The following is a 103,198-nucleotide window of genomic DNA, read 5'->3' as shown; positions in this document are numbered from 1 at the left end:
TTGAGCGTTGTCAAAGGGATGTTTGTTAAGCAAACAAATGCTGTGGAGGTGGTGCTAACGAGAATATGTTGGTTCGGGAATTTAGCTAGTTAGCTAGCCACCTAAATAGCTAACTAATGTTAGCTAGATTCTAAGGATTGGACCCTTTTTTTCAATTTTCGCCTAAAATGACATACCCAAATCTAACTACCTGTAGATCTGGACCTGAAGCAAGGATATGCATATTCTTGATACCATTTGAAAGGAAACACTTGGATGTTTGTGGAAATGTAAAATTAATGTAGGAGAATATAACACATTAGATCTGGTAAAAGATAATACAAACTAAAAAAGAACATGCGTTTTCTATAAAAAATGTTGTTCCATCTTTGAAATGCAAGAGAAAGGCCATACTTTAAGATATGAGTCTACATCTAAATAAAAAGAGTCCAGCACACCCTTCCTTTGTACATGTTTTCTGTGTGTTTTAATTTCAGGTTCCTTTGTTAAATGATGTTCCCCTACACTACTTGAAGCACCACAGCCTTGTGAAATTCCGTTGTTTGGTCCAAGACATTTTTGATCCAGAGTTCTACATGGGAGTGTATGAGACTGTTGACCCCTCACCCAAGGCCAATGTAAGACCTCTCACTCTTCCATTCCAATGGTACAGTAGCTGCGGAATGCACTATATTACACTGAAGCCTGCCATCTGTGTTATCTGTGTAGACATTTGCCTGCGTGGGCATCTGAGGAAACAGAAATTACATTTAAAATAAATCTATTTCACCTAGACCTGTGTAAATAATCAGTTTTAGTTCTTGTTTTGTAGATGGTACATAGTCAATGTACTTGTTGAAAGTGCATAGTCAATTTACTGTAATTGTTGAAAGTAAACTCGGCAAAAAAAGAAACGTCCTCACTGTCAACTGCGTTTATTTTCAGCAAACTTATGTGTAAATATTTGTATGAACATAATATTCAACAACCGAGACATAAACTGAACAAGTTCCACAGACGTGTGACTAACAGAAATGGAATAATGTGTCCCTGAACAAAGGGGGAGTCAAAATCAAAAGTAACAGTCAGTATCTGGTGTGGCCACCAGCTGCATTAAGTACTGCAGCGCATCCCCTCCTCATGGACTGCACCAGATTTGCCCGTTCTTGCTGTGAGTTCCCGGACATTTCTGGGGGGAATGGCTCTAGCCCTCACCCTCTGATTCAACAGGTCCCAGACGTGCTCAATGGGATTGAGATCCGGGCTCTTCGCTGGCCATTGTAGAACACTGACATTCCTGTCTTGCAGGAAATCACGCACAGAACGAGCAGTATGGCTGGTGGCATTGTCATGCTGGGGGGTCATGTCAGGATGAGCCTGCAGGAAGGGTACCACATGAGGGAGGAGAATGTCTTCCCTGTAACGCACAGCGTTGAGATTGCCTGCAATGACAACAAGCTCAGTCCGATGATGCTGTGACACACCGCCCCAGACCATGACGGACCCTTCACCTCCAAATCGATCCCGCTCCAGAGTACAGGCCTCGGTGTAACGGTCATTCCTTCGACGATAAACTCGAATCCGACCATCACCCCTGGTGAGACAAAACCGCGACTCGTCAGTGAAGAGCACTTTTTGCCAGTCCTGTCTTGTCCAGCGACAGTGGGTTAGTGCCCATAGGTGACGTTGTTGCCGTGATGTCTGGTGAGGACCTGCCTTACAACAGGCCTACAAGCCCTCAGTCCAGCCTCTCTCAGCCTATTGCGGACAGTCTGAGCACTCATCAGTGATTGTGCGTTCCTGGTGTAACTCGGGCAGTTGTTGTTGCCATCCTGTACCTGTCCCGCAGGTGTGATGTTCGGATGTACCGATCTTGTGCTAGTGTTGTTACACGTGGTCTGCCACTGCAAGGACGATCAGCTGTCCGTCCTGTCTCCCTGTAAAGCTGTCTTACAGGCTGACTACACCGCTCGCGTGCGCGAGCGTTGCAAAATACATTTTCAAATCTATGTTCAATTATTGCACCCACACGGCAACACAGATGCTCGCGAGCAAAGGGCTAAAATTGAAATCAGTTCTTTTTCTGACGCAGACCGCGCTGCAAATCCTGCCTCTCCCACCTTCTCATTGGTTTATAGGAGCAGGTACCCACGCGCCATCTCCTCATTGGTTATACCCACGTGGGTGACTGAAAGACGAACGAGGTCAGTGTCGGTAATGCACCTAATTTATAAAAGTTGGCAATCGCAATATAAAGTCGAGAAGAAAAAGCCTGAAAGGAAGAGAGATGACTAGAAATGATTCGGTTGGCCGTATTTATGTGTGGATTAATTGGCGGAGTAGAGGACCTTGTGCATTTCAGGTAAAATAACAACTCAATGTTTATATCCCAGGACTGAGGTAACTGGACGATGCTGTGCCACTGTCCCCTATACTGGTGCTGCTGGCAACAAGGGTGACACCTGGTCCTGCCGTGGCTGTGACACTGTTGAAGTCTCTCTCCTTGGCTCTTTCCCTTTCACCACCCTCACTGACTCAGTCTGTCTCCTAGAAAAGAAATAAGGTGTTTGCTGTACTCCTAACTACCGGTACCCAAAACTACACAATTAATCACAACAGCAATACCATTGCCCTTAAACAAATCTTGGTTCAGTCACCAGTTTAAATTGAGAGTGGGGGTATTCATGGCATTTTCCAATTATGTCCCTATTTTACAAATCAAAAAAATGGAGAACCTTTCATAATGTTGCCAAACAAAGACTCAACAAACTTACCTGAGACTCCCTGTCTCTGCCAGTCTGTCCCTGCATATCTGTCCCCAGCTCTGCTGTCTGTGTGCCATCTGTTGCCTGCTCTGCCTAATGACATCATTGTGAAATATTTCCATTAGCATTTCACTTCTTTCTTATGAACATTTTATCAACTGGTCTTTGAGATATTTGGCTACTAGAGTTCTTACTTTGCGTTTTGGTGTACTGAAAAATACTCTGATGTCCGTCTTTTTACTTTTTTCTGACATTTTTCTACCTGGCTGGCTGGCTGACCGGTCTAGCTGCACACACACATTTACACAACACATGCTGCAACGTTTTGAAATTTTAACATGGTTTGTTTCATATTGGCAGGCTTCCAACAATAGCTGAATTTGCAAAGCTAGCGAGCACCAATTCCYTTTCTGTGGTGTTTGCTATAATCTTTGCTACCTGGTTAAATAAAGGTGGGAAGAAAAAAAAAATTCACTAGCGACAATTTAGCTTTTGCAACGAGACCATTAAATATATTTAAGACAATGGTATAAGAGAGTGTAGTTCTGTTCAGTTTGGACTTCAGTTTATCGCTAACCTTATCACAGGGACTTTGAAGCACTACAGCTGCATGCTAATCTTGGAATAAACTGACGATAGCAAATATTCCATCTTTGACGACGCCACATAAATGGAATAGGTACTAGCTATCTTGATAGTTAATGTTTGCTTTAGTTTGCGCGCTAGCTCTGCAAATTCAGCTAGTGTGTGAACCCTGCAACATTAAAAAAATATATACATTGCTAAGGCGCGATTGACTGGATTAACCTCACGTCAGTTACGTACATTGAGTGCCTTTCGGACAGTAGATACGAGCCCTCTATTACCTTGCCAGCTAAAGAACTGGCAGTGGATCAAACCATTGTGAGGCAAASGGCGGGGGGGTCGCAATCTTGTGAAATTTAAAAATGCGCTATTAAGTGTCTATAATCAGCACAAGTGCTTTCATTGCGTATTATTAATATTATTGAAATTACATAGGTATGTTTACAGTGATATATTGGGGGGGACAAATCATATTTTCCCCAGGATGGGGGGGTCGTGTCCCCCCCGTCCCCCCTGGGATTTCCGCCTATGGGCCCAGGGACGAGGCCCTGCCCAGAAACAACCTCTAGCCTAAGACACTTGTGTAGATCACACATTGGGGTAATTGCTGGGGTAATTGCACCACCTTGCTCTCTGATAGGCTGGGTAGAATTCTAGACATTGCTTATACCTGTCTTATTCGCTCATATCTCCAAGTGGGGGGTAGGGAGAAGGGTTGTTTCTGGGCATGCTGAAAGATGTACTGTACTGCATGTACTGGGAACTAGTTTAAGATACCCACAGAAGTGTCTCTAGCTTTTTGTGCAACAGCCATGGTATATTCATTAATTTAGTATACCAATTGCAGTAGTGCAATGTCATTTAATCCATTGAATAGCCTTGGGTTGTCGTAATATGTTCATAGAAATGTGTCCTGTTGTAGGTGTGCGGAACATCACGGCTCTGGGGAACCTGATCTCCTGGCAGAAGGTTGATTATGACTTCAACAAGATGAAATTCCCCTGCAATATTAACGTGCTCATCACGTCAGAGGGCAGATCCCTGCTGCCGGTGAGGACAGAAGGCGTCAAATCAAATTTTATTGGCCACATCCGCAATACCATCTGATAAGTATGTGTGTGTAGTGAAATGCTTGTGTTCCTAGCTCCAACAGTGCAGTAGTATCTAACAATTCCCAATACACACAAATCTAAAAGTAAAAGAATGGAATTAAGAAATATATAAATATTAGATTGAGCAATGTCGGAGTGGCATTGACTAAAATGTAGTGTATACTTATGAGATGACTAAAGCAGTATTTAAACATTATTAAAGTAACTAGTGTTCCATTAAAGTGGCCAGTGATTCCAGGTCTATGTATATAGGGTAGCAGCCTCTAAGGTGCAGGGTTGAGTAACCGGGTGGAAGATGGCTAGTGATGTCTATTTAAGTCTGATGGCCATGAGATAGAAGCTGTTTTTTCAGTCTCAGCTTTGATGCACCTGTACTGACCTCGCCTTCTGGATGATAGCGGGGTGAACAGGCTGTGGAGAGGGTTGTTGTCCTTGATCTTTTTGGCCTTCCTGTGATATCGGGTGCTGTAGGTGTCCTGGAGGGCAGGTAGTTTGCCCCCAGTGATGCGTTGGGCAGACCGCACCACCCTCTGGAGAGCCCTGCGGGCGGTGCTGTTGCCGTACCAGGCGATGATACAGCCCGACAGGATGCTCTCAATTGAGCATCTAACAGTTTTAGGGGCCAAGCCAAATTTCTTCAGCCTCCTGACCTCTTCACCACACTGTCTGTGTAGACCATTTCAGATCGTCAGTGATGTGTATGCAGAGGAACTTGAAGCTTTCTGCATTCCCGTCGATGTGGATAGGGGCGTGCTCCCTCTGCTGTTTCCTGAAGTCCATGATAAGCTCCTTTTGTTTTGTTGACGTTGAGTGAGAGGTTATTTACCTGGCACCACTCTCCCAGGGCCCTCACCTCCTCCCTGTAGACTGTCTCGTCATTGATGGTAATCAGGCCTACTACTGTTGTCGTCTGCAAACTTGATTTGTGAGCTGGAGGCATGGGTGAACAGGAAGGGGCTGAGCATGCACGTTTGTGGGGCCCCTGTGTTGAGGATCAGTGAAGTGGAGGTGTTGTTTCCTACCTTCACTACCTGGGGACGGCCCGTCAGGAAGTCCAGGACCCAGTTGCACAGGAAGGGGTTCAGACCAAGGGCTCCGAGCTTAATGATGAGCTTGGAGGGTACTACGGTGTTGAATGCTGAGCTATAGTCAATGAACAGCATTCTTACATAGATATGCCTCTTGTCCAGATGGGGTAGGACAGTGATGGCAATTGCATCGTCTGTGGTTCTATTAGGGGGGGTAAGCAAATTGAAGTGGGTCTAGGGTGTCGGGTAAGCTAGAGGTGATATGATCCTTAACTTGCCTCTCAAAGCATTCATGATGACACAAGTGAGTGCTACGGGGCGATAGCAAAGGTAACTGGACTAAATTACTTAATTTATTACATCCAGCGTTTATATTTTTGTTCAGGGTATATTTCCAAAGAAGAGAGGCATGCATGAGAATGACTAGAGGCGGGGTGAGATAAGGGCCACTATGGATTTGGTCCCAAATATATAACCAATATAATTTAAAAGAGCTGGGTGAAAATGTTCATGCTTCAACTCATTGAACAGTTGGACATGTAAAATAATTGTCATCTTTAATTTACTGAAATTCTTTGTGTGTAGATAGTATTTTTCATAGACCCAGGAAAAATAATTTATAAGGTAGAAATAAGAAATATATTTTAATATTCAATCAAATTTGAGTACAACATAAAAAAAATACAAGTCAGTTGTTTAAGAGAGGTGAAGTACAACCACAGACATTCAGACATGGGATTATCGCTGGAAAATGTGTTTAAATGCAGTGCAATCGTGTTTAGTCTAGTCACTCACAATGACGTAAATGTAACTTCGTAATCCCGGTTCTATGATAATGAGTGAGATGTCTCACAATTGGTATTCGCACAGGCAGATTCTCTAATGCAGCGTTTCCCCAAGCTTGTTCCTGGGGCCCCACCTGGGTGCACGTTTTGGTTTTTGCCTTAGCACTACACAGCTGATTCAAATGACCAACCCATCATCAAGCTTTGACTATTTGAATCAGTTGTGTAGTGCTAGGACAAAACCAAAACGTGCACCCTGAGAAGGCCCCAGGATCAAGTTTGTAAAATCCTGCTCTAACGGAAGAACCAATCACAGCCTCTGCTGGAGACAGACGGGTCGAGTGGCGAATGAGGAGAGCCTCTCTCTTCATAAGATGCCACTCGCTCCGCCTCTGGTCATTCTCACGCATGCCGCTCTTCCTTGTGAGCAGGGAAATGCAGTGAGATATCTCACTCATTATCATAGAACCCGGGTTATGCAAGTAACCCCAAGTTCTATTTCAAATATATCACTTCACTTTCTCACAATGGGGATATAGAATACCCTCATAGCGCCCATTTGCTCTCCGAAGCCAGACTAGTCCCAACAATATCACCACTGAGGCACCAACACGGAGGACAGTATGCACCAACGAAGGAGCAGAAACATCCAGCTATTAAAACCTCAAATGTATGAGGGGTGGCCCAACGTGCAGTATTGCAAATCTCTTGCAAATAAATGCCCTTAAACAGTGCCCAAGAGCTAGTGGAATGAACCTTCAAGCCCTCATGGGGCTGCAAACCATTACTACTATAATAGCCTCCACTATCCAATGGGATAGCCGTTGACAAGAGCGGGGCCCTCTTGCAGGGGGGGCACCTAGGAGATGGAGAGTTGGTCACTCTTACCATGCTCTCGTTCTGAACAAAAATATACAACATATAACATATAAAGTGTTGGTTTCATGAGCTGAAATAAAAGATCCCAGAAATATTCAATACGCACTAACAGCTTATTCATTTAAAGTTGTACACACATTTGTTTACATCCCGGTTAGTGAGCATTTCTCCTTAGCCAAGATAATCCATCCACCTGACAGGTGTGGCATATCAAGAAGCTGATTAAACAGCATGAGGTCTATGCCCTCCCAGGCCCACCAATGGCTGCGCCCCTGCCCGTCATGTAAAATCCATAGATTAGGGCCTAGTTAATTTATTTAAATTGACTGATTTCCTTATGAACTTTAACTCAAAAATGTTTGCATGTTGCGTTTTTATATTTTTGTTCAGAATAGATGTGCAAAGCTCGTACAGGACACAAACGGTGGAGACGCTCTTCTTCCATAGAAGTGAAGGGCGGCGGGTGGAAAACCATAAACTCCAAGACTAGACAATTGTAATTGCCGCTGACCTTAGGCATGAAAGCAGGGTTGGGTTACAGTGTTTACCTTGGATAACACCGGGGCAAACTGTAGGCATGAATGTTGAACTGACAGTGCATGCAGCTCACTCACTCGTTTTGCCCTATGCTAGGGCAGAGATATTTCATCTGCACACTTTCCAGCAGCTGCTGGGAAATTGCCTCAAGCACAATAGAAAAGTACCAAGACTGAGTTAAAGGCTTGGAGAAGGCGTAAACGACGCACTCTCTTCATGAAACATAAGAGGGCGTTTCCCTACTGTGTGACTGTCGAAGCCTATATGACAGGCAGAGATAACGGCTAAATAAACCTCAACAGTGGAGAATGCCTTCCCTCTGTCTAAAATCCTGCTAGAAGCATAAAACCTTGGATACAGAGCATTGGTAAGGAATTCTGTTTCTGTCTGGTCACACCACTTCTCAAATACGCACCACTTGTTCCCATACAGTGAGGGTCATGGTTTCCAGGTAAGGGTGGAAAATCTCACTGTTCGCTTGGGTCAGTAGATCCCTTGCGTAATGGTAGCTGCCAGGGCTCGTCGTAAAGCGAGCTCTGCTACCCAGAGCTTTCATGGCCGTCGAGGGGCTATCATGATGAGGGATAAGCGTTGTTCCCTCACTCTGTTCAAAGAGGGGAGGATCAAGCATAGAGCAACACTCTTGGCCAAGGGACAACGGAGGGTGTGTGTCTTTCTGCGAAGCGATCTACGGTAAATCTCCCAGATCTGGGATTCCCCCTGGACAACAAGTCCGCTCCCACATTCAGTACATCAGTCACGCGTAATGAGAGATGTGCACTGCTCCACAGAATTCTCTTGGCAGTCTGTGTAAGCGCAGAGAGCAAGTGCCATCCTGGTGGATGATGTATGCCACCAGTAATATTGTCTGTTCTGACCAGGATGTGACCATTTCAAATGAAACACTCAGTTTCAGGTAATTTATACGAGCTTGGCGGAGCTGTGGATACCGCAGTCTGTTTATTGCTCTTCCCTCGAACTGCGCCCCATCCTTTGACTGATGCATCTGTCGTCACCTCCTTCCTCGTTGACACTACCCCTAAACGGAGTGCCTGAAACGAAGATCGAGGGGATCTTTCAGTGACTGAGAGCTGAGAGTCCGTGGAAACCTTCATCTTTCGATTGAGATGTCGACGTGGACAGTTTTTACCCAACGCTGGAAGTGTCATTCTCAGTAGTCCTAGTGGTACTACTGAGGTGGACGCCATCAACCCAAGCACTCGGAGACATGTTTTGAGCGTGGCCGTCCAATAGTGTAGCCCGATAAGAGGGAATCCAGCTTGACGCCTAGGTATTCTATTCTCTGAGCGGGCACCAAACAGCTCTTTTTCTGGTTGATCTTGAACCCTAGCTCGGTGAAGTGGTATACAAGAGAAGCCGTGTCTAGTACCGCTTGCTTCTGTGTAGGGGAGCAAAGCAGGTAATTGTCTATGTAAGAGGATACTTTTAACCCCTCTGGGGGTGCTAGAGCCGCCTCTACACACTTGAACGTTCGGGGAGCCAACGCTAGCCCGAAGAGAACAGCGAGGTATTCAGAAGCTTTGCCTTGAAAGGCGAAACTGAGAAACCTCCTGTGTGTCGGCAGAATACTTATGTGAAAATAAGCATCCTGTGACAGCCTAGCAGTTAGGGCCGCTGCCGTGGGTTTTAATCCGGTACAAACAGCTCTCCAATCTTTGTCTTACGGTCTCTATCCCCAATAAACATATGAAGAAGTGCCCTCCTTAAAAAAAAATCAAAAGTGCCTTGCAGGTTGACTGAAATGAACCCGTCGCCTCAACAGAGCGAGACCGTAAGCATACAGAACATGTACTTTCTGGATCCACGGATCCTCAACAGATTTCTGAGAATGGGGCGGGCATTGACTGCACATGCTCGCCAGTTTCCTGCAGCGAGTTGCTCACAAGTCAGATGACTCTTGCTCAACAGTGGTGGTCCCTGTGAGCAGATGCATAGAAGTGCACCGCTGCACGAGTGGTAGGGTTTTTAGGAGTACAGATGTGCCTCTGCCCCATAGGGATTGGTTGGCTGCCTCCCTCTACCGCCGGGCACGTACCCCTACGTCAGACGCCCCTCCTTCCCTCCAAGTGGGCGGGACCTCGATGCAGTCGCAGCTACGGAGGACCGCTTCCCCCACTGTCGGCCTCTGGGAAAGCCGAAATGTGGGTTCACAGCCTGCTGCGTAGCTGGGTTTTTTTGCGTAGCAGCGGCAGCAGGCTCAATAGCTCTGCTGTGATTGGTTTTTCCATTAGAGAATCTGCCTAAGACAACGCCCATTGTGAGATATCGAAACAGAACTGTACTTCGTCTATGGGCAGGATCCTTACTGGTACATATCTGGCAAGTGACGTCAACCATTGATGACAAATGAAAGGTGGTTTCAAAAGCACTTGGTGTAAAAAATAAATAAATAAAAACTCCCATCTGGCAAATGTAAGGACTATACCCGCTCCTAACATTAAAACTCCATATGGAAGGAGTGTTAACACTAAAAGAATCATGTTTTTACAAATCGGTACCTAATTCAGGTAAGAACGGTTTCTGCTCCGATTTAACTGCTCCAGTGCAGCGCATGCATTCCTAAATACAATATCAAATACAACCCTTAGCCCTGCTTAAAGCCTTATATTCCTATTGCATTACAGCTGTCATATTAAAGCTTTGGCAGTGCCAGACAATATCAGCAGGCTACTAGGAAATCATTCGGCACCCACAATTCCGAGGACAGAGAACAGTTTCTTGGTTTTCTGATCCATATCTGTATTCCCAGTCATGTGAAATCCATAGATTAGGGCCTAATGAATTTATTTCAATTGGACTGATTTCCTTATAACAACTAACTAATTGAAATTATTGCATGTTGCGTTTATACACGACGTGGCCAATGTGGATACCTGCTCATTGAACATCTCATTCCAAAATCTTGGGCATTAATATGGAGTTGCTATAACAGCCTCCACTCTTCTGGGAAGGCTTTCCATTAGATGTTGGAACATTGCTGCGGGGACTTGTTTCCATTCAGCCACAAGAGCATTAGTGAGGTCGGGATTGATGTTGGGCGATTAAGCCTGGCTCACAGTCGGCGTTCCAAATCATCCCAAAGGTGTTTGATGGAGTTGAGGTCAGGGCTCTGCAGGCCAGTCAAGTTCTTCCACACCAATCTCGACAAACCATTTCTGTATGGACCTTCCCCAAACTGTTGCCACAAAGTTGAAAGCACACCAATGGAGCTCATGTCCAGAGCATTGAACATCATTTAAAAACATAGGCCAGAGGATGGAATATCCCAAGATAAAGCTGACATTACCCTGAACATGATCTAATATACAGTACCAAGATCAAACAAATTACTTAACTCTAAAGTTAGATTTGCCATAAATACCTGATACAATCTCCCACTTTCATGTCCTTTTAAGGCTTACACTTTAGATTCAGGAGTGCATAAAGCATTGAAGTGTGTTTTTAATAAGCTATGGACGGACCACATTGCATATATTCTATATGCTACTGTACAGTATTTGTCAAACGTGACGGACTTAGGGCTACATAGACCTAATGCAGACATTAGGTACAACCATTTGTATGAAAATTCAATGAAATCCTATCAATCCACCAATGCTTACGGAATCTCACAAATGATTTTGGTAAGCTGTCAGTTAATAGTGACTATTGGGTATGCTCAAACCCCTTCGGAAATGTTCAGCAGCAGTGCATCTAACTCTAGCATCAACATGATCAAAAGCCAAAGTGTACGGAGATATAGTTATATGTCCATAAATATATGTTGGTCAATGAAATGGTTATAACTTAGGGAACAGATATACACACAGTACAATACTTACATATCAAACAGTATACTCTTACCGGAGTTCTTGTACGTTGGTAAATGTCCTATATTGATGGGGAATAAACTCGACAACAGTAACCAGGTTTCCATCTAACTTTTTTATGCGAGTAAAGTACATGTGGGATAGAAAAATAAAATTATTCACGACAGAATCCGCTAGACAAGGTGGGATCTTTTTGCGTCAGTAAAACTAATTATACGCAAATATTGATAGAATAACCATCATATCGAACTTGGAGTCACACAATGACATGTGTGGTCCACCCACAACGACTCGGAAAAGCATGGAGTGTATTATGCTACAGATGGAATAAGTTATGAGGGTGGAGAAAGTGCACGGTGATGAGTTTGATGCTGTTTTCCAATAAATATCGAGAGTCTTATTCTGGTGACATGATGATCGATGCTTGGCTGCCGTTTGACAAGTAAAAATAATCTTGCTCTTTTGTCCATAATAGGAAATGCATCATGTAGGCAGCCTACCCGCACTCTATCTGCAAGCTTTTGGCTAGAGAGCACGTGCAAAGACCAGTGTGGGCACATAGGTTACAGTGGGGTCCGAAATTGACACCCTTAATAAAGATGAGCAATAATGACTGTATAATTCAAATACTGAGCTATTATTGAAAGCAATTTTTATTTTATATTTTTATGGGGGGGGGAATCATTATTTTATATGAATACAATTTCTCAGAGAACGCGATTTTGTTTAACAAGTCATTAAAAGAAAAGCTCAAAATTAGGGGTCAAAATTGTCATCTGTAAAGATAGAGTAGTCAAAAGTGTTGTATTTGGTCCCATATTCCTAGCACGCAATGACAACATCAAGCTTGTGACTAAACCTTGTTGGGGGTATGATCTTAGAAGGTCAAACTTTCTCACTCACTCCAGATTCATTTCAGGATTATCTGTAATCATGGTATCAAGAAGTGGTGTTTAGAAACATATTCAGTTCTTAATTACAAAAGTGACTCCAAAATAACACTATACATTATTTACCATTAATAATATGGGAACAAATACTAAACTTGACTACTTTATTTATAAGAATCTTTAGTGAAGCCAATTTTGAAACCCACCTTCTTTAGATTTTTTTATATTACTTGTTAAACAATCTATTTTCTGAGCAATTGTATTAATATAATTTCCCAAAAGAATTTGAGCATACAGTATAGCTCAGTATTTGAATTATTTCATACAGTAATTGCTCATCTTCATTAAAGTTGTCAATCATTTCTGACCCCACTGTATAACAATTTGTTTTGTGACAAAACAGAGTTTAATGCGATGGAAACCTATTTACTTGTATTTTTTTTTCTTCCGGAACATAGGAATTTAACCGCAAAAGTAATTATTATGTGCACTACGTTATCATGCACAGCTTTTTATCCACAACAAGTAAATTTGGTGGGAAAATTAGAATATTGTTTTTATGCAGATTTTTGAGTATTCGCATGAAAATCTGTCACCAATTGGATGGAAACCGAGCTACTGATCCCCATTTATCTAGGAGTTGTATGTTTGTTTTCTTACTAGCCTAGGGTAGGTCTAATATCTAACATTGAGCTGCCCTTTGAAAATCAATAGGGACATTTGGTCGGACACTTCTACCAATGTTTTTGAAACAGAGCTATGAACTAGGCCTATATCACAAATGCCAATAGGTGCACTGCACCTATGGAATTACAAAAGTAATCAATTCAGAGCTCATCTCTCAACATGCACTGGATATTGCCTACCTTATCTAATTAAGTTATTAACAATAGCCTGACATGCAAATGTAGCTGGAAAATCAATTGAAAGGAATGCTTCCGTCTTTGTCGAGCAAAACACGTCAACGAAGGTACTACGCTGCGTACAGAGCACAGACCCACTTGCGCACTCAACACATTGAAATATGTAGAGTTTCCCTGTATTTGGGTGGGAAACTGAAGCGAGGTGTAGCTATTGCCTTTTTCTGTTTGAGTCTTATTAAAGAATGTGAAACAATGTCTGTTTGCTGCTTTTCATTAAATCATTTTCTTTAGGCTATGGACCAAAATAAATTAGTTCATATGGGCAGAATATAATGCTTTGCGGTCGTGCTTCGGAAAGGAATTGCATTAGGATTAAGTACGCCGTGTATTGAGCTGGGGTATTATATACTACACAACACTGGCTGTAAACATGGTCAGGTCAACTACAAGGGGAATTGAAGAGCAGGGTTCTTAGTCAAGTCAGTGTGGGTCCCTTCTTGTGCAAGCTTATGCTACTGCTAGCTACTGTACTGGAAGTCACATACTATACTACTAACTGTACAAAAACCTGCTTAGAGGCTACAACTTTAGAAGTGCTAGATCTGTATGATCCTCGTCTGGCACTGTGTAAACATTGCCTTCAGCTCGTTCTCTTGTGTCTCATTGAGACCGGCCATTTCTGGCTCTGGGCTTTTCTGCACCTTTGCCACGGCAAAGTTGATGCCTTGGGTAAGTCCGGCCTGGGTCAGGCTGGCCACCTGCACCATGGAGCTCTTGATCTTGGCAAAGGGGGAGACTACTCGACTGCCGTTACCGTCGGCGGGCAAGGGGCCCAGGCTGCCATCCATGTGAGAGCCCAGGCTCCTCTGGGAGCTGCCAGAAGCTGCCGAGCTGAGCTTCTGGGCAGTCAGGAGATTGGGTCTGGAGGTAACATCTAGCTGGGATGGCCTGGGAGGGAGCTGGAGCTCCTTCGCCTGCACCTTCTGATCTGAACCTGGCTGCTCGTCTGGGGCCAGGGGACCTTTAGCATGTGAAGGGACATGTGGGTTCTGTGTGGGGATGCCACCAGTCATCTGCTCCCCGAATACCTCCACAGGTTTGGTCTGCGCATCTTGGATGAATTGGTGGCAATAGGCATCAATAGGCGTTCCAAAGTCTATCAGGATGGCCTCCTCACCCTCTGAGGTAGCATCGGGAGACTGGTCTTCAGGACCGGCTAGAGCCGGAGCCCCCTGCTTACTGTCACAGCCAGTGACTCTGATGTTAAGCTCCACGCTGCCTAGCCGCGGAGCTGATGCCACGATGCCGCAGCTGGGCAGCACGTAGTCCACATTCTCCAAGGAGCCGGAGCGCAGGTGTTCATCCGAGTTGTACGAATCTGAGTCGGATGACATCTCCGAGTGGTTGTCACAGAGGTCCTTCAGAGCCGGGCCGGTGTTTGCCCCCTCGGAGGTCTCCAAGCTGCTGTCAGACTTCCAGAGGGTGATCCCAATGGTGGGCTTCAGGAAGTTCACGTCGGGCTTAGTGGAGAAGGTGTTGCCCAGCCTCCCCTTGAAGGAGCCCATGTTGACATTGGACTTTTTCACCCTCTGGTTGAGAGAGGAGAACTTGTTGAGGAGGAAGCTCTTTCCCTGAGCCAGACCAGAGCTGCCAAGGACCTGGTCAGGGTGTCTGCCCGTGATGTCCTCGTGAGGTTTACTGTGCCTTCTGAAACAAATGGATTGACAATATACAGTCTAGTATTTTATCCAGGGCTTCTATTCATAGTACATATCCATGTCAATGAGATTTTGTTCTAGAACTGTAAAAGGGCTAGTATAGGCTAGTATAAGTGTAAAATACAGTAACTATGAGAAAAGAATATAGAAAGAGTGATAATGAATTCCAACTCACCTCTCCAGTTTCTTTTCAATCACCTGCATGTCAAGTCCCATGGATTGCTTTGTTATGCAAAGCATCTCAGCTATGCACTGTAACGTGTCTGAAATATAATTAATCATTCCCACAATGGGAGGTCAGGACAAGGAATTCAAGTAATTTTGTGGCTATACGGGCAGTGTGCTTCCAGTCTACCAGATTTGATGAAATAAATAATCTTCCCATACCTTTACCGTCATCCTCAGGATTCCTTGTGACAGCCCTCAGTGTGTGAAAATACCCACTTGTCTCCTCATTCTTGTAGTGTAGACGCATACAGCAGAATTTGGGCTTCCCGAACAGAGTAGGTTCTGGGCCTAAAAAAGAACACACAGGACATGTGAGCTTTATTGATGCATTACTTAAATGTTTGTGGTAAATCAAAGGCATTATTTGCATCATTCAGAATTTGTGTACAATGAATGAAAACCGTGGCCAAAGTGTGTGCTTAGTAGCTTTACAGTGTAAAATACATCTTGAAGCTGTGAAGGACTGATTTAGACCCTGTCTACACTTTGTGGAGCTATATTTCTCTTAAGGGGAAACACTTACCTATTTCAATCTTTTCCAAACCCTCCAAGTTGAGGCGCTGGTACTGATTGACTTTGTCAGCTTCCTCATCATAGCTGCAAAAACAAAAGCAAAAAAACGATGATATAATGAACAGCTAAAACATGTAATTGACTCTTCTGTAATAAATGTAGGCACTTACTATGCAATGTAATATGCACTGTTGGATAACAGCAGGAGAACATCCACGTCTTTGCTGGTTGCATCAATAAGGCTGATGAGTAGAAAAATACGTGACAATGAGCTTTCTACATGAACAATTTGTTGAGGAACAAACACTTTCAAGGTGTTGATTTTGAAGTGCGTCTTAATTTCCCCTGAGGAAATAAATAAAGCTGCATTTAATTGATGCACGCTAACAGTGTTGGGAGAACAAACACTATGAGAGCCAACTCATGAAAGGATTCAGTCAATGAAACAAAAATAGCAAAATGCAATTTGTCAAGCAAGAATTTTGCTAGGACTGGAGTGGGAGCTAATTGGAGGTATGTGTAACCTGAACATGAGCTGTTATTGACAGAGAGGAGTGCAAACTCTCTTTGTTATATGTCTATTAACTTAAAAACCCCACCCAACCAAACAAACTGAAATTACAGGCGGTCTTTTCAAATAGCTCTTACATTATAAGTGCATTATCATTGTGTGGAAATATATACCAAACACAGCAAAATCATGTTTTTGACTGCACTACCCCTTTAAGTTTAGAGTTGTGATTTGTGAATGGTTCCAGCACCAACCTCATGTCACAGTCGATGAGGGCCCAGCCACCATGGAACTTCTCGTCGTCGGGCAGCAGTAGCTGCATGTAAGTCTGTAGCAGGAGGCTGACCTGCTCCTGGGTTACTCTCTGGCTCTCCTGCTCTTTCTCCTCATGCTCCTTCTCCTTACTGAAAATGGAGTACAGGTCCTCTGTCACAGGATGGCCCATCATCAGGTCTAGAGAGAGGTGGGAGGGAAGAACGATTGAGTCACGGTTTTAAGACTAAACAAATGAGGGTGGAATTCATTTTTATAACACTTTACTTAAAGCCTGCAGGTGTAATGCTATTTAACTTGTTATAAGCATAAACACACACACTACCATTCAAAAGTTTGGGGTCACTTAGACATTTTTTGTTCATTAAAATAACATCAAATTGATCAGAAATACAGTGTAGACATTGTTAATGTTGTAAATGACTATTCTAGATGGAAACGGCTGATTTTTTTTTTTTTACGGAAATCTACAGAGGCCCATTATCAGCAACCATCACTCCTGTGTTCCAATGGCACATTGTGTTAGCTAATCCAAGTTGGTCATTAGAAAACCCTTTTGCAATTATGTTAGCACAGCTGAAAACTGTTGTCCTGATTAAAGAAGCAATAAAACTGGCGTAGAAAACTTGAAAATAAAAGGAGAGCCGCACACTCAAGGAGCTCAGATGCAAAAATGTAATTACCAACGTTTCGACAGCCAAGCTGTCTTCATCAGGGTATAATCACAAACACTGCGGGATGACTCGTTTATATAGTGTCAAAAGACGCACAGGTGTCTGTAATCATGGCCAAGAGTGGCCTAATATCATTGGTTAATTCTCAAATATTAAAATGACATACAAAGAACAGCATACAAAAAACAAATGGATAGCAGACGATCATAGATTCATTTTAGACTACACAAGCTTACAAACAATTACAATTGCAAAGTCACAATCACAAGAATGGCTTCAGATCAAAGTCTACGTTGAGACCGAAGGGAGCAAGGGTCTTTAAGTTAAAGATCCAGGCAGCCTCTCGTTTTAACAATAAATGATCAAGGGAGGATGACATGTTCGATGCCAATATAACGAAGAGACGAAATCGAGTGGCCTGCCTCCAAAAAGTGGGCCGCAACTGGGTAATTCAAGTTTTTGCACGTAATGGTGCTACGATGCTCTGAGATAAGTACTTTTAATTCGCGCTTTGTTTTACCCACATAATTTTTACCACAAGGACAAGTTATAAGATAAATAACTGCCTTAGTGGAGCGCGTGATAACATCTTTGATTGGGATCGATTTCCCTGTTTGTGGGTGTTTGAAGGATCTGCATTTATAAGTGCCATTGCATTGAGCACAGCCATTACACTTGTCATTTCCATCTAGTAGGGGCGCAAATAGACGTTGTTCAGGAATATCTTGGGGTGGTAAATCAGAGTGTACCAATTGGTCTCTGAGATTTCTGCCCCGCGAGAATACGACCAAGGGAAGGTCCGAAAACACATTACCGAGACTATCATCGGATTTTAGAATGTGCCAATGTTTGTGAACGATTCCCTTAATTTGTTCAGAGCGCTTTGAATAGCGGGTAGTTAGAATGCGTCTTTTTGCGAGACTGCCCTTGAAAAAGGTCATGTCTCATTTTATTTTGAATTTTCTCAATGGCAATATTAATCTGATAATTTTTGTACCCCCTCTTAGCTAACACAACGTGCCATTGGAACACAGGAGCAATGGTTGCTGGTAATGGGCCTCTGTATGCCTATGTAGATATTCCATTTAAAAAATCACCTGTTTCCAGCTACAATAGTCATTTACAACATGAACAATGTCTACACTGTATTTCTGATCAATTTGACATTATTTTAATGAACAAAAAATGTCTAAGTGACCCCAAACTTTTGAACGATAGTGTATATATATTTTTTTCCTGACTCACAATGGCTATTGATATTTAGTCAGGATCATTATGATATGATTAATAACACATAAGGGGATCATGCATGCTCATTACACATCTTAGAATTAATTATAACTGCATCATACCTGCAGGCTTTAAGTAAAGTATTACAGGTCACTTCTTACCAATGACTGCTTGTCTGTATGCGTCCCTGAAGCGGTTCAGATAGTAGCGGTTGGCTGAGTTCACGCCATCTTTCATCACCCCGGCCAGTTTTCTCTCCCCCGTTCTGGTGAAGTCTCCCTGTATATAGGATTACAGACAGAGGATGTCAAAAACAAGCAAGATATTGCACAGTCAATGTCTGATCCGTTCCACAAAAGTAGTAGGCAGGAAAAGGGTTTTATACTCTTCTTGGCTTAGGGCTCTGTAGTGTAAACACTTTGCTGTTATTGGCTTTATTGAGGAAAAGTTTTATTTACTCTAACCAGGTTTCCATCCAACATTTTGATGTAAATAAAGTACATGCCGAATAAAATGTAACATCAGGCCTGATGGAAACAGCTAATTTGATTGGTAAACTTTCCAAAAACTTTCCACTCTTATGCGTGGGAATAATTGGGACAGATTTCCTAAATTACAATCACTTGGAGCTGATTTCCTGGTATTTTTTGTCATATGTACAACACTAATTCCAGATACAATTAATATATAACAAAATTATAACCAATTGACTGTGATATGACTGTGATATGTGGTTGTCTTACCTAGCTCCTAGATGACTGCACTAATTAAGTCGCTCAGGATAAGAGTCTGCTAGATTACAAAAAATGTCAAATGTAATGCCATGGTTGAGGCTTTTTCAAATTTTGATCTAACCTTTATTTAACTAGGCAAGTCAGTTAAGAACAAATTCTTATTTACAATAACGGCCTACACCAGCCAAACATGGACCAATTGTGCGTCGCCCTATGGGACTTTCAATCACGGCAGGTTGTGATACAGCCTGCACTAATCTAAAAGAAAGTGGGGGGAAAAGTTGTAGAACTCTTCTTTATTTTCTCCATCCTCCTGGTGTACTTTTCTTCCTGGATATTTCCAAGTTGACATACACCGAGTGTACAAAACATTAGGAACAACTTCCTAATATATACACTACCGTTCAAAACTTTGGGGTCACTTAGAAATGTCCTTGTTTTTGAAAGAAAAGCAAATTTTTTGTCCATTAAAATAACATCAAATTGATCCGAAACACAGTGTAGACATTGTTAATGTTGTAAATGACTATTATAGCTGGAAACGGCTGATTTTTTATGGACTATCTACCTAGGCGTACAGAGGCCCATTATCAGCAACCATCACTCCTGTGTTCCAATGGCACATTGTGTTAGCTAATCCAAGTGTATCATTTTAAAAGGCTAATTGATCATTAGAAACCCCTTTTGCAATTATGTTAGCACAGCTGAAAACTGTTGACCTGATTAGAGAAGCAATAAAACTGGCCTTCTTTAGAATAGTTGAGTATCTGGAGCATCAGTATTTATGGGTTCGATTACAGGCTCAAAATGGCCAGAAACAAAGAACTTTCTTCTGAAACTTGTCAGTCTATTCTTGTTCTGAGAAATAGATGGCATCACGAGGCAGGAAAATTATGTGGATATATTGAAGCAAAGTCTCAAGACATCCGTCAGGAAGTTAAAGCTTGGTCGCAAATGGGTCTTCCAAATGGACAATGACCCCAAGCATACTTCCAAAGTTGTGACAAAATGGCTTGAGGGCAACAATGTCAAGATATTGGAGTGGCCATCACTAAGCCCTGACCTCAAGCCTATAGAACATTTGTGGGCAGAACTGAAAAAGCGTGTGCGAGCAAGGAGGCCTTACAAACCTGACTCAGTTACTCCAGCTCTGTCAGGAGGAATGGGCCAAAATTCACCCAACTTATTGTGGGAAGCTTGTGGAAGGCTACCCAAAATGTTTGACCCAAGTTTAACAATTTAAAGCCAATGCTACCAAATACTAATTGAGTGTATGTAAACTTCTGACCCACTGGGAATATGATGAAAGAAATAAAAGCTGAAATAAATCATTCTACTATTATTCTTACATTTCACATTCTTAAAATAAAGTTGTGATCCTAACTGACCTAAGACAGGGAATTTTTACTGGGATTAGATGCCAGGAATTGTGAAAAATTGAGTTTAAATGTATTTGGCTAAGGTATATGTAAACTTCTGACTTCAACTGTTGGCTACTGGCCCAATGCTCTTAACCACTAGGCTACCTGCCTCCCTAATTTCTAGTTTCATTACTTGATCAATTTGCAGTGGAGGCCTACTAACTGTGGGGTAACAGGACAGTATACTGTTGGCAGATGCAAATCAAATATAGCAAACCTAATATTAGCTTAAAACTTTACACATGCTAATGATTTTACCTTGAGGGCGGCTGTGCCGGCGTACTGTCTGCTGATGGTGTCGCCGTTGTTGGCCCACATGACCTGGTAGATCCTGTAGCACTTGAGCGGCAGAGGCTGCTCAGGGGGCATCACACCCAGTTTCTTCAGCTGAGGGAGGCAGAGACAAAGTTAGGCATCAGTCACCATCGAACGTTTGCCAGAAAACTACAATTACAGTGGAATTCCACTGAAAAAGTTTAAATTTGATGTTTTGTTCTTTACCTTTTCATATGTAATATGCCAACCATTACCACATTACTATGTCTACCATTACATCATCAGACATGTTCGAAGTGGGGGAATCTCACCTGTGCCTCCATTACTGCACGAGCTATGGCAGCCTGGACTACATTGGTCCTGTCCAGACAGTCCATGCAGTTGACCCGGAAAATGCCCTCCTGATGGCAGATGACTCCTGCCTGGTCCACCCTGACAGAGGAACATTCACTATGTGATGCATTGCATGTAGATATGGAGCTTCTGATCAACATGTGCGATCAATTACTGATTCATTCAAGATTTTTACTGGCTCTAAAAAAAAGTCTGTTGAGGTTGGCGATGACACACTCCCACACGCACCACACACACACTTACCAGCCCCATCTCATGTCTGCGATAATATCAGAGATGGCATCTGTCAGCGTTTGCACATTCTCAAACTTCATACCTCGACTGAGAAGACAAAAGACCAATTAAAATACAGGGGAAGTTCATACTAGAATAAATAAATACAATAATTGTACTTTAGGTTATTCTTTTCTTATTAGAGTTACTTATTATACTGAACAAAAACATAAAATGCAACAATTTCAAAGATTTTTGTGAGTTACAGTTCAAACAAGGAAATCAGACAATTGAAATAAATTAATAAGGCCCTATGAATTTTACATGAATGGACAGGGGCACAGCAATGGGTGGACCTGGGAGGACACAGGCCCACCCATTGGGGGCCAGGCCCAGCCAGCCAGAATGAGTTTTTCCCCATAAAAGGTCTTTATTACAGACAGAAATACTCCTCAGTTTCATCAGCTGTCCGGGTGGCTGGTCTCAGATGATCCCGCGGGTGAAGAAGCCAGAAGTGGAGGTCCTGGGCTGGCGAGGTTACACGTGGTTGTGAGACTGGTTGGACGTACTGCCAAATCCTCTAAAATGGCATTGGAGGTGGCTTATCGTAGAGAAATGAACATTCCATTCTGGCAAGAGCTCTGGTGGACATGCCTGCCGTCCGCATGCATATTGCACGCTCCCTCAAAACTTGAGACATCTGTGCCATTGTGTTGTGTGACAAAACTGCACATTTTAGTGTGGCCTTTTATTGTCCCCAGCACCTGTGGTGCACCTGTGTAATGATCAGGCTGTTTAATCATCTTCTTGATATGCCACACCTGTCAGGTGGATGGATTATCTTGGCAAAGAAGAAAAGCTCACTAACACGGATGTAAACAAATTCGTGCACAAAATTTGAGAGAAATAAGCTTTTTGTGCATATGGGAAAATGTCTGGGATCTTTTATTTCAGCTCATGAAACATGGGATCAACACTTTACATGTTGTGTTTATATTTTTGTTCAGTATTAAATGATCTGTGCAGTCAAGAGCTGACTGTTTCTGTGTATCAATTTTCTTACCAGTGCTCATGGAAGTCAAAAGAGACATATGTAAGGTTTGGATTGTTGTACAGAAGGACTTGTTTGAGATATGCGTCGCCAATAATCTTCTCACGCCCACTTTGGTCCACTAAGTTTATGATGACCTGTCAAAACATAGTTGCAAATTGCATCAACTTAACTATAATGATAAGTCTTTACTTAGATAAGTCTAAGTTAAACGAAAACTCAATCTTTGGTAGTGATATCAAAGTAATGCCAATGCTGTCTGGCATACGATTCTCACCTGCTTCTTGTAAAGGTTGAGCTGTTCGTCAAAGTGAGCAGCAAAGTAAGGAATGGTCTCCTTTTCTCCTGAAAAGATCAAATCAAATCAAATTGTATTTGTCACATACACATGGTTAGCAGATGTTAATGCGAGTGTAGCGAAATGCTTGTGCTTCTAGTTCCGACAATCGACCAGTACACATCCAACCACCAAGCACACACACCCGCTACACCTATATCCTCCACCCCACCACAATTCCACCCCACTACTACCCGTCTTACTCCACCACACAAACGCCACATCCACAGGGACACACACACACACAATATGTACACATTCTAACTACACACACACTTAATCAGTGATTGGTCACACCGAACCGGGACACCACCACTTACAGGACCCAGATTCACGTAGACTAGTACTCCCCCCATCGCCGAGTACACGTACCTACCCCTACCCCATATGAGATGCACCCCTACGTAACCCACGACGCCTTCACACATCACAAACCGCAAGCGGGCCGGTCGAGACCACTGAGTTTCCAAGTAGGCACAGCCCTTGATCCACACATGTACTACCTAACCATAAGAACCTCGCAACGACCTGGACCCGTGTGAAATAATTTACCCAACCCACTAAACGAGTACCGTACCACACTCACACATCCCACATAACCCACTCATAGCACTCGAGTCGACAATACGTAGCGTACCTCCGCTATCCACCATACCATATACACACTATCCCCTTCCATCCACACATACAGCACTTAGTCCATCAACTGTCAGCATAGTGGTCACCCATTTTTTCACCCTCACATCCCCTTTCCCCCATACGACCTTCCCATTATGTACGTGGCTCGAGTTGAGTCAGTATGTTGGCCAGCTCCCCCACCCCCCTCCGGCCACCTAACCATTGGTCCTAGTCCGGTGGCTGTTTAACCTAGCGTCGATCGGCCCATGAGATTAGACCAGCTGTTCTTCTCAGTCTCCCTCGCCTCCCTCGGCCTCCTCTTTCGATCGCAACCACTGTACTCGACTCTTCGCCTCTGGACTCGATAGCGGCCGTGAACACGCCAGGTGCGCCTCGCGCGTCGCTTGTTGCCTCCCTTGATCCCCGCCCTTATAAGGCCCCCTTTCTCCCCCCGTGCCAACTGGCCCGTCGGTCTCGATACGCGTCGTCCTGGCAGGCACGTTATGCTTTCCCGGGTGATTGCGTTGTGCAGCACTACCGTCACCTACCTCCCCGTGCCGACGAGCTACCCCGGTTGTGGCGCGGAGGCAGTTTGCGTACGAGGCCGGTGATACAGTCACGCACAGGATGCGCTTCCTCCCTCCCCCTCCTCCCGCTCTCGTGTCACATCCTGCTAGAAGGTTTGGGGCGTGCTCTCTGGCCTGCCCACAACAGCCCCATATTTCTCATGCGCCAAGCCTCCACCTCGCCAGGTCTGTCAAGAGGCGCGCCTCACGCGCTCTTCTACTCACAAGCTGTCCTGTGGTGGTGGATCAACTCCATTTGTCCCCGTTCGATGTCGTAACCCCCCGCCCGGCGTCACTTAAAACTCTACCCTTCTCCCACACCTCCCTCCTACTCGTCCTCGACCTCCCGTGGATTGAGGGCGGTGTCCCCCCTTCGCGCTCTGTTTTCCTCGAAGTCCTACAATCATCCCCTCTTCCTGTTTGGTTGAACTCCCCCTACCGTTCGGAGTTGTGGAGGTTATTTTCCCTCGACACCCCCCTCTCACACCCCGAACCTGGCGCTCACTCCTCCTTGGTCACAGCCCGCCTGCTCTCCGCTCGTTTGTCTCCCGGTGAATTCCAAGCCTCCACCCCCACCTCCGGTTCGTCGTCCTCGAACTTGCATGATTTGAGTTTGGAGTGCCGTGCTCCGCGTGCCAACCCCTCCACGGCTCGTGGTGAACCGCGATCTCCCACGCGAAGAGGCGCCTCAGAACGCACTCTTGGGTGGGCCCAGTGTTTGAGATCAAGCGCGGAGTGGAGTTATGTTGTTATCCTGGTACCTCGCTCACTAGCCTGGGGCTGGCCCTCAGGGAGTCCAGGACTGCGTTGCATACAGGTGCGGGGTCTGATGATACCCGGCCGGTTCCTCGAGGCTGTGATTGACGAGGTTTGGAGGGTACTGATGGTTGGTGAAATGCGGAGGCTGTATGTTCGGATTGAGCTGACATTTGGGTCACTAAGGTATTCTCTTTGTCCGGAGTGGGTTAGGGCAGTGTGCAGTGTGGTTGCGTCTATCTGTGGACCTATTGGGTCGGTAATCTAAATTGGAGTGGGTCTAGGGTGTCAGGTAGGTGTGGAGGTGATATGGTCCTTGACAGTCTCTCAAAGCACTTCATGATGAACGGAAGTGAGTGCTACGGGCCGTAGTCGTTAGCTCTAGTTACCTTAGCTTTCTGGAACAGGAACAATGGGGCCCTCTTGAAGCATGTGGGAACAGCAGACTGGGATAAGGATTTGATTGAATATGTCCTTAACACACCAGCCAGCTGGTCTGCGCAATGCTCTGAGACGCGGCTGGGAATGCGTCTGGGCCTGCAGCCTGGCGAGGTTAACACGTTTAAATGTTTTACTCACCCGCGCGTGAAGGAGAAGCCCGAGGTTTTGGTACAGGCCGTGTCAGTGGCACTGTATTGTCCTCAAAGCGAACAAAAAAGTTATTTAGTCTGTCTGGGAGCAAGATTCCTGTCCGCGACGGGCTGGTTTCTTTTGTAATCCGTGATTGACTGTAGACCCTCCATACCTCTTTGTCTGAGCTGTTGAATTGCGACTCCCTTTGTCTCTTATACTGGGACTTAGCTGTTGATTGCCTTGCGGAGAGAATAGCTACACTGTTTGTATTCGGTCATGTTTCCGGTCACTTGCCTGGTTAAAAGCAGTGGTTCGCTTTCAGTTTCACGCGAATGCTGCCATCAATCCACGGTTTCTGGTTTGGGAATGTTTTAATCGTTGCTGTGGGTACGACATCGTCAATGCACTTTCTAATGAATCGCTCACCGAATCAGCTTATTCGTCAATGTGTTGTTGGACGCATGCGGAACATATCCCAATCCGTGATCGAAGCAGTCTTGAAGCGTGGAATCAGATTGGTCGGACCAGCGTTGAACAGACCTGAGCGAGGGAGCTTGCTGTTTAGTTCTGTTTGTAGGCTGGAAGCAACAAAATGGAGTCGTGTCGCTTTTCCGAAAGGAGGGCGGGGGAGGCCTTATATGCGTCGCGGAAGTTAGTATAACAATGATCCAGGTTTACCAGCCCTGGTAGCACAATCAATATGCTGATAGAATTTAGGGAGTTTTGTTTTCAGATTAGCCTGTTAAAATCCCCAGCTACGATGAATGCAGCCTCAGGGTGTGTGGTTTCCAGTTTACAAAGTCAGATAAGTTCGTTCAGGGCATCGATGTGTCTGCTTGGGGGGAATATATACGGCTGTGATTATATCGAAGAGAATTCCTTGGTAGATAATGCGGGACATTTGATTGTAGAGTGAATTCTAGATCAGGTGAACAGAATGACTTGAGTTCCTGAATGTTGTTATGATCACACCACATCTCGTTAATCATAAGGCATACACCCCCGCCCCTCTTCTTACCAGAAAGATGTTTGTTTCTGTCAGCGCAATGCGTGAAGAAACCAGCTGGCTGCACCGACTCCGTTAGCGTCTCTCGAGTGAGCAATGTTTCCGTGAAGCAAAGAACGTTACAATCTCTGATGTCTCTCTGGAATGTTACCCTTGCTCGGATTTCATCAACCTTATTGTTAAGAGACTGAACATTGGCGAGTAGTATGCTAGGGAGTGGAGCGCGATGTGCCCGTTATGATTATAACATAACGGGAAAAAGTATATGATGAGGTCATATTCATTTTAGCTTGCCCAGTGCCCTGGGTGGGTAGTGTATGCATATTTAAGCCCATTGCATTAGTCATAAAAATACATTCGGCCCACTGGACATGCTTAAACGAATGCACACATTATTCACAAGGCAGTATTTTGGATTGTAAATATCCCACTGACCTTTCTCCAGTCGAGGCCTGGGGTTGTAGCGGTAGCCTGCTTGGCTCCAGAAGACAGGCACCGAACCGCGGCTCTGCACAAAAGACAGTGAGTGGTTGTGCACGTGTATCAGCTGCTCTGTCTCCACAAAGTTAGCCACGTGTCCATCTGTGTCTACCCCTCTGCGTTTGTACCGCATCCCTTTGGGGAGAAGAAAACTATGATAATTAAATTCACCCTCCAATAATCATCAGAATTTAACTATGACTTAATCAAAGTGTTGCAAATAGACCCTAGCAATTTGGCCTGGGTGTCCATGACCTTTGACCTCTGCACTGTACCTGCACGGTGGCGACTGCGGCGGGAGATGAGGGCCACGGTGAAGCGCGGGTGGATGTCGTCCACGCAGGTGAGCTCCTGGAGCGGCGTATCGGGGCTGCTCTTCTCCTCCTCTGGGCTCTCGTTGTAATTCACTACCAGCTCCTGCACCTGCACAAAGCCCTGAATGATGGGTGTCACCCAGAAGTCCACCTCTGGAACCTGCAACACAACAAGAAAAGTTACAACTCTATACAGTGATGCTAACTTGAGATATATAAAGATGTAATGCAGTAGTTCAGTATACAGTACCAGTCAAAAGTTGACACACCTACTCATTCAAGGGTTTTTCTTTATTTTTACTATTTTCTACATTGTAGAATAATAGTGAAGATATCAAAACTATGAAATAACACATATGGAATCATGTAGTAGCCAAAAAAAAAAGTGATATACAAATCTAAATATATTTTATATTTGAGAATCTTCAATGTAGCCACCCTTTGCCTTGATGACAGCTTTTAACACTCTTGGCATTATCTCAACCAGCTTCATGAGGTATGGAATGCATTTCAATGAACAGGTGTGCCTTGTTAAAAGTTAATTTGTGGAATTTCTTTCCTTAATGTGTTTGAGCCAATCAGTTGTGTTGTGACATGGTAGGGGTGGTTTACAGAAGATAGCCCTATTTGGTAAAAGACGAAGTCCATATAATGGCAAGATCAGCTCCAATAAGCAAAGAGAAACTTGCTTGGGCCAATAATTCTGTCCTTTGGTCTGATGATTCCAAATTTGAGACTTTTAGTTTTAACCATTGTGTCTTTGTGAGATGCAGAGTAGGTGAACAGAGGATCTCCGCATGTGTGGTTCACACCGTGACGCATGAGTGATGGTGTGGGCGTGCTTTGCTGGTAACACGGTCTGGGATTTCTTTTTAATTCAAGGCACACTTAACCAGCACGGATACCACAGCATTCTGCAGCTATACACCATCCCATCTCGTTTGCGCTTAGTGGGACTAAACTATCATTTGTTTTTCAACAGGACAATGACCCAAAACACACCTCCAGGCTGTGTAAGTGCTATTTGACCAAGGATAGTGATGAGTGCTGCATCAGATGACCTGGCCTCCACAATCACCCGACGTCAACCCAACTGATGGTTTGGGTTGAGTTGGACCGCAGAGTGAAGGAAAAGCAGCCAAATGCTCAGCATATGTGGAAACTCATTCAAGACTGTTGGAAAATCATTCCTCATGAAGCTGGTTGAGAGAATGCCAAGAGTGCAAAGCTGTAATCAAGGCAAAGGGTGGCTACTTTGAAGAATCTAAAATATATTTTGATTTGTTTAACACTTTTTGGGTTACTACATGATTCCATGTGTTATTTCATAGTTTTGATGTCTTCATTATTATTCTACAATGTAGAAAATAGTAAAAATAAAGAAAAACCTTAAGTAGGTGCTTTGGCTGGTACTGTATATTTAACATAGATTAAAAGGAGTATGATTGCTATCCGTTCAAATCACTCCAATAATACCTGCCACTAAGTGTTTCCTTGCTAGAACATTTCCCTATTGTTCAGATAGGGTTCTGCAGAAGCGTTCAGTTTCACACCAGTGCACCATGACCGTCTGTACTCTTATACAGTGCATTCGGAAAATATTTATTATATATATATATATATATATATATATATATATATATAAATATATATAAATATATATATATATTTTGTTACGTTACAGCCTTACTCTAAAAATGTTTTATTTATTTTTATTCCCCTCATCAATCTACACACAATAACTCATAAACAACAAAGCAAAAAAATTGGTTTAAAATGTTTTGGTGATTTATAAAAAATAAAAAATAAACGGAAATATTACATTTACATAAGTATTCAGACCGTTTACTCAGTACTTTGTTAAAGCACCTTGAGCAGCGATTACAGACTCAAGTCTTCTTGGGTATGACGCTACAAGCTTGGCACACCTGTATTTCGGGAGTTTCTCCCATTCTTCTCTGCAGATCCTCTCAAGCTCTGTCAGATTGGATGGGGAGCGTCGCTGCATAGCTATTTTCAGGTCTCGCTAGAGATGTTCGATCGGGTTCAAGTCCAGGCTCTGGCCGGGCCAGTCAAGGACATTCAGAGACTTGTCCCGAAGCCACTCCTGCATTGCCTTGGCTGTGTGCTTAGGGTCGTTGTCCTGTTGGAAGGTGAACCTTCGTCTGAGGTCCTGAGCACTCTGGAACAGTTTTTCATCAAGGATCTCTCTGTACTTTGCTCCGTTCATCTTTCCCTTGATCCTGACTAGTATCAAAGTCCCTGCCGCTGAAAAACATGCCCACAGCATGATGCTGCCACCACACCATGGTATTGGCCAGGTAATGAGCGGTGCCTAGTTTCCTCCAGACGTGCCTCTTGGCATTCAGGCCAAAGAGTTCAATCTTGGTTTCATCAGACCAGAACATCTTGTTTCTTATGGTCTGAGTGTCCTTAAGTTGCCTTTTGGCAAACTCCAATCGGGTTGTCATGTGCCTTTTACTGAGGAGTTGTTTCCGTTGGGCCACTCTACAATAAAGGCCTGATTTGTGGAGTGCTGCAGAGATGGTTGTCCTTCTAGAAGGGTATCCCATCTCCACAGGGTATCTCTGGAGCTCTGTCACGGTGACCATCGGGTTCTTGGTCATCTCCCTTACCAAGGCCCTTCTCCCCCGATTGCGGTTTGGCCGGGCTGACAGCTCTAAGAAGAGTCAAACTTCTTCCATTTAGGAATGGTGGAGGCCACTGTGTTCTTGGGGGCCTTCAATGCTGCAGACATTTTTTGGTACGCTTACCCAGATCTGTGCCTCGAAACTATCCTGTCTCGGAGCTCTATGGACAATTCCTTCGACCTCATGGTTTGGTTTTTGCTCTGACATGCACTGTCAACTGTGGGACCTTATGTGGACAGGTGTGTGCCATTCCAAATCATGTCCAATCAATGAAATGTACCACAGGTGGACTCCAATCAAGTTGTAGAAACATCTCAAGGATGATTAATGGGAACAGGATGCACCTAAGCTCAATTTCAAGTCTCATAGCAAAGGGTCTGAATACTTATGTAAATAAGGTATTTCTGTTTAAAAAATATATCAATTTGCCAACATTTCTAAAAACCTGTTTTTGCCTTGTTATTATGGGTTATTATCCCGAAGCTAGTCCTGCGTTGAGGATTTTTTTTAAATATATATATATTTTTTTAAATAAGGCTGTAATGTCACAAAATGTGGAAAAAGGGAAGGGGTATGAATACTTTCCGAATGCACTGTATCTGACAATTCACAAATTAATATCTAGTCTATCCATTCCTGTCAAACAAGTCTTGAAATACATCAGTTACCTGCAGATCAATTAGCTCCTGGACCATGTGTTTGTTCCAGAAGAATCTGTCATCCACCTTGAAGAGGAAAATAACTATTATCAGTCAAACACAATTATTTATTTTAATTATTTAAGCTTGGTTAAACTTATCCTAAAAGACAGGAAATGTGTGGTAAAATACTACTGTACTTAAACCAGGCATCTCAAACCGGCAACCCCCAGGCCAAACGTGACCAGTGATCTGATTTAGTAAATGCGACCTTTGTGCTTTGAGTGTAGTAATAACCACTTACCTGTTTCCATTGGGGTAAGTTGGACTTTTCTGTGTCTCCCTGCCGCTGCACAGTGTTGGTGAGGTCATAAGTCATGCTGTAGTAGAAGGAATCGGAGTCCATGAATATCTTGTACAGCTCGTCGAGCAGCCGCCTCTCGAGACGTTCCTTCTCTTTGTTTTCCTTGACCTGAAAGGCAGGGGAATACTAGGTGGTGGACATGGACAGGGATGGTATTAAATTGTCAAAATAATATAGAAAAATAACTAACAAATAAACTCTAAATGAAAAAAAACAATTAATAAAAGCAAATGTACCAATTTAAAAAATGTACAAGAGTCATGTAAGATGATAATACATGGGATATCTGAGCACAGAACTACAAATTCTATAACCTTTTTCTTAGTGGGAGCCCCAACATTGGACTTGATCTGACTCAGAGTTTTCATCAGGTACTTCGACTCATCTGGAGACGGTGCAAGCTTCTCTGGTTTGTCGATCCCAAAGTGATGCTTCTTACAAAGCTAAAAGAAAAAGGACAGACTTTCTATTCCACATTCTATCAAAATTGTACATTGTTAACATACCAGCGTCATCATCCCCTGTAGTGATGTGTAACAGGAATTGAAAAATGAACTCTGAGAAATACACTCACTTTTATAACCCATCTAAAGGCAGAATTTGAATAAAATTGTTCTTAATTAACTGACTTGCCTAGTTAAATAAAGGTTAAATAAAAAAATAAAAAATGACCCTTCATTCAGATCAACTTAGGCTAATTGAGTATACCAAAGCATTCTGAATTGACCCCAACTCTATAAGACTTCCTCCTAATTTAGTTAATGATTAATGTTTTCCAAATATATTTACAGGGAATGATAGACAATTGGGATCATACTGGTGGACATGTCTATGATTGACAGCTAATCACTATGGTGTCTTTGGGTTAATTGGTTCAGTCTCAATGTGATTGCTAGCTAATTACATCAATTCAAAGCTACTCGCTACCAACAGTCAAAAACATCCAAAACAAGTGGTTCAGAAAACTCTAAAACAACTTCACAGGGATACTGAATTCCTAACCTAGACGGGATGGAATAATAATTCTGTGGTATGGAAAGTATGTAGGGCTAGGTTCTAGAAACATACCAGAGACATGATTATCCAACACATCCCGTTTACTGGAAATGTTTCACTTACTTTCTCATGATCAGTATCATCTGTATCATCATCATGGCTCACCTGTAAGACTGGCATCTAAGCAAAATCCCGATTCCTCTGAGATCATTTGGCAAAATCACATTATTTCGGTTTCTAATTAAACAATTCTGATTAACATTGGCAATGCAGAAAAATAACACTAATGTAGTGTACCTTGGATGTTCATCTTACAATGTGATTCATTGGTGGGGACTCATCAAGGTGTCAATCAAAACAGGGCAATTGAGATACTTACTAGAAACATTGAAATGAAATCATAAAATTGAAAAACACTAAGGCTAGCCTAGATGATAGCGGCAAGCTATGGTTTTCATCTCATCATGACTGCATTCTAGATTAAAGAAAGATGCACTATGCAGAAATCTCTACACCATTTCCTGGTTGCTAAAATTTTAATAGTTTGCCTAATTTTAGTTTGTGACAAAACAACCAAGTATAGTGTAGAGAAGCATTGTACCATCTATTGTATATTCAGCTGTTTGAAGCTGGTGTACATAACCAAAGGTAAAAGATGTAAAGACGAAACTTAAGAACAGGAAGCATAGAAATAGTGCACATAGAACATATCTACCGTTTCTTTCAATGAGAATGACAGATCTATAAGACATTTCGATATGAATTTGGTCGGGTCGCCAAAAAAGCTACATATTGCAGCTTTAAAAAAGGAGACAATAGCACATCAGTGGCTACTTTAATGTGATTACAGCTGCATTTTCACACTTAAAGGCCCAGTACTACTTGAGTGCTCAGAGCTCCATTAACCTCAAAGATAAAAAGTGCCTCACAGACAGACAATCTCTCACCTCCAGCTCCAGATCCAGTGGCTCTTCCTCAGATAGAGGAATGACAGCTATCTTGGTGATCTTGTAGACTTTGTGGTCACCTGGCATCTGGCCAACCAGCGCTTTTTGGCGGATCAGTATGAGACCCAGAGGAAGATCTGTCAACAAGAAGGGGTAAGGGGTGCATCATCACAGGCACATAATTCCACACATTCCATAAGGTGCGACTTCTAGGGTTGGGCGGTATCCAGACTTTCATATTGTCATATCATCCTTCTCTCACAGGGATTTACGGTATTACCGGTTTAGTACACAAGGGTGCGCCAAACCCCCCCCCAAAAAGCCCACTGGGTGTTTATTACCAGAATGCTAACAAAATTAGCACAAGTAATCGAATTTCCATGGAGGCTGCTAGCTAAATATGCTAACGAGCGTAAACTAAAATAAACAAATTGCAATGACAGGCAATCCAAATCATAAAGTTATACATATATAGGTAGGAGCTACCTATTGTCAATTTTGGTGAGTTTGGACATTTACAAGCGAATGTGAACGAGAGACATTGTGCAAAAAAATTACGTTTTGAGGCATGCTTATCTGAAGAAAAAACAGTACTGGCTCTGTAGCAGCATATGTACGTACAGGCTGTGTCTGTGTGAAGTCGCTAGGGCAACGGGCCTGCTCAGAGAACATGGGGGAGTAGCAAACAGGCAGAGTATGGAGAGGAGAAAAAAACAAGAAAATGAAGATAGCAGTGGCAACTGTACAGATAACTCATCCAAAGGGCTTTGACTTTTCAAACATGGCAGAAAGCTAACACAATATGATGCCCCGTCATTAACTGAGCCACTTAGTTAACTAGCAAGTTAAACTTAGGGGTCGCATTAACACAGAATTCAGTGTTTTTCAAGCAAAAAAAAGATAAAAACACACAAATATTCTATCAGCAGACAGTGCTCTGACTAATGTGTAGCTACTTTTCTCCTGTGCTTTTCTCAGTGTAGCCAGCCTACTTCTCTCCGGTAAAATGAAAGATTAACCTTAAACAAAATTAGGAAATGGAGCTACATTCTTTCTATGATAAACATTAGAAATATGACGGCCATGCATCGTTTCAACCTGGTCTCAGAGCATTTCATATTATTCTGTATGTAAATCCGAGACACTCGTATGGTTACATAAGACAGATGGTTAGTTAAGGCAAAAACGAAAGTCGGGATGGATAGATGGGCGTGTAACGTGAACGTCTAGCAGCCCAAAGGTTGCGAGTTTGAATCTCATCACGGACAACTTTAGCAACTTTTGAACTACTTACTACTTTTTAGCTACTTTGCAACTACTTAGTGTGTTAGCTAACCATTCCCTTAACATAACTCCTTGCCTAGCTAACATTTAACGAGCTAGCTAAAGTTAGTCACCTAGCTAGAAGTTAACATATTATACGTTTTGCAAATTCGTAACATATTGTATTTTTTGCAAATTCATAACATACAATACGAATTGTAATTCATATCATACGAAATGGGTGATGGCCATCTACAAATAAATACATACAGTTGAAGTCGGAAGTTTACATACACATAGGTTGGGGTCATTAAAGCTAGTTTTTCAACCACTCCACAAATTTCTTATAACATATCATACTGAATGGAGTGTCTCGGATTTACGTACAGAATAATACAAAATGCTCTGAGACCAGGCTGATCTATTTTGCAAAAAAACACACATTTACTTGTGTGGCTGCCAATCAAATAGCTTGCACTTCTGTTGTCATCTAATGCTATTTTCTGCCTAACGTGTTGCACTAAATGTATTTTCTGTGAAGGAAAACTATAGTTGCACGTGCCCGTCCCTGATCACTCTATTGAAGAAAAACACTTGACCTTCAATATAAAACGTGACCCCAGTCAATACACAGCTGAACTCAACCTGCTCTCGCTTTCTCCCATTGTGCGATTTACAAACAAACAAACATGTGACTGGCTCAACTGTTCTGGGGAACTACGGTGAGCTTCACAATGTAAAATAATGGAACAGGTGAAATGAAGAACGCGATCTGCTTCATCTCCTAACATATTGCACAAGTTGACTTAAGGTATTTACTTAATGTAGCTACAAATATTAACATGGTATTGGAAAAACCATCCCATGGCCATTTCCAAACGGCCATATATGGTACATAAACTGCCCAAGCCTAGTGACTTAATCACCTTTTCTCTCTCTCACTGTCTGTCTGTGGTGAAACACAGCATCTGGCTAAGCGAACTGAAATTTCACGCATTCAAATTCTCTTGTAAAACCAATGTATTATTCATTGACTACAGCTCTGCTTTCAACACCATAGTGACCTCAAAGTTCATCACTAAGCTAAGAACCCTGGGACTAAACACCTCCCTCTACAACTGGATCCAGGACTTCCTGACGGGCCGCCCCCAGGTGGTAAGGGTAGCTAACAACACATCCGGCACGCTGATCCTCAACACGGGGGCCCCTCAGAGGTGCGTGCTCAGTCCCATCCTGTACTCCCTGTTCACTCATGACTGCACAGCCAGGCACGACTTCAACACCATCATTAAGTTTGCATACGACAACAGTGGTAGGCCTAATCAGCGACAACGATAAGACAGCCTATAGGGAGGAGGTCAGAGACCTGACCGTGTGGTGCAAGGACAACAACCTCTCCGTCAACATGATCAAGACAAAGGAGATGATTGTGGACTTCAGGAAAAGGAGGACCGCGCACGCCCCCATTCTCATCAACGGGGCTGCAGTGGAGCAGGTTGAGAACTTCAAGTTCCTTGGCATCCACATCACCAACAAACTAACATGGTCCAAGCACACCAAGACAGTCGTGAAGAGGGCACGACAAAACCTATTACCCCTCAGGAGACTGAAAAGATTTGGCATGGGTCCTCAGACCCTCAAAACGTTTTACAGCTGCACCGTCGAGAGCATCCTGACGGGTTGCATCACTGCCTAGTATGGCAACTGCTCAGCCTCCGACCGCAAGGCACTACCAAGGGTAGTGCGTACAGCCCAGTACATCACTGGGGCCAAGCTTCCTGCCATCCAGGACCTCTATACCATGCGGTGTCAGAGGAAGGCCCTAAAAATTGTCAAAGACTCCAGCCACCCTAGTCATAGACTGTTCTCTCTGCTACAAGCTGTACCGGAGCACCAAGTCTAGGTCCAAGAGGCTTCTAAACAGCTTCTACCCCAAGCCATAAGACTCCTGAACATCTAATCAAATGGCTACCCAGACTATGTGCATATAGATGTGTAAAGATAGTTGGACAAGACGTGGTAGGTAACTAGCTTGTTAATTGTTTACAAACAAATTAGTGAACGTGCTAGAAATCTAAATAGCAACCTAGCTAACTAGTTGACTGCTGTAGCTAGCCAAAAAGGACTTGTTTTGAAAGTTGGATCATGTTATCCTTTGAGGGTTTACACTATGATTTTGAACATTCAAAGCAACAGGGAAATTTCCATAGCAGGCATTGTCACCTTAGCTTGCTAAATAACTTTGAGTGATAGGAAGCATGAGCACCACAAATCAGTCTACACCACTGCGCACACACCCACCGTTACTATGACAACTAGCGTAGCCATATCAGCAAATTACTGCTTTCTGAATACACACACACACACACACACACACACACACACAAATCCAATTTGGTCACTTGTAACTTACTGTTTGGACAGTCAGTATTCCAAAACTGATTTGAGTGTTAAGGCCTGCAGTGTGAACATAGCTTTAGAGACCTTCACAAAGGACCCGTTTCAAAACATTTAATCAATTAAGGCATGTTTTCATCAGTTCATATTTTCAGTACTGTCATGGTTTTGACCCAAGAACATAAATAAACCATGCGAATATAAAACATACCAAATAACACAACAGAAACAAAAGGCACAGGTGGTGCAGCCCAACGTATCAGACTCCATTACCCCATGCTCCTGGAAACAACCATACCTCTGGCCACACCTCACAAGTGTGACTAATTGCTCATCACCTCCCCCAATACATTTCATTGGTTAATTGTGTTCACCTGTATTGTATTTATAAAGGATAGGTGGCATAAACTGAACCACATGTAACATATGGAATTGCTTTAGTATACGCATCAAAAGTCCCAATGCAAAGATACACCTCACTTATCTATCTTTTGAGTTATTACATAAAACTGAAGTCAATTGGAAAATGTTTTTCCATGGGGTGATGTAATATGGAGGCCAGCCTATTCCCTATCATGTAAGTTACAACAGAAATAACTTCAAATGTATAACTTCAAATTAAACCAAATGATTTGCACTCATGACTACTGGTCTCAATAGCATTTTCAGCCAACTTACAAGTAAATACTTTATGAATTGATTGTTATAAATCAACTTGCAAGGTTGCTAGCCAACTAGCCTGTTAACGTTACATTAGTGCTACATGAGTTAGCCAGTTGCTATCAACAACTAGCTTACAGCTACATTAAAGTAAACCAAAGTTTTGGAAATACATAACACCATATTTCAAAAGACCTTTAATACTGTTGATCACTCACTGCTAATTCAGAGGCTGTCCTTAAAGGCTGCATGTAACTGGTTTAAACATTACTTGACATAATTCAATGTGTATCTACAGATGGTGTCAAATCAGGTTCTGCAGGGGTCAATTCTAGGTCCTGTACTTTTTACATTAACAATACTGACTGTGAAAAAAAATGTCCTGCACTTGTATGCCGATGATACTGTAGTGTATTCTATTGCACCCACGGTTGACCAGGCTCTATCTTAACTACAATCTGCCTTCATTGTATTACAGAAAAACTTTATTGACCTCAAATTGGTATTGAATGCAGGTAAAACCTTGTATGTTGGTCTCGCATAAACATAACTCTGATGATTTAAACATACGTACTTTGGATGGTGTCAATATTGATAGTGTCCCTGCTTACAAATATCTGGGCATCTTTTAAAAAGCATATTGATGGGTTAGTTAAGAAGCTGAGAATAAAAAAACTGACTTCTTCTATACAAATAGGTCCTGCCTCTCACTATATAGCAGAAAGCAGAGTATTCAGTCGAGGTTCCTATCGGTCCAAGACTATGGCGATATGAATGCAGCTGCCACTTCATTAAAGACGTTCGATGCAGTTTATCATCAATGCACTGTGCTTTATTACGGGCGACAGTTTTTATACTCATCACGGCATTCTTTACCAAAAAGTTGGTTGGCCCTCTGATGTCATGTAGGTCAAATCAAAATGAAATAACATTTTATTGGTCGCATACACATATTTAGCGATGTTGTTGTGGGTGTAGGGAAATGCGCATGTTCCTAGCTCCAACAGTTCAGGAATATCTAACAATAGACACATCTAAAAAGTAAAATAATGGAATTAAGAAATATTAGAAATGTAGGAGTCCAGAGTATAAATATATTTATAAAACTGTGTGGTTCGAGCCCTTAATGCGGATTGGCTGAAAGCCGTGGTATGTCAGACCGTATACCACAGGCATGAATAAACATGTATTTTTACGTTGGTAACCAGTCTATAATAGCAATAAGGCATCTAGGAGGTTTGTGGTATTTGGCCAATATATACTATATATACACACACACACAATGTGGACACCCCTTCAAATTTGTGGATTCGGCTATTTCAGGCACATCCATTGCTGACAGGTGTATAAATCGAGCACACAGCCATGCAATCTCCATAGACAAACATTGGCAGTAGAATGGCCTTACTGAAGAGCTCAGTGACTTTTGACGTGGCACCGTCAAAGGATGCCACCTTTGCAACACGTCACTTCGTAAAATCTCTGCTCTGCTAGAGCTGCAAGTGCTGTTATTGTGAATTATACAACGGCTGGGTCTAATCCTGAATGCTGATTGGTTAAAAGCGCATTCCAGCCGGTGTTAATTCCACAAGTTATCACCGGCTGGAATCTATGACGTTAAAAATGCCTATTTACTCTGTTCCATCTGACTGTGCAATCCACTGTCTCATCAGCCCATCATCAGACTAACATTTAGTTTAACAGTGGAGATTTGTATAAACCTTGCTGTCTGTCTCTAACATTTGCAACATTGTTTCAACATTCAAGTTCGATCTCCAGCTGTCCCATAGTAATGAACATGTCAGGAGTTGGTACGAGACAGACAGGCAGGCGGCAGCTTTTCTCAGCCAGTCCAAATCATGAATCAGCATAGTTTTGTATATATCCATAAAAATTATCAATAGAAAACAGGTCAAATTAAACGAAGTGCAGCTAGTCTACCGTCTTTCCAGCTTCAGCTTGAAGTGATTGTGTTAGTTGTGTTGTTGGCTAGCTGCTCTGAACAACAGTGTCCTGACAAGAGCACATATTCTATACCAGGCGAAATCGTGCATCATTAGCTTATTGTTATGGATGTATCCAAATTAAATGTAACTAGAAAATAGCTTAAACGCAAATGCAGCTTTTTTGCGGTTATTCTGGCTGCACTTTTTGACGTGACTGTAAGCTAGCCGTAGTTGGCTAGCTAGCAAGCAAAGGATAAGAACGTTGCCAGCCAGTATGGCAATGGAACATTTAGAATGAACAACTGGGTCACGTCCATAGATACAGAACAAAAAGACTGAACGACTGGCAACCGAACCGATAGAATGAACGACCAGCCAGCCTGGGTAGCAACCCTAGATTTGTAGGGACTATATATTGTGGAAGGATGTAAATATTGTGGAAAATAGGTAAATCATTATTTGAAAATGTTGGTAGCCCGCTATATAAAAGTGATAATGCCCTTGAAGCCGGTGTTTGGAGGATATATTGGCACGGTTCGTCTCAGGCCTAACACCCGTGCCAATGTATCCTCCAAACACTGGCAACAACAGCTCAGCCGCGAAGTGGTAGACCACACAAGCTCATAGAACAGGAGCGCTGAGTGCTGAAGTGCGTAAAAGTCTTCTGTCGTTGGTTGCAACACTTACTACCAAGTTCAAAACTGCCTCTGGAAGCAACATCAGCACAAAAATTGTTCGTCAGGAGTTTAATGAAATGGGTTTCCATGGCCGAGCAGCTGCACACAAGCCTAAGATAACCATGCACAATGCTAAGCATCGGCTGGAGTGGTTTAAAGCGCACCGACATTGGACTGTGGAGCAGTGGAAACGCTACTGGCCCGAATGCATTGTGCCAACTGTAAAGTTTGGTGGTGGAGGAATAATGGTCTGGAGCGGTTTTTCATAGGTTCGGGCTGGGCCCCTTAGTTTCAGTTGGATTCTAGCTTGAAATATACTTATTCATGTTATCATACTAGAAGTTAGTGATTACTTTACATGTATAAGGAAAGTATGTTGGGGTCAATGAAGGGTGGATAAAGTTACTGAGTGAGACGAGGTGAAGTGCAGAAAGTTCATATTCTGTTCAAACATGTTTTTGTTGAATATCAATGTTCCAAAGGAGGGAGGCAAAGGGCAACAGTCTAGTTTCAGTTCCTGATAAGGCAGGCCAGCTGCGGAACTAGGGAGGGAGGATTTTGGCTCGAAACCTCTGGGAGGTGAGCCAGAGGGACCCACCCCAACGACCCTCCTACTAGTCTTATCTCAAATGCATACACCTCCATGCCTATGAAGGGTCTAGCATCAGGCAGGGCCATGACTACATCAGTGAGAGAAACCAATGAAGTTCCTGCGTAACGACAGATGTATTGGCTGTCTAGAAGTGTACGGAGTTGACCCCGCCTAGCAGGAGGTTATAAATATATATCCTTGTGTAATCATACCTTGTCTTTGCAGCTGTATGACCCATGGGGGGAATAAACCTGGTTTGAGATTTTTCTAGTCATCCATTAGAGTTTTTACTCTGTTTGTTCAGAACCTAACACAGTGAAGGACAATCTTAACACTACAGCATACAATGATGTTCTAGACGATTCTGTGCTTCCAACTTTGTAGCAACAGTTTGGGGAAGGCCGTTTCCTGTTTCAGCATGACAATACCCCCGTGCACAGAACGAGGCCCATACAGAAATGGTTTGTCGAGATCGGTGTGGAAGAACTTGACTGGCCTTCAGAGGCCTGACCTCAACCCCATTGAACACCTTTGGGATGAATTGGAACAATGACTGCGAGCACGTGCCTGACCTCACTAATGCTCTTGTGGCTGAATGGAAGAAAGTTCCCGCAGCAATGTTCCAACATCTAGTGAAAAGCCTTCCCAGAATAGTGGAGGCTGTTATAGCAGCAAAGGTGGGACCAACTCCATATTAATGCCCATGATTTTGTAATGGGATGTTCAACGAGCAGGTGTCCACATACTTTTGACCTTGTAGTGTACATAAGTGCAATACATCCGGCAGAAAATAGTTGAACAGACTTGCAAAGCTATTTGGCTAGCAGCCACACAACTACATTAGCTTACAATGAAAAAGCAAGGTATTTTTTTGCAAAAATTAAGAATTGCCATCATATTGTTTCATACGTAGATCATAGAAAGAATGTAGTTAGCTACATTCCTTAATGTTTTGTTTTAAGTTAATCTTGCCTTTTAACTTGCTACCGGAGGAAAGTACCGGGGGAAAAGTAGCCTACGTATCAGTCAGAGCGCTGTCTGGTGATTCAATGACCTGAGCAAATATATTTCATCTGAGTGGAAAAGTGCAACAAACAAATCTTTTACATTCATGATTTGGAGCAAACACTGACTGAAGCTGAGCAGAATTTACAATAAGAAGCATTTTAGATCTGCGTTCACAAAACGCACCAAGATAGTTATTTTCTTTTCGGTGTGAAAAATGCAGAATCCAGCGTTAACATGACCCGTGGCCTAGGGTAACCAATTCTAAATGGCACTAGCAGTTTGCAAAGTAGCTTAGGCAGAAAATAGATGGGACGCAATTATTCTGAAACTGCAGATCGTTGTTAGAACACTTATTTTCCTACTTCAATCAACCAGTCCATTTTGGATTTGTGATAAACTGTCGTCATTTAGCTTGTGTATCCAATCATTTAGATACCTTTTAATATGACTTTGTTTGCCTTGTGTGCGCACTGCGTGTGTGGAGGGAGCGGTCGCAACGCAACTGAGTGAATGAGACAAGGAGGGGAAAGGGAATTTAGGGAGAAAAACGATGTGATGCTTGGCTTATTTTTTGTGGTGACCCGCAAATTATATGTACAAATGGAATACTAGAGTCAAAGCAAATTAATGTTGTCACAAAGCACATTCCGGCGGATACAGATTTTTATTTTTTTAATCTCTGGTTAAAGATCGAGCTTTGACGTCTGTTTGAGTACTCATTCCCATCCCTATTTGGTGCTGTGCAAAGGCCAGAACCCAGACTGGAAAACATTTTACAACTGATTAGATGATAGATGCGATTGAAGCTGGTTGCAAACACTTTCCCGTTGCAAACACTTTCCCCCGTACTTTTGATAGGAGAGGTTGGAGATGAGTCTGTAGTTGGATAGAATGTCACGGTTGTGTTTCTCAGTAAGGAAGACTGCAGCTGTTTTGAAGATCGATGGTACCTCTCCAGTCAGCCAACAAGTCAGTACTTGTAGCACAAGGCCTACACCATTTCACTTACCTGTATGAAGTTGTATTTTCCCGATGAGACCCTCAACCAGGCCCAAACACACTGGGTTCCAAGCTAACAGAAGGTCTGTTGCTGTAATAAAAAGAGAGAAGAGACAAATCAGAGAAAATAAGACTTGTGGAGTGGACACAAAGTAAAAACATTTAAGAAAATAGAAATTAAGTTATTTCATGATAAACAGCACATGCATATAAGCCTATTTTCCAAACAGAGCACCAAATTGATGGATTGTATGCCATCCCAATAATATTTACATTGTGGACCATTTGCTGCACTTTCCATGCAAGGTTTGGACTGAGGGTTTCTGATTATACTGTTAGGGATCATCATGGAGCATTACATGATGCACTCAGTAGCTAGATACTACTGTCTGCAGCCAAGTTCAGAAGTATTTAATGCATCCAGTGCTTAACGCATCAAGAGATTCTTCTCACAGTTCAAATAGACAAGTGTTATCACTTGGGTAGAATACATGTAGAGCTGAAGTATTCAACTCTTACCCTACGAGGTCCGGAGCCTGCTGGTTCTTTTCTACTTGATAATTAATTGCACCCGCCTGGTGTCCCATGTCTAAATCAGTCCCCGATTAGAGGGGAACAATGAAAAAACACAGTGTAACTGGTTTGAGGTCCAGAGTTGAGTTTGAGGGATGTAAAGAATACATGATGACAATTTCTTTGACTGAAGCAGAGGTACAAAAACCCATGTTTCTGGCAACACTTTTTATGGCAAAACCATCATCGATAGAGTTTAGAATGAGAAAAAAACACATGGAACTTTTTCAGGATGTGACATCATTACACTTTTTTATTCAACAAGTGAATGGAAACCTAGCTAATGTCAGTTTTCATTCTTAAAAAATGGTGTAGTAACATGACTGAGGCATGACTACATCACTGCCAAATTACTACATCACAACTAGCTAACGGATGCTGATAACTAAAACAACTTTTGTATAACAGAAAACTAGACATCAAGGGTATGTCAAGCAGTTGAAGAGTTGAGTCATGAATGAGTGACAAAGAGGGTGGAGATTGGAGTACATCTAGGTAGCTGAGACAATAACCCTTCCTGTTCCACGGAGCCGGAAAACTCTGTTCCACGGAGCCGGAAAACTCTGTACCGACCTCAGCGCTGGAGCCCGGGCAGGGAGGTGGAAAATAGAGGCTGCCTCTATATACACACACATCTCTCTGTTTGTCCATGATACAAACTCAACCATAGATTTCTTCAGAAATGTGAAATAATGTGGAAATTCCTGTCAGTGCTAGTGTCAACAAGCCCAATGAGGAATGGAAACCCTTTTCCAATTAAATAATGGAAGAGCACTGCAACCCAAACCTGTTCAGGCTGGTTGCACACCCATGTGACCTCAGCTAGCCCACAGTGTAGTCATTTACATCCATACAGTGGCTGCTCCCTCTCAACAGCTTTTTGGTTACTACAGAAAGGCAAGGTTCATCGGCTCAGCTGCTGGCTTTGCCGTGAATTGTCCCGGCTTAGCTCGCCACCCTGTCACAGAGAAGGGGGAGGTGTTTTGGCAAGACACTGGGGTGCAGGTCAGACAGGAGCTAACGATCTAGCCTAAGGTAGCTACAGATTGTTACACCAGATAATTTGATTTAACCAAAGATTTTTGGTATCCATTACTGGGACTTACAAGGTGCGGTGCGTTTGAATTTAGAAAATGCTCTGTTATTATAATTATTTGTTCTCCATTAAGTAATCCAACAATGTGTATGCCGCAATCTTGTCTATTTAAAATCTTCTCTCATTCATCGAGACAGGTGTCATTATGACATTTGGTACTTTGGGGTGGACCCATCTGTCTCAATCTGGCCTAAGTATGCTTGTTTCCCAAAAAGCAGAACAAGTCAAGCAAGGTAGTGTGTTGTAGCAGAGAGCCGGTAACTAGTCTGTAAATATGTGGAATTCAGTTTAAGGAAATAAGGAACCACAACAGATGCTTGAGTGGCATTTCAGGAAATGAACAGTTAACCATGTAGCCAAAGGAATCCAATAAAGCAAGCTCATGTAAGAAGAAAAATGGATGGAGGATGCAGGAATTATGAACCCTAATAACTTTTGTTCAATACAAAACAATTTAAAGACAATTAAACATGTAAACATATGGAGCAATGTCATCGTCTGTTTTCTGGCTCATTGCTAGAATGGAACCCTGCTACATAAGTTGTACTGTGCCCCTCGAGCATCGCAGTCTGTTTATTTCAAATATCACTATCAGGTCAACTGGGCAGTGCCACACTGGACATGAAAGTATGGTAATAATACACATTTAATGGCTTGGCAGTTAACATTAGGATGTTTGTTTAGATAGTTAAATAGTTGGGAAGAAATTATATTATTGCAACCAAAAATGGAATGGCACTCGAATTTTAGTACGGTGCGCTGTTGGATCCACAGCGTCCTATATAGTTGTCATTGTCAACGTGTAAAACAATACTTGCTTGGATAATGAACACATAGCTAAGACAAGAGGAAATGCTCATGCCATGTGCTTGACGTCATTGTAGCTAGCCATTTAGTAATGGGTTTGTTGTCCGAGCTTACTGATGTAACGTTAGCTAGCTAATTGATGGCTATGAGAAACTGAATTAAAAAATGACAAATGTATTTCGCATACCAGGTCTGGCGTTCATGGTCCCATCTATTCGGCTACACCAAAGAGCATGATCGCCACTCTGGAGAATATAATGGTCTTTGGCTTGAAACAGCTCCATTTTATCGGTGTACAGTATGTCAAACCATGTAAATATGTCTGTGGTCCAAACCGGTTAGCTAGCTATAGCTAGCACGCCTATCTAAACGTTAACGTTACTGACAGGGCGTTGCCCTGGCAAGTTAGCTAACGTTTGCTTTGCTTATTTTAAATCTTCTTTCTTAGTTCAAAAAATAGACATAATAAGACACCTATTCAATGTGTGAAAATGTAGCTGGTTATTCATTTCCAGTTGAAAGAAAGACCGACTGACTGTCGATTTCCTGCAGAAACAATCACACGTGACTTCTTTGGTGGATGTTTAATCGTGGTTGGCAACCAACTTTAATGTGCATTACCGCCACCAATTGGATTGGAGTGTGGACCAAAGACATGGAGTCCTGGATCAGAGAGATAGTGGGCGATACATTGAATGCTTGAATGAGACTTGAATGACATGGGCAGAGCATATTAACAGAGTAGTTGTCAAAGGAAAGAAAATATTGAATGTGATGCGTCTCCTGTCAGGAATGGAGTGGGGGGGCAGATAGAATGGTGTTAAATGTTAAGGTCATCACTGGATAATGGAAGTGTAGCATATGGATCAGCAGCTCAGACATATTTTAAAAAGCAAGATGTAATCTATGCCCAAGCCCTAAGAATATGTTGTGCAGCACTCAGGAGCTCCCCGGTGGCAGCAATGCAGGTAGAGTTGGGAGAGATGCCGTTAAAATTAAGAAGACAACTGTCATATTCATATGTGTAAACATACTGAATTATAATTGGATGCATTTTACCGCCATATCATACTGTGCTATGATTGGTTAAGACCACCCAAATGGTTAGGTCATGGTCAGTTTGATCCTGGTTGGCGATATGTGAACATGCCAGTTATAGCTAGCTAATAAAGAGCTACGTTAAGAAATATCCTGTAGTACTGCATTTTATTATTTTGTACAAAGTGTGCAAAACAAGACAACAACAGCTAACCATGACATATTGGGTAAATCTAAAGTGTGCTGGAAACACGAACGAAATCTGAATACAAGTTTTGGGTAGATAGGCAATGGCATGGCGAGATAATGGGGTTGTTTGGGAGGGAGTTTAGCCCCTCTGTTGTTCTTCCTGCTATCCCACCTTGGTTTCTCCCTCAGCCAGTGATATATCTAGGGTTGCCTGAGCGGGTAAGAGCTGTTGAGGAAGGAGTAGATTCAGTTGTAAGTGAACATTTAAGGACACAATTCTATGCTGTTTTGAATGTATTCACAAATAGATCAGGGGAGGACAGGTGCAGCTTTTAGTGTTCCTGAGTTTAAGGTGGCTTTGACAAAAAGAGCAACGGATCATTTTATATGTTTACACAATGGAGTTGGTGGCCATACTATTGGCTGCAGAGTGGATGGAGGAGGTGAAACCAGACAGGGTAGTCATCTGCTCTGACTCCTGTGCAGCAGTGATGAGCTTAAATGAATTTGTGTCTCGGAGCAGACAGGATGTATTGTATGAGGTTTTGCAGTGAATGTATATGGTGAGACAGACTGGGGTATTTGTGGGAGTAGAGGGTAATGAGAAGATGGAAGTTCTAGCCAAGCAGGCTCTTAAACATCCTAATGTTGAGATGGTGTTGTCAATCAGTAAAGCAGAAGCCAAGAGGTTGATAAAAAACAGTGGATAAAAACAAATGGGAAGACACCCGTATAAGATTCAGGAAAAGGTGGGGGCTGGGTCATCAGGCCGAGAGAGAAGGGAAGAAAGTGTAATCGCAAGGCTGAGACTGGGATACACAAGACTCAATAGTACATTGAAATTGGTGAGGAAGCATCCGACTGGGAGGTGTGATCATTGTCGGGAGGAGATGGAGACGATGGAACACGTTCTATTTCAATGCCAGAAATATGGGAGTAATTGGGTTGAAGAGACAAGATTAAGTGAACTGCTGCGAAATATTCTGGGGATGTAGTATTTAATTATGTATATCGTTTCCTTAGGGAGACGAGAATATTGCGTAGGATTTATCTGATCCTCTGCCTTCTCCATATCTCTCACTGCAACAATCTCCCCACTTTCCAGCACAGGGAGAACCCAATCTCGTCTGACCCCACTCATCATCTTAATCATCTACGATACCTCTCCCACAGGAGTGGTCCTTTTTATGTTTCCACAGAACCGGCGCCAACACTCCCTCTTAGCTGTCCTAATGATCCTCCTTACTACTGATTGTGCTTGTTTATACTGAATCAGGTGCTGGTAATTATGGGACCTTTTCATCATTCTGAATGCCCTGTTCCTACTCTTCACAGCTTCTCCACACTCAACACTCCACCAGGGGACTGTGTTACTCTTTGTCCCCCCTGTACCCATAGGAATCACCTGCCTTGCTCTTTGTCCCCCCTGTACCCATAGGAATCACCTGCCTTGCTCTTTGTCCCCCCTGTACCCATAGGAATATCCTGCCCTGCTCCTCTTACTTCATCATTGACTGTTTCTATATCTGAATTGAGATCAACCTGAGACAGCTCTTGTTCACTAACTCCTGAAACTGACCCCTCTCTGCTTTCTCAAATATCTCCTCAATCCATTTCCTACTGAATATTCCACCCTCATTCCTACAGTACACATGATAGAATAGTGATTACTAACCACTGTGGATTCCTCCAAATCCTCCCAACTACATCTGCCTGCCATTGAACATGATATCAGAGTAAGATCCAGAGCAGATTCATTTCCAGTTACTGGGTCAATCCTGGTTCCCCGGCTATCATTAAGTCTCACAAGCCTTTTCTCATCAAGTAGTTCCTCCAACACTTGTCCATTTACATCAGTCCGTAACCCTCCACAGAGTGTATTATGAGCATTAAAAACCCCACACCACATTAGCTGTCTCTTATCTTGACCTTCTACATTCCCAAGGGCCATCAACTCTAGTCTCTTACACAGGTTGTAAATGTTCACTATTACCATATTCCCCTTCCCAACCAACAAGTCAGCACCTCAGGAGTAAATGTCAGTTGGCTTTTCATAGCCGATCATTGAGAGTATCTCTACCGCTCCTGCTGTCTCTAGAGAGTTGAAAACAGCAGGTCTGGGACAGGTAGCACGTCCGGCGAACAGGTCAGAGTACCATAGCCACAGGCAGAACAGTTGAAACTGGAGCAGCAGCACGGCCCGGTGGACTGGGGACAGCAAGGAGTCATCATGCCAGGTAGTCCTGAGGCATGGTCCTAGGGCTCAGGTCCTCTGAGAGAAAGAAAGAAAGAAAGAAAGAAAGAAAGAAAGAAAGAAAGAAAGAAAGAAAGAAAGAAAGAAAGAAAGAAAGAAAGAAAGAGAATTAGAGAGAGCATACTTAAATTCACACAGGACACTGGATAAGACAGGAGAAATACTCCAGATATAACAGACTGACCCTAGCCCCCCGACACAAACTACTGCAGGATAAATACTGGAGGCTGAGACATTCCATTGAATGATTAACACCATTATGAAAATTAACCAATACATGATTCCTGGCTGGACTGATTCTCAATCTTATTGAGGTCATTCTGTACATTTTCCCATGTCAGTCCTGTGATCCCAAGACACTTCACTGCCTGATCCACTATGATCTGTATCTTCTTAGTCTTAGATTGTAATTTTTCTGTGCAATTGATTGCTGCGGTCACAAATGTAACAACCTTCCTCATATCTACTACCAGTCTTGTATTCGCCCCCATTCTGCTTCCTACATCACGCCCAACCTGCATCCCGACCTGCCCTGGAATACTTGCTCTACTGGGTGCCCCGTTTGTTTCTGCGTGAACTACCTTCACTGCTTCTGCATACGAGATTTTACGCCCACTCCACACCTGCTGCACTTCCACCTGTCTTTTCATCAATGCACAACCCCCATATGGCACACTATAGGCGCCCCCAGAGTTACAGCACTAACTGGACCCCGTCTCCACATTCCCCATATGCATGTTCTCCCCCACACTTCGCACATCTCCTTTTGCCTTTACGCACCGCCGCCACATGCCTAAACCTTTTACAGTTAGAGCAACGCAATGGTTTTGGAACATAAGCTCACACATAGTAACTCATATACCCAATCCTAACTTTTTCTGTCAGTACCAGATCCTCAAAGTTTAGTAGCACTGACAGGCTATTCATCTTCTTCCCATCTGGAGGCGCTGTGCCTCAATAAGAGAGCCTCCCTTCATGTTGACCTTTATTTCTTTCATGTTAACAATTTCTGGAACCCCTGTAATAACTCCCTTCACCCACTACATCCAGTTTGAGCCAGCATGCTACTAATCAAACCAAATGTATTTATAAAGCCCTTTTTACATCAGTATATGTCACAAAGTGCTTACACAGAAACCCAGCCTAAAACCCCAAACAGCAAGCAATGCAGATGTAGAAGCACGGTGGCTAGGAAAAACTCCCTAGAAAGGCAGAGAAAGAGAGTAACCAGGCTCTGAGGGGTGGCCTGTACTCTTCTGGCTGTCCCAGGTGGAGATTATCAGAGTACATGGCCATTAAGGCCAGAACGTTCTTCAAGACGTTCAAAGTATCAACAGCACTAGAGGGATATCAACAGACCACACTTCCCTGAGACAAGGCTGAGTATAGCCCACGAAGATCTCCTCCACCACCACACGAGCCCAAGGGGGCGCAAAATCGGACAGGAAGATCACGTCAGTGACTCAACTCACTCAAATTGAGAATTGTGAGAAAAAAAACATGGGACGCACCGCTACTAGGGACGACATACTATCAACCACACGTTTACATATCTGCTTGAGTTTGAGCGCATTCTCATACTGTTTAGCATTGATACTTCCATCACAAAGAACTTTAGCAGACACAACCTCTCTTACTTTACTCTCCATATTATGCATACAGTACAACACAGAAAACCGAACCTCCCTCGTCATTACTCCCTTCCCAACAAGACCTGCAAATGTGCCTCAGGCTTCCTCTTTTTCTTAACCTTTAATCTCACTACTCTACCTCCACCTTTTTCCACTCCACCACTACACTCCATCTCGTCCTCCTCAACACCTCACCCCCTGCCTTTCCATCCATCTCTGCCCCAGTCACAGCCCAGTCAGTGTTGCTCAACCACCTCCACATGATTTCACGCTCCAAAACAAAACAATCACACGTGACCTTACTCTTCATTCTATATCGAGCTCCACCAGGTGCACTCGATTTACCTTGCCCAGTGCACCGATTGGTGGACGTCTCTTTTCTGGGACTGTTCAATATGAGCTCCGCCTAGGCTAGAGAAAAATCCAACGTACAGTAAATTGAAGGTATTCAAATGCTCAGCTGTTTGAGCTGATTGAGTCTGAATGTGTGACACATCTCTCATCACAATTCGACATTCAATTCAAATAATGTTTTATTGATATACTGGTATTTGGGTAATTACACATTTAGGCTACCAGTTATTATCAACGTTGATAGGCTCGTTATGAATGTTGAAGGTCGATCATATCAAACTTTTACTTCACCCTTATGTTTGTATGTTGAAATTGTACTAGTTAAGCACTGTTCATTATGATATTTATTTCAGGTGGCACTTACAGCAGAGTTATATGCTCCCTTAGTGAAAAACACAAGTTTGGTGGTGAATGGAATGTATTATTGAATGGAATATATTAAGCCTAAAAATAAACACCCCATGCCAAGTTAATAAGAGAGCTTATTTAAGACTTTGCATTCTCCTAAAATGTGTCATTTTTTCCTGGATCTACCAGGAAAACCATTTGCTTGTCTCAAATAAGACATGATGGAGTCAAGGTGTGAAGTGATGGTGAGGATACAAGGTGAGGTTTAGATTTGTGTAAACCATATAGAACCACTTGATAGCAAGGATGGCAACATATCACAATAATGTAACCTACTGTAAAATCACTCAATTATAGACAACGTCAAAATAAATCATTTTATTTGCAACCATGCCAACGTGACTCCAAGCTGTCAACACTGCAACAACCTGCAATGCACAAGCTGTGATAAACAAAGCCTACTTTTACATTGACCCTTTGAATTGTTATTCTTGATTAGCAGCTGATGCTGATAGTCTCACATCTCATGAGGTTATGCAGCTCACATCCAACATTTCTAAATGCATTCTTAAATTCATCAATAATTCCTTTCCTTAAATAACATTACAAGTGAAATTACAAATGTAAAAATGTTGTAAAACATTCTACCAATTTAAAATCTTACTTGAATCAAAGGTGACTGGATGTAATTGTTGAATGTAACATATCAAGTTCCCTAATAATTCTAAATGAAATATAAACATATTATAATGGTGAAATAAGTGCCAAGACCCCAAAATAGGCAATGCACCTACAGGCTGAAACTAATGAAACCCAAAGTAACTCTATCAACCATATAATTTGTTGGGTGTGTGTTAAATAACTCATATTTTTGGGAAAATAATTGAGAGGAAGAAAAGGAAGATTCTGCCCTCAAGTGGCTCTTTGTCACCTGAGGCCCAAAAATAAATACTTTTCTCTGACTGAGTCATTAACAATCACTAACATTTATCCCATTTCTTCATATGGAATCTGAGGTAAATATTGTTTCTCAAAGTAGTGGATTAGAACTAAGAGGGAAATATTAGACATCTCTAACAATAGCCACTGAAGCCCTTTCTTAGATAGAGAGATGTAGCCTACTCTATACATACCAACCAGTGTTCTCTTATTGAATATGTATTGAACAACTTTACAACAACCACGTCACATGGTCCGAAGGCAACAACATAGATGTAAAAAATATTTTTTAAAGAAGCTATTTTCATAGTATTTTCCAATATAAATGGATAAAGGCCTCTTAGATCATCTCCAGTCTGCATGTGTCTTTAACACACTGAACATGACAATGGTCTTGCAAAAAGACATTGGCACAGCAAAAGGCAACAACAGTGGCTAAACATAATTGAATACATGTTGCACTCAGATACCACCATCACATATGTGGTGAATACCAGACAATACCAACACTGGAAATTAAGCAAACATGCATCTTATAGTTCATATGTGATATCTGCCGTAGAAAGGGGGGTATAGGGAGCATTGGGAGCAGCCTATTTCCACGTCATATTTGATGACGTTTCTCATCTCTTCACTCTAATAAAGCAGTCATTATGAGATCTCCCTGGCCATCTGCACATTCGCTTGGCTGATCGTACCTGGCTGCTCTCCTTTCTGTGGCGGGCTCTCGCCCTCCATCGAGGACTCACTGACTGGCTCCGATGTCCGCTCATCCAGCATCTCCAGTGCATCCAGTATGGTCTGGACCCTCCGGACTCCGTCACGTCGCGCCTGTCGCACATCCACACGCCCCTCTGGGTCCACTGAGTCCAATGCCAAAAGCTCTTTGGTCAACAGCTCCTCCAGCAGCAAGTACCTCTTATCGTTCTTCTTCCCATCAAAGCATTTCACCTCTTGCTCCAGTTTCGCCACTCTCTCCACTATCTTTTGTACTTTAGCCAAGCCTGGGTGACACTGAGCGGTGGACTCGTTTTCTGCTTTTGTGGGCGGGACCTCCTGTGGAGCAGGAGCATCCACTGGCTCCTGGGCTTCTGGTTTCGGGGGCATCTGGACTGTGATGTTTGCTGTCTGTTTCGGCTGCGGTTGTGGCTGTGGTTGTTGTTGTGGTTGTTGTTGGTACTGTTCAGGTTGTTGGTATTTTTCTGGCTTTTGATACTGTTGTGGCTGTTGTGGTTGTTGGTACTGTTCAGATTGTTGGTATTGTTGTGGTTGTTGTGGCTTTTGGTACTGTTGTGGCTGCTGTTGTTGATGTTGTGGTTGTTGGTATTGTTGTGGTTGTTGGTATTGTTGTGGCTGCTGTGGCTGTTGTTGTGGTTGTTGTGACATCTGTGGCTGTTGAAGCTGATGTGTGTCAGCCTCTCTCTGCACTGTTTGGGGATACTGAGAGATCTCCTGCTCCTGCTCCATTCTGTGGGGTGATTCTCTCTGTGGGACATGGTGATGGCGGACCTGGACCTGGGGAAGGAAGAAGGAATTATTTGCATGTTGCCATTTATTGTCATGAATCTTGACCTGGAGGCAGCTCTGCAGAGTGGTCACTAACTAGCACAGCTACAAAGTTATATCAACTGATTTTATACCTAACCTTAACCACACTGCTAACCCTAACCTTAAATGTTTACGACACAGACAATTTTGACGTTGCAGCTGGCCTATCTTGCGGAAATCACTCAGTTCTACCTCTTGGGCAAGATTCATGACAATAAATGTCAACCTGCTAATTATTCATCAGGAATAATGTCAAATTTGCTATTCTGGCATTTATGGCTATATACGTATATTATACTTTTTATATAGAGGAATCCTACTGTTATTGGACTGGCAATAGGTGAAGCGATGATGGAAAAAAGGTACCTGTGGTCTCTCTGTAATGACCTGGGCACTGAGGGGAGACTGGCTCCTCATATGCGGAGGGATATGGATGGCGGCAGTCTCACGGTGCTGGGGAAGCACGCTCGGGGAGGGGGAGGCACGGTCCCGGGAAGAAGGCGTGGGCCCATGATGACCGCTCCAGTCCTCTGGTTGTAGGTGGTGGAAGGAGGGATGGTGCTCTGAGTAAGCCGGAAAGCGCTGGGTGTAGAGAGCGGAGTTGACAGGGGCCTGTTGTGGGTGACCTCCGGCCCTCTCGTGGATCACTGGGATGGGGATGTAACCTGCCTGGAGGCCTGTGCTGCTGGGTCGTGGGGGCTGGTGGAAGGGGTGGCCCTAAGGAATGAAAGTCTAGCATGAATCAGAGGAAGTACAATTGCATATTTAATATTACAAGTAGCTCTAGAAGTAGCTAGAGGTTTAGTTTGATTCCGACATCAAACACCTGCATGTAACTACAACTTTCTCTGAAAATCCTCCAATGACATCAATCTATGATTAAAGCAAATGGTAAGAGTTAATGCGTAGTAATCTCATTGGCTAAATCAATCTCACCTCAGGTTCTTGTGAACTAGGCGAACAGGACATGTAGGGCTCAGGGGTAGTGCTCTCGGAGGGACCCTGCAAAGGAGATCTAGGCCTGCAGTGGAGCGTCGGGGTGGGGGAGGGTGTCCGTCCGTCTGCTCGTACATTTTGCAGAGCAGTCGGCTGGATGTACGGGAAACATTGGTGTTGCTGTTGCTGACGGATGTCTCCGCCTTCATGGCAGACTGGGATTGGGATGTAACCCTGACGGAGGGTGGGGTGCTTCATGTCTCTCACGAAGGCCTTCTGCATCTCCTGAGGACTCGGCTCTGGGGGCACACTGGGGCCATTTTGAGACAGCTGGCTGACCTGAAGAAGAAAAAAAGTCTGAATTAATACACATCTAAGACATGCAAATAAGTATGTGAGTGAAACCCTAGCCCCAGAGGCAAGCAATTACTGCCAATCCATCATAAAATGTGTTTGCTATGAGAGGGAATGATGTCCAACATCCCGGAAAGATTTGCTATTTTTTCCAAACTAAGACCATTAGGCTATTAAGATTAAATTGAGATTGATTGAAAAGAGCCATTTGCTAGAGGCTGAAACAAATATGTCTGCTCTGGAATCTGCTCTGGTATCTATAAGCAAAAAGCATTCGGTACATTGTGAAATATCCCTGGGAGATGTCAAAAGTATCACTTCTCTGACCACTTGGAAGAGGAAACTACACTCTTAGGGGGAAAAAAGGTGCTATTTAGAACCAAAAAGGGTTCTTCGGCTGTGCCCATAGGAAAACCCTTTGAATAACTCTTTTTGGTTCTAGGAAGAACCATTTTGGATTCCATGTAGAACACTTTCCACAGAGGGTTCTCTTCTAAATGAAACCCAAATGGGTTCTACCTGGAACCAAAAAGGGTTATGTTATGGGGACAGCCAAAGAACCCTTTTGGAACCTTTTTTTCTTATAGTGTAGTTCTTATCCAAGTATGTGCCTGTCAGAAGAAGCAAGCCATCACTACATGTGGGTATGTAGGCTCTGCATTGGTTGGTTTGCTAGGCAGTGTTTACTATCATAAAACATAACAAATCATAGTTGTCTCATGTTCTCACATGCATGTTGATAATAATTCACAGTGGAGACAAAAAACTCCATGATGCTGTCTTGGTGATCAGGACAACCAATTAAGCAGTCAACTGTCAGAGTGAGACACCTGACTGTGACAACAGGGAACAGTATCTCTGTGGTATCACTACATTACCAGTTTTGTTTTACCATGCGAATATAATTAACAATACAGTATATTGTGAGTGATTTAAGAATACTCCAATATTTGATTGCCTTCAGGCTATACACGTGTATTGTCACAATGTAACTTAAGTTGCCTTGAGAACTGGAGAGCACAAGAGCACAAGCCAAATACCTCAGGAGAGCATACCACATTCCAACAATACCAGATTCAGTAAGGCCCACAAACAATGCTCATCAATCAAATTTTTGTGAACAGTTGTCAAAATCTAACTGATTAAGCTGAGACAATTACAACCTTAATGCTGTTGTCTTTTATGCTTATGCTGTTATCTTATGCTCGCTTGCATACTTCTACAAGGTGTGGCTCAAACTAAAAACAAACTGTCCAAACTGAAACATGTTCTACAGACAGAGCTGAAACAGTAAACTGTATGTGTGGGGAGTGCATGACAAAGCACCAGAGTCAACTGGTAGATGGGGCCAAATAGCCTAGGCTTAGACAAGTGGGAGCAACACACTGAGCAAAGGTCTATATACTGTACACTGAACACAAATATGAACGCAACATGCAGCAATTTCAAAGAGTTTACAGTTCATATAAGGAAATTAGTCAAATTGAAATAAATTCATTAGGCCCTAATCTATGGATTTGGTCACAGATACCTTTAAAAAAAAGTAGGGGAGTGGATCAGAAAACCAGTTAGTATCTGGTGTGACCATCATTTTCCTCACGCAGCGCGACACATCTCCTTCGCATAGGGTTGATCAGGCTGTTGATTGTGTCCTGTGGAATGTTGTCCCACTCCTCTTCAATGGCTGTGCGAAGTTGCTTGATATTGGCGGGAACTGGAACACACTGACGTACACGTCAATCCAGAGCATCCCAAACATACTCAATGGGTGGTGACATGTCTGGTGAGTATGCAGGCCATGGAAGAACTGGGACATTTTCAATTTCCAGGAATTGTGTACAGATCCTTGCGATATGGGGCCGTGCATTATCATGCTGAAACATAAGGTGATGGCAGCAGATGAATGGCACGACAATGGGCCTCTGGATCTCGTCACGATATCGCTGTGCATTCAAATTGCCATTGATAAAATGCAATTGTGTTCGTTATCCGTAGCTTATGCCTGCCCATACCATAACCCCACTGCCACCATGGGGCGCTCTGTTCACAACGTTGACATCAGCAAACCACTCGGCCACATGACGCCATCCACGCTATCTGCCATCTACCCGGTACAGTTGAAACTGTGATTAATCCTAGAAGAGAACACTTCTCCAGCTTGCCAGTGGTCATCGAAGGTGAGCATTTGCCCGCTGACGTCGGTTACGATGCCGAACTGCAGTCAGGTCAACACCCTGGTGAGTACGACGAGCCCGCAGATGAGCTTCCCTAAGACGGTTTCTGACAGTTTGTTCAGAAATTCTTCAGTTGTGCAAACCCACAGTTTCATCAGCTGTCTGGGTGGCTAGTCTCAGACGATCCCGCAGGTGAAGAAGCCGGAGGTGGAGGTCCTGGGCTGGTTACACGTGGTCTGCGGTTGTGAGGCCGGTTGGACGTACTGCCAATTTCTCAAAAACGACGTTGGAGGTATGCCAATTGCACGCTCAAAACTTGGAGATATCTGTGGCATTATGTTGTGTGACAAAACTGCACATTTTAGAGTGGTCTTTTATTGTCCACAGCACAAGGTGCACCTTTGTAATGATCATGCTGTTTAATTCTCTTCTTGATACGCCACTGCTGTCAGGTGGATGGATTATCTTGGCAAAGGAGAAATGCTCACTAACAGGCATGTAAACAAACTTGTGCACAAAATCTGAGAGAAATAAGATTTTTGTGCGTATGAAACATTTCTGGGATCTTTTATTTCAGCTCATGAAAGATGGGACCAACACTACATCTTGAGTTTATATATTTGTTCAGTATACGTCCACACAGTTTGATACGACAAAGACAAAAGTTTGTCCACAAGACTATGTCAGCCCATTGGACTCACTGTATTGGAACAGTCTCAAGCTGCCATGACTATGTATTAACAAAATTGCTGTAAATTGCATGGTAATATTGAATTACAATTAAATATGACTTAAGAGTACTGTGGGGTATATTCCACCTTTTCTTTACATCATTCCTTTACTTTTTTATACAACAACAGTAGTTATGACACAGCCAATAGCTCTGAATGACCCTTTGCCCTCTGCCATTTTGGCAGGGTCCCTGTACACTGCCAGCATTGCACCAATTTTATCCCCTGACAGCTGTGTCTTTCCAGCAGATTCTAAGTGACACTAACTTCGGACAGCAGAAAGTGTTGATCTTCCTAAGGCAAGACGCCAACTGGCAGCCTAGGGTCTGCTCCTCCAACCCTTCAACATTTAAAGTTGACACATAGTACTTCTGCACAGTTCAATGGTATAAAACCATATCAACAAATTCAGTGATTTGTTAATTTAATGTAGGCTATTGTAGGTTCCTTGGAGCTGTTATATATGGGTGGGTGATGAACATCTTCAAATCCCTTGTAAGGAAAAGTTTTAGTAAAAAAAGGTGCTATCTTAAAACCTAAATGGGTTCTTTGGCTGTCCTGGTAGAAGAACCCTTTGAAGAACCCATTTTGATTCCAGGTAGATCCCATTTGAGTTCAATGTTGAACCCTACACACAACCCTTTTCTACATGGAACCCAAAATAATTCTACCTGGAACCAAAAAGGGTTATCCTCTGTGGGGACAGCCAAATAACACTTTTGGAACTCCTATTTTCTAAGAGTGTAAGAAATATGAACAAATGCAGTCTGGAGTCTGCTTGGCCTAATAGGCTTTAAATAAACATTATGGAAATGGTCAAACACTCAAAGGCATAGCTTTACATATGACTGCAGTGCGTCATCAACAAACCTGCCAGCTTAGATCATAACACAAGATCATAGCCTTTCATAACAGCCGTTGCTCAGCTTAGACCATAACACAAGAACATAGCCGTTTATAACAGCTATTGCTATTGTTAGTTAACCCGTTATAATGCATGTGGGAGAGCGCTGGAGCCTACAATAGACAACATTCCATTGCGTTGGCGTATATTAAGTTTTAGCAGAGGCAATTTGTAGCCCATGTTTTTAAAGTAAATAAAAATATATAGAAGCATAGCCTACTATAAATAGAATATGCCCACTCTATCTCCCCTATAATAGAAGCCAGTGCGTATCAGAAGCGGTGACCATCATTATTAACCACTGAAGTGCTTGATCGAGGACCGTGCCATATATTAGAGAGATTACGTGTTGTGTCTGCCATGCTGTCAAGCAGACATGACATTTCACTCCAACTTTGAATATATATCACACGAGCCCTCCCACGGTACACATCATGTTACTACACATCCATGAGCCTACCTTTTTGAAATCGTGTCTTGGGTCATTCCAGCTTGTTGTGCGATTAATGTGATCCACAAAAAAATGCCATCCTGTCTGTGGGTCAATTTTTATTTCCCATCCTGGCGGTAGAGGATCGTTATTATTGACCATATCTACCATTGGTGACTGTGTGTTCATGCTGCTCAAACTCCTTGATCCTTTATACCTTGCCATTTTATTCAGTCAACGGACCCTTTAAAGATTCCGCACGGTGACGTGTGGGAGATAGGGCTGGAAGTTTCTCGAAATAAATAGCACGGTCAATGTTGCGTAAAAGTTGCCAGTGTGTCTCGAGATTCAAAGGGTTCCAGCCTGACAGTGAGGCGACTGTCATTTCAGTCAGGAACCTCAAAGTTCTGTTTGTATGTATCCTTCACACGTGGTGGCTATAATGTATTCAGCTCAGATGGTGGCTACAGTTACAAATGTATCGTCGGTCAATGTTGATAAAGTAACGTTATAATTGACTATATATACACTACCGGTCAAACGTTTTAGAACACCTACTCATTCAAGGGTTTTTCTTTACTCTTACTATTTTCTACATTGTAGAATAATCGTAAAGACATCAAAACTATGAAATAACACATGGAATCATGTAGTAACCAAAAAAAGTGTTCAACGAAGAGATTCTTCAAAGTAGCCACCCTTTGCCTTGATGACAGCTTTGCACACACTTGGCATTCTCTCAACCAGTTTCCAGAGGTAGTCACCTGGAATATATTTCAATTAACAAGTGTGCCTTGTTAAAAATTAATTTGCGGGCCTCCCGTGTGGCGCAGTGGTCTAAGGCAAAGAAGAAAAAGCCATATCTCAGACTGGCCAATGAAAAGAAAAGATTAAGATGGGCAAAATAACACAGACACTGGACAGAGGAAGATTGGAAAAAGTGTAATTGACAATTAATCTAAGTTTGAGGTGTTCGGATCACAAAGAAGAACATTAGTGAGACCCAGAAAAAATAAAAATATGCTGGAGGAGTGCTTGACGCCATCTGTCAAGCATGGTGGAAGCAATGTGATGGTCTGGGGGTGCTTTGGATGTGGTAAAGTGGGAGATTTGTACAAGGTAAAAGGGATCTTGAAGAAGGAAGTCTATCACTCCATTTTGCAACGCCATGCCATACCCTGTGGACGGCGCTTAATTGGAGCCAATTTGTGGTCACTTACAAATGTCATTTTTTTTAAAAGAAAAGCCCCAAAAATGTGCCCATTAAAATAACATAAAATTGATCAGAGTACAGAGGCCCATTATCAGCAACCATCACTCCTGTGTTCCAATGGGACGTTGTGTTAGCTAATCCAAGTTTATCATTTTAAAAGGCTAATTGATCATTAGAAAACCCTTTTGCAATTATGTTAGCACAGCTGAAAACTGTTGTTCTGATTAGAGAAGCAATTAAACTGGCCTTCTTTAGACTAGTTGAGTATCTGGAGCAACAGCATTTGTGGGTTTGATTACAGGCTCAAAGTGGCCAGAAACAAATAAATTTCTCCTGAAACTCGCCCTGGTGCACAACTGAGCAAGAAGATAAGTACATTAGAGTGTCTAGTTTGAGAAACAGACGCCTCACAAGTCCTCAACTGGCAGCTTCATTAAATAGTACCCGCATAACACCAGTCTCAACGTCAACAACGAAGAGGTGACTCCGGGATGCTGGTCTTCTAGGCAGAGTTGCAAAGAAAAATACATATCTCAGACTGGTCAATAAAAATAAAATATTAATATGGGCAAAAGAACATAGGCACTGGACAGAGGAAGATTGGAAAAAAAGTGTTATGAACAGACAAATATAAGTTTGAGGTGGAAAACAAGGACATTTCTAAGTGACCCCAAACTTTTGACCGGAAGTATATATATATATATATATATATATATATACACACACACACACACTACCGGTCAAAAGTTTTAGAACACCTACTCATTCATTTTAGAACACCTACTCACTCATTGACTATTTTTATAGAATAATAGTGAAGACATCAACACTATGAAATAACACATATGGATCATGTAGTAAGCAAAAAAGTGTTAAACAAATCAAAATATATTTTAGATTCTTCAAAGTAGCCACCCTTTGAATTGATGACAGCTTTGCACACTATTGGCATTGTCTCAACCAGCTTCACCTGGAATGCTTTTCCAACCGTCTTTAAGGGGTTCTCACATATGCTGAGCACTTGTTGGCTGCTTTTCCTCCACTCTGTGGTCCAACTCATTTTACATTTTTTATTTTATTTGACCTTTATTTAACCAGGTAGGCTAGTTGAGAACATGTTCTCATTTACAACTGCGACCTGGCCAAGATAAAGCAAAGCAGTGCGTCACAAACAACAACACAGAGTTACACATGGAATAAACAAACATACAGTCAATAATACAATAGAAAAAAAGTCTATATACAATGTGTGCAAATGAGTTAGGACAAGGGAGGTAAGGCAATAAATAGGCCATAGTGGCTAAATAATTACAATATAGCAATTAAACAATGGAGTGATTTGATGTGCAGAAGATAAATGTGCAAGTAGAGATACTGGGGTGCAAAGGAGCAAAATAAATAAGATAAATAACAGTATAGGGATGATGTAGTTGGATGGGCTATTTACAGATGGTCTAAGTACAGGTGCAGTGATCTTTGAGCTGCTCTGACAGCTGGTGCTTAAAGTTAGTGAGGGAGATATGAGTCTACAGCTTCAGTGATTTTTGCAGTTCGTTCCAGTCATTGGCAGCAGAGAACTGGAAGGAAAGGCAGCCAAAGGAGGAATCGTCTTTGGGGGTGACTAGTAAAATATACCTGCTGGAGCGAGTGCTACGGGTGGGTGCTGCTATGGTGACGAGTGAGCTGAGATAAGGCGGGGCTTTACCTAGGAAAGACTTATAGATGACCTGGAGCCAGTGGGTTTGGCGACGAATATGAAGTGAGGGCCAGCCAACGAGAGCATACAGGTCGCAGTGGTGGGTAGTATATGGGGCTTTGGTGACAAAACGGATGGCACTGTGATAGACTGCATCCAATTTGCTGAGTAGAGTGTTGCAGGTTATTTTGTAAATGACACCGCCAAAGTCAAGGATCGGTAGGATTGTCAGTTTTACGAGGGTATGTTTGGCAGCATGAGTGAAGGATGCTTTGTTGCGAAATAGGAAGCCGATTCTAGATTTAATTTTGGATTGTAGATGCTTAATGTGAGTCTGGAATGAGAGTTGACAATCTAACCAGACACCTAGGTATTTGTAGTTGTCCACATATTCTAAGTCAGAACCGTCCAGAGTAGTGATGCTGGACGGGCGGGCAGGTGTGGGCAGCGATCGGTTGAGGAGCATGCATTTAGTTTTACTTGCATTTAAGAGCAGTTGGAGGCCACGGAAGGAGAGTTGTAATGGCATTGAAGCTCGTCTGGAGGTTAGTTAACACAGTGTCCAAAGAAGGGCCAGAAATATACAGAATGGTGTCGTCTGCGTAGAGGTGGATCAGAGAATCACCAGCAGCAAGAGCGACATCCCAAATCATCTCAATTGGTTTGAGGTCGTTTGATTGTGGAGGCCAGGTCATCTGATGCAGCACTCCATCACTCTCCTTCTTGATCAAATAGCCCTTACATAGCCTGGAAGTGTGTTGGATCATTGTCCTGTTGAAAAAGAAATGATAGTCCCACTAAGGGCAAACCAGATGGGATGGTGAATCGTTGCAGAATGCTGTGGTAGCCATGCTGGTTAACTGTGCCTTGAATTCTAAATAAATCACTGACAGTGTCACCAGCAAGCACCATCACACCTCCTCCTCCATGCTTTATGGTGGGAGCCACACATACAGAGATCATCTGTTCACCTACTCTGCGTCTCACAAAGACACAGTGGTTGGAACCAAAAATCTCAAATTTGGACTCATCAGACCAAAGGACAGATTTCCACCGCAGCAAGTCTCTTCTTATTATTGGTGTCCTTTATTAGTGGTTTCTTTGCAGCAATTCGACCATAAAGGCCTGATTCACACAGTCTCTTCTGAACAGTTGATATTGAGATGTGTCTCTTACTTTAACTCTGTGAAGCATTTATTTGGGCTGCAATTTCTGAGGCTGGTAACTCTAATGAACATATCCTCTGCAACAGAGGTAACTCTGGGTCTTCCTTTCCTGTACCTCATGGGGTTCTCGAGTGGCGCAGTGGTCTAAGGCACACTCATTGTAAATAAGAATTTGTTCATAACTGACTTGCCTAGTTAAATAAAAGTTAAATTTAATAAAAAAAATGTAGCTGACAGAAAATGCCAGAAAATGCCAAAGAACAATCTCAAATATAAAATGTATTTTTATTTGTTTAATATACCACCCTGCATACCACTGCTGGCTTGCTTCTGAAGCTAAGTAGGGTTGGTCCTGGTCAGTCCCTGGATGGGAGACCAGGTGCTGCTGGAAGTGGTGTTGGAGGGCCAGTAGGAGGCACTCTTTCCTCTGGTCTAAACAAAGATCCCAATGCCCCAGGGCAGTGATTGGGGACACTGCTCTGTGTAGGGTGCCGTCTTTCGGATGGGACGTTAAACGGGTGTCCTGACTCTCTGAGGTCATTAAAGATCCCATGGCACTTATCGTAAGAGTAGGGGTGTTAACCCCGGTGTCCTGGCTAAATTCCCAATCTGGCCCTCAACCATCACGGTCACCTAATAATCCCCAGTTTACAATTGGCTCATTCATCCCCCTCCTCTCCCCTGTAACTATTCCCCAGGTCGTTGCTGCAAATGAGAACGTGTTCTCAGTCAACTTACCTGGTAAAATAACGGTAAAAAAATATATATATATATTCCATGTGTTATTTCATAGTTTTGATGTCTTCACTATTATTCTACAATTTTGAAAATAGTTCAAATAAAGAATGAGTTGAATGAGTAGTCCAAACGTTTGACTGTCACTGTGTATATATAGGACATCAAATACTGTAAAAAATCAGCAGGAAATGAGCTCAAAGTAGTTTTAATTTGGAAAATCTGTTCCCAGGTATTCCCATACATAAATAGAGGTTTATGTGATCGTATCCCACTGTAAGGTATGAAACGGTTCTGTTTTTGGGATTCTTGCGGTCAATTTGCAGTGTATGCTACTATTTTTAACTATGTTCCCGCTGCCTCATTCGGGCGCTGCATCATTTGTGAGTGTTTACTGTTGCCTTGTTTTATTCTAGTGCTGACTCAACTTATTTTTCACTCCGTCCCTCTGTAGGCGACATGCGCATGTGCATCAGTCAGCTTCCTGGCTCTACGGTTTGCGCCATTTTCTTTCTCTTAGCTAGCTAGCTTAGATACCGTAGAAATAAATTGATTTAGGGCCTCTTCTTATTTAATTCAGCACACCCAGTTAGTTAGTCGACATTTATGCCAATCGATTTCTGAACATGGAAGACGAAAGCCACCCCAAAACCCTGTAAGTAGTCAACACAACAGTCACGACGTTGCCAAGTTAGCTTGCTAATGTTAGTTAGCTATCGACCTCAACAGCTTCCTCATTTCAACCTCTCACTCATCAGCATACTGTTTCTCTCCAAGTGAAACAAAGGCTACAAAACTATCAAGTAGGCTGACCAAACTATATACATGAACTTATGCAATAATATATTGCATGACACATCAGCTGGTTAGAACTACTTAGCTAGCAAGCTATTGGTATCTTCTTAGCTAGCTATCTTCATGTTGAAATGTCCCAATCATGGCTGGTCTAAGCTGAGGTCGGCACGCTCAACTTCGTTCTTATATCGAGAACGGAGTTGAACGTTCCTCAGCTTGGCTGGCTTTGGATAACGTTAGCTGTCAGCGAGGTGCTTTTAAAAATTTCAAAATAAAAGTCCTGCACGTACGCAATATGTGGACAATAAGTGAATCATTTGCGGTGGACTTTTATTTTGACATGAGGTAAACAGACGAAGTGGGTCTCCAACAGACTCACGTTTCAATCTGTTTTAATAATACGATCCTTTAAATATTTCTCAAATTCCCCCGTTATAATGATCAACCGTCCTGACCACCAGTGCAGTAAATTAATGGAATTGTATTTAACTTCTGGCTTCCCATGGACTGTTTTTGTCCAACCTAATACAATTGAAAGCAAAGCTAATGTATGTAAATCTCCCCGCGACCAACTAATTATTTTTATCAACGCTGGTGTATTTACTGTTGACTAACCCCATTCCGTACAAACTTGCTCAAACGAGGCAGAGGGCTGTGTTTCATGTAGGCTTACCCTGGCGTGACGTTTTGATAATCATGTAAACCTATCCAGAACAAGGTGACTTATCAATATATTCGCCTGTAGTTCCCCCCCCCCCCCCCCCCCCTTCAAAAATAAAAAGGAAATGCTAATGTGACTATCATAAAGAACTACAAATGCCATGATGATCTGAACGAGACTGCCAAATTGAGGCAATGGTAAGAATCTCTGGATTAACTATCTAATGTTAGCTAAATGTAGTAATTAATAAATTGGCTACATTAATTTAAATAGAAAATTCTGTGAACTGTCTTATGCAAGTTTTCAATTGTGTCAGCTAGAGATGATGTGCAGGTTTTGCATGATGTCTACTTTGATGCTTATTAGAATTTTCGAATCTGAGAGTAAATAGAGCCGAATATATTGATAAAACTCACCTTGTCCGAGAGAGATTTAAGTAGGGTGAGCCTACTTGAAACGCAGCCCTTATTTTAAGTGTTTCTAAAATACCCTATGGGAAAAATGTATGGTGGGCAAACGATTGGAACCATTTCCCTGTTTGACCACTAGGTTTTAAGGGTATTATGACACCTCCACTGTGGGACTCTATATGGCCATAACCATAAGAAAACAAGAAAATGTTCACCCAGAGGCGGCACTCCTAGTGGTCGGTGACTTTAATGCAGGACAACTGAAATCCGTTTTACCTCATTTCTACCAGCATGTCACCTGTGCAACTAAGGTGAAAAAAACTCTAGATCATCTTTATTCCACATACAAAGCTCACCCTCAGTCCCTCGCCCTGCATTTGGCAAATCTGACCATAACTTCATCCTCCTGATTCCTGCTTACAAGCAAAAACTAAAACAGGAAGTACCAATGACGTGGTCTGATGAAGTGGATGTTAAAGGAAAAATCCACCCAAAACCACTAATTCCTATCATTTACAGTGTTACCTAACACTGACCGCCACTACTCCAACACCAGATGACACAACGGTGCTAGGCCTGATCACCGACAACAATGAGATGGCTTACAGGGATGAGGTCAGAAACCTGGCAGTGTGGTTCCAACAACCTCTCCCTCAACGTCAGCAAGACAAAGGAACTGATCGTGCGCTACAGAGGGCAGAGCACTCCCCCATCCACATCGACTGGGCTGTAGTGGAGCAGTTAGAGTTCCTCAGTGTCCACATCACTAAGGAATAATCATGGTACACACACACCAACACAGTTGTGAAGAGGGCACGACAACGCCGTGTCCTCCTCCTCAGGAGGCTGAAAAGATTTGGCATGGGCCCTCAGATCCTCAAAAAGTTCTACAGCTGCACCATTGAGAGCATGTTGACTGGCTGCATCACCGCTTGATATGGCAACTGCTTTCCATCTGACCGCAAATTGCTACAGAGGGTAGTGCGTACGGCCCAGTACATCACTGAGGCCAAGCTCCCTTTCATCCAGGACCTCTATACCAGGCGGTGTCAGAGGAAGGCACTAAAAATGTTCAGAGTCCAGCCACCCAAGTCATAGACTGTTCTCTCTGCTACCGCACGGCAAGCGGTACCGATGCAACAAGTCGGGGCCTAACAGGACCCTAAACTGCTTCTACCCCCAAGCCATAAGACTGCTAAATAGTTCGTACGGGGAGCTATTGGTTAACTATTTAACTACCTGCATTAACCCATCACATACACTGCTGTTACTGTTTATTATCTATTCAGTTGCCTAGTCACTTTATCACTACCTATATGTACAAATCTACCTCAACTACTTCGTACCTCTGCACATTGACTCGGTAATGGTACTCTGTGTGTATATAGCCACGTTATCGTTACTTATTGTGTATTTATTCCTCGTGTTATTTTTGATCTATTATTTCTAATTTTTGTCTCTACATTGTTGGGAAGGGTCCATAAGCATTACACTGTTAGTCTACACCTGTTGTTTACATAGCATGTGACTGATAACATTTGAAATAACTCTTTCAATCTACATTTTGTCAGATCTAGAGGCTATACAGACCTATAGGCTAAACTTTAAAATGCATATTCAGACCTTTTGCCTTTGGGGGTGCTCTATTGCTAAAAGGGGTCTCCTAGGCCTAGAGCTGAAAGTCCCCTAAATGGACAGAATGTTTTTCCAGATATGTCCTCATTGTACAGGCAGGGCCATGCCTTCCCACAACCATTAACAAAGGCAGATTTGTGTGCCTAAAACTAAAGATTCATGAGATATTATTCCATAAATTACATTCAAGCCAACATTTTAAGCAACTAAACTTCCATAGTGTAGCCTATCCTTAAATCATCAGCTTCCAACCTTCTAAGATCACTAATTTACCCCATCTTTTTCCCTAGGTATGTTGGTAACCTGTCCAGAGATGTAACAGAAATTTTGATTCTTCAGCTGTTCACCCAAATTGGACCTTGCAAAAGTTGTAAAATGATAACTGAGGTAAGATGTATTCTGCTCTATTAACTTTGATGATTTATGGAGACAATTAGTTTAATGGATTATGTACTAGGTCTAGGAATTCAAGTCAGTATACAGGGTACCTACTATGGTTAACCTTTGACTGTAACAACTGTCATTAGCTAGGTTTCCATCCAATTGGTGACAGATATTCATGCAAATACGCAAAAAATCTGCATAAAGAAAATATATGCATTTTCACACCAGTGGTGTGTTTCCACCAAATGGAGTCATTGCGGAGAAAAATCAGTGCGTGATGACGTAGTTCACACAATGTCCTTTTTCGCTTAAGTTTTCATGTACTGAATAAAATCTAAAGTTCAATGTGTTTCCATTGCATTTTCAACTACCGATAGTTTTGTGACAAAAACTGTTGCGTTAAATAGCAAATGTGTCTGCTCTGGTCTTGGCACATGCACTCTAGCCCACAGCTCGCAGATACAGTGCGGGTAGGCTAGTCTACATGAGATTATTATGGATAACATGCTGACCAGACCGCTCGCTTGTGTGCGTCCGCATGTTGATTTTGTCCACCCACACCAGAAGCGTTCAGGACACGGAGGTTGAAATATCAAAACAAACTCTGAACCAACTATATTAATTTGGGGACAGGTCGAAAAGCATTAAACATTTAGCTAGCTAGCTTGCTGTTGCTAGCTAATTTGTCCTGGGATATAAACATTGGGTTGTTTTATTTTCCCTGAAATGCACAAGGTCCTCTACCACGACAATTAATCCACAGATAAAAGGGTCAAAGTTTGTTTCTAGTAATCTCTCCTCCTTCAGACTTCTTCTTTGGACTTTATATGGCGGTTGGCAACCAACTTTAAGGTGCATTACCACTGCCAACTGGACTGGGGTGTGGACCTCAGTTCATCTTTCAATCACCTACGTGGGTATATGCTCCTAAAAACCAATGAGGAGATGGGAGAGGCGGGACTTGCAGCGCATCATGCGTCACAAATAGAACCAAGTTCTATTTTAGCGCCTGGCTACGCAGACGCTTGTTAGCGAGCAGTGAGGGTGCAATGATTGAATAACATGTATGTGTACATTTATTTTGCAGCCCATTGTGTGGTCAGCATGTAAGAGTGAGAATATTTTTTATTTGTCAAATGGCAGTCAAGCATCAATCATGATGTCACCAGAATAAGAACCTTGGAAAGGAGCATCAAGCTCATCAGCGTGCACTTTCACCAGCCTATGAAGTTCATCGTAACTTATTTCATCACTAGCCTAATAAATTGCATGGTTTCCCGAGTCGTAGTGGGAGGACCACAGACCATATCATCACGTGACTCCACATTTACGTCAATTATGGTTTCAATGGTATGATTTTACTCTCATAAATACAGTGGATGGAAACGTGGTTATGGAACATACCAGTTTTTTACATAATTATGTCCCATTTTCCATACATTTTTTATGTTGCCTTTGTTGGTCTTATTTTTCACTTAAAACTGATTTACATTTCCATCATGTTGATAAACACACCATAATCTAGAGGCGAAAGAAACGCACACCTATTTAGGCGAGGTGCTGGCTAGCGGAGTGGAACACTTAAAAAAATAAAGGAGAGCCACACACTCTAGGAGCTCAGATGCAAAAATATTTATGTCCAACGTTTCGACAGACAAGCGGTCTTCATCAGGGTATAATGACAAACACTGCAGGATGACTCATTTATATAGCGTCAAAAGAAGTGGTCACACAGGTGTCTAATCATGGCCAGGTGTGGCCTGATATCATTGGTTAATTCTCATATATTAAAATAGCATACAAAAAACATGAATGGATAATGTATGATCATAGATACAATTTGGCTACATAAGCCTACAAAACATTTACAATAGCATAATCACAAGAATGGCTTCAGATCAAATTGTATCTATGATCATTGACACATCAAGTAGAGAAAATGTCATTTGTAATTAGGTTAGGCCTACTCTTTCATAAAGCATTTAGCCTAGATCTTTGCAGAACCTAAAATGTATCTTTAAATAATTTCATCGTCACCCAAAAGGGATCGGATTCAGCACCTCCCCTAACTTGGGAGTAAACCTTTATAATATCCTCCTCCTGTCACTTACCATAGTTACAGGGGGAGAAGGGTAAACATGGTCTACCATGGGATGCTGATGTAATGGCCTTTAGTGGACCTTTCCTCGAGTTTCTCGACATCTCCAGCGTAGCTGGGTGAGACGGTATAGGCTACCATCCATATGAACTAGATGACTAGATGTCTTTGGTTTGATCTCTTTTTTTTGTCCTGAATGTCTTGTTTAGTCAGATATATCAGGGGATATTTACTAGTCTAAATGGGGTGTTTTCTGTTTCGGCTACTTTTCTCTCCCCTTATAGTAAATGTATGATTAGGCCTTTTTCAAATGCCTCCAAAATGGTAACTGAGTCCTCTACTATTATAGTGGGTTATATCTAGATATTGTGCAATGAATGCAATCAGATCAAATTGCTTATTTTTAAAAAATGTATAAAACAGCCTTTAGGTTACCCTTTGTACCAAAGAGGAAAGTTAGGGTTATTGAATCCCAGCCTTTAAAACAATGTTACATATTGCAACACAGTGTTGATGATACATGGTAATCCCCCCAGTAGAGTAACATGGTTACTCAGTTCTTGCAGTTGTATTCCAAATAATGTTATATGTTTGGCAATAATATACTCTCCCAACTTCTTTTTCCTCAGCAACCCGATAGCAGGAGGATGAACTCTTCTGTCGGATTTTCTGTTTTGCAGCAATCAAGCAATGACCCGTATTGCTTTGTGGAGTTCTTTGAACATAGAGATGCTGCTGCTGCCCTAGCAGCCATGAACGGGAGGAAGATATTGGGAAAGGTAATTTTTCCATTCAAATGTAGTACTCTGTGTGGATGCGGTTTTCTTGCTAAGTGCTGGTTATAACTAGGGTTGAATGGCAGGAACCCAGTTACTGGAATTTACCGGGATTTACCGCACAACACTACTCCCCTTTCCCCGAGATAAATAACTGCAAGAAACCGGTAGATTATTTATATGAACAGGATGGCGTGAAATGGAACTGTTAAATTACATGCCGTGTCTAAATCGAGATTGCATGTAGACGTATCAGTTCATCATGGTAACTTTTGTTCTTGTGACAGGTAGGCCTACATTTGTGTGCGCGTCTAATTTACCCATCTCTATCTGGCTTTTGTTGGTCACCTTGTTTTTTTAATTGTGAAAATAAAAAACATTTTATTTCAGCTGCAGAGTTTTTAAACAGCCTGTCACTCGAATGTCGTTGCTATAAATTAGTGCACGTGCAAGCAATCTTCTCGCAGTCTTTCTCTCCCTCTATCAACTCCATTCAAATTGCATCCAAATAGATAATCCTGTTCTAGATTGATATATAGCCCTATATATAGATGTCCTAGCCTACCTCTTTCAGGTAATAAATTCAATGCAGTATCATTATAATTAATGATGGGTTGTGCATAATAAGCTTTTAACTTATAACCTCTGTGTGTGCGCGTATTGTGCAAGAGACCTGTGCTCCGCTGGCCTCTCCTTAAAAACGCTCCTTTGCTCTTGTAGTCCCATGCAGGAAAAGCTAGACTAGAATAGCTTGCTGGACATACTTCTTTTGAGCATTTTTTTTATACCAATAGACTATTTGAAGAGGGACACAGGCTCTTTTTTTCCTGAATGTTAAATACAGCAGCCAATAGAACTCACGGGTAGTTTGAAAGAAGACTGAACACGCAATGGCGATAGGCTATAGCAATTATTTATTCATACCCATGAGCATTCTTGAAGAGAAGTGAAAGCCTTCTGCATCTAATTCTAGACCTATATTATTCAAGGATGTCATTAGCAGGATGAAGACAAGGACAACAAAACTTATTTAATTTAACTTTTGAAAGCGAGGAAGGAATGAAGCAACAATAGAGAGTTTGAGGAAGTAGGCTAATAACATTAGGGGAAATATTATGAAAGGTATATAGAGTGCATTCGGAAAGTATTCAGACCCCCTTTTTCCACATTTTGTTACGTTCCAGCCTTATTCTAAAATGGATTAAATAAAACAATTTCCTCAGCAATCTACACACAATACCCCATGATGACGAAGCGAAAGCAGATTTTTAGACATTTTTGCTAGAGTATAAAATAAAAACTGAATACCTTATGTAAATAAGTATTCAGACCCTTTGCTATGAGACTCAAAGTTGAGCTCTGGTGCATCCTGTTTCCATTGATCATCCTTGAGATGTTTCTACTACTTGATTGGAGTCTACCTGTGGTAAATTCAATTGATTGGACAAGATTTGGAAATGCAAACACCTGTCTATATAAGGTCCCACAGTTGACAGTGCATGTCAGAGCAAAAACCAAGCCATGAGGTTGAAGGAATTGTCCGTAGAGCTCCGAGACAGGTTTGTGTCAAGGCACAGATCTGGGGAAGGGTACCAAAACATTTCTGCAGCATTGAAGGTCACCAAGAACACAGTGGCCTCCATCATTCTTAAATGGAAGAAGTATGGAACCACCAAGACTCTTCCTAGAGCTAGCAACACGGGCAAACTGAGCAATCGGGGGAGAAGGGCCTTGGTCAAGGAGGTGACCAAGAACCCGATGGTCACTCTGACAGAGATCCAGAGTTCCTCTGTGGAGATGGGAGAACCTTCCAGAAGGACAACCATCTCTGCAGCAATCCACCAATCAGGCCATTTTGTAGAGTGAAGCCAGACGAAGCCACTCCTCAGTAAAAGGCACATGACAGCCTGCTTGGAGTTTGCCAAAAGGCACCTAATGACTCAGACCATGAGAAACAAGATTCTCTTGTCTGATGAAACCAAGATTGAACTCTTTGGCCTGAATGCCAAGCGTCACGTTTGGAGGAAACCTGACACCATCCCTACGGGGAAGCATGGTGGTGGCTGCATCATGCTGGGGGCATGTTTTTCAGCGGCAGGGGCTGGGAAACTAGTCAGTATCGAGGCAAAGATGAATAGAGAAAAGTGTAGAGAGATCTTTGATGAAAACCTGCTCCAGAGTGCCAGACTGGGGCGAAGGTTCACCTTCCAAAATGACAACGACACTAAGCATACAGCGAAGACAACGCAGGAGTAGCTTTGGGACAAGTCTCTGAATGTCCTTGAGTGGCCCAGCCAGAGCTAGGACTTGAACCTGATCGAACATCTCTGGAGAGGCTTGAAAATAGCTGTGCAGCAACGCTCCCCATCCAACCTGACAGAGCTTGAGAGGATCTACAGAGAAGAATGGGAGAAACTCTCCAAATACAGGCGTGCCATGCTTGTAGCGTCACACTCATGAAGACTCGAGACCGTAGTTGCCGCCAAAGGTGATTTAACAAAGTACTGAGTAAAGTCTGAATTCTTATGTTAATGTGATATCAGCTTTTTTTATATATATATATATATATATATATAATATATATATATATATATATATATATCACACACATTTGCAAACATTTCTAAATACCCCATAATGACAAAGCAAAAACAGGTTATGTGTGTAGATTGAGGCAAAAAAAAACAATTGAATAAATGTTATACGGCTGTAACATAACAAAATGTGGAAAAAGTCAAGGTGTCTGAATAACTTTCCGAATGCAACTGTATATGCGTCAGCCTACTAACATATCAAAAATAGGCCCTACTAATAAAATAAAAAATAACGGAAATCTATATACCTATGCTGCACCAGATCATATGTTTTCTTCTGCTTTATCATGGTTTGAACGAGGTCCATAATTTCAGTCCATATAATACAATAAGGTACAGTAATACAGTTTCACACTCAAAAAGATTAGCCTACTGGAGCTAGTTTAATTTATTTACACGAGAGCATATAGCTAACGACGTCTATGGGCTTTTTGTTTTTCTGTCGTGGCGTAATGTGTAGTAGCCTATATCATGTATAGTTGAAGTCGGAAGTTTACATACACTTAGGTTGGAGTCATTAAAACTAGTTTTTCAACCACTCGCAAATTCTTGTTAACAAACTATAGTTTGGGAAAGTTGTTTAGGACAAGTAATTTTTCCAACAATTGTTTACAGACAGATTATTTCACTTATATTCACTTTATCACAATTCCAGTGGGTCAGAAGTTTACATACACTAAGTTTACTGTGCCTTTAAACAGCTTGGAAATGTCCAGAAATTGATGTCATGGCTTTAGAAGCTTCTGATAGGCTTTGACATCATCTGAGTCAATTGGAGTGTACCTGTGGATGTATTTCAAGGCCTACCTTCAAACTCAGTGCCTCTTTGCTTGACATCATGGGAAAATCAAAAGAAATCAGCCCAAAATGGTAAACCTCCACAAGTCTGGTTCATCCTTGGGAGCAATTTCCAAACGCCTGAAGGTACCACGTTCATCTGTACAAACAATAGTATGCAAGTATAAATACCATGGGACCTCGCAGCCGTCACACCGCTCAAGAAGGAGACGCGTTCTGTCGCCTAGAGATGAATGTACTTTGGTGCGAAAAGTGCAAATCAATCCCAGAACAACAGCAAAGGACCTTGTGAAGATACTGGAGGAAACCGGTACAAAAAGTATCTATATCCCACAGTAAAACAAGTCTTATTTCGACATAACCTGAAAGGCCGCTCAGCAAGGAAGAAGCCACTGCTCCAAAACTGCCAATAAAAAAGCCAGACTACGGTTTGCAACTGACACATGGGGACAAAGATCGTACTTTTTGGAGAAATGTCCTCTGCTCTGATGAACAAAAATAGAACTGTTTGCCATAATGACCATTGTTATGTTTGGAGGAAAAAGGGGGAGGCTTGAAAGCCGAAGAACACCATCCCAACCGTGAAGCACATGGGTGGCAGCGTCATGTTGTGGGGGTGCTTTGCTGCAGGAGGGACTGGTGCGCTTCATAAAATGGATAGAATCATGAGGCAGGAAAATTATGTGGATATATTGAAGCAACATCTCAAGACATCAGTCAGGAAATTAAAGCTTGGTCGCAAATGGGTCTTCCAAATGGACAATGACCCCAAGCATACTTCCAAAGTTGTGACAAAATGGCTTAAGGAACAACAAAGTCAAGGTATTGGAGTGGCCATCACTAAGCCCGGACCTCAATCCTATAGAAAATTTGTGGGCAGACTGAAAAAGCGTGTGCGAGCAAGGAGGCCTACAAACCTGACTCAGTTACAACAGCTCGGTCAGGAGGAATGGGCCAAAATTCACCCCAACTTATTGTGGGAAGCTTGTGGAAGGCTACCCGAAACGTTTGACCCAAAGATAAACATTTTAAAGGCAATGCTACCAAATACTAATTGAGTGTATGTAAACTTCTGACTCACTGGGAATTGTGATGAAAGAAATTAAGCTGAAATAAATCATTCTCTCTACTATTATTCTGACGTTTTCAACATCTTTAGGATCACCACTTTATTTTAACTAACCTACGACGGCGATTTTTACTAGGATTTAATGTCAGGAATTGTGAAAAACTGAGTTTAAATGTATTTGGCTAAGGTGTATGTAAACTTCCGACTTCAACTGTATATATTGGAAAACTGCACAATAATTTGTCAATTTTTGGGCTTGGGCTCATTAAATATCGTTAATGTAGGGATCATAAAATGTATTTAATATATGGCTCATCAGGCTCAGGTAGCATCAGGTTAGAATGTTCTTGCTGATCAAAGCTCTAATCAAATCCAGACATATTTATATGCCTTATAATGCTTTTGAATGACACTTCCGGTTTTGGCGGGAAACACCGGGTCACCTGGGAGAAAAGTGATTTATTCTCAGGATGAAACATCTGTAAAATACCGGAATAATTTTCAACCCTAGTTGTAAACCTTTCACAGTTGCTTTAAGGGACATGGAATGAATGTCTTTGCTCCACTTACGTTTCATTGTTCTGTGAACTGTTTTTTCTTCAGGAGGTCAAAGTAAATTGGGCAACCACTCCAAGTAGCCAGAAGAAAGACACATCTAGTAAGTGTTTACATTTGAACCTTTTCATCTTTTACTACAAAGGCAGTAAAAAATAATAAAAACATTTCTAAAGGCACTCGCACATCTGAGCTATCTTTGTTTATTTTTTCTCAGTAAAAAAATCTTTAAGATTTATTGTCACATACACCGGATAAGTGCAGTGAAATTTAGTAGTACGGTCACATACGTGTTTAGTGGGTGTAGCGAAATGCTTGTGCTTCTAGCTCCGACAGTGCAGTAATATCTTAACAAGTAATATCTAACAAATACATAACATATACCCAATACACACATCTAAGTAAATGAATGGAATTAAGAATATATAAATATATGGACACGCACGTAACGCTTTAAATGCCTTGTTCAAGGATACATCAACAGATTTTTGACGTTGTCTACTTGGGTATTCGAACCAGCGACCTTTCAGTTACTGGCCCACCGCTCTAACTGCTAGGCTACCTGCCACCCAGTAGCTACATTAGAGAATAATAGTTATTCTGTCTTGATCATTTCAGATCACTTCCATGTATTTGTTGGAGACCTGAGCCCTGAGATCACCACTGAGGATATCAAAGCTGCATTTGCCCCTTTTGGGAAAATCTCGTAAGTTGCTTTGTGTTTTAAGCTTGTCGGATGATGTATGTTGTTTCCAGATTTGACATCCCCTGGAAATAGTTTTTCTCTGTTATTTTGTCGAATCATTCGAGTAACTTTAGAGTTCTTCTCATAATACATGTGTTTGTAAGCGGTCCATGAACAGAATAGATGTGTAACCATATACAGTATATACAGTGCATTCGGAAAGTATTCAGACCCCTTGACTTTTTCTACATTTTGTTACGTTACAGCCTTATTTTAAAATCTATTAAATAGTTTTTTCCCCCTCATCAATATACACACACAATACCTCACAATGACAAAGCAAAAACAGTTATTTTTTAAATTTGAGCAAATTCATTAAATAAAATAACAGAAATATATCACATTTACTTAAGCATTCCTTTACCTAGTACTCTGAGGCACTTTTGGCAGCGATTACAGCCTTGAGTCTTCTTGGGTATGACGCTACAAGCTTGGCACAACTGTATTTGGGGAGTTTCTTCCATTCTTCTGTGCAGATCCTCTGTCAGGTTGGATTTGGAGAGTTGCTGCACAGCTATTTTCAGGTCTCTAGAGATGTTCGATCGAGTTCAAGTCCTGGCTCTGGCTGGGCTACTCAAGGAAATTCAGAGACTTTGTCCCTAAGCTACTCCTGCGTTGTCTTGGCTGTGTGCTTAGCGTCGCTGACCTGTTGGAAGGTCAACCTTCTCCCCAGTCTGATGTCCCGAGCGCTCTGGAGCAGGTTTTCATCAAGGATTTCTCTGTAATTTGCTCCGTTCATCTTTCCCTCGATCCTGACTAGTCTCCCAGTCCCTGCTGCTGAACAAAATCCCCACATCATGATGCTGCCACCACCATGCTTTACCGTAGGGATCGTGCCAGGTTTCCTCCAGACATGACACTTGGCATTCAGGGCAAAAAGTTCAATCTCATGAGACCAGAGAATCTTGTTTCTCATGGTCTGAGAGTCCTTTAGGTGCCTTTTGGTATACTCCAAGTGAGTTATCATGTGCCTTTTACAGAGGAGTGGCGGCCAGCTCTAGGAAGAGTCTTGGTGGTTTCAAACTTCTTCCATTTAAGAATGATGTAGGCCACAGGGTTCTTGGGGACTTTCAATGTTGCAGAAATGATTTGGTACCCTTCCCCAGATCTGTGCCACGACACAATTCTGTCTCGGAGTTATACGGACAATCCCTTCGACCCCTTGGGGTGATTTTTGCTCTGACATGCACTGTCAGCTGTTGGATCTTATTATAGACAGGTGTGTGCCTTTCCGAATCTTGTCCAATCAATAGAATTTACCACAGGTGGACTCCAAGTTGAAGAAACATCTCAAGGATGATCAATGGAAACAGGATGTACCTGAGCTCAATTTCGAGTCTAATAGCAAAGGGTCTGAATACTTATGTAAATAAGATATTTCTGTGTTTTATTTGTAATACATTTGCAAAAGTTTCTAATCTTGTTTTCGCTTTGTCATTTTTCTTTAATCCATTATAGAATAAGGCTGTAACGTAAGAACATTTAGAAAAAGTCAAGGGGTCTGAATACTTTCCGAATGTGTTGTATACTGTAGATGTAATTCCTTTGACTATTGGTTGAAATTACTTTTTAAAGCACATCACACCCAGTCTTGATACATACGTCTCTATCCCTGTTTTGATCATTTGTGAAAAGCAGGATGACAGAACAAGTGACAAAGTATTTTCAATTGTAATTCATAATTATTTACTTTCAGTCTATATCTAAAACCACACTAATTTCACAGCCAACATTGAATGTCAGCTTTCTATTTTCCCCTCATGCTTTTTTGATAAATGTAGGAAATGGTAAGTAGTTTGGGATGTCAAATATAAGATTGCAGGTCAAGCTTTGTATGTGTAACCCTGAAAAGCATTCAGCCTTTCAGTAGTTGTGAGTCTCAGTTAAGTAATAGCATTCTGGTTATTTTACAGAAATGCTCATAGGATTGGACAGGAGCTTGAAGTCTAACAGCAAGGAACTGTGCACACTGGAAACTCAGATGTAGACGTTTTTCTCATATCTATTTATTCTATACCTTTTTGTGTTTTTGTATTAACATGACCTAGTTTAGTATAACAAACTCCAATATTCAATACATATACTTAAGATTTGTGTAAAACTGATTCTGGTTTGTTAATGTTGATAGTTTTTGCTCCTTTCCTAAAAATCTGAAAATGTTTTCAAATTTGCAGCTCCCCAAACTCCATAATGGTGGTAAAGAATTTACCAGGAAAAATAAAGAAATCTGTTAACAGGCCATGTATGCCATTTAATTCCTTTTTTCTCTTTGATATTTATATATATTTATATTGGTAGGATGAACACCATCAGCAGATATTAGGAATGCATGGTAGTCCATAAGTGTTGTGGATTATAATTGGTGCACTGTTTGACAGGGAACCCTTAACTGAAAATGAATCTGGAGAAAGAAGCAGTTAAAACTATCAGTGTATGTTGCATTTCTTTGTACTTGTTTTTGTTTTCAAATGCTGCCTTTTATCAGTAATCAGTTTAGGGTTTTTAAGGTAGTTAAAGGTGCTTGAATTTTGTAATGTAATTTCAGAAAATGTCCATAATATGTCTGCCGCTAATAGTGGAATGATAGTGTTTCACAGTATTACCGACCCAACGGTGACCTGATATGCTGTGATATTCGCCTATTGATTTCTCCCGCCAGAGCGACATCATCTGTTGTCAAAATGGGAAAGCTGTTCTGACTTTGTGGCTGTGTTATCTATTGGTAATCGCTCTGTCATTTCCTGGTTGCAAAAATTCTACACTGTTCGCAAAATTTGAGTTTAAGTGAGAAAACTAGCACTGAATAGTGTAGGGAATCATTGTACCATCTAAAGCACTGTGTATTTATCTTTTCAATAACAAAATGTTATTTTTTTTCTTCTGCTGTTTGAAGCTGGTGGACTAAAACCGAACCGGTTTCAGCTTCAAACAGCTGTAAAAACGGTATTTATTGTTAATGAAAATATATTTCACAGCAATTTAGATTGTAAAATGATTCCCTATTCAGTGCTTGTTTTCTCACATAAACTGAAGTTGAGTGAACAGTGTAGAACTTTAGCAACCAGGAGATGACATAGCGATTTCCACTAGATAACAATGCCACAAAGTCAGAACAGCTTTCCCATTTTGACGACAGACGCTGCTCTGGCAGGAGAAATCAATAGACCGATATCACAGCCAATCACAACACTGGCAGGTACAGTAAGTAATACTGTAAAACACTATCATTACACTGTTAATGCAGATATATTATGGACCTTTTCTGAAATTACAATGCAAAAATTAAAACAAATCCTGTGTAGCACCTTTAAGATATTTATTGGGATTTTAGGGGGCAATGTAGTCGATTCGAAGTTCAGTGTGTGTGTGTGGTTCCTTTTAATTTATGCATGTTATACAGTGGTGCAATGGTCTGATGCTATTGTCTTGTGTCCTTCCAGGGATGCTCGTGTTGTGAAGGACATGACTACAGGGAAATCTAAGGGGTATGGATTTGTGTCCTTCTATAACAAACTGGTAAGGCTCCGGTGCAGGAACACAAGATGAAGGTTATTTCTATTTCTGTTTACTATTTTCTATTTTCAGTAGATTAGATCTTTAGACAATTTTAAAGTTTTATAAATAAGTACACTGTAAATGCACATTTTGTGTTCTATGTTGGTAGTTTTGTAACTTAAGTACAAGTTGTAGTTTATTTGATAGTTAATTATTCCTGTTGAATATATATTCTTATCCATCCATTTAGTATACAAAACATGTTTTAAATGACATAATAATAGCACATAGTTTATAGAATATGTATAGAACAATGTAGAATCTGGAGAGGAAACGTTGTCTTCTGTTTTAAACAACAGGATGCAGAGAATGCCATTGTGCACATGGGGGGACAGTGGTTAGGGGGACGCCAGATAAGGACCAACTGGGCAACTCGCAAGCCACCCGCCCCAAAGAATGTGCAAGACAGTAAGTATGAGTGAGATAAGACTGTGTTGATTTAATAGAGTTGAAATGGGAGTTATTAGGCTGAATGTTCATATTTATCTCCTTTGTATGTTTACACCAGATGGCTCGAAGCAGCTGAGGTTTGAAGATGTAGTGAACCAATCCAGTCCCCAGAACTGCACTGTGTACTGTGGAGGAATCCAGTCCGGACTATCAGGCAAGTTAAACATGAAAAGTTACACTCAGACTGTTTAGAATCAATCGTTAGATGTTCGCAACAAATAGAGTTTGGGAAATAAAGACTGGGTTGGCAGACAAAGGTGGATGATTGTTTAATTGAAATCTTTTTCCTTGCAGAGCATCTCATGCGTCAGACATTTTCGCCCTTTGGACAAATCATGGAAATAAGAGTTTTCCCAGAGAAAGGTTACTCTTTCATCAGGTACCGTTTTGTTCTGAGCAAAGATTCCCTATTTTGTTTATGTACAACACTATGTATTGCCTCATTCTGCCTGTAGATGATAGTACCGGTACATGACTCAAAAATAAATCTTCTAATAATACACCAAAAGCTCCCAATAATAATGTCTACTGTAGAATCCAATCAGATTTATTTGTGAAAGTAGTTAAATGGTTTTATTACATCCTTTTTTGGTTATGCTTTATAATAACTTGGATATTATTATTATATATCCTTATAAATTATTTTAAGCATGTTTTAAACGGTATAAATGCTCATGAATAAAATACAAATGTATGAATAATATGTACACTCTTTTTATAAATAGTTTGTTTATTCATGAGTTATTACAGTGTGTTTTCCTATGATTGGTATTCTTGAAACGGTACTTATTACTTAACACGGTCAACCATAAAAAACTAAATTCCTCATGTTGCACATTTTTATTTTACATTGTGATTGCAGTGCTGAATGACTTTTCTTGACCGCTGTTTCTTGTCGACATTTGTGTTCTTCTGACAGGTTCTCCTCCCATGAAAGTGCTGCCCATGCAATTGTTTCTGTAAATGGAACGTCCATCGAATGCCACATAGTGAAGTGCTACTGGGGCAAAGAATCCCCCGACATTGCCAAAAGCGTACCACAGGTAGACACAAGTATCTTTAATTGAGACACTGCTCAATTCAAATATTGACATTTCCTAGTGCATATATATATTTTTCTTTACTCACCCAGAAAATGATTGTATTATGATCAATTGTATCTTTAAACAGATGGAGTATGGTCAGGGTCAGTGGGGACAATGGAGCCAAATGTATGGGAGCCCCCAGGCCCAGCAGTATGGACAACAGTACATGGCAAATGGTTGGCAAGTGCCCTCTTATGGAGTGTCTTATGGACAGTCTTGGAATCAGCAAGGATTTGGTGTAGAGTAAGTATAAACTAATTACTCAGATCATGCACATTGTGAAATGCTCTTGAAAGGAGAATTATTTCCTTAGTATCCAAACCAGTTCAGTTGTTTGCAGCACTTGTTCATTAGGGAGTTCTGTTCTTTTTTCAGACTATACTGTAGGCTTCCTGGTGTGATTGCACAAAAGAGGCTCACATTGCTGGTTACATTCAGAACATTTTTTTCAAGACTGTTTGCTTTCCTCAAAAGTATCTATTTAACATTTTAACACCATTACTACTTTTCTGTCAGCAATATTCTCCTTAACCACAGTTTCTGGTTGACATTTGCAAGCATAGGCCTATATCCAGTGTCATAGCGAACCTGGTGAAATGGTTTGACTCCAGAACTACACTAAACTATGAGATCTTGTTCACAGGGACTCCATTCTGGCTGCAGCAGCACAGAACCTTTCAAGGTGACAAATGCAATCAGTGTTTTATAGCCCAAAGCTTTCACTTACCAGCCTCTATCATTCCGTGACCCTTGTTGTGGTTGTCTTCTCTCTAGCAGACAGTCCCAGTCCCCAGCCTGGGTTGGAGGGTTTGGATCCCCGGCACCGTCCCAGCCTCAGACCGGTCCTGTGATGCCCAACCAGGGAAACTTCAACATGGCTGGCTACCAGACACAGTGAGCAGGCTCTCACTCATATCAATAACACAGGCATGTCAGGCAAGTCAGAATTAGTGGACTTTCAATTAGGAGAACATAAAGAAATTAGCATTGTAATCTAATCATCTGGAGAGATTGTGTTAAAGCAGAGAAGATCAGGAACAATAGCTTAACTCTCAGATATATGAGGAAGCAAATGTTATTTATAAAGACAAGTAGTGAGGGGAGGGGGTTGTTTTTATTGGCTGAAGTTATGTACAAATGAAATGTCAACAGGTGGTTGAAACAAAACTTGGACTGAATTTTCATGCTTTTATATAGGGAATATCTTTTAAAAAATAAAGTTTTTGTTTACTACTTAATGTAGCCTAAACGGACTTAAAAGGTAATTTGAATACCCTAGTTTGTCACAGGACATTGCATAGGTACATAATGTACATTTTCTGAACATACAGCTCTTTAAATTGTTAGTTTCTCCCCATCAACTCTGATTGTGCGTTTGCTGATTTTTAAATCACTTTCTGAACTTTTGACAGATGTGAGTAAACACATTTTCAGTCTCCTGTTTTAAGAAGCACTTTTAGGGTTCACATGTTAGTTGTAAATCTTCAAATGAATATGGATTTGCGTGCCATTATGTATATTTACATTTTATTTACTTCACTCTCTTCATCTCTTGACATTGTACCAGCCGAATTTCTTGAAAATGCGTGTAAATCTGTATGCTATTATTTGATTATACCTGTAAATGTCACTTATAAAGGAAAAGGGTCAGGAAGGCCAAACATTTATATAACCCTCAACCTGATTTAAAATAAGGATTTCCAAGCATGTACTCTTTAGTAAACCTAATTCTGTATATACTGTAGATGGGTGTGCAATGCAGGGCTGACATATTGAATATATTCAATATAATTTACAAAGAAGCCTTAATTTAAATGTCAGTTAATGCACCATTCATTATTTTACTCACTGAAGCCCTGTTAGAAACCTGAACTCTAGATTTTAGAACTGATGTTTTTACCATTTAAAGTTGTGTGCCATTTTCAGCTAATAGCAGGCGACGAGGAATTAACATTTCCTGGAAACATTGAGGGTGTATTGCACGTTTTTGAAAATGTATTATCTTGGTTGCTCAAAGTATTGAATGTAAATGGCAGAATTGTTTTAATGATGAATAAAGCTCAGCGATTGACAAAAGTCCCTTTTCAATGTAAAAGGGTCTCAATAAAAATTATTATTGGAAGAAAATAAGCTGATCCCCCGTCTTGTGTGTTCAGTGCATTTACTGTAGTCTACTACAAGTCTTGAGCTATGTTTGTGTTCAGTGCATTTACTGTAGTCTACTACAAGTCTTGAGCTATGTTTGCCTAAATGGGGAGTCAATATTGTAAAGCTAATGTTTTATAACAATTTATGAATTACACTACTCAAAATACTACATATTACTTGACACTAAAAACTGTACAATTAATACATGAATAATTCAAATGACCTATGGTCCTTAAAATAGCCAAATGCTCCTTTTAAAACAATACCATTTCTAGTAAAAAGAAAGGGTTGGACACCTTTTAAAATAAAAACACATTTTTAGTCACTAGTCCTAGGGTTTTGAAGACAAGGCAATTTCCCAAACTCGCGTTCCCCACTCTGGTCCTCGAGTACCCCCAAGGCCCCAACAACACATTTGTTGTAGCCCCAGACAAAAATCACCTGATTCAACTTGTCAAGAGCTTGATGATTAGTTGACAAGTAGAATCAGTTGTGCTTGTCTGGTGCCACAACAAAATGTAATGTTGGGGGTACTTGAGTACCGAAGTTGGGAAACACATTGAATCCCAAACCACCCCCTCTCCCCTACCAACTCTCTTGGGAGGGCCCACTTTTGTCACGTTTTGCTGAAGAAACTCAGAGGGTGACTTCCAGAGAGTGACGATGGGATTGATAAACCCATCAACATCGGGACACACTCCTGACTTGAATGATGCAATTCATGTTCATTTTTAAATAATAAAACTAGCTTCAAATTAACAAATCCCCCTTGTCGTTTTACAAGACACAAACCTCAGTAACAGTTAAACATTTCATTTGGGAGGTGTTTGATCTGTTACATGTGCCAAGTCTCGAAATTAGACATGAACAGATGCATATTACATATAATTAGGAACGTCTCCCAATTCTTTTGTATGTTATTGCGCAAACTCCAAACATATTGCAGTGCGTCTTGGAATAGCACTTTGCTCTGCTCTGAAGCCTGCAGCCTTGCTGGCTTGGTCAAAGTGGCTATCTGAGGGTCTAATTAGCCCTTCACTCTCGATAATGTTCACTCCCTCAGCTTTGGGACATTTGTGCAAATGGGAGGGATGAGGGGAAAGGGGTGATTTGGGATTCAGACACTGACAGGTGACTGAGCGAGCTATGCACATCTCATTGTACAAAAGCACTTCATTCAATAGACACGACCAATACTGACCACCAGCACTGCCAGGATGACCATGATGATTCTGAATGCCCTCATCTTTGATTGGTCCCTCCGCCCCCAACCCTGGACGAATCAGAGCTGTCAGAACAGTCACGCTGCAGAAGCACATGATTATAGCCAGTAGGAACAGACCAAAAAAAAGTTTTGTTTGGAAAGGATAAAAAGTACCATCCCATCACCCCCACCCAGACCAGACTGATTAACCAGATGACACCAGCCTGGGCCCACTTGTACCAGGGAACTCTGAGCAACAGCGTGGACCATGGACAGGTAGTGCTCCAGATAGGTACAACAGTCTACCAGACATGATAAGGCTGTTAGCTAACAAGGTGATGACCATCAGTACAACCACATTCAGGTAGTAGCTAGGTCCTCCATAGGTGTCTGTGGACTAGAGGAGGTGAAAGAGAACGTGTGCTTGCATGCCCATGCATCCGTGTCTGTGTGCATGTCCACTACTGATGCAATCAATGTTAACTAAAATCAGAGTAACTAAAATCTGGAAATTGCACTAATATCATAACCATAAATTTGTTCTGTTAAACATTAGAAATAATTATGCCAATAATTTGAATTGAATACATTTGAATAAACCTTACTGTGTATCCCTCAAGTGTGAGTGACAGATTGTTCTCTTTATGTGAGTGGAGAGAGTAACCTACCCAAACAGATATACTGATATCATAACTAACAACGCATGATCTGGGAAATTACAGGCTGTACATACTGTATTTAAAAAGGGGAGAGTAATGGACATGGAAAGAAAACAATCATCAAAGTAGTACACTTATGGAAAGGGAATCTTATATGTGCACTCCAAGATATTGTAGAAAGCACTGGCATATCAGTCATAGATACAATAGATTTGAATGTTGTTTTTTTGCTTCAAAACTAAGTTCTTTATAATTTATTTTACTTCTATAAAAGTTATTTCATTGGAGGATTTTGCACCCCTCATACACTGATCCCGTCACCACACCAGATATTTTATTGGAATAGTGTTGTACTTGTTCTTAAAAGGTCCCACGCAATCATCCTGATTCCCATGTAAAATAGCCTTTTGAGTTACCAAAACATCACCCATAATATTTGTTCCAGATAAAAAATGCTCAGAATTTGAGAAAATGTACTTTTTCTCTCATGTCTAACTATCAGTAAGGCTCACCTTGACTGACAGTTCTTTGAAAGGCCTTTCAATACCAGTTGAAACTGGACGGGGGAGGGGTGAGGTTTGGGTCCACCTAAAAAAAAAAAATAGTATACCAAACATTAGGAACACCTTCCTAATATTAAGTTGCCCCCCCCCCCCCTCCCTTTGTAAAGTGTTGGAAGTGTTCCACAGGGATGCCCATGTTGACTGCAATGCTTCCCACAGTTGTGTTAGGTTGGCTGGATGTCCTTTGGGGGGTGGCCCATTCTTGATACACACAGGAAACTGTTGAGTGCGAAAAACCCAGCAGCGTTACAGTTCTTGACACAAACTGGTGCGCCTGGCACCTACTACCATACTCTGTTCAAAGGCAGTTGAACAGGATATGGTAGTAGGTGCCAGGCGCACCAGATTGTGTATGTGTGCATACACAATCCATGTCTCAAGGCTTAAAAATCCTTCTTTAACCTGTCTCCTCATTTTCATCTACACTGATTGAAGTGGATTTAATAACGAATCATAGCTTTCACCTGGTCAGTCTATGTCATGGAAAGAGCAGGTTTTCTTAATGTTTTGAATACTCAGTGTATATTAACTCCCAGGCCATGTTCATAAACCATTACTACCAATGATCAATTACTATAAATGTTTTATACAGCTCCTGTTTGGCATGTCTTTTCAGTTGCAGTTTAAACTACCCTCCCCAATTTAGTTCCATGCTGGCTGAAGACCTAGCTAGCCAGTAACTAGCTAACACCAAAGACAGTAGCATCAATGCTCCCTCCACTCAAGATAATACCTTTCCGAACTGCGTATCATCTGAAGATGACCATCGCCCAAGAACTGCCAGATCACAAAATGTGTTTTAGTTTATTTTTTATTTTTTAAAGTGACTGAGATTATTATTGTAATGAAAAGCGCTCTATAAAATAAATCCATTATTAATCATTTAGATGAAAGGGGAAACCTGTAATTGTATTTGCTGACACCCCACAGTCAAATTTTGGCACCAGTTGACTGGCTAGCTAGCTATGTAAACCACATCCCTCTGTGAATACGATGATGGTTACAGACAGTACTTATTTAAATTAAGTGGGAAAAGAATACAACAAAATATAGCTAGCTCTCTCCCTTGCTTCTCCTTCATTTTTGAAGAAATTAATTTGTTCAAAACTGTTGTCTTTCTCTCTCTTTGAGTCAACTGCTCACCACATTTTATGCACTGCAATGCTAGCTAGCTGTAACTTATACATTCTCTGATCCTTAGATTGGGTGGACAGCATGTTAGTTCATGCTGCAAAAGCTCTGATAGGTTGGAGGACGTCCTCCGGAAATTGTCATAATTACTGTGTAAGTCTATGGAAGGGGGTGAGAACCATGAGCCTCCTAGGTTTTGTATTGAAATCAATGTACCCAGAGGAGGACAGAAACTAGCTGTCCTCCAGCTACATCATGGTGATACCCTACAACAGTGTGTTTTAAACAGTGTGTTTTAATCAATTATTTGGTGACGTGAATGTATTTAGTTTAGTTTTATCTAAAAAGGATAACTTATTTAATGTTTCACTATTTTTATGAAATTTACTGAGGATGGTCCTCCCCTTCCTCTTCTGAGGAGCCTCCACTGGTTGCACACAACAAGCTTCCATTCCCCCTGTCACAAGGGAATTTATAGCTGATTTGAGATGAAATCATCAACCCTGTTACAGTCAACCATGTTACTTTAGTTGACACTTTATAGGCACTTACTATTCATAGGTTGCACCTCCATCACAGGGTTGCGTCATGCCATTGTTATGAACGTTCTTAAGCCGCCCTCTATCGGCGTAAATGGTGATAAACCCAGTCATTCTGGATGGAGGCTAACTACTGTTTTGTCTAATTAGACTATAGTGCATGGAAATTCGATGACATTGCTAAAGTAGTGAGATATTTAGTAGGACTACACTTTGCCAGCATTATCATGTTGTCAAATGTACTTTAGATAGATGGCAATGTTGACATTAGCTAGCAAATTTAGTGAAAAATAGCTAGCAATGCTAACGTTAGCGAGCTAAAATCCGGTGGCCTCCCCTCAATCTTAGCTAGCCAAAGTTATAGTTGGCTAGCAATCTGGGGACATCAAAATTATGACAAACGTTTTCCTATTGTTTGCCTTGTATTTCCAAGCCACTGTAATGCACTTTTGATGAAAATCTTCATCAGCGCTCATTGACGATGCATTGAGTAGAATGCTCAGTATGGCATCAGACCAAAATGAATGTTCAAAACCATATTGTGAAGAAACATGCAACCCATTAATATTTGTTTTGTTTAATCTCATGAGACGTGAAAACATGTTTTTTATTAAGATGAACATGTGCTCTTGTAATAAATGATATTTTTGATTAATAACAATACATAGTTAAAACTTGTTATAACTACTTCTTTCATAAGCATGGTCTGTTGTTCAACACACCCCATTTCTAAAGCACAAAATTGCTGAGGCACGAACAGGATACCCAGTGTTATAAAACTGCAGACCGCACAAAAACAGTTATGGAGCAATTAAACTAAACTGCCAGAGTAGGGTAATTGCTCAACATTCCTCCAGGCAGGGAACCTCTGGCCCTAAGACAACAACTGCTGGTTACTGTCTCCTCTTATCTCATGACTGCAGAAACACACAAGAATGCCACTGCACGAACGCACACACATACACACCCACACCCACACCCCTCTGTCGGGGCTGGGTTCCAAGGACAAAGAACACTACTAAGAACCAATGGAACATTGATATCAGCCTGAAGGGGACCGCCCTCCACTCACAGCGACCAGTCAGGAGTACAAACTGCCAGAATCTACCTACGTCAATTAATGTATAAAATGTAAATGCACTCCATGTTTCGGGACTCCTGTCGGCTAGTTCCTTCTGAGCTAAATGAATGAGACCGTGCACGTTTTGCTCAGATATCTTTACATCCGAATAAACTGTCTTACTAAATACCGATCCACCCTGTCCAGCGTCTTAACTTGGTCTCATTTCTCTAGTAACGAATCATCAACACTCATGACAAAATGTAAAAATGTGGGGAAAAAATTAAAACATCTCACCAAGTTACACTACCAAAAGGGACTCACTTCGTGGAACGACCCAGGTAACTCGCTGTAAATACACTACCAGCCAGAACAACTTTTTCAGTTGCGCTCCTTTGCAAGACAAGCAAAATATGAAGAACATATTGGCTGTCTGTGTCAGTGGATTCGTCCATTATTATGCATATGCTTTTTCATTGTTTGATTCCAGACGTGGTCTATTGCGCATTTTCGTTTGTAGTAAATAGTGGCGACCCGTCATTCAGGGCAGAGCCCCACCTGTTTTGAGCCCCACATTTTTAGCAACAAAAAAAATTACTATTATTATATATATTTTTGGAGGGTTTTCCTGTTTTGAATGTTATTTTGGCATTAATACCAGTCACATATCAGTTTGCAAACAATGTAAAAAAATATATATATAATTGAGTTAATAAATCAGCATACAAACATGGTCTCTTTTTTTGTTTTCTTGAGTAAGGCAGCTCCAAAATGCAGGTGTTTCAGCCTAGCTCAGTGCTTTCTGTGGTGGTGGGACAAGCCAGCAGAAAATACACTCATTGTCTTAGTCTAAATTATGGATTGCCTCTTATGCGCTTGTCATCTACTTATGCCATAGTTTGTACATATCAATTGTCAGTAGAAACCACATTTGTTTAATTAAGCAAGTCAGCCATATCAGCTATGTTTTTATAAATGGCAGTAAATGAGGATGAATTAACTGTTTCACCGTCACACAAGGCTCCGCTGATAGCCAGGTGTAGCAGTGGTATAGTGCAATTAATGTATTGTTTAGTGTTGTGTAGTGGCTTTGCTGGCAAGCATCACATTTTATATTTATTTTTTCCCCACCTAGATTTACGTGCTAAAATCGCCACTGGTAGTAAAGTAGCCATGTTTTGCAGAATATAGTGTCATCTGCAGCGAGCGTCCTTTTTAGCTAGGTTTCCATCCAATTGGCAAAAATGTTTTATGGAGATATTTAAAAATCCACATAAAAATAATATGTGCATATTCCCACCAGAGACGTGTTTCCATCAGATTGACTTGTTGCAGATATGTGATGATGTTTGATGATAAAGTGCACATAAAAAATACATTTTGCAGTAAATTTCCATGTACCGAATAAAAAATACATGTTAAATGAGTTCCATAGTATTTTCAACTCAACTGATTTTCTCACAAAAAAATGTATGAGTGAGCCCACTCTGGTATTGGCATGTGTGCTCTAGCCAACAGCGCTATTGGCTAGAGGTCGAGCACACCTACACAGAGTACAAAACATTAGAACCACCATCCTAAAATTTAGTTGCACCCAATTTTGACCTCAGAACAGACTCAATTAGTCAGGGCATGGACTTTAGAAGGCGTCGAAAGCGTTCCACAGGGATGCTGACCCATGTTGACTCCAATGCTTCCCACAGTTGTGTCAAGTTGGCTGGATGTCCTTTGGGTGGTGGACCATTCTTGATACACAGAGGAATCTGTTTAGCATGAAAAACCCAGCAGCGTTGCCGTTCTTGACACAACACAGCCTGGCATCTACTACCACACCCTTTTCAGAGGCACTTAAATATTTTGTTTTGCCCATTCACCCTCTGAATGGCACACATACACAGGCCATAGCAGTGTTCGAATACCCATACTAACATACTAATAAGTGCGTGAATGTGACAATTTTCCTTTCCTGCTAAGCATTCAAAATGTAAGAGTACTTTTAGGTGTCAGAGAAAATGTTTGGAGTAAAAAGTACATTATTTAATTGAGGAATGTAGTGAAGTGAAAGTAAAAGAAGTCAAAAATATAAATATTTTAAAAAGTATTACTTTAAAGTATTTTTTACTGAAGTACTTTACACCACTGATTGTCCGTTCATAAATTCTGAGCGTTTCAGAGCGCAGAGTAGGGTTGATCCGAGCCTTCAACGCAGTCAAGCACCCAAGCTAACTGGCTAACATTGGCTAGCTACTTCCAGGCAGAAATGAGACTGAGACAACACCTCACTCTGACCATTTTACACACCCTAGCAGAGCTGGTTAGGCCGTTTTCATGTTATCTAGAGCATTGGTGAGTGTAACTGTGCTGCTGGCAACAACATAATGACGTTTTTTTTTGCTGATGTTTACTGACACCGGTCATATTCAAAGGGTGTTGAGCATTCCTAAATTCATCATTCTCAGGGATGCAAACTGGTGAGGGCCCAAAAAGGTGACACTTTTTTTTTGCACTGAAACATGCATCCCTGCTAGGGGGAAATGCAGGTTAACTAATTAAACAAAGAATATGATCTACATGATCAGTCTCTGTGTGTAAAATAAAAAGTGGTTAAGTAGCCCTATTTAGAGATGTGAGAAATTACAATCTCTTTCAATAATGACAGGAATGGAGGAGGTCTTTTCTCCAGTGAGATTGCTAAGCGAACACCGCCATGTTTAGGCTGGCTAACAGCCTGCTGCCTGGCCTGCACCCTATCTCATTTATTCCTAACAAACAGTTCCCAGTTGTCCAATGTATTCTAAGTTAGTGTAGTGACCCACAGTCCTACATAATTGAAGATCATCCCATAATTTCAGATATTTCTTAAATTATATACTAATTTAAGACAGTACACATTTCCTTAAATGAGATAACAAGGAAGGGATTTCCTTAGTCTGTACATCATTTCAACTTGATATCCTTACAAGGTAATATAGTAAAAATTAAGCAAACGCAAATACAACAGCAAACTGTGTTGAACCAAATCATACCTTTGAAAAACGAGCAGCATCCACCACGTTTTTTTCTCTGAACCTGTCTCCAGCCACTTGATCTCGGTTGGGAAAAGGCTCATAGGGGTTGGGTTAAATGCAGAAGACACATTTCAGTTGAATGCATTCAGTTGTACAACTGACTAGGTATCCCCCTTTCCCTTCCTTCATTTGTGGTAAGTTTGCAGATGCTGTCGAAGGAGCCTTGATGGTAGAGGGACTGGGGGTTGTAGACGGTGCGGATGGCCCGAGTAATGTATGGAGGAGAGCCACAGAACCCCTGGTTCACCCAGGAACGTTTCCCCAGGCTGTGCAACTCACCTGTCCACTGAAATGGTTCCCCGACTGGTTGTTGAAGTGCTGCATTGGTGCCTGGTTGGGATCACCTTGCTCTCTATACTCCGATATGGGATATTATTACTGTAGGTTCTCAAGCAACATGATAGTGAGGCAAGACCAGTCTAGCAAGGTTGTTAACCATCACCTGTTGGTGGGAACATTTTWAAAAAAAAGGGCCGATGACATAGGCATGGAAGAGAGAGGAGCTGGTGCTTTCTTGTGCGCCATAAACTGCTCAGTTTAACATTAAATATATGAGACACACTGCTCATTCTTTTTAAAAAGGCAGCATATTACGCACAGTTATTAGAATTGGGCACTTCGCTCATGTTCATTTTCTTCATCCATGGGGGTGCTGAGAAAATGTTTTTGATCATTTGTTTGGCCGTGCCTGACGTTAGTACAAACTGACAGGAAAAATGGGTAAAATAAAATAGTACATTTTTTAATGCGAAAATGTGAGAGTAATGCTGATAAATCACTTTTAACAACCTGTTAACCACTCAGTCATTCAGCATGACAACAAACTCCTACTAAACATGTTCCATTGCCAACTGTTGAATGCTTGTGGTGGAATCAATCAGAATATAACTGCAAGTGTTCCTCTGATCTTCTGCCCAAAGACCTACAGTATTAATAGACCCTGGCCATGTAATTAGCATATACTAATACATGTATGTTGATTATATGTGCTTTCAACTGCAATCAGAGTACAATTGAATGCAAAGGATGTGACACACTCAGACGAAATAATACATCAAATCAAACCATCTTCACTCTGGCTTGGTTAAAGTGTAATGACAAGCTCCTCTGAAGACACTCTGTAGCATCAAGTAATTCATTGTTTATTAAATTAACTGATTAATTGAGTTAGAGTAAAATGTATTTTGACAATGAATATAGACTAGGGCTAGGCATACACTTATGTGCATACTGTACCATCAAAGAGCGGGCCACCAACAATTTTTTTTACAATGGAGCACATGCATCCTATGACATTTTCACATACAAATCTATTGATTTATATGATATATATGTAGGGGTCAATGAATGCCATTCCATGAGAATGCAACATTACTTTTCTAAACATAATGGTAAGCTATACAAGTCTCATAACAACAGAAACAGAAACAGTAGAGTCATAGGTTCCAAGTTTTGGTGTATGGTGAGAATTGTTTTTGTATTAATCTCAATCTCTAAGGGTAGGCTATATATCATTAGTTGAAATTACTGGAAGTCTTACAGACTGTGGCTTTTAAAGGGGCAATCTGCAATTCAAACAAAGGGCTAGATTCAATCCGGACTGAGGAAGATTCGCGTTATAGGGTGATTGAAATGTAAAGGTAATTGCCGATTGAGCCGACATATGCAATGTTTACCGTAAACGTAATCTCTTCGAACATGGGAACATTGCCTTCAAATTTCAAATGCGGATCTTCCATGGTCCGGACTGAATCTACACCAAAGTGGTCACCCACCGGATGCTGTTTCGGTAAACAGCTGAGGGATGGGGGGGAGAAATGTAACTACTCTCAAATTCATAGACCAAGCTATTTATGCAAGGACTGACTACACTTTGATGCTATAACAGCCTCCACTGTTCTGGGAAGGCTTTCCACTAGATGTTGGAACATTGCTGCAGGGACTTGCTTCCATTCAGCCACAAGAGCATAAGTGAGGTTGGGCACTGATGTTGGGCGATTAGGCCTGGCTCACAGTCGGCGTTCCAATTCATCCCAAAGGTGTTCGATGGGGTTGAGGTCAGGGCTCTGTGCAGGCAAGTCAAGTACTTCCACAACTATCTCGACAAACCATTTCTGTATGGACCTCACTTTGTGCAAGAGGGAATTTGTGCACGGGGGAAAGGGCCTTTCCCAAACTGTTGCCACAAAGTTGGAAGTACAGAATCATCTAGAATGTCATTGCAGCGGTGCAACTTTCACTGGGGACGGGAGGGACATGTCCCCCCCACATTCTGAAATTGAATTTTTGTCAGCTCCAGTTTTATCATAGGAATGTGATACAAAACAAGGCAACGGTGTACTTTAGGACCAATCGGACACAACAGAGTGGGCTGACAGGCTGTGTGAAGGCAAAGCTTCTGGAAGACTGGCTGGACCAGCACGGGCGAGTTGAGCATAGTTCAGTGTACGCGTTGCGCTCTTTCACCGGGTTGTAAAAGGAACAGACACTGGCTACTCTTTAGCTGACTGATGTAGCTGGCAAGGTAACTGCTGTTTAACTTAACAGTAAAAAAACGAAACTAGTGTTTATTCACAGTACTGAGCTAGTATTGCAAATGATATGTTGCGTTAGCTAATGTTTCATCCCCTCGACTGAGGTGAATGAATAAGCTATGCTAATGAGTAGGTACCACAGCGAGGTCAGCTCTAGCCTCTAGTTATCGATCAGATAGCAATATGACATGGCTATTATTATTATTTAATAGTAGTTGTTTGTATGGACATGTTTTGTAGCCTTTGTTTTGTCAAGTTTCAGAAGTAAATTAACTTGGAAAGCTTTCGTCAGTTGAAATACCATTAGAGAGAGAGCTGGCCAAAAGTTGGCTTACATTAGTTATTATTTTTGCCTCAATCAAACGAGACCTGAATCAAACAATAAAACCATCACCCAAACGATTTAAGATTTATATTCTGACGTTTTTTCAGTGCGATGTGAGTTGTATTAGACAGTATGTCAATGTAACATTATTGATCTCGCAGTTTCCCTAGCTAATTCCCTACTTTTCACATTGACACAGTAATAAACAGCTCTAACGTTACAGGCTTCACTGTCATGGTGCACAGTAGAAGTCTGCACAGGACTGATTCCTTCATCCCACTCCCTCCCGCACCCACTGGCTTTCTATCCAACTCAAGAACTGGTCCCAAACCCAACCGCAGTCCCGCAATGTTATTTTAGGCATATGTGACGCCGCTCACTTACCAGCAATGGTCCCAGCAATTTTGCGCCCTATAGGCAATACCAAATGCACAAAAATAACTTCAGAAACAGGTTAAATTATCAGAGATTCTCACATGGTCCTTACATTGTATTACAGGGCTATATCAGCCAATATGCTAGATGTAGTTTAAAGAGAGCAGAGTTGTATAGACTTGCACTTTCTCTTGAGCTATTTTTATAGCTACCTATTACAAGTGGGAAGATTTTCAGGCGCAGAAATATGGGTGATCAATATTTAGGCCTATTTCTAGTCAATTATAATGTAGTAAACTATTGCCTAATCATAGGCCTATTTAGGAAGTACATTTCCTTGGAAAGGTGACTTTCCCGTGCTTCTCTAACATGTATACATAGGCTATAACCTACTCTATTTAACTGAGACCACACACACACACCTGATCTCACAGGTATGGCTACTGAACTGGAGGCAGCAAGAATGATGACAGCAACACTTGCTACATTTTTCATGGTCCTATAGGATATAGCCTACCTTTTAGGAGGACGATTTGCAGGCAGAGACAAATAAATGTGTAATCCATACTTATTGAAAATGAAAAGGTGCAACGCTCGCTCACCATAGTAGCCTAACCTATGTGCGTGTTGTGCCTTTTAACTTTTCAATCATGATTACATTTTATGATTGCACTTCGACTCACGTTGGTTGAGCGCCCTCCACTTCTTCTCATTATCAATATTTTTTTACAGACACTATATTAAACTAGTCTAATCAGATTTAAGTTAATTTCATATTCAAGTTAACTGCCACGTGATTCTCCGCCCATGTAGGCAGCCTACTCTATTTCAATGAGACTACACTTGAACTCTCACGCCCAACTAGGAGAGGTAGCCTACTGAAGTTGAAGCAGCGAATTCTGAATGTGTGAATAATGCAAAAAACATTTGCTTTTAATACAATAGGCAGGCTAACGTATACAAAGCAGAAAGAGGACCATTTAAAAATAATCTGTGGGACAACAAAAATATTGAAATCCCAAAGTCATCAGTCTACTCCCACCTGCAGCATGAAAAGTGCTGACCTCGCTGCAATGATCTCTGTCAGACCGCAGGTCCCGCAGGCATCCCATGGGAATGCAGCCCTCTAGTGCAGTCAGTACACAACACTATGCTCATAATGTCTTTGCAGGATCAGATGGTGACAGGGGTCCCAGCAGGTACAGACAGCCAGGGAAGACCGGTCTATGGAGCTCAGGTGAATTTTGCAGTATATTCAGTGAATGATGTGTGTAACCTTTATTTAACTAGGCAAGTCAGTTACGAACAAATTCTTATTTACAATTGGGGAACAGTGGGTTCCCCTACTGGGGAACAGTGGGTTAACTGCCTTTTTCAGGGACAACAGATTTTTACCTTGTCACCTCTTGGATTCAATCCAGCAACTTTTCGGTAACTGGTCCAATGCTCTAACCACTAGGCTACCTGGGGTACAAAGTTGGGTCTACCTACAGTAGGTTAATTTTTTCAGATACAACACTTTATTATCTCTGTCCAGCAAACACTGGACAAGCCAGATGCTATTTTAAGGCAGTCTGACAAACCTCAAGTTTTCAAACTTTTTTCAAGGGTTGATAGAGGCTTTTCCCAATGACACAAAACATGTAACACAAAAATATGAGGAAGACCTGGGAGATACTATTGATAATAATGAATGGATACATATGTTAGAATGCCCAGTCATGTTCATATAATCTCAGACATAAATCACTGCAGTTAAAGACCACCCATAGAACGTACTATATGCCAGTGAAACTGAATATCATGCACTCAGAAACTGTATTCAGCTGGAGGTGTAATGCACAAAAGGGGACTTAAACTCAGCAAAAAAGAAATGTCCATTTTTCAGGACCCAGTCTTTCAATGATAATTCGTAAAAATCCAAATAACTTCACAGATCTTCATTGTAAAGGGTTTAAACACTGTTTTCCATGCTTGTTCAATGAACCATAAACAATTCATGAACATGCACCTGTGGAATGGTTGTTAAGACACTAACAGTTTACAGACGGTAGGCAATTAAGGTCACAGTTATGAAAACTTAGGACACTAAAGAGGCCTTTCTACTGACTCTGGCTTTTCCCAAACACCAGAAGAAAGATGCCCAGGGTCCCTGCTCATCTGCGTGAACGTGCCTTAGGCATGCTGCAAGGAGGCTAGAGGACTGCAGATGTGGCCAGGGCAATAAATTGCAATGTCCATACTGTGAGACGGCTAAGACAGCGCTACAGGGAGACAGGACGGACAGCTGATTGTCCTCGCAGTGGCAGACCTTGTGTAACAACACCTGCACAGGATCGGGAACATCCGAACATCACACCTGCGGGGCAGGTACAGGATGGCACCAACAACTGCCCGAGTTACACCAGGAACGCCCAATCCCTCCATCAGTGTTCAGATTGCCGCAATAGGCTGAGAGAGGCTGGACTGAGGGCTTGTAGGCCTGTTGTAAGGCAGGTCCTCACCGGCAACAACATCGCCTATGGGCACAAACCCACCATCGCTGGACCAGACAGAACTGGCAAAAAGTGCTCTTCACTGACGAGTCACGGTTTTGTCTCACCAGGGGTGATGGTCGGATTCGCGTTTATCATCAAAGGAATGAGCATTACACCGAGGCCTGTACTCTGGAGCGGGATCAATTTGGAAGTGGAGGGTCCGTCATGGTCTCGGGCGGTGTGTCACAGCATCATCGGACGGAGCTTGTTGTCATTGCAGGCAATGTCCACGCTGTGCCTTACAGGGAAGACATCTTCCTCCCTCGTGTGGTACCCTTCCTGCAGGCTCATCCTGACATGACCCTCCAGCATGACAATGCCACCAGCCATACTGCTCGTTCTGTGCGTGATTTCCTGCAAGACAGGAATGTCAGTGTTCTGCCATGGCCAGCGAAGAGCCTGGATCTCAATCCCATTGAGCACGTCTGGGACCTGTTGGATCGGAGGGCGAGGGCTAGGGCCATTCCCCCCAGAAATGTCCGGGAACTTGCAGGTGCTTTGGTGGAAGAGTGGGGTAACATCTCATAGCAAGAACAGGCATGTCTGGTGCAGTCCATGAGGAGATGCACTGCAGTACTTAATGCAGCTGGTGGCCACACCAGATACTGACTGTTACTTTTGCATCATTTCCAATCCCCCATATATTTTTTTGTAAATATGTACAGTTGAAGTCTGAAGTTTACATACACTTAGGTTGGAGTCATTAAAACTTGTTTTTCAGCCACTCCACACATTTCTTGTTAAAAAAACTATAGTATTGGCAAGTCGGTTAGGACATCTACTTTGTGCATGACACAAGTAATTTTTCCAGACAATTGTTTACAGACAGAGTATTTCACTTATAATTCACTGTATCACAATTCCAGTGGGTCAGAAGTTTACATACACTAAGTTGGCAGAGATACTCCAAGTAAATGTTGCAATTCTTCAGCCATTCCTGAACCTGCGACCAAAAACATGCTAAATATGGACAGTACCAAAACAAATGATCTAATGATTCTAATGACTCTTCGCAGCAAAATCTGCAGAGCTGGGATGGTATTTATAACATTCTATTGGTTGCAATAAGTTTTGAATCAGGCGTCATTTTGTGTATCAGTAGATAAACTATGTGCCATGAAATCGGTACATTGAAAATCTCTTCCCAAATATTTGCCAATCTGTATGGCACAGCTGTCAAATTGTGTTCCTTAAATGAAACTGGTATACTTTTATTTATCACAATTGTCTTTAACCAATTTAAACAAATGTGGTTCTGAAAACTATGGCATAAGGGGATGACAGGCAATCCGTAATTTTGATTAAGACATTAATGAGCGATCTAGGACGGACGTAGTCATAACGTAGTCACTTTTAAAATGTACAGTGACAGAATTCAGAACATGGGCCGTTCTTACAGTGTATTTGCCAATCTGTACACCAAGTCAGAAACGTAGGATAAATAAAGGGGGCATATAAGCAGACAATGAAAGCTCAATGAAAGCTACAATATTCGATGATTACATTGCTCTAAAACAGGATATAGGCCACATGTGAACTACCAAGTCAGAACAGTAGGCGAAATTATGAGGGGGAAAGTGACCAATTTTTTGACCGTTCAAAACCTATTTTCCCAGTCAAAGTTCGTTTTTTTCCGAGTTCAGTTGTCTTGAACTCACTGAAGTCAGATTTCCCAGTTCGGAGTTTCCAGTTGTTTTGAGCGTGCCAGAAATCATGCTGGACTGACAGCATGGCCAATCTTGAATGTTTATCCTTTTAAGGGATAAAAAGAGACACTTAAACCCAGACTTGGGACCACACACCTACTCCACTGAATAGCAGGCTTGTGATTGCTTTGCAATGGTTGCAGTTAGCCACTGACTCCTTCCAAACCACTCATTGTTAAATTTGCGATTTCTAACTTGTGAAATGTTTATGTCCAATGAGCACCAATACGTTTTATCTACAATTTATCTTCATATGACTAGCATTGAAAAGGATTTGCCAGCAGATTGTCGACATGATTCATGATGATGACTGCTACAGTAGCTTGCTAGCTACTTGCTAGCTAAGATCTTTAAAGTATGATGTTGACATGTCAATCCAATCAAAGCAACTGTAGATATAATGTGATTTGATGTAATTTTATCTGTGGCCAATGACCTTCAGCCTTCTTGGAACGGCAATTCTAATGTAACTCTATGGCAGTACCTAAGGGGCTTGAATTTTTTAGCTCGACCTTAGATTTTGCAGTGATGTAGTGTAACCATGAGTGACAGAACACTGAGCCAATCACGGCGCAACTAGAGAACATTACCAACCCCTATGCACAGTATTTCCCGCTGGCTGCCCCACCACCACAAAAAGCACTGAGCCTACAAGCATTTCACTACACCCGCAATAACATCTGCTAAAAATGTGTATGGGACCCATAACATTTGATTTGGAGCCGCCTTTCTCAAGAAAGCAAAAGAGAGACCAAGTTTGTATTCGGATTTATTAACTCAATTATTATTTTTATATTACATTGTTTGCAAACATATGTGAGACGTATTAATGCCAAAATTCAAAAGGCACTCACACATCTGAGCTATCTTTTGTGCAGGTGCATGGTAAGAGTTGGATAAGATGAGTAAAAAGGAAACCGCACATGAGGCTGATACGTAAAGCTTATTAAAGATCAGTGATACTATCAAGAGCAGTGTGCGGTTTCCTTTTTCCTCAGACGTATTAATGCCAAAATAACATGCAAAACAGGAACAAAAAAGTGTTTTTAGCTGCCTCTATGGTACAGTTTTTATTGCTATCTGTACTGTTCGTTTTTTTTTTTGCACTTTGCCCAATGCTCTTGCACCCTTTGCTTATAGTAGTTCACTTGCCTTTCCAGCTGCTATCAATATGCTCTCCCAACACAACTACAGTGCAAAGGTGTGCATTTACAAATAATGTATTCCTCGTGAAAAATTCTGTTTTATCTGAATATCAAGGGAAATTCAATCATATTGTCAAACCAATTCTTGATAACATTGTAAAGATATACAGTACTGTACCAATCATAAGTTTGCACACACCTACTCATTCAAGGGTTTTTCTTTATTTGTACTATTTTCTACATTGTAGAATAATAGTGAAGACATCAAAACTATGAAATAACACATACGGAATCATGTAGTAACCAAAAAAGTGTTAAATCAAAATATATTTTAGATTCTTAAAAGTAGCCACCCTTTGCCTTGATGACAGCTTTGCACACTCTTGGGATTCTCTCAACCAGCATGATGAGGAATTATTTTCCAACAGTCTTGAAGGAGTTCTTACATATACTGAGAACTTGTTGGCTGATTTTCCTTCACTCTGCGGTAAAACTCATCCCAAACTATCTCAATTAGGTTGAAGGCGGGTAATTGTGGAGGCCAGTTCATCTGATGTACGCTCCTTCTTGGTCAAATGGCCCATACACAGCCTGGAGGTGTGTTTTAGGTCACTGTCATGTTGAAAAACAAATGATAGTTCCACTAAGCACAAACCAGATGGGATGGCGTAACACTGCTGAATGCTGTGGTAGCCATGCTGGTTAAGTGTGCCATGAAATCTAAATAAATCAGTGTCACCAGCAAAGCACCCCCACACCATCACACCTGCTCCTCCATGCTTCACGGTGGGAACCACACATGCAGATATTATCAGTTCCGCTACTCTGTGTCTCACAAAGACACAGCGGTTGGAATCAAAACTCTCAAATTTGGACTCATCAGACCAAAGGACAGATTTTTGCTCGTGTTTCTTGGCCCAAGCAAGTCTCTTCTTCTTATTGATGTCCTTTAGTAGTGGTTTCTTTGCAGCATTTCGACCATGAGGGCCTGATTCATGCAGTCTCCTCTGAACAGTTGATGTTGAGATATGTCTGTTGTTTTAACTCTGAAGCATTTACTTGGGCTGCAATCTGAGGAGCAGATAACTCTAATGAACTTTTCCTCTGAAGCAGAGGTAACTCTTGTGTCTTCCTTTCCTGTGGCGGTCCTCATGAGAGCCAGTTTCATCATAGCGCTTGATGGTTTTTGCGACTGCACTTGAAGAAACTTTCAAAGTTCTTGGCATTTTCCAGATTGACTGACCTTCATGTCTTAAAGTAATGATGGACTGTCGTTTGTCTTTGCTTATTTGAGCTGTTCTTGACGAAATATGGACTCTTTTACCAAATAGGGCTATCTTCTGTATACCACCCCTACCTTGTCACAACACAACTGATTGGCTCAAATGCATTAAGGAAAGAAAATCCACAAATGTATTTTTAACAAGGCCACCTGTTAATTGAAAGGCATTCCAGGTGACTATCTCATGAAGCTGGTTGAGAAAATGCCAAGAGTGTGCAAAGCTGTCATCAAGGCAAAGGGTGGCTACTTTGAAGAATTTGTTTAACTCTTTATTTGGTGACTACATGATTCCATATGTGTTATTTCATAGTTTGGATGCCTTTACTATTATTCTTCAATGTAGAAAATAGTAAAAATAAAGAAAAACCCTTGAATGAGTAGGTGTCCAAACTTTTGACTGGTACTATATATATACACAGTTGAAGTCTGAAGTTTACATACACTTAGGTTGTAAGTGTATTAAAACTCGTTTTTCAACCACTCCACAAATTTCTTGTTAACAAACTATAGTTTTGGCAAGTCGGTTAGGACATCTACTTTGTGCATGACAAGTAATTTTTCCAACAATTGTTTACAGACAGATTATTTCAATTATAATTCACTGTATCACAATTGCAGTGGGTCAGAAGTTTACATACACTAAGTTGACAGTGCCTTTAAACAGCTTGGAAAATTCCAGAAAATTTTGTAATGGCTTTAGAAGCTTCTGATAGGCTAATTGACATCATTTGAGTCAATTGGAGGTGTACCTGTGGATGTATTTCAAGGCCTACCTTCAAACTCAGTGCCTCTTTGCTTGAGAAATGGTAAAATCAAAAGAAATCAGTCAAGACCTCAGAATATTATTTTTTTGACCTCCACAAGTTGGTTCATCCTTGGGAGCAATTTCCAAATGCCTGAAGGTACCACGTTCATCTGTACAAACAATAGTACGCAAGTATAAACACCATGGAACCACGCAGCCGTCATATCGCTCAGGAAGGAGTCTCGTTCTATCTCCTAGAGATGCACGTACTGTGGTGCGAAAAGTGCAAATCAATCCCAGAACAACAGCAAAGGACATTGTGAAGTAGCTGGAGGAAACAGGTACAAACGTATCTATATCCAAAGTAAAACGAGTCTTATTTCAACATAACCTGAAAGGCTGCTCAGCAAGGAAGAAGCCACTGCTCCAAAACCGCCATAAAAAAGCTAGACTACGGTTTGCAACTGCACATGGGGACAAAGGTTGTAATTTTTGGAGAAATGTCCTCTGGTCTGATGAAACAAAAATAGAACTGTTTGGCCATAATGACATCGTTATGTTTGGAGGAAAAAGGGAGACGTTTGCAAGCCGAAGAACACCATCCCATCCGTGAAGCACGGGACTGGCAGCATCATGTTGTGGGGGTGCTTTGCTGCAGGAGGGACTGGTGCACTTCACAAAATAGATGGCATCATGAGGCAGGAAAATTATGTGGATATATTGAAGCAATGTCTCAAGACATCAGTCAGGAAGTTAAAGCTTGGTTGCAAATGAGTCTTCCAAATGGACAATGACCCCAAGCATACTTCCAAAGTTGTGGCAAAATGGCTTAAGGARAACAAAGTCAAAGTATTGGAGAGGCCATCACAAAGCCCTGACCTCAATCCTATAGAAAAGTTGTGGGCAGAACTAGAAAAAGCATATGCGAGCAAGGAGGCCTACAAACCTGACTTCAGTTGCACCAGCTCTGTCATGAGGAATGGGCCAAAATTCTCCCAACTTATTGTGGGAAGCTTGTGGAAGGCTACCCAAAACGTTTGACCCAAGTTAAACAATTTAAAGGCAATGCTACCAAATACTAATTGAGTGTATGTAAACTTCTGACCCACTGGGAATGTGATGAAAGAATTAAAAGCTGAAATAAATCACTACTATTATTGACATTTCACATTCTTAAAATAAAGTGGTGATCCTAACTGACCTAAGACAGGGAA

The 103,198-nt window shown here is 41.7% G+C and overlaps 3 protein-coding genes and 1 long non-coding RNA gene across 9 annotated transcripts; 1 reads left to right on the top strand and 3 right to left on the bottom strand.

Moving 5' to 3' along the window:
* Positions 1–2,469: 2,469 nt before the first annotated feature.
* Positions 2,470–3,633, bottom strand: LOC139029234 (uncharacterized). 3 transcript variants are annotated; one of them, XR_011481521.1, is made up of 4 exons: positions 3,552–3,633; positions 2,939–3,031; positions 2,754–2,837; positions 2,470–2,526 (listed from the first exon to the last, which is right to left on the bottom strand). It is a non-coding gene; the product is annotated as an uncharacterized lncRNA (long non-coding RNA). The 3 variants fall into 3 exon arrangements; XR_011481522.1 differs by lacking the exon at positions 3,552–3,633 and adding an exon at positions 3,322–3,450; XR_011481520.1 differs by lacking the exon at positions 3,552–3,633 and having other exon boundaries at positions 2,939–3,116.
* Positions 3,634–6,096: 2,463 nt separating this feature from the next.
* On the bottom strand, positions 6,097–45,253 carry LOC111978453 (phosphatidylinositide phosphatase SAC2-like). Its single transcript, XM_024008526.2, has 20 exons — positions 44,901–45,253; positions 42,248–42,328; positions 32,696–32,832; positions 31,067–31,195; positions 30,693–30,860; positions 30,419–30,475; positions 27,061–27,259; positions 26,741–26,920; positions 22,727–22,794; positions 22,462–22,586; positions 21,429–21,506; positions 21,143–21,263; positions 20,814–20,942; positions 18,562–18,679; positions 16,478–16,676; positions 15,883–15,954; positions 15,723–15,796; positions 15,359–15,487; positions 15,147–15,234; positions 6,097–14,960 (listed from the first exon to the last, which is right to left on the bottom strand). Exons 1-20 carry the CDS (start codon positions 44,995–44,997, stop codon positions 13,850–13,852), a joined length of 3,360 nt encoding a protein of 1,119 aa, XP_023864294.1. The 5' UTR covers positions 44,998–45,253; the 3' UTR covers positions 6,097–13,849.
* A 5,637-nt stretch (positions 45,254–50,890) lies between these two features.
* Positions 50,891–58,927, bottom strand: LOC111977465 (BAG family molecular chaperone regulator 3-like). The gene is made up of 4 exons (XM_024006908.1): positions 58,574–58,927; positions 53,951–54,289; positions 53,381–53,731; positions 50,891–52,981 (listed from the first exon to the last, which is right to left on the bottom strand). The coding sequence occupies exons 1-4, from the start codon at positions 58,766–58,768 to the stop codon at positions 52,118–52,120; spliced, it is 1,749 nt and encodes a 582-aa protein (XP_023862676.2). The 5' UTR covers positions 58,769–58,927; the 3' UTR covers positions 50,891–52,117.
* Positions 58,928–63,801: 4,874 nt separating this feature from the next.
* On the top strand, positions 63,802–83,093 carry LOC111977901 (nucleolysin TIAR). 4 transcript variants are annotated; one of them, XM_024007677.2, is made up of 13 exons: positions 63,802–64,008; positions 67,145–67,241; positions 69,966–70,115; positions 75,177–75,231; positions 75,747–75,834; positions 79,314–79,389; positions 79,728–79,836; positions 79,937–80,032; positions 80,173–80,257; positions 80,798–80,921; positions 81,049–81,206; positions 81,607–81,645; positions 81,738–83,093. In XM_024007677.2, exons 1-13 carry the CDS (start codon positions 63,980–63,982, stop codon positions 81,859–81,861), a joined length of 1,230 nt encoding a protein of 409 aa, XP_023863445.1. In that variant the 5' UTR covers positions 63,802–63,979; the 3' UTR covers positions 81,862–83,093. The 4 variants fall into 4 exon arrangements, with proteins under 4 accessions (XP_023863445.1, XP_023863446.1, XP_023863447.1 ...); XM_024007678.2 differs by having other exon boundaries at positions 63,803–64,008; positions 81,741–83,093; XM_024007679.1 differs by lacking the exons at positions 63,802–64,008; positions 67,145–67,241; positions 69,966–70,115; positions 75,177–75,231; positions 75,747–75,834 and adding an exon at positions 78,042–78,115.
* Positions 83,094–103,198: the final 20,105 nt, after the last annotated feature.

Source organism: Salvelinus sp. IW2-2015, linkage group LG18 (assembly GCF_002910315.2).
Source record: "Salvelinus sp. IW2-2015 linkage group LG18, ASM291031v2, whole genome shotgun sequence".
NCBI lineage: Eukaryota > Metazoa > Chordata > Actinopteri > Salmoniformes > Salmonidae > Salvelinus > Salvelinus sp. IW2-2015.
Note: the sequence above shows the minus strand (reverse complement) of the source record. Positions and strands in the feature narration are given on the sequence as shown.

Excerpts from the sequence above, each read along its gene's own strand:
- LOC111978453 (XM_024008526.2), bottom strand. The coding sequence starts at position 44,997 with ATGGAGCTGTTTCAAGCCAAAGACCATTATATTCTCCAGAGTGGCGAT. Across the intron at positions 30,476-30,692 it reads ACTTACCCCAATGGAAACAG|GTGGATGACAGATTCTTCTG; the intron begins GTAAGTGGTTAT and ends TTCCTCTTCAAG. Across the intron at positions 15,797-15,882 it reads AGTGCATATTACATTGCATA|CTATGATGAGGAAGCTGACA; the intron begins GTAAGTGCCTAC and ends TTGTTTTTGCAG.
- LOC111977901 (XM_024007677.2), top strand. The coding sequence starts at position 63,980 with ATGGAAGACGAAAGCCACCCCAAAACCCT. Across the intron at positions 80,258-80,797 it reads AAAGGTTACTCTTTCATCAG|GTTCTCCTCCCATGAAAGTG; the intron begins GTACCGTTTTGT and ends TTCTTCTGACAG. Across the intron at positions 80,922-81,048 it reads TTGCCAAAAGCGTACCACAG|ATGGAGTATGGTCAGGGTCA; the intron begins GTAGACACAAGT and ends ATCTTTAAACAG.
- LOC111977465 (XM_024006908.1), bottom strand. The coding sequence starts at position 58,768 with ATGGCAAGGTATAAAGGATCAAGGAGTTTGAGCAGCATGAACACACAG. Across the intron at positions 54,290-58,573 it reads CAAGACACGATTTCAAAAAG|GTCAGCCAGCTGTCTCAAAA; the intron begins GTAGGCTCATGG and ends TTTCTTCTTCAG. Across the intron at positions 53,732-53,950 it reads CTAGTTCACAAGAACCTGAG|GGCCACCCCTTCCACCAGCC; the intron begins GTGAGATTGATT and ends TTCATTCCTTAG.